Source organism: Oryctolagus cuniculus, chromosome 14, assembly GCF_964237555.1.
Source record: "Oryctolagus cuniculus chromosome 14, mOryCun1.1, whole genome shotgun sequence".
Classification (NCBI taxonomy): Eukaryota; Metazoa; Chordata; class Mammalia; order Lagomorpha; family Leporidae; genus Oryctolagus; species Oryctolagus cuniculus.
Genome location: NC_091445.1, coordinates 66120267 through 66232267, shown reverse-complemented (window position 1 = coordinate 66232267; position 112001 = coordinate 66120267). Strand labels below are relative to the sequence as shown.

The 112001-nt window shown below is 39.6% G+C and overlaps 1 protein-coding gene across 1 annotated transcript; it reads right to left on the bottom strand.

The window, feature by feature from the left end:
• Positions 1 to 6273: 6273 nt before the first annotated feature.
• On the bottom strand, positions 6274 to 72747 carry C7 (complement C7). Its single transcript, XM_008262152.4, has 18 exons — positions 72404 to 72747; positions 63563 to 63618; positions 60256 to 60331; positions 56050 to 56191; positions 52380 to 52527; positions 51143 to 51281; positions 44905 to 45075; positions 43526 to 43769; positions 41877 to 41987; positions 38353 to 38519; positions 35437 to 35665; positions 33436 to 33607; positions 30570 to 30657; positions 27444 to 27576; positions 19510 to 19701; positions 13329 to 13419; positions 8897 to 9081; positions 6274 to 7646 (listed from the first exon to the last, which is right to left on the bottom strand). The coding sequence occupies exons 1-18, from the start codon at positions 72407 to 72409 to the stop codon at positions 7465 to 7467; spliced, it is 2532 nt and encodes an 843-aa protein (XP_008260374.2). The 5' UTR covers positions 72410 to 72747; the 3' UTR covers positions 6274 to 7464.
• Between the last annotated feature and the right edge of the window lie 39254 nt (positions 72748 to 112001).

Sequence of the window (112001 nt, the reverse complement as noted above, 5' to 3'; positions counted from 1 at the left end):
TATTTACTTTTATTTTATTTGAACATCAGAGAGAGAGAGAGATAAAGATAGATATACATAGAACTTCCATCTGCTAGTTCGTTCACCAAATACTTGCACCAGGCTGAAGCCAGGAGCCCAGAACTCAACCAAAGTCTTCCACATGGGTGATAGGACTCAAGTACTTTAGACATCATTTGCCACCTCCCAAGGCACACATTGGTAGGAAGCTGGAATCAGAAGTAGAGCTGGAACTAGAACCCAGGCACTCAGATAGGGGTGCAGGCATCCTTAGTGACCCATGAAACCTCTGTCCCAAATGCCCATCCCTCTTCCTGTTATGATATTTCTTGATGTATGTGTGAATGTGTATGATGTATCTTTATTTTTTATTCTTTTTGTCCCTATACAATATAAGATGTATTGACTTTATATTGTAATATTTAAGTATTATTAGTTTTTATCATGGTACTTAGTTATAACTTATTAACATGAACAGAAAGCATCACTCAAAGACTTTACTCTCTCTTATGAGGAAAGAGCTACTACTGTTTTCAGTTGTACACAGGATCATCACATGTTAGGCAGAACATAATCATGACCTTGTGACAGTTTTTACTCTGAAAGTCAATGCACTTCAAGCAAACACATATGTGTGAAGTTGACAAATGGTAGGCTTGCAATAGTTACTTCTATGAGCCAAGTTGACTGTGCCATGAGATGCCCAGGTATCTAGTTAAACATTTCTAAGTTTGTGAGAATGTTTCTGGAAACAAACAGTATATAAATTAGTGAACTGAATAGTGAACTGCCCTAATGTGGGCATCATTCAAAAACTTGAAAACATAATTGGAACAGAAGGGCAAAGGAAAATAGAGGAAAAAAATTCTGTCCTTCTCTCTCTGCCTACCACAGTGCCTGAATGTGAGTGAAGACATCTGCCTTCTCTTGCCTTTGGACTGGGCCTTATTTATAAGATGGGTGGTCCTAGTTGTCAACCCTCAGACAGACAGGAATGCTCAATGCCAGCCTTCCTGAGCAGCCGGCAATTCTCTGTTTCCAGCCAAATTGGCCAGTAGATTCTTATGTAATGGACCCTCAGGTAAACATCACTTATGCTTCCTTTCCCTGGTCAATTCTTCTCTAGCTTAGACATCAAGGATCATCTATGTTCTTGAAGCCCTTTCCCTGGAATTCAGCACAAGTCTTGTCACATCAGGATGCTTAGAAATAACAGTGATAACAGAGCTTCCAATGATAACACTGCTTCACATTTGTCCTTTCATAGGAAATCATTCTCAGCTTGTGAATCAAAAAGAACATTTACACATTCCTTCCTCCACTGCCCACCTTCTCCCCCAAGCCCACCCCTTCTGAAACAACAGACTTTCTATCTGGTCTGATTAACCCATGGCTGAAAAGGCAAGTTTTTCTATGTGACTGATGTTTCGCATGGAAATCCAGAGCTTTGCCTTCAGAGCCTGACAGAAATGAATAAAAAGACAAATTGTCAATGCGTTGGTTGTCACAGCAGGGGCACATATCACGCCATCAGCTTTTTTTCCCCAAACGTGTGAACTGCCTGAAAGACCAAAGTAATTGAAAGGCAGACATAAACCACACTGGTTTCTCAGGTATTAATGGAAATTGCCTCCTACTGAGGTTGCTTTCTGGCTTAGCTTCTGAAAAAGAAACAGGCCATCCTGTCCCTAACACAAACACTCAATACATTTTAACTAGTCCATCGAGGAAGAAAGCTCTCAGAGGAGTAGGAAGCAGCAGGACGTCTGTGGCTGCTCAACTGTGCCAGTCCCAGGCTAAGAATGACCCAAACTCCCTTTCCTTCCTTCCCACTCCCCCCAACACACACACTTCTCTTCCCTCCCTGCCATTCTCATCTCCTTTTCTACTTTCTCACTTCAAAGAGAAAAGCAGAAATCATAGACACACCTGAACACTCACTTAATCTTGTACCTAAAGGAAGCAGCTTCTTAGTTTATCTTCAAGTTTATGGTATCCACCTCCACTAGCTGTTATGATGGTGTCACAAATAATCCAAATGCATACAGTGGGATAGCATATATGTGAGTATGTGGATATAAGAAATTTGGGTTGGAGTGAATGCTTGGCACAGCAGTTAAGACACATATCAGGGTACCAGGGTTCATGTCTTGGCTCTGCTTCTGATTTTCAGAATAATGAAATAATGCACACCCTAGGAGGTATCAGGTGATGGCTCAAGTATTCAGGTCCCTACTACCCACTTGAGGGACCTGGATTGAGTTCCTGGATCCCAGGGCATTTGTATTTCAGTGATCTAGAAAAACAACAACAAACCAAACCCCAAATTAGTACGAGAAAAGAAATATTTAAAATTAAAGAAGAAATTAAAAAATTGAAACCAGACACACACACACACCAATCAGTGAAATGATGAGCTGGTTTTTTAAAAAAATAAACAAACTTAATACACCTTTGGCCCAACTAACCAAAAAAATAAATACATAAAATCAGAGATTAAAAAGGAGATGTAACAACAGATACCACAGAAATAAAAAAGAATCATCAGGAAATGCTACAAAAAGCCATATGCCAAAAAATTGGAAAACCTAGAAGAAATGGATAGATTCCTGGTCACATACAATCTACCAAAATGAGACACAGAGACATTAAAAACCTAAACAGACCAATAAGCAAGATGGAGAATGAATCAGCAATAAAGACGCTTCCAACAAAGCCCAGGACCAGATGGCTTCACTGCTGAATTCTACCAGACTTTGAAAGAACGATTAACTCCAATTCTTTTCAAGCTACTCAAAACAACTGAAAGGGAAGAAATCCTCCCAAACTCCTACTATGATGCTAACATCACCTTAATTCCAAAACCAAAAAAAGAAACAACAAAGAAAGATAACTATAGACCAACATCCCTGATGAACATAAATTCAAAAATAATTAATAAAATACTAGCTAATTGAATCCAACAACACATCAGAAAGATCATTCATCTGGACCAATGGGATTTATCCTTGGTATGCAGGGATGGCTCAACATTTGCAAATCAAAAAATCTGATACATCACATCAACAAACTGAAGAAAAAAACTATATGACTATCTCAATAGATGCAGAGACAGCATCTGATAAAATATAACACACTTTTATGATGAAAACCTTAAGCAAATTCGGTACAGAAGGAACATTCCTCAACACAAACAAGGCAATCTATAAGAAATCCACAGCCAGCTCTTATTAAATGGGGTAAAAGTTGGACATATTCTCACTAAGATCCAGAACCAAAGAAGGATGCCCACTCTCACCATTGCTATTCAATATTGTCCTGTAAGTTTAGGCACAGAAAAGAAATCAAAGGGATACAAGCAGTAAAGGAGGAAATCAAACTATTCCTATTTGCAGATTACAAGATTCTATATAGAGGGGAACAAAAAGACTTCACTAACAGACTCTTGGAACTCATTAAACAATGTGATAAAGTGGCAAGATATAAAGTTAAAACACACAAAAAAATAACCTTTGTATACACAGAAAATACCTTGGCTAAGAAAGAACTTCTCAATCAATCCCATTCACAATAGTCACCAAAAAAAGAAAATACATTGGAATAAATTTAACCAAAGAAGTCAAAGATCTCTATGATGAAAATTATAAAACATTAAAGAAAGAAATAGAATAAAAAATGAAAAAATCTCCCACATTAATGCATTAGAAGAATCAATATCATCAAAATGCCCATACTACCAAAAACCAATTACAGATTTACTGTGATTCCAATCAAATATCAAGGTAATTCTTTTCAGATCTAGAAAAAATGATGCTAAAATTCATATGGAAACATTAGAAATCATGAATAGCTAAAGAAATCTTAAACAACAAAAACAAAGCTAGAGGCATCACAATATCAGATTTCAAGACATACTACAGGGCAGTTATAATCAAAACAGCCTGGTACTGGCAAAAAAAAATAGATGTATACACCAATGGAACAGAATAGAAATGCCAGAAATCAATCCACCCATTTACTACCAACTTATCTTTAACAAAGGAGCTAAAATCAATCCCTAGAATAAGGACAGTCTCTTCAACAAATGAAGCTGGGAATACTTGATCTCCATATTCAGAAGCATGAAACAAGACCCCTACCTTACACCTTACATAAAAATTCACTCAAAATGGATCAAATGCTAATACCACCAAATTGTTAGAGAACATTGAGGAAACCCTACAAGACATTGGCACAGGCAAAGACTTCCTGGAAAACACCATAGAAGCATAGGCAATCAAAGCCAAAAATAGGCAAATGGGATTGCAACAAGCTGATGAGCTTCTGCACTGCAAAAGAAACTCAGCAAAGTGAAGAGGCAACCAAAAGAATGGGAGAAAACATTTACAAACTATGCAACTGATAAAGGATTAATATACAGAATCTATAAACAGTTCAACAAACTCTACAACATCAAAACAAACAATCCAGTCAAGAAATGGGCAAAGGATTTGAACAGGCATTTTTCAAAAGAAGAAATTCAAATGGTCAATAGCTCCCCCCCCCCCAGTTATAATGGCTTTCATACAGAAATCAAAAAACAATAAGTGTTGGTGAGGATGTAGGGACAAAGGTATCCTAATCCACTGTTAGTGGAAATGTAAACCGGTGCAGCCTTTTTGGAAGACAACATGGAGATACTTCAGAAATCTGAAAATAGATCTACCGTATGACTCAGCAATCCCACTCCTAGGAATCTACCCAAGGAAAATGAAATCAGCATATGAAAGAATTATCTGTACTCCCATGTTCATTGCAGCTCAACCACAATATCTAAGATATGGAATCAACCCAGATGTCCATCAGCTGATGACTGGATAAAGAAATTATGGTATATATACAGTATGGAATATTATTCAGCCCTAAGAATGAAATCCTGTCTTTTGCAACAAAATGGATGCAACCAGAAACCATTATACTGAGCAAAGTTACCCAGTCCAAAAAGACAGATGCAATGTTTCCCCTGATCTGTGGTAATTAATGGAGTACCTAAAACATAATGCACTGGAGTGAAATTGACATTTTGAGGGCTAACACTATGACAGGGCAAACAAAGCTGCCACCTACCGTGCCAGCATCCCCTATGGGCACCAGTTCAAATCCTGGCTGCTCCACTTGCAATCCAGTTCTCTGTTATGCCCTGAGAAAGCAGTAGAGGATGGCCCCAGTCCTTGGAGTCAGATGTAAATTTTCCACTGGAAACTCAAAATTTCAGATTTTGGATTTTCAGATTAGGAATGCCCAACCCATAGTTTATTTCAGACCTCAGGCTCTGGGAGCACTTGATCATGCTGACCATGTCCTCTATATAAAGGGGATCGTGGTAACACATAAGCAACATAATTTTACCTTGTACTAGTTTCACGCTACATTGTCCTATAAATAGGACACCTAAAAAAGAGTTAAGTTGAGCAATAACTATACTATTTATGGTAACTTTGAAATAAATATTGTATCATTAAAATATTGACAGAATTGAAAAATTTGAAAATTAGTGGGTTAAGCTCAGAACAGAAATCACTGGAAGCCGGCGCCGCGGCTCACTAGGCTAATCCTCCACCTAGTGGCGCCGGCACACCGGGTTCTAGTCCCGGTCAGGGCGCCGGATTCTTTCCCAGTTGCCCCTCTTCCAGGCCAGCTCTCTGCTGTGGCCCGGGAAGGCAGTGGAAGACGGCCCAAGTGCTTGGGCCCTGCACCCTATGGGAGACCAGGAGAAGCACCTGGCTCCTGCCTTCAGATCAGCGCAGTGTGCCGGCCACAGCGTGCCAGCCGTGGCGGCCATTGGAGGGTGAACCAACGGCAAAAGGAAGACCTTTCTCTCTGTCTCTCTCACTATCCACTCTGCCTGTCAAAAAAAAAAAGAAAAGAAAAGAAATCACTGGAAAGGTATTGACATATTTCCTATCAAATGAATTGACTTGTTTAAGTCGTTGTCTTATGATCTTCACCTGAGTCTGGCATTCTCAAGTCCTACCCCCTGCCCAGGGTAGAAATTAAGTTCATAATAACCTCTAACAAATGCAGTAGCAGTGTCTGAAAGCTATTGTTTCCAATCACTTGAAATCTATCTCCTGTTAACTTCCATACATTATATTTGCATCTTCCCTCAAGGGGGCACTTTTAAAACAAATATGTAGTCAGATCTGGATCATTCATAAAACTTCAGGCAAGAACACGCTAACCATTCTTCATGGAAATAGCCTCTAAAACTAAACATAATACAGAACCAGAAAATTATGCAGAATAATATCTTTAATGAGTATTCTTATCCTTGTCATCTTAAGCTTGGTTGAAACATATTCACCAGAATCATAAATTAGAGGCAGTATTTGTATATAAAAGCATATTTTAAATTCTATTTAAGCCCACTCATTTCACCTCCAACTAGTTTTTTGTATTGATGAAAGGTGAATTAAGAATGAATAAAAGAAGGATGCTTCAAACTGCATACCCTCCTGAAAAACCTAGGCATGTATACACATTAGGGAAAACTGTTCTCAAATATGCTCAATGCAGAGGCATGAACTGATGCTTCTTTCACAAAAGGAGAGCGGAGGAATTGCAAGTCTTGTGTTTGATACATTCTAAACAAAAGCCCCCAAGAGAAGACTGAATTGTATTTGTTCTCAGACAAGAAGGCAGAAGGCCCCCTGTGACCACAGCATAATGAATTCTGCTCTGACATTTAAATGGATCAATCTCCTGACAAGAATAGGGATCGCTACATGTGGCAGTTGACTCAATAGAGTGAAGTGTGAGATTACGACTCAGGATGGGAATAATTGTATCTGTCTTTTTCCATTTAGATCCCCTTGTATTTGCTCTCATTGAGGGAAGCCAATCTCTCTAATCAGGAAATCATGTTCCTTCTGTTTTCCTAATCAATTTGTAGTGCTCTGGCCCATGAGTTGAGTCAATCATTTTAATAGAATCATACGGATGAAGGGAGCATTCAAATTTCTCTAATCTAATCCTCTAGTTTTCTTGATTTAAAAAAAAAGTCAAAGTCCAGAAACGTTCACCATTTTTCCAAGAACACACAGCTAGTTCATGCAAAGGTTCAAGAACATTCTGTATCCTGAAACATAAAAAGGGAAGATAAACAAGAGTATCTGCATTCACATTTGGGAAAACAAACGGTGTGTTTGTATAGTAGCTTCATATATGTGTGTTTATATATACATATAAATCTTATATATGTATATATTGCTATATATAAATTATATATGTATATGGACGTGTGCATGTATATATACTTTATGTATTTATATATATGTGTGTGTGTGTGTTTAAATAGCTTATATTGAGGAAACCCAATAGAGAGGAAGTAGAAAGAATGTGCCTCCATGCTGGCAAAGCATCTAAGTATTCAGTGATACAGGTGTGTCAGTTCAGCTTGGGAAGTTGACCAGGGCCCTCAGGAGCCTACTGGGTTTCCCCAGCACAAGGATTTATGCTGGTGATGGACAGGCTCTGCCCTTTGCATCTCAGGGCGCCGGCCTCACATTCAGACATTGTTTGTTCCTTGCCATTCAGTTCCACACAAATACCAAACCCTTCTTCTTCACACTCCATTGCTTCTCGGCAGACACATTTGCTGCTCTGGGCTGGAAGAAATAAGCAAGAGAGATTTAATAGAACATTATGGAGGTGGCAGGGTCAAAACATATTATCCCCAAAGCAATGATGTGGTGATTAGAGAGCTGTAGAAACTTCTGCCTTAAGTTATAAAATAAACTATCTGCTGGAAAAGCAGTAGGACCAAGAAACTGAGGCATTTTGCTCTACTTGGAATAAATGGGTTTTGAGGTTGGTGCCAGACTTTATCAGTTGGACCCACATGAGGTAGTTCTATCCCAGTCAAGACCTCTCCAATTCTCCTCCCAGATGCTGCTACCCTTGTGAGCCTGCAGTTGAGTGCAATATTTCACCCCACAGACCAACTGAGAAGACCCCCAGAAGGAACCAAGAGTCAAGGCTCAAGCACAGCGAGAAAGAAAACAGGAATTAAATTCTGAGAAAGAAGGCATGGCATGCTAAAGGCTATGTATCCTGTAAAAACAAACCAGAAATATGATCTGAAGGGAAGCAATCTGGTGGGGGAAGGGGGGGTACAAGCTGAAATACACCAAGCAGATGGCTCCAAGAGAGCTGACAAGGTCAGCCAGAGGGTGGTGGTGAGCACCAAATCCAAGGTGACCCAGACGTGACTCAAGTTCATACTCATATGTCATCATCCATGCTGCAACCCTTGAGGGAGTGAGAGCAGGTATGGGCCAGGAGTAGGAGGGAGCAAAGAACGGACAGAAACTTGGTGGATCACACAGCCCCGTTCCTAAATTTAGATAGCAAAACTTAAGGCAGTGACTTGGCTCCAGTTATCTAGCCCTTCCCATTTCACAGTACTGTCCAAACTATGGGAAGTGTGTTGCGCCCTAGTCAGTATTCAAGATCATTGTAGGGAGCCAGCATTCTGGCACAGCAGGTAAAATGGCCCTTGTGATGGCAGCATGCCATATGGACACCAGTTCATGTCCCAGATGCTCCACTTAAAACCCAGCTCCCAGTAATAATAATAAGGATAATACAAGAGAAAAGTCTTGGGGGTGGAGTGGGGATCACCCATGTCTGGGGACCACTCAGAGCATCATGAATGGGTCCTCATTGGCTTAGGTAACTGATCTACAACCCTCCCCAGGAGAGGAAGTGCCAGAGCATAGTTCACTGTCAAACCAATCTGAGTCTTTGACATCCTTAAGTATCAGCTTTGATCCCTGCTAACCTAGAAACTACGTTTTTAGAAAACTCAGTACTGTCATTTTGTCACTCATACTTAGAAATATAAAGTGCCCCTTACCATCACACTTTCCCCACAGTGGACATGCGCCACAAGCTTTCTGGACTGCAGCAGGCACAGCACAGCTGTCCATGCCAGTGAGGGTGTAATTCCTACCCTGACAGCGGAGAACATGCAGCTTGCAAACTGTCAGGGCCAGAGTCCTCTTGCTTCTCTCATCTCGAGCGCACACATCCAAGGAAGATCTGAAAAGAATATTTTTAATTATATATTACTTACAAGATTTCCATTCTTAAAAGCTGAGAAGGAAAAGTAGAAAGCAAGACGTTGAACTCATTGCCCCCAGATGTTATGAGCCACAGAAAAAATAGAACAGAAACTGGAATTCCCTTAATTCCTAGGCTCAACGCCCTCGGATCTTCCAAATAAAATAAACATGTTTGCTCTTTACTTGCTCATAATTTTTACAAGCTTAGATATCTAGTGTTGAGCTTGTTCCATCTACAACAGAAAAGATACAAAGAATTAGATGAGAAGGTAAAGCCTGCTACAGCAGCCAGTGAATTGATTGACAATGATGAAAGAGACAAAAAAAAAATCATCAAAAATCAAACAGGCAGAGATTGCAGGAGAAATACACTACTTCTAGCCCAATAGCCATGACAATTTATATCTAGAATATAAAACTGCCCAATAATTAATGAACCTGAATTTTCAAAGGAAGATGAAATTGCATTTTAAGATTTATTTATTTACTTGAAAGGCATAGTGACAGAGAAGAGGAGAGACAAAGAGTGAGAGATCTTCCATCCAACATTTCACTCCCCAAATGGCTTCAACAGCCAGGTCTGGGTCAGGCCAAAGCCAGTAGCCAGGAACAATATCTGGGTCTCCCACATAGGTGGCAGGGGCCCAAGCACTGGGCCATTCTCTGCTGTGTTCCAGGCACATCAACAGGAAGCTGGATCAAAAGTTGAGCAGACCAAGCTAAAATGAGCACTGCAATATGAGATGCTGGCATTGCAAGCGGTGGCTTAACCCTCCCCAAGGCTATTGTTTAAATTATCTATGCTTACAAAAGAATTCAGAAATATGTTCACTACCTGTTACCTTTTTCTTGAGCATTGGTGCTAATATGGTAAGATTAAGCTATTTAGAATGTCACTAATAAAAGCAATCACATTTCTGAACACTGATAAATAGAAAGACATTACTGTTAGTGAGACTTTAGATAATAAAGCATTTTTGTACCAAAGGTCTTCAAAAAGTCAGTGAAGGGACAGGCATTTGCCTAAGGGCAAAGATGCTCACATACCACATAAGAGAACCAAGGTTTGATTCCTGGGTCTGGCTCCTGAATCCAGCTTCCTGCTAAGGCAGATGCTGGGAGACAGCAGGTAATAGCTCAAGTAATTGGGTTCCTGGCACCCATGTAGGAGAGCTGGATCGAGTTCCCTGATCCCAGCTTCAACCTCAGCATAGCTCCCCATAGCATTTGGGGAGTGAACCAGCAGACAAGAGAAAGATCTTTCACTCTCTCCCCACTACTGCCTCTCAAATAAATAAAAATCTTTCAAAATTAATTCTTGGAAAATGCATATCACCGAAAAACTATGCAGAGATTTCAAAAAAATTTTGTACAAAATAAATTTGTCAGTTTAATTTCATTTTCCTTGAACTTCTTGAAGTAGCTTAATATGCCAGACAGGGTCAGAAAGAGTCTACATCCACATGTTTTATTTAGTTCTAATATTTTCCTCTCTGACCAAGAGATTAATTTCTTAGCGTTATTTACATTACAAAAGAATCCCTTTTTTTCCACATATGTCTTTCAATCTGTTCATTTAAAGCTTAAATATAACTACTCAGAAGAGCTGGTAGGGCAGAGACCTTAAAGTGCCACCTTGTTATCAGTATCTGATACCAGGAAATCATATGAAAATTCATAGCATGTCTACAAGCAATAGACTGCGGATAAACCAAATGAAGTGGAGAAGTTGGTAAAAGAATGAAAGTGAATCAAAGAGAACTATGACTAATAGAGAATAACAGCAGAGTTAGAATACTGGAACCAGAATGTGTCCGGGCTGACCACCATTTCCACTTACACTGTTAGGCTGTAATTGTCTTCACACTAGAAGTTACTTTATATGATCTCTATTCCCTACTATAGGCTCAAGAAGTTGGATATGGGTTTGATGACCATGATAATGGAAAGCCAAGTAATAACTGGCATATTTGTGTTTTCATTCTTAGCCCTAAAGATGCGCTGTAAGCCCAGGTGCTGGATATTTCCCATTCCCCCCCTCCCCCCAGGTTACTCTCCAGTGCTCTCTCACTGCCTAGGAGGCTAACGCACCTGGAACACATTACAGCTACTCCTCAGCAGCCCTCTCCACAAAGCCCTCCTCTGTCTCCAAGTGTTGAAAACTCCTCTCCTCACTCCTAAGGGTTTGGACACAGACTTAGGGCTGAGTTGTTGACAGTGCAGGAATACTACCCTACGGCTAGTAGTCTCCTCCTTTATTCTGCCCATATTTTTTTATATATTTATATTTTATTTTATTTTATTTTATTTAATGAACATAAATTTCCAAAGTACAGCTTATGGATTACAATAGCTTCCCCCCCATAACTTCCCTCCCACCCACAACACTCCCCTCTCCCACTCCCTCTCACCTTCCATTCACATCAAGATTAATTTTTAATTATCTTTATATACATAAGATCAATTTAGCATATTTTAAGTAAAGATTTCAACAGTTTGCACCCACACAGAAACACAAAGTGTAAAATACTATGTGAGTACTAGTTATAGCATAATTAAACACCTAAGAGTAACTGTGTATTTTTTTAATTTTCAATTATCTTTATATACAGAAGATCAATTTAGCATATTTTAAGTAAAGATTTCAACAGTTTGCACCCACACAGAAACACAAAGTGTAAAATACTATGTGAGTACGAGTTATAGCATTAATTAAACACCTAAGAGTAATTGTGTATTTTTTTAATTTTCAATTATCTTTATATACAGAAGATCAATTTCACATATATTAAGTAAAGATTTCAACAGTTTGCACCCACACTGAGACACAAAGTGTAAAATACTATTTGAGTACTAGTTAGAGCATTAATTAAACACCTAAGAGTAACTGTGTATTAATTACAGAGTTCAACCAATAGTTTTAAGTAGAACATAAAAAATACTAAAAGGGTAAAGTATTAAGTTCTCTTTTTTCTGTTTCTTTTTTGTTTGTTTGTTTGTTATATAGTTTTTTTTATTTAATAAATGTGAATTTACAAAGTGCAGCTTTTGTATTGTTGTGGCTCCCCCCCCCACAACCTCCCTCCCTCCCGTGGCCCTCCCCTCTCCCACTCCCTCTCCCATCCCGCCCTTCATCGAGTTTCATTTTCAATTACCTTCATATACTGAAGATCAACTTAGTATATACTAAGCAAGGATTTCAACAGGCTGCACTCACACAACTGCACAAGGTATAAGGTATTGTTCGACTAGTAGTGTTGTTTTTAAGTTTCATAGTAGAACACATTAAGGACAGAGATCCTACGTGGGGAGCATGTACCCAGTGACTCCCGTTGTTGATTTAACAATTCTGCCCATATTTTTATAAATAGCCCTGCTAACAAATGTATTCTCGTTCTAATGCAATTATGCCATCAGTATCCCACTAGGACCATGACGCAGGCACTACCGCACTTCGGCTATCCTCTTACCAGGGAGGAATTTCCAGCGGCCAGCATTTTCTAACATAAATCTGGAGAAGTAGCTTCAAGAAGCAGGAAAGTGTGGTGGGCCTTGTGGCACATGTTAAGATGCCATTCATTGGGATTCTATATTGGAGTGCCTAGTTTCACACCTAGAACTACCCTCCAACCAGCTTCCTGCTAATGCACACCCTGGGAAGAAGCAGGTGATGGCTCAAGTACTTGGGTCTCTGCCACCCATGTAGGAGACCCAAATTGAGTTCCTGGCTCCTAACTTCAGCCTGGTCCAGTCTCAGCTGTTGAGGGCAGCAGATGGGAAATCTTTCACTCTTCCTATTTGTCTATGTCTTTCTGTCTCTGCCTCTCTGCCTTTCAAATAAACAAACTTAAATAATCTTTAAAACAAAATAATCAAAATCTTTATTAGTATTGCTTTAAGAGTTTATGTCCCAAGAGAATTTCACCCCTAATCCTCTAAAGCTTGAAATTGTTAGGTGAGTGTTTTGTTGTGTACACATGTAACAGTGTTTCAGTAGTTCTTCAGTCTTGAAATTTCAGTAGCCAAATTAAAGAACTGCTAATCCCATGGCTGTAAGCCCTGGTGACCCAGGCAAAAATCAGGCAGCAGATGGGCCAGATTAAACTGAAAATATCTTCAACCCTTGGTAAACTACACCTTTGGTTCAGCATAAAACTAGCATCTATCAAGCCACCCTGATTATCTTGAATAAAAGAAGGCAGAGAAATGTGTAGCAGAGCTTACCCACACTCATAGGGCATTTTACAAACACATCTTGAATTCTGCAGTTTCTCCCAGCGCTGACATTCAGGCACTGCCTGTGTTAAAGGAGCGTCTGAAAAAATAGGACAAAGGAGAAACAATCATCAGGAGAGACAGCTTCTTCATTGTAAACAAGGTATTATCTTAATTGTTGAACCAAGGCCTGTAGTATTCTCAACTGCAACGAGTTTGTACAGCAAAAAGAAATAATAATAAAGATCTAAAATATTTTACACTGAGAATAATCGCATGGATAATACACATAGCTTCTATTTTTTCAGCATTTACACTTGGTCATGTACTTCTTGAACACTGTCAAATTAAATCTTTTTTTTATTTATTTATTTGACAGGTAAGGGTTACAGACAGTGAGAGAGAGAGAGAGAAAGGTCTTCCTTCCGTTGGTTCACTCCCAAAAATGGCCGCTACGGCCGGTGCTACGCCGATCCGAAGCCAGGTGCCAGGTACTTCTTCCTGGTTTCCCATGCAGCGCAGAGCCCAAGCACCTGGGCCATCCTCCACTGCCCTCCTGGGCCACAGCAGAGAGCTGGACTGGAAGAGGAGCAACCAGGACTAGAACCCGGTGCCCATAGGGGATGCCAGTGCCACAGGCTGAGGATTAACCTAGTGCGCCACCGCACTGGCCCCAAATTAAGTCTTCCCTAACAAACACCCATTTGAAAGATGAGAAAACTTGGGGCTGGCGCTGTGGCACAGTAGGTTATGTGTCTTGGTCCAGCTTACAAGACACCTTAGTCCAGCTTACAAGAGCATAATTTAACTACCACCATCTCAGCTATATCTGACTGCAATGTGAGTAATCTAAAATTCTCTGGTTTCAGAAAAAGGCATTTGGTGTAGCTGCCATTCGGGATGCTCACAACTGATGCTGAGTTCCTAGGTTTGAGTTCTAGCTTCTGTCTTCATTCCAGTTTCCTGCTAATGCACACTCTATGAAGCAGCAGGTGACAGCTCAGGTGGTTGGTCTCTGCCACCCATGTAGGAGGCTTGGATTGAGTTCCTGGCTCCTGGCTTCAGCTTTAGAGCCTAGCTCTGGTTTGGGGGGGGGGGGCATTTGGGGATTGAACTAGCATATGGGATGTCTCTGCCTGTCAGTCTGTGTTTCTCTCTCTCTCTCTCTCCCTTTCTCTCCCTCTCTCCCCTCTCCACTCCCCTCGACTTCTCTTACCCTCTCTCCCTCCCTGCTTTTCAAATGAATAAAATAAATGCAATTACTAAAATATTCGGATTTTCCACCTCCTGCCAGTTTCATTACAATAGGAATTAAATGTCTTATACTTCAGCATCATAAAAGTAGAGACTGTGGGGAGCAACCCGGACTAGACTAAGTTACTGGAATTAGGACTTATTCTATGCATCTGCTCTCCCACAATATGGCGCTGAGAAGGGAGAAACAGCTTCTACACAGCTGCCTCCAGTTCAACCAATAAACTGTAGGACCTGCTCCTGATTGGAGGAGAGCAGCGTACTCCGCGTGTGGGTAGCAGAGTTGGGATTGGTGGAAGAGGACTATAAAGGAGGAGAGAGACAACATGCACCAGGAACATCTAAGAGGAACATCTAGGGGGAACATCTATCTGAAGGAACACCTGTGCTGCCCCCGAGAGAGCCAGCCGGCGGTATGCCGCTCCTCCGCGGAAGTGGGTGAAAGTGGCTAGGGGGAACCGCCCTTCCACGGAGGTGGAAGGGACAGTAGCCAACCCGGGAAGAACCAGCAGCAAACCCGGGGAGGGCCGAGCAGACGAAAGAACAGCGCAGGGTCCTGTGTCGTTCCTCCATGAAGAGGGGGAGCGACAGAGACCAATTTAACATATCTATAAAGGTAGTTTATCTGAAGAGCACACTTTTATGAATACAGAAACCATGGACTACTTCCTCACTTTGGAAATTTTAAGCACATTAGAAATTACAGTATAATTTGCATAAATTTTTAGAAGTGGTAGCAATGTGAAGCATGCCTGCATGGCCAGGACTCTTGATGAGCAACACTCATTCTTTAAACACTTCACTGCAAGATGATATTATCCTAAATGCAATATAGTATACCGAATTGAATCCTAGAACAACAACAAAAAAAGGACACTAATGGAAAAATTGGTGATATCTGAGTACAGTGTAATTTACCCAATATCACTGAACTAATATTATTAGTTTTAATGGACTATGTCAAGTTATATAAGACATTAATATTATGGGAATATAGGTGAAAAGTATATAGAAACCATATTGCAATTTTTCTAAAATCTAAAATTATTTCAAAATAAAATGTTTTTTAAAAAGGTATTATCTAGATCAGGGCTTCTCATCCAGGGGCAGTGTACCCTGCAGGGTCACTTGGCAAAGCCTATGGGTCATTTTAGTTGTCACAGTGGGGGTGCTACTGGCATCTGGTGAGGAGAGATCATGGATGCTGCTAAATGTTCTACAATGCACGGGCAAGGCTCCCACAGCAAAGGAAGATCAGGCCCAACATTCCAACAGCATCAAGGTGGAGAAATCTTCATCAACACATGCCAGAATTAAAGCTCAGGGATAAAACCATGTAAACTAGCTCTGTTACAATTATAATTGGAAATTTATTTTAGGATAAATTTTGAATTTGGAGTTTAAATAGTTGCTAAAATTTATTATGTTATTGTGAAAAGTGCATACAATAGATCAAAGACTTTCATATTGAAAAAAATACAGCTTTGCTATCTTCATAGCTCAGTTAACCAAATAAACACACTCTTAAAGCTCACCTAGGATGTGTAGCTTTGCTATTTTAAAACCATGTATCTTCACATTGAGACGAAATGCCAACGGGGGCAAAGAGGAATGGGGAGGGGAAGTATTATTTAACAGACACAGAGTTTCAGCTTAGGAAATAAACACATTCTGGAGATGGGTGGTGGTGATGACTGCACAACAATGGGAATGTACCACGGCTTCCGGCCTTTGGGCTAAGATCAAGCGTAGTAACCATGGGAATGTACCCAATACCACTGATCTGCACATTTTAAAATTGCTAAAAGAGAGAGAAGGAGGGTGTGGCCATTTGGCCTGGTTGCTGAACTGCCAGGTGAGATGCTCACAATCCATATGAGAGTGCCTAGGTTCAATACCAGTCTCCTGTTCCTAATTCTAGCTTCCTGCCGATGTAGACCCTGGAAGGCAGCTGTGAGCACTGAAGTGGTGAGATTTCCGCGACTCACACAGGAGACCTGGGTCAAGTTCTGGATTCCAGGATTCAACTTCACCCCAGTCACAGCCTTGCAGGCATCTGGGCAGTGAATCAGCAGATGGGAATTGCTTTCTCTCTCTCTTCCCCTTTTCCTCTCTATCTCTCGTCTTTCATGCTCTGCCACTCTCTCTCTCTCTTAAAGGAATAAAACAAAACTATTCTATTGTAAAAAAAATTATTAAAATGGTCAATTTTGTTTACTTAAAAAAGAAAGACTAAATCCTAAAACAGCAATCATCTTATTTTTCAAGATTTATTTATGTATTTGAAAGTCAGAGTTATACAGAGAGAGAAGGAGAGGCAGAGAGAGAGAGAGAGAGAGGTCTTCCTCTCGCCCCATTGGCCACAACAGTCAGAGCTGCACCACTCTGAAGCCAGGAGCCAGGAGCCTCTTCCAGATCTCCCACACAGATGCAGGGACCCAAGGATTTGGGCCATCTTCCACTGCTTTTCCAGGCCATAGCAGAGAGCTGGACCGGAAGTGGAGCAGCCAAGACTCAAACTGGCACCCATATGGGATTACCCGCTATGCCACAGTGCTGGTCCCAACAGCCACTATTTTAAAACATCAACTTTAGAGGCTGACACATCTATGATATTTTCATTTATTATAGGCTTATTTTAAAGGGTAGCTATTATTGTTATCCACTCTCTCAGTAAAGCACACAGGTCTGATAAACATCCTTAATTAAAACCAACTTTAATAGAATTTTCTATTGAGTGGGAGAAAATTCATACAAATTTTGCTGCAAAATGACTGAAACAGACATTTTAGAAAAACAAATGTACAATCTCATTTGAACAAAAGTGCAACCTCATCAACCATATATTGTTTTCTCTCATTCTAGAATTATAGAAGCAGGTCCATTTCTTTACATATTCCAAAGAAATTCACATTTGTGCTTCAGTGTATGTAGAAAACCAAGCAATTCCCTTGTTGAGCTTTGACAGCTACAGTTGTGGAGGGTGCTGCACTAGACATACTCTGCTCCTGTCCTGTTTTCTGGCATCTGCTCATTGCCTCAGCCCATATCCATCCTCAGGACAGTGCACTGTGAGGCCTCCTCTCTTTTTAGCTATCAACATCTAATTCACCTAACTGTATCGCTGGCAGAATCTAGTACTTCATCCTCAGAAATGATAAATTTCAGGGGTGGGCATTTGGCATAGTAGTTAAGATGCCTCTTGGGACTCCCACATCCCATATCAGGAATATGACTGGGTTTGAGTCCTGGCTCCCCGTCTGATTCCAGCTTCCCGTTAGTCTGCAGCCAGGAGACAGCTGGTGATGGCTCAACTACCTGGGTCACTGCCAGCCCATTGGGAGACCCAGATTGAGTACTTGGCTTCTAGCTTCAGCCTGGCTCAGCTCTTGCTGTTGCCAGCATTTGAGAAGTGAACCAACAGACGGACTCTCTGTCTCTGTCACTCTTTCTTGTTTCTCTGCCTTTCAAATAAAAAAAAAATGTTTTAAAATTTTGAAAATATATGTTTCTAAAAGAAAATCTTCAGCACAGAATCAGAAACTATGTACCAGGAGCCAGTGCTATGACATAGAAGGTAAAATTGCAGCCTGCAGCACTGGCATCCCATATTGGCCCCAATTCAAGTCCCAACTACTCTACTTCGAATCCTGTTCCCTGCTAATGTGCCTGGGAAAGCAGTGGAAGTTGGCCCAAGTGCTTGGGCCCCTGTACCCATGTGTGAGACCTGGAAGAAGCTCCTGGCTCCTGGCCTCCATTTGTGGCTATCTGGAGAGTGAACCAGTGGATGGAAGACCTTTCTCTCTGTCTCTCCCTCTCTATATCTGTAACTGTACCTCTCAAGTAAATAAATTATTTTTAAAAAAAATACAAGCAAAGAACAAATAGGAGATTATTTTAAAACAAGTCCATCCCATCTCAAATATCCCTGAAAAGAAATAGTTTGATTTTCTCAATTCCTTTCTACCTAAGGTTGTTAAAAAAAATATTTTATGAGCCAGCACTGTGGTGCTGTGAGTTAAGGTACCACTGGGGATGCCTGTATCTCATATCAGACTGCCTGGGATTGAGTCCAGCTCCTCCGCTTCCAATCCAGCTTCCTTCTAATGTACCTGAGAAGCAGAATATGATAGCCCATGTACTTAGGTTCCTGCCACACCCTTGGGAGACCCAGATGTAATTATGGGCTCCTGGCTTTACCCTGGCCCAGCCTCAGCAATTGTCAGCATTTGTAAAGTGAAGCAAAAAATCAATCTCTCCCTTTCTCTCTCTCTCTCTCTCTTTCTACCTCTCAGCCTTCTCTATCTTCATCTCTCTGTCTCTTTTCTCTGTCACTCTGCTTTTCAGAAAAAAAAAATCCATCTCTTTTTAAAAAAAAAGAACATTTTAATTTGCCTGGGGTTCAAAAAACTAAATTTTCAGATTGCCACTATTATGAACAAACTTCACAATCCATAACACTTTTTCTTCAATAATGTCTGTTTTGCAGTGCTAAATATAAATTTTTTAAATTTCATTTTTAATAACAATAAACTCTCTGAGAGCCCAGAAATGGAATGTGGAACATTTAATAAAAAGTATGACTTTATACTTATAAAAGTACAGAAAAAGAAATCAAGAGAAAACCAAAAATCAGCTTTTAAACATCATTTATCTCTTCGCATACTAACAAACACAAAGCAGATCTTTCCTAGAGAGGACTGAAGTTCAGTGTTCCAGAATTACCACGGCTTCCCTTGTGTTTTGTTAAATTCCATGAGTCTATTTGTGCCTTGTGAAGACAAGTCTACAACCAAGCATACAAACTGACCTCCTTCTCACAGGGGCAGGATTGGGGCGCTGACTCACACTCATGGTGATGCAGATCCATGGAGGTCTCCACGACTCCCACTTGCCCGAGTGAAGGTGTCCTTGGATAGACACATCAGTCACTCACCTTTCTGCACACACTGGACATTCTTCATCTCAGGATTCCACTTCAGGCTGGAGCCACAGAGAAATGTCGAAGGACCTTGCAAGAACATGCCACCTGGGCAGGAAAAGGTAACCTTCTCACCAACGGCATAGAAAGGCTTGTGGGGCTGGCTCTGCACATTGTTCTCTAGGACAGGCAGGACACAGGCAATTTCTAAAGATAAAAGAGAGCAGAATACGAGTCATTGCTTTCCTAAACCATCTGTTTTAAAAAATGACAGTGCTAAAAGGTGCTGATGTACTCGTTCTGCTTGCTCACGAAAGAGGACAAGGAGGAAGAACCAAGTTCACTCTTAGGATCCTCTAAAAGCTATCACTCACAGTGCCTGGTACATCAATGAACCATACATAAATGACTGAAGACCAAAACGGCTCTCAGTCTCCCACGCCTGCACCCAAAACAAGGGGAAAACTTAAGGCAAATAAGGCAACAAATAGAGTCCTACAGCCCAGCCTGCTATTGAAACCACACTTTTCACAACTGCCACTTCTCTCTCCAGTCTGGAGAGGTCGCACTAGAATTTTCCCAAAAGCTGTATTCATTTGTATATCAGTACCTCCATTTGGATATTTTACTATCTGGAAATGTTAAAGGACTTCCATAAAAGTGCTCAATGCTCCTTTTGCTCCTTTTTTTTTTTTTCCCTCATCTCTAGTCTTTTTTTTTTTTTTTTTTTTTGACAGGCAGAGTGGACAGTGAGAGAGAGAGACAGAGAGAAAGGTCTTCCTTTGCCGTTGGTTCACCCTCCAATGGCCACCGCGGCTGGCGTGCTGCAGCTGGCACACCGCGCTGATCCGAAGGCAGGAGCCAGGCACTTATCCTGGTCTCTCATGGGATGCAGGGCCCAAACACTTGGGCCATCCTCTACTGCACTCCTGGGCCAGAGCAGAGAGCTGGCCTGGAAGAGGGGCAACCGGGACAGACTCCGGCGCCCCGACCGGGACTAGAACCCGGTGTGCCGGCGCCGCAAGGCAGAGGATTAACCTAGTGAGCCACGGCGCCGGCCCTCTAGTCTTTCTTAATCAGTTACATTCATTAGCTCAAGTCTTCTACTTAAAGTAAAAGGCAGAGAAAAACGAAAAACATGCATAGTTATGAACACAGATCAAAATTCACAAATTTAAAAACAAAATTGAAGTGGGCATTTGGCACAGAAGTTATGTGTGGGATGTCTGCATCCCATAATGTTGTGCCTGGATTCAAGTCCCAGCTCTGTTTCTGATTCCATTTTCCCACTAATTCTACTGAGCCCAAGTTACTGACACCCATGCAAAAGACACAAATTGCATTCCAGACTCCAAGCTTTGACCTGGCCCAGCCCCAACTACTATAGGCATTTGGGAAGTGAACCAGAAGATGGAAAATCAATATCTATCTATCTATATCTCCCTCCACCTTGCAAGTATTTAATTATTTTAAAATCTTTGCAGAGGTTAAGTTGGGAAGTATCACTATGTTCCTAACTCTGTACATATAAAATATATGAAATTTGTTTCCTTTAAATAAAATAAAATAAATAAGAAAATAAATTAACTAAATCTTTGTAATCTCTCCCTGTCAAATAAGTAAAAACAACAAAATAAATTTTCAAAATATTTGCAATCTCTTCAAAAGACTTTGGAAAATATTCTACAAAATATTTTTCTATTTCTACACTTTTTTCCCCAGAAAATCCATTTATTCATTCACATAAGAACAGAATTTATTGAGTGTCTATATCTCACCAAGTATGTTGAGTATTGAAGGCTACACAGCAACATACAAGTCACATTTTTTATCTTCAGAATGCTAATAAAAATTTTTTAAGAGAACTAGTAATCTAGCATCAGATTTATTTGTTTCTGACATAACATATTTTTTAGTTTCAGAATCATTCTCCCACTAACAGGAGAGCTATATATTATTAAAAGAAAACTGTTTTTGAGAGAATAGCACAACTACCACTCATCAGTGCAAGTTTGAAACTCCAAGATTCCATTGAGAAGAGAAGCTTTAGTAGTGATAAAAACATATCTTAAGACTTTTCCCCTTTAAGCATTTGCAAATTTGGAGGAAAAAAAATATGCTAAAAGGAAGGTAAATGGAAGCAAAAGTTTGCAATTCAGAGGCTGAGAAGCTGAACAAAGTTTTTCCACAGTGACATAGCGCTACAGACATAAAAATTACAGGCCAGTCTTTTCAAAAAGGAGGAGTCCCAGTAGAAAGTCCATACAATTTGTTAGGATCCTATAATGACTACTCCCTTGGAATAAAAGTAAACCAGGCATAAGCCAGCCTCATTATTTGCCAGGAGGAAGACTAAACTTTCTATAGAGGAAGGTAATAGGATCAAAGGCCTCAGGTTATTTAATTTTTCATATAGCATTCAATCAAAATTAATCTAACATTCAACAAGACAAGAACTGACCAAAATCTGACAAAAACAACAACAAAAAAAAAATAGAAACAGACCCAAAGAAGATCTTGACAATTAAATTAACAGATATATACCTTGAAAAAACTACAATTAATATTTTGGAAAAAACTTAAATGACATGATGAAAAATTTCAACAGAAAATTTGAAGACATATAAAAGTAGAAAAATGATATACATAGGACAGAATAATGAAATAAGTAACTCAATAGATTTCTTAAATAGATTATAAATCATTATTTACTTAGAATTGTATCTATGAACTATACAAAATCTGTTTTCTGGGGCTGGTGCCGTGGCTTACTTGGTTAATCCTCCACCTATGGCACCACCATCCCATATGGGCGCCAAGTTCTAGTCCCAGTTGCTCCTCTTCCAGTCCAGCTCTCTGCTGTGGCCTGGGAAGGCAGTGGAGGATGGCCCAAGTGCTTGGGCCCTGCACCCACATGGGAGACCAGAAGAAAGCACCTGGCTCCTGGCTTCAGATCAGCACCGTGGTGGCCATTTGGGGAGTGAACCAACGGAAGGAAGACCTTTCTCTCTGTCTCTCTCTTTCTGACTATAACACTAACTGTCAAAAAAATTTTTTAAAAATCTGTTTTCTTTCTATTAATAAAAAATAAAAAGTAGATTGTATACAACTACACAGATGATTTAATAAATTGACAGATGAATCAATGAAAACATTTAGAATGAAACAGAAGGAAAAAAAGATAGAAATTTTTTAAAAGAATGCTTAAAAATAACATAGCATAAAAATGTAAAATTTATGTCCCATGAGGACAGGTGAGCAAGAATGAGACAGAAACAATATTTGAAGATTTAATCATCAAAATTGTCAAAAACAGAGAAAATCAATTAAACCAAAGTTTCAAGAAGTGTTTGGACATAAAGTGGGATACATTCAAAACAATCACACCTAAGCACATCAAAGTAGAGTTTCTACTGAAAAAACAAAGATAAAAAGCAAAACAGCACTTAAAAATGGCCAGACATTACAGACATGATTTTCAAAGGTGAAACAGCCAGACTGTGCTGACTTCTCACTAGAAAAAAATGAAGTCAGAAAGCTATTTATTATATCTCCATAGAGTTTATAGAAAATAACTGCTGATGTAGAATTTCTTTCAACTGTCCTTAGAAAAATAAAAGAAGAAATAACTACAATTCTTCTCAAACTATTCAGAACAATTGAAAAAGATGGAATCCCCCAAATTCTTTCTATGAAGCCAGCATCACCTTAATTCCTAAGCCAGAAAAAGATGCAGCATTGAAAGAAAATTACAGACCAATATCCCTGATGAACATAGATGCAAAAATCCTCAATAAAATTCTGGCGAATAGAATACAACAACACATCAGAAAGATCATCCACCCAGACCAAGTGGGATTTATCCCTGGTATGCAGGGATGGTTCACTGTTCACAAATCAATCAATATGATACACCACATTAACAAACTGCAGAAGAAAAACCATATGATTATCTCATTAGACGCAGAGAAAGCGTACAATAAAATTCAACACCCTTTCATGATGAAAACTCTAAGCAAACTGAGTATGGAAGGAACATTCCTCAATACAATCAAAGCAATTTATGAAAAACCCACGGCCAACATCCTATTGAATGGGGAAAAGTTGGAAGCATTTCCCATGAGATCTGGTACCAGACAGGGATGTCCACTCTCACCACTGCTATTCAATATAGTTCTGGAAGTTTTAGCCAGAGCTATTAGGCAAGAAAAAGAAATTAAAGGGATACAAATTGGGAAGGAAGAAGTCAAACTATCCCTCTTTGCAGACGATATGATTATTTAGAGGATCCAAAGAACTCTACTAAGAGACTATTGGAACTCATAGAAGAGTTTGGCAAAGTAGCAGGATATAAAATCAATGCACAAAAATCAATAGCCTTTGTATACACAGGCAATGCCACAGCTGAGGAAGAACTTCTAAGATCAATCCCATTCACAATAGCTACAAAAACAATCAAATATATTGAAATAAACTTAACCAAGGATGTTCAAGATCTCTATGATGAAAATTACAAAACCTTAAAGAAAGAAATAGAAGAGGATACCAAGAAATGGAAAAATCTTCCTTGCTCATGGATTGGAAGAATCAACATCATCAAAATGTCCATTCTCCCAAAAGCAATTTACAGATTCTATGCAATACCATTCAAAATACCAAAGACATTCTTCTCAGATCTGGAAAAAAATGATGCTGAAATTCATATGGAGACACAGGAGACCTCGAATAGCTAAAGCAATCTTGTACAACAAAAACAAAGCTGGAGGCATCACAATACCAGATTTCAGGACATACTACAGGGCAGTTGTTATCAAAACAGCATGGTACTGGTAAACAGATGGATAGACCAATGAAACAGAATAGAAACACCAGAAATCAGTCCAAACATCTACAGCCAACTTATATTTGATCAAGGATCTAAAACCTATCCCTGGAGTAAGGACAGTCTATTCAATAAATGGTGTTGGGAAAATTGGATTTCCACGTGCAGAAGCATGAAGCAAGACCCCTACCTTTCACCTTACACAAAAATCCACTCAACATGGATTAAAGACTTAAATCTATGACCTGACACCATCAAATTATTAGAGAACTTGGAGAAACCCTGCAAGATATAGGTACCGGCAAAGACTTCTTGGAAAAGACCCCAGAAGCACAGGTAGTCAAAGCCAAAATCAACATTTGGGATTGCATCAAATTGAGAAGTTTCTGTACTGCAAAATAAAACACTCAGACAAGTGAAGAGGCAACTGACAGAATGGGAAAAAATATTTGCAAACTATGCAACAAATAAAGGGTTGATAACCAGAATCTACAAAGAGATCGAGAAACTCCACAACATCAAAACAAACAACCCACTTAAGAGATGGGCCAAGGACCTTCAATAGACATTTTTCTTAACTTTTTTTTTTTTTTTTGACAGGCAGAGTGGACAGTGAGAGAGAGAGACAGAGAGAAAGGTCTTCCCTTGCCACTGGTTCACCCTCCAATGGCCGCCGCCGCCGGCGCACTGCATCCGGCGCACCGCACCGATCTGATGGCAGGAGCCAGGCACTTATCCTGGTCTCCCATGGGGTGCAGGGCCCAAGGACTTGGGCCATCCTCCACTGCACTCCCTGGCCACATCAGAGAGCTGGCCTGGAAGAGGGGCAACCGGGACAGAATCCGGAGCCCCGACCGGGACTAGAACCCGGTATGCCAGCGCTGCAAGGCGGAGGATTAGCCTAGTGAGCCACGGCACCTGCCCAATAGACATTTTTCAAAAGAGGAAATCCAAATGGCCAACAGAAACATGAAAAAATGTTCAAGATCACTAGCAATCAGGGAAATTCGAATCAAAACCACAATGAGGTTTCACCTCACCCTGGTTAGAATGGCTCACATTCAGAAATCTACCAACAACAGATGCTGGCAAGGATGTGGGGAAAAAGGGACACTAACCCACTGTTGGTGGGAATGCAAACTGGCAAAGCCACTATGGAAGTCTGTCTGGAGATTCCTCAGAAACCTGAAGATAACCCTACCATACAACCTAGCCATCCCACTCCTTGGAATTTACCCAAAGGAAACGAAATTGGCAAACAAAAAAGCGGTCTGCACCTTAATGTTTATTGCAGCTCAATTCACAATAGCTAAGACCTGGAACCAACCCAAATGCCCATCAACAGTAGACTGGATAAAGAAATTATGGGACATGTACTCTATAGAATACTGTACTCTATAGAATACTATACAGCAGTCAAAAACAATGAAATCCGGTCATTTGCAACAAAATGGAGGGATCTGGAAAACATCATGCTGAGTGAATTAAGCCAGTCCCAAAAGGACAAATATCATATGTTCTCCCTGATCAGTGACAACTAACCGAGCACCAAAAAGGAATCCTGTTGAAGTGAAATGGACACTATGAGAAAAAGTGACTTGATCAGCCCTTGTCCTGACTGTTGATGTACAACTTAATACTTTATCCTTTTTAGTATTTTTTTTTGTTCTACTTAATACTATAGGTTGAACTCTGTAATTAACACACATTTATTCTTAGGTGTTGAAATTTAACTGAAAAGTGATCCCTATTAAATATAAGAATGGGAATAAGAGAGGAAGGAGATGTGCAATTTGGGTTATGCTCAATCATACTTGCCCCAAATGGTAGAGTTTGAAATGTGCCAGGGGATTCCAATACAATCCCATCAAGATTGCATGTACCAATGCCATCTCACTAGTCCAAGTGATCAATTTCAGTTCACAATTGATCATACTGATAGGTCTAAGAGTCAAAGGGATCACACAAACAAAACTAGTGTCTGCTGATACTAACTGATAGAATAAAAAAGGGAGAGAACAATTCAACATGGGAAGAGGGATACACAGCAGACTCATAGCTGTAGCTAAATGTTTTTGAGAAGATAGACGATATTAAGTGTGGGTGAAAATACAGAATGATATCCTCATAAGAATATACACTGGTTCAACCATTAGAAATCTGGTAGCACTCTACTTAATCTAATTATAAATATATCCAGCATATTCATATCCAATAATTCAGAAATTTCACTAGCAGATATACATCCAAGAAAAAAAGGTATACATGTGTGTACTAGGACTTACTTTATATAGAATAGACAACTGATTTTAAATGGAAAATAACCTTACAGTTCCATCTATTTGTTGAAGAAATTCATATTTCAAATGAGATGGAAGTCAAAAGTAGCTTTAGAGTATACAACACATAGAACCTCTGCTCAGGTGCCTGTATCTGAACAGACTAGGGATTCAAGTGTTTAAGGCAGTAGACTGATTGTAGTACGCCATTAGGACTAGAACTCCAAAGATTGTTCTGAGTGTCCTATTCTGAACTGAGCTCCTTGGCCTATTCTTGCAATACAATTTACTTCAGTGAATGGAAACATGACTAACGAGTGAAAGCTGAGGGTTTATTCTAGTCACTCCTAAAACCTGGAACAAGATATGCGGCATATGGTGGGTGGTCATTCATCTTGATTTATTCTATTCCACATTATTCTGTCATCTAAGTTACATACTGCAAACAATGTTAATGGTAGTAACTTAACCCAATTATGTTATAAATTTAACCTAATTAAAGTTAGAAACTGAACCCAACTATGGCCTTTGGGAGATAAGAGATCCCTAGGTCACTGAGGACATATTCTTAGCAGGTGGTTCTCAGGAGAAGGTTGGTTATAAAAGCCTGAGTCAGGCCTAGCCACTTGCTTTCTTCTTCCTGGTTCACCGTTTGATCCTTCCTCCACACATGCTCTCCCAGTACCACCCTCTCGCCTTACCAGACACCCAAACCAGAGAGGTCCGTCCAACCTCTAACTGTGACCTTAAAAATCATGAGACAAAATACATCTGCTCCCTTATAAGGACCTTGTTTCAAGTATTTAATCATAGAGACAAAAAGCTCACAAATATATAATAACACTTACTCTGACAATGCATTTTCCCAACAAGCCATTGCAAATCTTCTCCACATCTAGCAACAGGGTCTCCCATAAGAGAGTATCCTTCATTACAAGTGTATACTATATTTTTCCCAACAGGAAATATGGTACCTTCATCCTAAACAAAAACAAAAGATGGAGAGTAGAGTTGTCTATTTCACGTTAATGTTTCTTCATATTTGGCCCATAAATCATAGCTTCTTGTAATCATCAGGCAGCCTACATTCAAATAACTGATTTGGAAAATGGTCTATATGATATTTTTCTCCGCATAGTCCTAGTCAAAAACACAAGTGCCATTAGTAGTTGAAATGAAACAATTAATGCCAATGTACTATAATGGCATTGATTGCTCCTAAAATACCAAGCACTGTATAAGCTGTTTATTGAAATTACTTTAGTGGATAGTATCCCATACACTTTTAGACAAGGTGGTTTGTTTTCAGATTTTGAAAATGTCTTTGGCAGTCACCTCTTCATATCCAGATATTATGGACTACTTGTTGGAAATTCTATGTATGAAATGCCATCATGTACATCCAGAAATGTTCAAATCCTATCAGCAGTGATAATTTTTAGGGAAACCTGAATGTTTATTTCCTCCTACTCCACCAATAAGGATTGAATTAATGCTAAAGCTGCATCAGATTCAAATTTCATTGCCTTATAATGCTAGGAAGTGAGGTTTCATGGTGAAGCAGGGAAGAATTGGAAATATGAGATTGTGTTGGTGGGGTAATCATGCTCACTGAGGGTCTCTCTTGGCTATTTTCCTTACCCATCTGGTTCTCTGTCACCCAGAAATCAGTGAGAAATTCAGGTCTGAGGGAAGGCTTGGAGCCAACACCTAGACCCACTCTGCTGTAGGGAACAGAACAAGATGTTTTGGTGCCTACTTCTTTTCACTGTCACTCTTGCTCCTCCTGACCTCGTCTGCCTTCATCTTGGAAACCCATAGGAAACAGAGGGCCCAAGTTGATGTTGAGCTTTGAGGAAAATGGGGATGGCCAAATGTTCTACTTTGATTTTAGCTCCAAAGGTCTTCCTCTACCTGGCAAAGAGACTCCAAGAAGGAGTCTAACTCAACAGTGTCAAAATTTGGCCCTATATCAGATCCACTCAAATAATTTTTTAAAAACAGACTCACAGGCTGAACTCTAAAGTTTTTAAATCAGAAAAGGTAGAGGATAAGGGGTGTCGCTCCCCGTCTTCGCGGAGGAACGACACAGGACCCTGCGCTGTTCTTTCGTCTGCTCGGCCCTCCCCGGGTTTGCTGCTGGTTCTTTCCGGGTTGGCTACCGACCCTTCCACCTCCGTGGAAGGGCGGTTCCCCCTAGTCACTTTCCCCACTTCTGCGGGGGAGCGGCATACCGCCAGCCGGCTCTCTCGGGGGCTGCACAGGTGTTCCCTCAGATAGATGTTCCTGGTGCATGTTGTCTCTCTCCTCCTTTATAGTCCTCTTCCACCAATCCCAACTCTGCTACCCACACGCCGAGTATGCTGCTCTCCTCCAATCAGGAGTAGGTCCTACAGTTTATTGGTTGAACTGGAGGCAGCTGTGTAGAAGCTGTTTCTCCCTTCTCAGCGCCATATTGTGGGAGAGCAGATGCATAGAATAAGTCTTAATTCCAGTAACTTAGTCTAGTCCGAGTTGCTCCCAGTTGCTCCCCACAAAGGGGTAAGCAGCAATGTTTATTCTTGAGTTCCCAGAGCCGGCACTATGGCACAGCAGGAAAAGCCAAGGACTACAGTGCCGGCATCCCATATGGGTGCTGGTTTGAGTCCCAGCTGCTCCACTTTGTATCCAATCCTCTGCTGTGGCCTGAGAAAGCGGTAGAAGATGGCCCACATCCTTGGGCCCCTGCACCCACCCAGTGGGAGACCCGAAGGAAGCTCTGGCTCCTGGCTCCTGACTTTAGATCGGCCCATCTCTGGCCATTGAGGCCATTTGAGGAATGAACCATCAGATGGAAGACCTCTCCCTCTTTTTCTCTCTCAGCCTCTGCCTCTCTGTAACTCTGCCTTTCAAATAAATCAATCAATCAAAAAAAAAAGAAAACATATTCTTGAGTTTCCTGGATGATACTCATAAAGCCAATCGATGGGGTAATGTTTGGAAACCCTGGCTCCCAAAAAGACTCCACATATTACTGGAGTTTGGGATAATAGCTTTGTTGTTCACTAAAGTTTAAGAGTTAGCTTGGCCTTGTTCTCTGCACGTGTGTTTCATTGAATAACTCCATGGACTGTCATGACAGAACATGGGTGTTACAGATGCTACGTTTATTTTCTCTCTCTCTCTCTCTCTACGCACACACACACACACACTCTCACATGTGGGTTCCATCTTCCAAAAGTACCAGAATTGGGGGAAACTTAACAAGCTCTCAATAAGATATGCTCAGGGATCGGGAACTTGAGAGACAAACCCTTCATGAAGAAAGCACGGTTTGCAGCATTGACAGTCCTGATGAACAATATATCCTGTGTGAGCCATGAAGAGACTTCTGTGACATTTGGGGCCAAAGCTTCTTCATAACAAGCACTTAGAACAGCACTAATTAAAAAGGCCCTAAAGCCAAGGAAACTCCACAGAACAATAAGTGGCAGATGATTCATGTTCCTTCCTGAACAAGAAAATTGCTCTAACTACAACAACCCACATCACACCAGACACTGACTAAACATCGTGTTGACTCCTGAAATAAACCTAATACTTCATCCCAAGCCTCACATTCATGAGCTTAAAAAAAAATCACACTTCTTTCAGTGGCAATAAACAAAACTAAGTTGAGAAATTGCTCATAGGTGCATATTTTAATGCCCAGAGTGGCAATGTTTAGTAGCCCTGTGGCATGACTACATTTCTAAATTCACTGGGTAACAGTGTTGATTCCCCATACCACAGAAGAAATACTGCCTTTGCAAAATTCCGATCACCTTGGGCCAAAGAATAAAAGTCACAAACTGAAACTCTCACCACTAAAATTAAAATGCACATATAAAATATTTTTAGCATCACTTCACCATAGTGGGAGGAAACAGATTACAGCCTTAGTAGAGAGATAAAACTTGGAGTATTATAAAGAAAAAATATTTTTCATAACCAACTTGAACAAATCCATCTTTCAAGGCAGGAGGTGATGGACAGAATTCTTTTGGAACCAAAGACAAAGGAAAGCAATGTGGTTCAAGTAATCTGAAAGAAAAAAGAAATGAATGTGATTAATATGACTGATTTCTACAGTTTAATAAATAATTTGTACTACACTGAATTTTTCCTGTTCATCTGAAGGAACTCCACTCATGTAAGTATACTAATGCGATTGTTTTCCTATGTCTTAAAACTTTTTTATTTATTCCTTTATTTTTATTTGAAAGGCAGACATAAATACACAGAAAGATCTTTCATACACTTGTTAACTCCCCAAATGTCCACAACAATTAGGGTTGGACCAGGCCCAAACCAGAAGCCTGGAACTCCATTCAGGTCTCCCATGTAGGTGGTAGAGACGTCATCACTTGAATCGTTACTGCTACCTCCCAGGGTACACATTAGCTGGAATGTGAAGCAAGTTTTGGTAAAGTTTGGTTCAAAACCCCTAAGCCTTAAAGTAAGATGGGGGAACAGAAGTCATAAGATCATCTCGCTGATGTCAGTCCTGACACTTGACCATCACCATGACCATCTCTAGGAGGAGCTAGTAATAAGATTGTAACAGTGATGACATCTACACTAAACAGCAGTTTTCAACAGTCCCTCTGTGGTCAACGTACCACTGGTATTATCTCCACCCCCATAGACACAGAATACGAGGGAAAGCAACAGAAATAGTCTGGGAGTGCAGTCTCCTTCTCAGCAGGATTCCTAGCCTCTTGAAACAGTCTGAGGATGGGGGCCGGCACTGTGGCACAGGGGGTTAATGCCCTGGCCTGAAGAGCCAGCATCCATAGGGGCACTGGTTCGAGACCCGGCTGCTCCGCTTCCCATCCAACTCTCTGCTAAGGCCTGGGAAAACAGTAGAAGTTGGCCCAGGTCCTTGGGCCCCTGCACCCACATGGGAGACCCGGAAGAAGCTCCTGGCTCCTGGCTTCAGATCTGCACAGCTCCTGCCATTGCAGCCAACTGGAGAGTGAACCATCGAATGGAAGACCTCTCTCTCTGCTTCTCCTTCTCTCTGTGTGTAACTCTGACTTTTAAATAAATAAATAAATCTTAAAAAAAAGAAACAGTCTGAGGAAACCCAGAAATGTGATCATAATCTTCCTGTTTGTACTGAGCAAGAGGATTCTTCCTCTCCTCTGAGAACCAAGAATTAGGAAAATTCCTCCAATGCCTCCCTTAGGATGTGCCCCTCTCTGTAAATTTCTAAAGGCAGGGAAAATACATCCACTCAGGGAGATACCTCCTCCCAGGCCCTTTTCCTCCCAGAAGTACATGCACTGAATACAGCATTCTCTTCCTACCAGAATGTTTTCCTGCTTCTGAGCCAAGATACTGATTATTGTTGTAATGCAAAGCACCAAAGACCTAGCCACAGGGCATATCACCTCTCTATGCTCCTACCAGATGCCAAACACCTCACCTCATTTTTTTTTCCAAATTCAATACTCTCTCTCTCTCTTTTTTAGTATATGTGCTGCCAAAGTGAGCACTCAATTATTTTTTTAAGCTTTTTAATTTATTTATTTGAAAGGTGGAGTTACAGAGGCAGAGGCAGAGAAAGAGAGAGAAGTCCTCCATCCTCTGGTTTACTCCCCAAATGGCCTCAACAGCCAGAGCTTGGCCAATCCAAAGCTAGGAGCTTCTTCTGGGTCTCTCACATGGGTGCAGGGGCCCAAGGACATAGGGCATCTTCTACTGTTTCCCCAGGCCACAGCAGAGACCTGGATCAGAAGTGGAGCAGCCAGAACCTGAACGGCACCCATATGGGATGCTGGCACTGCAGGTGGCAGCTTTACCCGCTACGCCACAGCATGAGCCCCACCTCACCTCTTTTTAATACACATAACCTCCAAACAATCTTACTGGAATTTTTTACCAGGTTCATGATTAGAAGAGATTAATAAAAATAGCATAAAACAGTGGAGTGTGGCACAAAGAATTCTGACCCAGGGGTATACTGAATCAACTAAGCAATTTTGAAATATCCTTTGCAAAGTGGGAAGTTAGTGCCAAAAAAAACTGAGATAATCAGTCAAGATATTACCTATCTGGCTTTATGCTTAATCCCAAAAGTACATGAATAAGAGACAGAGGCATGTCTGCAAAGCAACACAACATTATTGAATGCTTACTATGTACTAGGCACTGTATTAATTACTTTACATGATCAACCCCATTGGATTCTAACAATATCATATTATAGGTTTGCTTACTACTATAATTCTAATTACAGAGGTGTGGCAAGTCACTTGCACAATGTCACAGAGCAAGCTGTTGGCTGGTCTGATTGAAGCCAAAGCTTCTGGTTATATTCCTCAACTGATGGCTCCCAGTTTCCCTGCTTTTGTAACACTGCTGTCAGGCAAACCTGAAGCACACAAGCTCAAGTTGGCCATTGTTTGCCTCTAGCTCCTTCAACTGACCCCAATAAAAAGGGACAAAACAATCACTGATAAAAAGTGCCATTTACCATTTAATATCTTTTTTGAGAAGCAGATAGAGCTGCTATCCTAAACGCCAGCAGTAGCCAAGACTGAGTTAAGGCCAAAGCCGAGAGCTGGGAACTCTGATCTACATGTGAACTCCAGGAAAACAATCACTTGAGACCTCATCTCTACCTCCCAGTGTTTACATTAGCAGGAAGCTGGAGTCAAGAACCAGGTAATCCAATATGGAACTTGAGCATCATAACTGCCATCTTAAGTACTAGGCAAAACACCCTCCCCACTTCTCAATCTTTGAGTAGCAGGAATCGTGTATTCCACACTTATTGCAGAAGGCACCCTGTTCTATGTATCTGGTCCCCATTACCGCAAATGCTCCAGCTCCTCATCTTCACATTGCCTGCTTTCTGTGGCTTCTCCAATACAGGATTTCCCACCCCTACTGGGAGGAGGGTTATTGCACTCTCGGCGTCTAGTTTTCTTCCCTTGAACGCAGGAGCCCCATGAGGACCAGCAACTCCAACCTCCATCAATCCCTCCTGTAAGATAAAAGAGGTTGCTCATTAAGTTGTTGGAGAGAGGAGGACCTCAGAACTTAGAGTCGTGCTTCCTGCTAATGTGCTTACTGAGGGAAGGGACAATTCCGGGGACTGATCATCTTCATTCTGTTCACTTGGGTTTTCTACAGCAGCCTGAATGGTTCTATACATTGACTGTCTGAATTCAGATTGAATCTCTTGCAATAATATTAAATTTACTGATTATATCACAACCATTTCAAAGCACTTTCATGTATATTGTACTAATTACTTACTTCTCACAATAGTGAATCGACATGGGCAGATCTGTTACCATTTCCATTCAATAGACAAGGAATGTAAGACAAATGGGTTAAATGCTATGCCCAATGTTGTAATGGCAGCCAAGGGCCACATCAAGATTGTAAACCGGTCCTCTGGTTGAATCCAGGCTCCTTTCATCACTCCACAGTCTCTCAGTAAATCAAATGAATTCCTGTCGTTAAAGTAATGACTGGGCTTGAGGACAACATAATCTACAGGGTACTGCTAGGCTACTAACCCCAAGGCTGGCACTGTACAAAATGAGAAAATGTGTTAAGTAGGAAAAAAATTTTTCAATCCCTAGTTTTAGCTTTCTACAACATTCTCCAATCTACAGGCACCTCCTGAATCCACCTTGGCCACCCATGATATCTCGTGCATAAAGCAAGAGAATTTGTACTATATTCTAAGAGACTTGCTTTCCTAGAGAGTGATCTCAGGAACCATTCTCCCAAAGCAAAGGAGTGTTCTATTTGTTGCTCCTTAGTTCTTCCTATTATAGGGGGACCATGTCTCTCATTCCCCAAGTTCCACACCTGCTCTTCTGTATCACTAACCAAAACTAAATTATTTTGTGTGATTTTTCCCTTGAACCTCTAATCATCATACTGCTGCAATTAGAAATGTATTTAATAAAGTCATCTCCTGACGTATGTTAATAGGAGGTAATGTTAAATTAATGCATTGTGATTGCTACCCAAATCCTTATCAGCAGAGAATGATGTCATTTTAATATATAACCTGGAAACTTAAACTACAAAGGAATAAATCACAGTGATGGAATTCAATTACCAGCATAGGACACTTGGGTAAACAGTTGGGAGCCAGGAGGCCTTCCTGACGTTTGTCTATAGGAAGCCATAGTCTAGACATGTATTTATTCATTTATCAAACATTTACTTAGTGACTTCTATGAATCAAGCCATGTATTAGGCTCTGAGAATAAAGAAGCAAACAGCTCTGACCTTAAGGAATGAGCTTTCTAGAGAACAGGAGCATATAAATAAATATAAAAACAAATATATATAAATCATAATTAGAGTTCAACTACTCCAAAAGCCAACTTCACATAGCCCTGTACTAAATATCTGAAGCACCATGCAGCATGTTGAGCACTCAGCAGATGTTCAACAAATATTTGTTAATGATTAATGATGGTACATAATACAAAGCAGAAACAGTGATGCTTCAACAAGCTTGCCATTAGAAATGTTAAGCAATGCAAACCCAAGCTCCACAGACCTTGTTAACAAAATCTTGAGACTATTATTGAAGGATGGAAAATGGCTTAACTGTAATTCTACTCTAATAGAAAACAGGGAGTAGAGGGTACAGTGGGGCTGTTAATTCCGATGGTTAAATGGAAAGACAGCAAAGGGTCTTAACCACAGTAGCTGTAACAGGGAGATGGGAAAGAGGAGATTCTAAATCCTCTATTCACAGAAATGTACACCTCAGGGTGCAGAGAAGAGTAATTCCCTTCTCAGTGTGTGCAGCTTGACTAGGAGAAAACACAGAGGACTGACCTGCTTGGTCTCCTACGAGGACTCCATGCTCACACGCTGCACCAAATGTATACGGTTTGCAATGGCACTGACACTGAGTCCCCACAACAGTGGCCATGCCACCATTTTGACAAGGTTGGCAATGGCAGGGGTCAAACTCATCCAGATACTCCTCAAGAGCCCGTTTCAAATACAGTCTTTTCACAGAGGCACAAGGTACTTCCTTTACCAGCTCATATAAAGGTGTCAGCTGTGCAGATAAAGACATCAGTCAGTAACTAGAGCCTTGAGTGTACATATTTTTCTTTTCATATTTAGACAGAATCTCCATTCAAACAAAATCAGAAGTCTCTCTTATATTGACTACAATAGTCCCCTCCTTATCCACTGGGAATATTTCCAAGATCCCCAGTGGATACCTGAAACCATGCATAGTACTCAACCCTGAACATATTGTTTTTTCCTATGCATACACACCTATGATAAAAATTTTAATTTATAAATTATGCACAGTAACGTAATAACAACAATAATTCATACTAAAATAGGACAATTTTAACAGTACTATAATAAAAGCTATGCAAATTTATGATTTTTTTCTGGGATTTCCCACTTAATTTTTTTTACATAAGTTGACCATGGCTAACAAAAACTTTGGAAAGCAAAATCAAAAATAAGGGGGGACTGCAGGACAACTGTTTTTTGTTCACACCAAAAAGAAAGCAATTCACTCTTCTGCAGCAAAATCAAGACAAACCTAAAGGATATAAGGATCAGATGAGGGAGGAATATTTTATATTTGTGTGCATGCATAAAATTAAGATAGAGCTAATTTAAGAAAAAAATTAAAATTAAGAAAAAGAAAACAGCACACTCATTTTCTAGTTAATGGAAGATTATTTTGAAGACAATACATTACCACCTCTATAGAGGACAGACAAAAAGGAAATGCACTTAAATTACAGCAAGAAATGAATAAAATTGAATTTCCTGACTCTGAAAGTTTTAGCATGGCTCTTAAGTGGAGATGAGAGACTCTGTCCTCCTACAGAATTTAAAACAGGTAGACTTTTTCACACTGTGTGGGATATTTCAGAAGTAAAGCAACTTCAAAATCACAAGCGTGCTGGCCGGCCTTTAACAGTACACGTGATCAGGGACAAAAGGAGTTCTGCTGCAAAGCATTTTCAGTCACTGCAGAGTACTCCCACAATAGCACATTCCAGGCTACCACCGTGATGTCACTAAGCACAGAGCCCGGAGGACATATGCAGCATTTGCTCTGGAGAGCTAGACTTCTGAACACAGTGGCTTTGCATGGTCAGATCCAAGAGCACTTCAAAAAAGTTAATGAAAAGGAAAAGATAAATTATTCAGGGACTTTGAAAATTTTGAAGCCCACGCATAGCTTTTCCACAATACCCATTTCCATGAACTTTTTGAATATTCCCCATTATTGTGGATTTCAATTCTTTTTTTTTTTTTGCATCAAAACAAACTAATCTTTTAATTCTATTTCCACAAGTCTTTTGAAGTGCCCTCATACCTATATAGAATATTTTCTTTCTGTGTCCCTTTCCTGCCCAGCTACTATCATAGTTTACATTAAGGATGGAAAAGCATTGCTGAGACTGAAGGAGTGTCTTTTTCTGCATCCAACAGTTTAGGATTTCTGAAGATTTATATGAAACACTGACATTGAATACAAGTGTTGTCCATTTTGAATATTAACAGATGGCACTTTAAGTTAAGAATTTCCATGGGAAAAACTCTCCTGGCCTCACCCTTATTGGGAGGTGAGTGGGTGCAATATGGTGTTAGGAGGGTACCAGAAGATCTACTGTAATTTTTTTTAGCTTATAAAATATGTCCAAGTCTCTTAATCTCTGAAAATCAGTCCTTTCCTAGGACATTGGAATAGAGTATAATGTCAGTGTTACTATAATAGTTGTTTTGAAAGTATGAATTTGTTCCATTGAGTTGACATATCAGGGAATAATTTGAGCATATATAAGTTTTGCATTTTCTTATATACAATTCATCCACATAAAACATAGAATGAACACAGAAAATGCCATATAGCTGAATCAAACCACATAGAAATACAGAAAATGCACCCCACAAACATCTGTATTGATTCACAGCCTGTGGTATACACTACACCCATCCACATCTGGTGTCACAACTCTGTCAGCATTCTTGATTGCTCTCCTACTGTTTCATGTTCATTTACAGTGATAACTCTTCTAACACCCAGCAGGCATTAGGCCTTTTTCTAGGGATGTGCCACATTATGGTAGCATATCTGCATTTCTTAATAATTTAACATGCATGAAACTATGTTACTGTCTTTAGCAGTACCCATCATTTTTCTTATGAGTGTCACAGATGATGTTTTAGAGAACTATGTCCCTGACCCCATTTTTTCCATAAGCCCTGTGGTCTTTACTGTGATGTTTTGCACAGGAATACATACATTGTGTTGTAAAAGAATTGACTGTATCAAATTCTGCTATCCAGTTTGGCTCTGGCTTCAGGAGTCCATGAGCCATGGCCACAGGAAGAAAGATGATCTGGCAGATGAACAGCAGACAAGCCTAATTGATTCCTCTGACAAGAATCTATCATTCCTCTGAGTTAGGGATCAATGAAAACATAATCAAGTTTAGGTCAAAAGTTAAAAATGCAAATGTTCCCATTAATTTCTCTTGGGATTTTCAAGACATTTAACCTTTAAAACTGAAATATGAACATACTAGATACTGCACCTTCTGTTTCTTATCATTATGTATACATTCATTTTACTATACAAAACATAATTGGAATACAGAAAACACTAATTACAGCCATCTCTGCTCAACCACCTTAATTTAATCTCATTTTCCCAATGCAAATAAACACAATGCTTCCTATTTCTTTGAACAGAGCATCACATACCTTTTGTTTGATGACTTGGGGAACACGAGGCACAGATTGTGCCCACTTAGAATATCGCCTTTTATTTCCAGCAGGATTATCCAGCTCTAGGAAACTAAGGCCAGCTATAAAGCCTGAATCTCCTCCTCTGACATATGGATCCCCTTGCAACACATTATTCTGAGTTCCTACACAGGAGAAATCAAGTGAAATAAGTCACGAAGCACAAACAAAATGAAACAAAGACATGAAAGTATAAAGCCTATCAAGTCTTGAAAAATAATCCATTGAACTGTATGACATAGCGGAAAAAGCAAAACTATGGAGACAGTAAAAAGATGAGTGGTTACCAGAGGGCTATGAAAGTATTCCACAAGATACTACAATGGGGGATCCATGTCTTTATGCACTTGTCCAAACCCGTAAAATATACAGCACCAAGAGCAAACTCCAATGTAAATAATGGACTTTGCATGGTCATGATGTGAACTACAAATTCATCAATTATAACAAATGTTCCTTCCACCCTTCTGGGTGATGTGGATATGGGGGAAGCTATAGATGTGTGGGAAAAGGCACTATGAGAGTGCTTAAAAAATTCTGTGGAAAAATGGATTAAAAGGTAAGTTTATTTTGGTGCCAAAAAGAATTGAAATGCAGGGGCCGGCACTGTGGCATAGCGGGTAAAGCCGCCACCTGCAGTGCCGGCATCCCATATGGGTGCCAGTTTGTGTCCCGGCTGCTCCACTTCTGATCCAGCTCTCTGCTATAGCCTGGGAAAGCAGTAGAAGATGGCCCAAGTCCTAAACCCACGTGGGAAACCCAGAAGAAGCTCCTGGCTCCTGGCTTCAGATGGGCATATCTCCGGCCATTGTGGTCAACTGGGGAGTGAACCAGTGGATGAAGACTTCTCTCTCTCTCTCTGCCTCTTCTTCTCTCTGTGTATAACTCTGCCTTTCAAATAAATAAATAAATCTTAAAAAAAAAAAAAAAGAAATCCATGCATGAACTTTTTGAAGCATCCTCATATGTGGGAAATCTACACTTTCGATCAATTGTGCTGTGAACCTAAAACTGGTCTTCAAAATCATTTTTTAATACATCAGTTCACAGGAGATGGTATTAAAAATTGTTTATATTCTTAAGGTTCTTTGTGTGATAGAAATATCATGTTATACAGATAAATGTCTTTCTTAGAAAATACATGAATATATAGGGGAGGAACTATAGTGTCTGAAATTTACTCACAAAGGTTAAGAAAATATAAATGTTTTAGATATATTTACATATTGCTAAATAATCAATTTTATCGATATGTACATACAACATTGTAACAAAATGATAATTGCATTTAGGAGGTGGGTATATGAGTATATTATTACTGTAATACAGCAATAAGTCATTTCAGCTATATTATTATTATACCATAGTAAAAGTACTTCAACTCTTCTGTATGTCTGAAAGTTTTCAAAAAAGATGTTGGAAGGAAAACAATTTATTGAGTATGATCTACTACTAATAAATAAAAAGCTGTTAATTAATAGGAATATATTACCTAACACATGAAAAGTGTTCTGAAAAGTTTAAATGCTAATTAAATTCTTTTTTCCATTTATGTGTCCTCTAATTTCATAAATTTTTTATGTCTATTTGTAATTTGATTGTTACACAAATCATGACTAGAAATTCCTAATCTCACAGATCATATTTGAATTTCTATTACCTCTCTTACAACTATCAAAATTTTGTGACATCTTTATAATCAGAAATTTTTAAAGCCTGATATTTTTAATAAATTGCCTGACTGCTTCTTCATTTTTATTATTAGATGGGTCTTTAATATGCAAATTGCACCTTTTAACCAGTGTATCATCAAGGTTAGTGCCTGAACTATTGAATCCAAAGACACAGGGTGACTGCAGATTTCTGAGCACCAGCCAAGACCTCTCAGAGAAAGTTTGAGAGTAAAAGCCTTGGGGTCAACATTTAAACAGGCTTATGCAGGTAACCTCACTCATATTAATGCTTGACAATCACTGCCTTAACTGGCACACCTGTTTAAGAAAAACCATACTCTACGAAATCATTTGTATGTTATTTTTAAACCCAAAGCCTCCCTCTCCACACCCTGGTGTGCTCTTCATTCAACCTCTTTTCTCCTGGAAAAGGCAACAGAGAATTCCCAGATTGCATGCATTTGCATCTCATGTCTGATTCTCACTAACTGTGATCTTGGGCACCTTTCTGTCTCTTGATGTCCCTGTTTGTAAAATGGGGATCTGAAAAAATACTTAACTATTAGGTAGGACAGGTATAATGCTTATAATTGCTTAAAATTTTGCTGGGCCTATAGCATGTGCTTTGTGTTAAGTACAAAATCAAATCAAATCAGGGAGAAGTTTCCAAATACCAACCCAGCTGGTGACTAATATCAACCTCTTCCCAAAGCTCCCACTCCTATTTCCATGTCTAGATCAGTATTTGTTCCTCCTCCATCAAAAACTTATCCTCCTTTGTCATGGCTATTCAATGAAAGCAAACACTATCTGGCATATTCACTTCGTATCCCCCAGTGCCTAGAACAATCCTTAGCACATACTGTGGATTCCATAATAGTTGATGAATGAAATTAGTGAATGAGTACTTAAAATGGCTTTTCTTAAAATTGATTTCCCTCTTTCTAGAAATCATCTACCAGCATTCCGAGAATCCCTGCTTCCTTACTGACAACTACGGCACATTGGACAGTCTTCACCCCAGTGTCTGCCATCACCCCAGGAGGATTTAAGTTCTAATACTACTCAAAACTGTCTTCCCACAATGCACTGAAGTCTCATTTCCATCCCTACTTCACTACAAAATCTGCTTTATTAAAATTAAGTCTTAATCACCAAAGCTAATATATATATTTCAGTCTTTGTCTCACTTGACTTCTCTCTTCTCCTTTAATTTCCATTTCAGTTTCTTATCCTATAAGATGATTCTTTATCCATCTCTCTTCTTTCTCTATAACTTTATCTATGTAATCTTTAATCACTGGTCTTATTAATCTTTTAATAGCACCTGATAGTCATTAGTATAAAATGTGAACTCCTTACCATGGAACTTTCACAGTCAACTTCGCCTTCCAGTTCCTTCCTCAATCAACCAACAACCTTCTCCACTCTCACCTCCACCACCACCCCCAGCAGCAGCAGCAGAAGAAACCTTATACTTCACTAAGCATCCTTATGACAGGATGGAACCGAACTTTAGTCTGACACTGACACTTCTCAAACCAGGATGCCAACCATTATGGGAAAGTAAAACAGTGTATGCTGAGAATCTATTTCCAAAACAGAGTAGATACCCAAGGAAATCCCACCCTGCATGATGTCTTACATCCATGACATATGAAATAGAGAGCAGAAGTAAAAACAATCAAAGAGATTAAAACTACAAGGCAGAACAACTGTTAAAGCTTCAAAAGCCTTTGGAGACCAAGAATTCATTGAGACAGAGGAACAGAGAGACTAAGTCAGTAAAGCAAATTGCTTCTCACTTACCTGCAGCTGATTTTAAAGCATTTTCCAGGTCTTTGCATGCATGCTCTGATGAGGTAAACAAAAATTGGAATTTTGAGGAAGTGCATTTCTTCTGGTCTACTGAAGAAAAACCTGGAAAGGAAAAACGTAAAACAGAGGTACTTAATTTCTGCATTCACTGAAGACCTCCTTTGAAATATAGCCGGGTTGAGGAGTAGGGACAGCAGGAGGATGCTTCCTGCTAGTGTGACTATTTAATCAAGAGTGACCTGAGAAGTGTTTTTTTCAAGTACTCTAGAAGGGTCAAGGATCAGAAAAAAAGGGTATTTTACTTTTGGTATTTTCCTTCTGTTCACTCTGGCTATAGGGGGAAGAAGCAGGAGAGATTTCTACAGAAAACAATGGAGCAGAAATTTAACACCCCAAAAACTGGTACTTTATGCCCATTTCTGTAAACTTCTTAGGCATTTAACAAAATGGTAAAAGTAGAAACACAATAACCTATCCACTTGAGATTTCAAAAGCTGGTTTCTAGTTCTATGGAAACTAATTCCTAAAACCCTAGTTCTACTGGCTCAAGCTCTTCATCTTTAATATCTGTGATTCCTAATATTTCCTTTCCATGACTCCTAACATTAGAATGTGACGATTTCTACCTTTATGAACTGGAATTCTTCTATTGTATTTTCCTGAAAATAGGCTGGAAAATAATAAAGTTGGAAATTTTTTCATGTAAGTTTACTGCTAAAATAGCCTCAATCAGACTACTCTTGCATTGAGTTTACCCTTGACACCACTAACAATAAAAATCTTTCTTTTATTTTTTATTTTATTTATTTATTATTATTTATTTATTTATTTTATTATTTTTCTCATGTAAGTTTACTGTTAAAATAACCTCAATCAGACTACTCTTGCATTGAGTTTACCCTTGACACCACTAACAATAAAAACCTTTCTTTTATGCTTCCCCATTCTTTTCCTGAAATTTTCTCATTTTGTGGTCTTTTTTTAAAAGAATTATTTATTTATGGGGCCGCCGCTGTGGCATAGCAAGTAAAGCCACCGCCTGCAGTGCCAGCATCCCATATGGGCACCAGTTCGAAACCAGGCCACTCCACTTCCAATCCAGCTCTCTGCTATGGCCTGGGAAAGCAGTAGAAGATGGCCCAGGTCCTTGGGCCCCTGCACCTGCGTGGGAAACCCAGAAGAAGCTCTTGGCTCCAGGCTTTGGACTGGTGCAACTCCAGCCATTGTGGCCATTTGGGGAGTGAACCAGCGGATAGAAGACAAACAGTTATTTAAAATATTTTAAATTTCTCAATTAATTGTCCTTGTGAAATAATTCCTTAATTTGAGAAAAAGGAAAAGTTAGAAAGTATTCTAAAAATTCAACCAACACTCTCTGCAGATAACACATAATGACAATGGTTTAACTCAGGGAATTATCCAAAAGAGTAGGCAGTATTTTCTTAAAACCTGTAAGATTCTGAGTTGGGTATAATGATACTTGCAACTTTAGACTCCTTTTGCAATTTAAATCTTTATTTGTCATATTTAAAAATAAATCTTTATTTGAGCTTTATTTTAAAGCTGAAAAATGAAACTACACATTATTTCCCCATTAAAATCCCTGAAAGGTTTTAGATAACACTTCCTCAATACTGTACCACTTTGCTTGACTTTTTCTGAATCCAAATAAAATAGAACTCTGTATTCTCCTCCTAAGGACCCCGACTGCAGATAATGTGTCCCATACAGGTCAATTAATCTTCGGTAAGCACTGTATTCATACAGAGAGGGAAGATGTGAGAGTTCCTTCCAGAATGGCTCAGCAAGATGCAAAAATTCTGGATTGTTATTAATAAACTGAGCCACTTCAACAGTGTTCTGAACAACCATCAGTTGATAACTCTATGGGAAGAAGAAAAGGTAAAAGAAATTTTAGGATAGAAAGGAAATGAAAATATTCCTCTACCAATGTCTCCATCAATTGCTACCTCCAATCTACTCAGACTATATAAATTTCAACTTTGGATGCAAGATGAGGTCCTTCTGGGTCCACTGTCTTTATCAAGCTAAGAAAATTTTGGAGTCCCAAATAGGAATAAAATCTTAGTGACATATCATGGTAATTTCTTCTATATGTGACCTCTAGAGCTCTAAGGCCAAGTTACTATGCATTCCTCAACAGGGAAAAGAAAATCAACTTCAACTGTTAAATAGCCCCACTAATAAATATATAAAATAATGTATCCCTTGGATCCACAAGTTCACAATGACTTACAGGTAGGATGACCACGTAATTTGTCTCCCACAATGGGTTTTTTATAGGTTAAGATACTTTATAATAAGGTATTTTAAACAGTTTGTAAGCATCCTTTCATGATATCCAAGACAGAACAACCTTATTATACCAAATCCCCATATGCAAACAACAGAATATGAAGATGTAATATTTTTAGAGTTCATATTCCCACAGTCAGCTTCTTAATCATAAAACAAATGAAAGCAATATAAATTATATCTCCTTTGCATAATTTATTAATCAAGTTATTGACTTTGAGAATGAGGTGAAATATGCAGATTGTTAAGAATGATCTGCCTGAAACTATTCTTCAGCTATAAGTGTATATCAATCTGCACAAACCATCTCCACTGTTCAGGTGTCCCGAGATGAATGTTTTAGTATTTCAAAACAACAAATTAGGTAAAAATAAGTTCTTACTGCCTCAAATCAAAATTTTGTTTTCTGAAAACCAAAAAAGAACCTCTAGCATTAACATTTAAGAAGCACATTTAAGCATTTATAAGATTTTCAAATAAGAACAAATAATAGGAAAATTAAAAGCAGAAATATATTTTCAAAGAGAATTAATAACACTATATTGTACCTTTTAAAGAAATGTACTGCATTGTCTCTTAAAGGAGATATCATAACCTAATTTAAATAGGAAAGATGATCCTTTTTACAAATAAACCTCTGTCATTGTTAGCAATACCTAAAACCACTAAAATATGAGAAAGTTAGCTGATATTTCATACTCACCTTTTTCTTATGGATTTCATTATTATGTGAAGTATGACTATGTACAGATGATGATGATGAACTAAATAGGAAACTGCTGCTACTAGATGATGTATGTTCTGTTGATGTATGTTTTACATAAGACCAGCTACTGTCATAAAATTCATAGTTAAAATCATTATTCACTTTCACCTATATAGACAAAAAACATTTTGGTATGATCAAATTAAGGTTTTGAATATACCTGTAATATTTCTGTCATGGATTCTTTAACATGTACACTTTTTTCATATAATCTTCCCAAAAAGACAAAAACTTTTACTAACACAATACTGTGCCTCTCATTAAGACCAGACCTGCAGGAGTATAAGAAAAGAGTTCTTCCTATGATTATGCTTTGTTAAGCATGTGATATGGCATCAATTATAGCAATCTCAGGTGGTTCACAAAACGCCTTTGTATATACAAATCTTCATTTTCCTTTAATGTCAGCATTTAGCACAGAAGTGAATAAATTAACAAAGAGACACTAACAGAGAACCACAAGCATTTGGCTCCAGATTTCCCATATAACAGAAGAGAACGGAGATACAAATAGGTCATATGAAGCAATCAGGTGTTTTGGAATTTCTTTTAGAGTTTTCTATGTGATCTGGCAGTGGATTCAATTTTCTAACTCTGTTTGACTTGAAAAAGTGCTAAAATTCTAGTTTTTTTTATATTGTAGATGGTAAAAGAAAAGGCGACCCAAAAGAATCTGACTTCTCTCTCTCTCTCTCTCTCTCTCTCTCTCTTTCATCCTCTTCTCTACTTATAGAGAGATGACATCAATATAAATATTCAGAATAGGGTGCAGGGTTGTACTGGATAAACCACAAGGCTATAAACAAAACGACTATAAGAGAGGCGGAATAATTCTGCTTTATGCTTATTTACTATTTATGTTCCAATAGGCCAAACGTCACCTTCCACCTAACAGACACCTAAATACTTAGTGGACCCTACCTAGGTCAATTTATTTGAAGTATTAAGGACATTCACTGCCTCCAGACCCATATCTGGGGTTAGCACTTAGATGACTGGGATCGTCTGTTGCTTCCAACTCACTTTCCTCAGGCTGGATCCTGAAAACCTCTCTAGTCCTCACTCAGTAACAGGCTATAAGCTATAATTTCTCTGTTTCTGACAAGCAACCTCACATTAAGTGACTGGGAAGGCATTTCAGATGTCAATCCAAAAACTAAGCCCTGCTGAGGGAAATGAATGTCAGGATCACACTGTTAGGAAATTACTCCTGTTGCTTTGACGCTGCAGACTTTGGGCATAGCTACCTTTCAACTGACTCAGAAATGCTCTTCCTTATTATTTTCTCTGCTCTGTAACTGTCTAAATTTGACCCTTTGAAAAATATACATGCAACTCCCCCCTTTATAATTATGATCGAATTTACAACACATTCTCCTTAAAGAATGAAAATTATTCTCTACATAAGTCTATCACATATTACCCCCTTTTAGTCAAAGGTTAAATTACGAAACATTAAAGCAAAATTCAGAAAGCTCATGAAAAATGAAATGGAGGTAAGTTCCTCTTGGTGTAAAATATGCTTGAAGTCCATGCACAGTTTTTTCACAATAAGCATATTTCATGAAAATTTTGAAGACCATTCTTCTGCATAAATATAGAAAGTTCTGCATTTAAATAAACCTGTTTTCTGAGTTCATTTTCTATTAACTTTTTGAAGTCCCCTCAGAGTATTCACCACATAGCATTTAGAACTGAGAAAGGAATTAAATACAATAAATGGGGTGAGTCAAATGCAATTGAACAATAAATACTCATGAGATTGGATGGACTGGATCCCAGCGCCACTACTCACTGACCATATAAATATCACTGACCTTCCAAGGCAGTTGCGAGGATTAAACCTATACTAATTGCTTTTTACTTAGTGCTGATGCCACATATATATTCAAAAAATGGTATTTACTATTATTTTTCAGATTATTTCACTTTTAATTTTCTTTTTTTTTTTATTTGGCAGGTAGAGTTATAGACAGTAAGAGAAGGAGACAGAGAGAAAGGTCTTCCTTCCGTTGGTTCACTCCCCAAATGGCCGCTACGGCCGCCGTGCTGCGCCGATCCAAAGCCAGGAGCCAGGTGCTTCCTCCTGGTCTCCCATGCGGGTGCAGGGGCCTAAGCACTTGGGCCATCCTCCACTGCCTTCCCGGGCCACAGCAGAGAGCTGGACTGCAAGAGGAGCAGCTGGGACTAGAACCCGGTGCCCATATGGGATGCCGGTGCCACAGGTGGAGGATTAACCAAATGAGCTACGGTGCTGGCCCCCACTTTTAATTTTCATACTTCAAAACTTAAATGTTGGCTGGCATTGTGGTGCAACAGATTAAACCACTGCTTGTGATGCCAGCATTCCATATTAAAGTGCTTGTTTGAATCTCAGCTGCTCTGCTTCTAACCCAGCTCCCTGTAAAAGTGCCTGGGAAAGCAGTGGAATTTAGCCCAAATATTTGAGCCCCTGCCAGTCATATGGGAGATCTGGATGGAGTTCCTGGCCACAGCTTCAGCTTGGCCGAGCCCTTGCTACTGTAGCCATTTGGGTCACTTGGAGTCAGTAGATGGATTGTCTGTCTATCTATCTCTGTCTCTCCCTCTTTCTCTCTGCCTTTCAAATAAATAAATAAATCTTTTTTAAAAACTAATAAATGTTACTAATTTATTCTATTATAAATTGGAGGATGGTGAGTTTATTGTTTATAATCAAAGCAGCTTTCTAGAGAGGACTGATTTGTGTAAGGAAAAGACCCTTTTATTTGAATATCCTAAAAGTTTTAAATTGTAATTTGGAACTAACAGATAAGGAAAGCCGAATTGGAAATTTGGGGCATTCTGGGAATATGGAAGGAAAGGAATGAGAAAGATGATCTTAAAAGAAGAGAAAAGAGGTTAAAACAGGATGATACCAGAAACTATTTGCTTGAGGCTTTAGAACAATGTGTTAAGTTGGAGGATGCCAATTGACATCGCTTGAATGTGTTTTCTCTATTCCAACAACAACAAAAAAACTCTTCTTTCTTCCCTCTAAATCTTCAAGAAAGTCCTCTACAACTGTAACTATTTTGCATGTGTTTATTTTGTTTTAAAATAGAGGTACAGGATGAGTTGAGGTGTGTATTGCAGAAAGAGCTTTTGAGAGACAGAAGGAAGCCTGGAACCAGAGGTGACCTGAGATCACAAGCAAAACGGGAAAGTCAGGTAATACCAACATGGGCAGGGATGTGGAACAGATGCTGTTCTTCCAGGCTGCTGGTGGGAGTATAAATGGATACTGCCATTTGCAAACTGTAACTAGTAAAAGTTAGCATATACATATCCTACAAGGAAGCAGTTTGAGTTCCAAGTGTGTGCCCCAAAGAAACTCTTGCTCATTTGTGTGACACTCCTGCACAATAATGTTCAAGGCATTTTCATATGAGAAAAAATTGGAAGTAATAAAAATGTTGTCTGTATCAGCATGAACAAATCTCATACCCATAATTTTGAATAAGAAAGAAATCATAGAAGAATGTATCTTTCTATTTCTACAAATGAAACAAAAATCATCAAAAGTAAATCACAAAATTTTTTTTAGAGACAAAGACATACATAGAATAAACACTTACATGTGAAACTAGGGAATGATTTTTACAAAGTGTAACACAGTGGTTGCCCAGAGGTGGGAGGGATGTGACCAGAAAGGAGATCAAAGGAACCTTTAAAGCACTCACAATTTTCTACCTCTTATGGGGGTTGGTGGGCATATATGAATATTTATGTCATTAGTTTTCTTCAAAATGTTTGTTATCTTCAAAATATATGCATTTTTATTTGGGTACACTATATATACACAGACACACACACATACTATATATATGCATATATATATATTTGTTTTCTTCAAAATATATGTTTTCTATTCTCAGATATATGAAATTATCTCACAGGTTAAAAATAACAGTTTTAAGTGAGCTTACACTGTAGCAGTGTTAGGAGATTACCAAAATCAGTCATAGCCAAGGCTTTGAGTTCAATACCAATAGAGGGACAGACAGTAAGGTCCTGCACCCACACAGAACATGGCCTTTAAAGGCATAGGGATGTGTTAAATTAAAAGTATCATTATTCTGTACCAAAGAGTTAAAGAATATGTATTTTCTTTTTTTTTTTCTTTTTTTTTTTTTAACTTTTATTTAATGAATATACGTTTCCAAAGTACGAATAATGGATTACTATGGCTTCCCCCCCATACCGTCCCTCCCACCCACAACCCTCCCCTTTCCCACTCCCTCTCCCCTTCCATTCACATCAAGATTCATTTTCGATTATCTTAATATACAGAAGATCAGCTTAGTATACATTAAGTAAGGATTTCAACAGTTTGCTCCCACACAGAAACATAAAGTGAAAAATAATAGATGATTTTTTTTAATGATGATGAAATCAGATCAGACCTATTGTCATGTTTAATCCCAGTGAGAGTCAAGTTGGGAGTTGATAGTTTCTTTTTTTTTTTTTTTTTTTTACAGAGGATCAGTTTAGTATGCATTAAGTAAAGATTTCAACAGTTTGCACCCCCATAGAAACACAAAGTGAAATATATTATTTGAGTACTCGTTATAGCATTAAATCTCAATGCACAGCACATTAAGGATAGAGATCCTACATGAGGAGTAAGTGCACAGTGACTCCTGTTGTTGACTTTACCAATTGACACTCCTGTCTATGGCATCAGTAATCTCCCTATGCTCCAGTCATGAGTTTCCAAGGCTATGGAAGCCCCTTGAGTTCTCCGACTCTTATCTTGTTTAGACAAGGTCATAGTCAAAGTGGAGGTTCTCTCCTCCCTTCAGAGAAAGGTACCTCCTTCTTTGAAGACCTGTTCTTTCCACTGAGATCTCACTCACAGAGATCTTTTGCCAGAGTGTCTTGGCTTTCCATGCCTGAAATACTCTCATGGGCTTTTCAGCCAGCTCCGAATGCCTTTAGGGCTGATTCTGAGGCCAGAGTGCTATTTAGGGCATCTGCCATTCTATGAGTCTGCTGAGTATCTCACTTCCCATGTTGGATCACTCTCACCTTTATTTATTCTATCGGTTAGTGTTAGCAGGTACTAGACTTGCTTATGTGCTCCCTTTGACTCTTAGTCCTTTCATTATGATCAATTGCGAACTGAAATTGATCACTTGGACTAGTGAGATGGCATTGGTACATGCCACCTTGATGGGATTAAATTGGAGTCCCCTGGTATGTTTCTAACTCTACCATTTGGGGCAAGTCAGCTTGAGCATGTCCCAAATTATATATCTCTTCCCTCTCTTATTCCTACTCTTATGTTTAACAGGGATCACATTTCAGTTAAATTTCAACACTTAAGAATAACTGTGTATTAATTACAGAATTAAATCAGTCATATTAAGTAGAACAGACAAAAAAACTACTAAGAGGGATAATGTATTAAGTTGTTCATTAACAGTCAGGGCTATGCTGATCAAGTCACCGTTTCCCATAGTGTCCCTTTCACTTCAACAAGTTTCCTTTTTGGTGTTCAGTCAGTTGTCACCGATCAGGGAGAACATATGGTATTTGTCCCTTTGGGACTGGCTTATTTCACTCAGCATGATGTGTTCCAGATTCCTCCATTTTGTTGCAAATGACTGGATTTCGTTGTTTCTTACTGCAGTATAGTATTCTAAAGAGTACATATCCCAAGAATATGTATTTTCTAAAGATTTATTTATTTATTTGAAAAGCAGAGTTACAGACAGTGAGAGACAGAGACAGATACAGAGAGAGATCTTTCATCCACTAGTTGACTCTCCACATGGCAGCAAAATCTGGGCCTGGACCTGGCTGAAGCTAGGAACCAGGAGGTTCTTATGGGTTTCCCATGTGGGTTCAGGGCCCAAGTCGCTTGGACTGTCTTCAGCTACTTTCCCATGGCAGGGAGCTGGATTAGAACCACAGGAGCCCGGACATAAACCAGCACCCATACGGATACTGGCATCACAGGCAATGGTTTAACCCACTATGCCACAACACCAGCCCCAGAATATGTATTTTTTAACTCCACATAAAACATTCATAAAAACTGACCATGTATTGATCCATAAATAAATTCTCAACAATTTCCAAAATGTCAATATCACATACGTAACAATCTGACAATTCACATACTAGACATCAATGAGATATAAGGAAGTACCTGGAATGTGTAGGAAAGGATATTTCCACTCAATCTATAGAAATGCTTTCCATCACCACTAAACACCTTTCTGCATTGACCGCCAAAACTTTTGGTATTGATGACTCTGTTCCTAAACTGGCCAGTGAGTGCATCATAACTGTTAGAATAAAGAGAAGGAGTTGTAGATGGGGGCGGGGGGGAGGGGGGACAGGGACGGGGGGGAACAGTGACAAAGGCAGTTAAAAACTAGATGTAGCAGTTGCTGGGAAAATTGTCATTAGAGAATTCTAGAGATTCTGAAACTACATTACAATTAAGCAGTTCTTTGAGAGAACTCTAAATATAGAGAACAGCATCCTAATGCACACCATACATTACCCAACTTCCCCTATTTGGTATAATAGCTACAACTAATAACTGGGAAAGTGCAACAGCCTTTCAGCCCACAAATACATTCTGGAAACACACATCCCTGTTGTATCTATGGCAACAGCTAGTTTTGAATTGAATCTGTAGATAAAACCAATACAATTAAGGTTACTCTTGAAGAGAGCTCTCTACAACCAATTTCAACTAATTGCCTCTTGGTATGCTGAATGGTGTACTCCTTAAAGTAATCTCATCCAATTTCTCTGCTAATAAATGTTAAAATGTTATCAAAAAATCACATCATCTATTACTCTAAAGTGGATTACTTTGAAACTGTGAACTCTTAGCTTAGATCAGATGATCCCTAAAATTTCCTCAGAATTCTTTTTTGAAAGGCAAACCAGGATTTTCCCAAACTTGCTTGGAATTGAAGGTTTCAGCAGTCCCATTTCAGCCTGGGCTTTACAGCACCATCACTTCCTCCTTTCTCTCCCTGTTCTCATTCTTTTTTTCCATTGCCTTCATTCTCTTGGGTAGCCCCACATTATCGAATCAGTGCGTTCCACTTTCTCTCTCTCTCACCTCTCTCTGTTTCTTCTGCTCCTTCTCATTCTCCTACTTATTCCTCAGTAGACCCTTTGTCCTCCTCCCCAGAGCCAAAGCCAGGACTTTGCCAGGACAATGGGTCACTCTCCATCTTACCACATATATCTATAGGTACACAGTTACAAATTTTTTTAATTACTTCAAAATGTGGCAAAGAGCTCCAAGCCATTAAAAAGGATCACATGTTAGGTGATTATGATTAGACTTACTGAACCATAAATAAAATGAAACTAAACATGACAAACCACTGATAAACTTAGGAGGCTGCCCAGCACCTTACCCATTTCCAGTAAGTTCTATGTTGGGAGGAGCCATATCAATGTCACAAGAAGGTCTGCTTCCTGAGTCCTCACATCTGTCTTCATCAGCACTGTCTTCTTCACAGTCAGAATCCCCATTGCAAACCAAGGATTTGCTGATACACTGACCTGAACACAGCAAAAAGCCCCATAAAAAATAAGAGAGGAGAAATATTTCTGGGATCAAACTCATTTTGTCCCCCACCCCAACATGAATGTGAATGTGAATTTCAGATAAATCCTCAAAATGTCTACAAAAAGACTAATGACTATTTTGATCTCCACTTTGCAGCATGCAGAATTGATTTTTACCTTGTCCAGACACAAAACTGCAAATAGAAGGTGAATTCAAAATTCCAGACTCTCACCCATAATCATCCAGCAGTTTATTCAAATCCTCCAAAATCATGCAATGCCAACTACTAGGAATATAGATTAACCTCCTGCTCTCCAATTTTTAAATTATTTCTATAATCACTAACCAAGATATTAAAGTTGGGCTTTTCTTGATTTAGCTTGTAATCTTTGAGAGCAAAGAAATTGGGTAGAAAGTTTAAAATGCTGTATTTCCTTAGTGCTTAGACTATGCAAGACTTGGTGTTGGGATAGAAACATGCATAACATTTGCATAAAAATGGTATTTGCCAGACTTACATACTTTACAATCTAATAGAAAAAAAAACTACAAAGATATAGATCATTAAAATTCAGCAATATAATTTTTATGATGTCATAAATCCAGGGTACCAAGGAAACACTACAGTGTACCAGGGGATCTAGCCCCTGCTTATCACCACAGCATCATATCCAGCCATTCTCAGATGAGCTTCCTATATACCTATATATCAACTGGGTCACTTGCAGGAATAAAAAACCAGGTTTTTATCAACTCCAACGACCTTGCACTTTTTGAAAACCATTCCTCCTCCATATACTAGGATGCATGGTCTTCCTCTGTGTCTTCATAGGATGCCTTTTCCAAAACTATTCTCAGAATATAGCATGTACTCTACTGTACTGGCACTTGAAACAAAGATTTGTTGATAGTCTATTATTCCAGATCCCAAAATGAAAAAAATACAGTCCTTATTTTCAAGGAATTCACGATCTACCAAGAGAAACATACAGGCCAACAAATAACCCAAATGACAGATGGTAGAATATATACACAGAGAAGTGATTTGTCAGCAAAATCAGTAAGATCTATCAGTTGGGAGTGGAAAAATGCTTCCTGGGGCTGGTGCTATGGCGTAGCAGGTAAAGCCACCACCTGCAGTGCCAGTATCTCATAAGGGTGCCAGTTCGAGTCCCGAATACTCCACTTCCAATCCAGCTCTCCGCTATTGCCTAGGAAAGTAGTAGAAGATGGTCCAAGTCCTTGGGCCCTTGCACCCTTGTGGGAGACCTGGAAGAAGCTCCTGGCTCCTGGATTTGGATTGGCACAGCTCTGGCAGTTGCGGCCAACTGGGGAGTGAACCAACAGAGGAAGACCTTTCTTTCTCTCTCTCTCTCTGCTTCTCCTTCTCTGTATAACTCTGATTTTCAAATAAATAAACAAATCTTTAAAAAAAAAAAAAAAGAAAGAAAGAAAGAAAAAGAATGCATGATCTTGTCTGAAATAAAATTTAAAAAAAAAGAAAAGAAATGCTTCACAAAGCAGATGTCATCTGATTTGGATTTTGAAACTAAGCTAGGAGGTTGACAGGTACTGTTGAGAAGCAATTCCAGTGTAGGGATTATTTGCATTATATTCTGTCCATTAAACTTTAATATTTTTGAGTAAAGAGATCATATGTCTCATTTCTATGTCCATATCCTCAACACTATATATGACATATATTGTTTATATGTTTCACAACAAGAATAAAAATTCACTAAAATTGTCTAATTACTCAAACCATGGAAATGCAAACTAGACAATGAGTCGAGCAATTTTCAATACCAAATTTATGCTTCAAAAAACAATCAAATACCTTGGAATAAACTTAACCAAGGATGTTAAAGATCTCTACGATGAAAATTACAAAACCTTAAAGAAAGAAATAGAAGAGGATACCAAGAAATGGAAAAATCTTCCATGCTCATGGATTGGAAGAATCAATATCATCAAAATGTCCATTCTCCCAAAAGCAATTTATAGATTCAATGCAATACAAATCAAGATACCAAAGACCTTCTTCTCAGATCTGGAAAAATGGTGCTGAAATTTATATGGAGGCACAAGAGACCTCGAATAGCTAAAACAATCTTGTACAACAAAAACAAAGCCGGAGGCATCACAATACCAGATTTCAGGACATACTACAGGGCAGTTGTTATCAAAACAGCATGGTACTGGTACAGAAACAGATGGATAGACCAATGGAACAGAATTGAAACACCAGAAGTCAACCCAAACATCTACAGCCAACTTATATTTGATCAAGGATCTAAAACCAATCCCTGGAGCAAGGACAGTCTATTCAATAAATGGTGCTGGGAAAACTGGATTTCCACGTGCAGAAGCATGAAGCAAGACCCCTACCTTACACCTTACACAAAAATCCACTCAACATGGATTAAAGACCTAAATCTACGATTTAATGCTATAACGAGTACTCAAACAGTATATTTCACTTTGTGTTTCGATGGGGGTGCAAACTGTTGAAATCTTTACTTAATGTATACTAAACTGATCTTCTGTTAAAAAAAAAAAAAAGAAGAAATTAGCAATTCCCAACTTGACTCTCGCTGGGATTAAACATGACAATAGGTCTGATCTGATTGCATCATCATTTAAAAAATCATCTATTATTTTTCACTTTATGTTTCTGTGTGGGAGCAAACTGCTGAAATCTTTACTTAATGTATGCTAAACTGATCTTCTGTATATAAAGAGAATTGAAAATGAATCCTTATGTGAATGGAAGGGGAGAGGGAATGGGAAAGGGGAGGGTTGCAGGTGTGAGGGACGTTATGGGGGGGGGGGGAGCCATTGTAATCCATAAGCCGTACTTTGGAAATTTATATTCATTAAATAAAAGTTAAAAAAAAATTATGCTTCATTCACCCCATGCACAAGGGTGATATGTCTTGCTCCTTGCTTAGCTAACTTAAGTTGCTTTTCTTGTAAACACAAAGACCCCAGCAGTTTTAATATTGTTTTCTCTCAGTCCTAGTGTACAAACAAGAGTCACTCTTCATCATCAACAAAAATTCAATGTCAAGACCTGTTTGGCTGTTGAAATCTTTACTTAATATATGCTAAATTGATCTTCTGTATATAAAGATAATTGAAAATTAATCTTGATGTGAATGGAAGGGGAGTGGGAGAGGGGAGTGTTGTGGGTGGGAGGGAAGTTATGGGTGGGGGGAAGCTATTGTAATCCATAAGCTGTACTTTGGAAATTTATATTCATTAAATAAAATAAAATATAAATAAAAAAAGACCTGTTTGGGTCTATCAATAGCCATAATTCTATTCAAAGAGGCAAGACTCCTCCCATCTTTATTATCAGATGTATTTGAAACAATAACAGCTGTGTCTGTGATTGCAGCAAATTCATTTGTAGGCCCATATAATGCAGTAAAATTCAAAAAATATATAATGAGCAAGTTAAACAAACAGTATTTGAATTTAGTCTTAATGTTGTGCCCTGGAAAACAAATCACCTGAGAAACATCTGAAACGTTCTCCACATCCCTCCTCTGTTGGACATCCGCGTGTGGGTTCACAAGCCTGTGTTTCAAAAGCGTTTCCAGAGCATGGATGGCCCCCATACTGCCCATAAACAGCAACTGACCGCCTGCGAGTCTAAACACAAAACAAGTAGTACTTTTTTTTAATGTGTCTCCAATTTCTTTTATCTGCATAATAAAATCCAAGAGCAATTAATACAATTTGAGAAACAATGTTTAAGAACTTGTTCTGGTGTTCTACAGAAGTAAAAGCTCCAAAACCAATAAACCCACTTCAGTTCAGTGCCACTCGGGTTATTATTAGAGAGAATTCCCAGCTATATATTTCTGAGGTTGAATACAAAAAAAAAAAATTTTTAGTGACTCTTGAAGAAAGTAACATGAAAGAGCCAAGTTTAGTTGAGTAGACACATAAGCAGATTTGTTATCATTTATAATGATGAATGTTTTTGCTAAAACTGTGTACTAAGAGCTAATTAGGAAAAGTAGAAAGAATTTTGTTGGGAGGGGGTAAGGAACTGAGAAGAAATGTTAAGATGAAATGAAGTCAGGGAAACCTTTAGAAAATTGGTGTGATTGATTTGAGCTGATTTAAGCCTTCTTCAAAGACAATGCAAGGAAAAATATTCCAGAGAGAAATTTTACAACATGGAGGTCAAATTTACAAAAAAAAAAAAGAGGCCTAAGTAGTCCAAAGGTAAAGCCACATCCACAGTTGAATTTTGTGACGCTATCAAAAAACACTAACCTCTACAGTAGGATATATGTAAGAAACAAACCTGTTGAAGAAAAGAGTATAGGAAAATTGAGGAAATCAAGCTAAATAAGAAACTTATTACTAGTCTGTCCCAAAATTCATTTAATCCTCCTCTGATACAAAGTCATGAATCTAACATTTTCCAAAAATTTAAAAGCTACAATATCTTTTCCCTCCCCAATGGCAATAAAAGATGCATCCTTCAGAACTCTTCCTGTACTCACCCCTCCTCCATTAGTAAAAATGAAACATGCCTCAGCTTCCCAGGGACTTAAACCTTGAGCAAAGATTCACAGAGAAGAACAGATATGCAAACCAATGTTGAATGTATTCATCCATCCTAAGTTAAGTTACAAGTGGGTTTGCTTGGAACAAGGGGTCATGGTAACGTAATTTGAACTCTGGCATCAGCCAGAGCTTGGCTGTAGCACCTTTTCATCATACCTAACCGGAGTGCCTCAGAGGAAAAGACGGGGGAAGGCAACCCAGTCAAGTTTCTTGCTATATTTTTAGCTCCAGTCCTTAATTGATGAAGACATCTCTTTTTATGGCTTACCAGAGTGTCCTCTTCTGAGGTTCCACAGCACATTGAGGTGTTTGTGTAAACACTGCTTTCCTCTCCATCTCACCAGGGTGCCCTTGATAGCTGCCCACTCTCAATAGTCTCATTCTCACCTGTCAAACTCTGATCTTATGACCCCTTTGTCATTTGCACTTATCTCTTGCCTAACAAAAATTTTGTTTTATAATATAGAGGTATATCTACTGCATCATGACCTTCATTCAAAAGGAAAAATTACTTATAAGAAAATGACCTTTAACTTTCTACTTTTATTTAGTGTTCTTTCTTGTTGTTCAATTATAAAAATGTTTTATACACTTGGTGTTTCTTTGACTTTTGCCTCATTCTTCATGTATCTGCTTTGCCTGTAACCACAGTTGGTATCTATCATATTTGTTAGAAGCCAAATTTTTTAATTTCTGTATCTTCTTTTACAATTTTATGCATACACCTACTAAATGAATGATGAAAATGACAGAGGCCGGTATTGTGGCATAGTAGGCTAAGTCTCCACCTGGGTTGCCAGCAACCCATATGGGCACCGGTTGAAGTACTAGCATTCCTCTTTCAATCCAGCTCTCTGCTTATGGCCTGGGAAAGCAGTAGAAGATGGCCCAAGTGCTTGGGCCCCTGCGCCCACATGGGAGATCAAGAAGAAGGCCCTGGCTTTGGATCAGCTCAGCTCTGGCCTTTGCAGCCATTTGGGGAGTAAACCAGCAAATGGGAGACCTTTCTCTGTCTCTCCCCTCTCTGTATGTAACTCTACCTCTCAAATAAATAAATAAAAAATTTTAAAAAGAAAAAGAAAATGACAGTCATGGCTATGCTTCAAAATAGAAATTATCTACTACAGTATGATTTTGCTATTTTTATATTTTAAAATGATTTTGGGAAGTGAGATACTCAGCAGACTCATAGAATGGCAGATGCCCTAAATAGCACTCTGGCCTCAGAATCAGCCCTAAAGGCATTCAGATCTGGCTGAAAAGCCCATGAGAATATTTCAGGCATGGAAAGCCAAGACACTCTGGCAAAAGATCTCTGTGAGTGAGATCTCAGTGGAAAGAACAGGTCTTCAAAGAAGGAGGTACCTTTCTCTGAAGGGAGGAGAGAACTCCACTTTGACTACGACCTTGTCTAAACAAGATAAGAGTCGGAGAACTCAGAGGGCTTCCATAGCCTTGGAAACTCATGACTGGAGCATAGGGAGATTACTGATGCCATAGACAGGAGTGTCAATTGGTAAAGTCAACAACAGGAGTCACTGTGCACTTACTCCTCATGTAGGATCTCTGTCCTTAATGTGCTGTGCATTGAGATTTAATGCTATAACGAGTACTCAAATAATATATTTCACTTTGTGTTTCTATGGGGGTGCAAACTGTTGAAATCTTTACTTAATGCATACTAAACTGATCCTCTGTAAAAAAAAAAAAAGAAAAGAAAAGAAAAGAAAAGAAAAGAAAAGAAAAGAAACTATCAACTCCCAACTTGACTCTCACTGGGATTAAACATGACAATAGGTCTGATCTGATTTCATCATCATTAAAAAAAAATCATCTATTATTTTTCACTTTATGTTTCTGTGTGGGAGCAAACTGTTGAAATCCTTACTTAATGTATACTAAGCTGATCTTCTGTATATTAAGATAATCAAAAATGAATCTTGATGTGAATGGAAGGGGAGAGGGAGTGGGAAAGGGGAGGGTTGTGGGTGGGAGGGACGGTATGGGGGGGAAGCCATAGTAATCCATTATTCGTACTTTGGAAACGTATATTCATTAAATAAAAGTTAAAAATAAAAAAATATATATATATATATATTTTTATCTGACTTGCATCTCTTTAAAAATGTGTAAACATTGGAATGTTCAAAAACTTTAAAGCAAACATGTTTCTAGGAATTTGCCCTAAAAACGTTATGAGAAAAGAAGACAGATTTCCAATCACAAAAATATTCATAAAGTTTTGTTTATAATAATAAAAAAGGAAAGAATATAAATGTCAAATAGTAGCAAAGTGAATAAACAAATAGGAATATTCATAGACTAGAACATAATACAGCCATTACAAGTTCATGCTGTATGTTAGGTTAAAACAATGGAACATAAACATGTATATTAATATATAAATAATATATAAAATATCCTATTATTTTAAATTATAAGCTAAGCACACAATTAGAAAATAAGCTGAAAGTATAAATATCAAAAGGCTGCTATATGTATTTCTCATTAATGATGAAATTATGAGTACAACTCTTTTCACGCTTTTTCTGTGTTTTCTTCAACAAACATTTTATAATAAAGAAAAAACAGACATGATTAGAAGTTCTCTATTACATCTCAGATCAAGTGTAGCATTTTCTTTGCATTACTTGGGTATTACACTTGAAAACACTGCAAAATGTTTGATTTTTTCATTGACAGTTCAGTATGTGTGAACTAAAACAAAGCAGACATTTTGCTAATTTGCAGGTGTTTGTTTGAAATAAGAAAAGTTGAATCTAGTCAATATGAAATACATTTTGAATTATCTACTACTTTCATTCCATGCTTTGCTATTTCTCTAACAAAGAGTTAGGAATTGCCTTCAACTTTTAGCCTATGTTACATTTCTAGACATTGGTAAGATTATAAAAGTTTTTCAAAAAGCAAAAAGAAAAGTCCTTCAAAAAATAAATGTAGAAATTACTACAATACTAATTATTAAACAAGTCATACTTTTCTCACTTCAAAATTATTTACATAGTTTTCTAGAAACATTACTTAGTGAACATGCAATAGTTAATATCATTGTAGACATGCCTGTGCTATTTGCGCATGTAAATAATCAAATATACAGTTCTGTGTGGACCTACCTGTGTCTTGGTACAGCCACTGCATTCTGACCAAGAGCCATAGGAATCCCACTGGCAATTGACTGGAGAGGAACCACTGTCGCAGTGGCAAGTTGTCCATCATAAAGCAGGTAGACAAGTATGTGAGGAATATGCAAAGAATAATCAAGACAAAGAATTGTCAAAAATAGTCAAAATCTGCTTCAAATTTTTTTCCTGAGACACTAAAAATATCCCAGAATACATAAAAATGGGGAGATTCATTTTTTAGAGGTTAACATTTATTAAATATCTGTTATAAACAAAATAATATTGAGACACTAGAGTGTACAAATAAGAGGTTACTGACTATTGATAGAGTAAGACAGACAGATATACAAATATCATAATATAATACATGTAATTTGATAGATTTCATAACAGAAATGTGCACAATGGAATGTGACATGGAAATATGGATGGGGAGCATTTGGAGTTGGCAGGTTAGGGGAGAACATATAGAGGAAGGTGTTTTGGCCTTTGAGAGAATCTGAATGATAAACTGAAGAGTTATTCAGAAATTGTTAACTGAGACAAGAAGCTCTAAAAAGACCCTAACAGAAGTGGGAAACTAAAAACAGGCAGAGGCTAACTGGATAGAAATTTAAACTTGTGTTCCCCCATTTCATATTTTTTAAAGATTTATTTATTTTATTTGAAAGTTAAACAGAGAGAAAAGGATAGGCAGAGAGAGAGAGAGAGAGAGGCCTTCTATCTGCTGATTCACTCCCCATGGCCTCAATGGTCCAAGCTGTGCAGATCCGATGCCAGGAGCCTCTTCTGGGTCTCCCACGTGGGTGCAGGGGCCCCACTTGGGCCATCTTCTACTGATTTCCCGGGCCGTAGCAGAGCTGGACTGGAAGTGGAGCAGCTGGAACTTGAACCAGCGCCCATGTGGGATGTCAGCACTGCAAGCCGCAGCTTTACTTGCTAAGCCACAGTGCCAGCCTCTCCCCCATTTCATTTAGACCACTTTTCAAGCACACACCCAAATGGAGCAATTTGAGTTCACACAATCTCATTGAAATAAAAGGCATGTGAAAAATGGAGAGTTAACTCACACAATGCTCAGTTCTTGGCCAAGTCACATCGAGGAAGTCACGTGTGTTAGTTCTAAGACATTCAGTAGCCTTTGTTTAAAACAATGTCTTACAAGAAGCAAAGGAGCAACTTGACTCTCACTGGGATTAAACATGACAATAGGTCTGATCTGATTGCATCATCATTTAAAAAATCATCTATTATTTTTCATTTTATGTTTCTGTGTGGGAGCAAACTGTTGAAATCTTTACTTAATGTATGCTAAACTGATCTTCTGTAGATAAAGAGAATCGAAAATGAATCTTGATGTGAATGGAAGGGGAGAGGGAGTGGGAGAGGGGAGGGTTGCGGGTGGGAGGGACGTTATGGGGGGGGGGGCCATTGTAATCCATAAGCTGTACTTTGGAAATTTATATTCATTAAATGAAAGTTAAAAAAAAAAGGGGGGGGAAGAAGCAAAGGAGCTAAGACTCCTAATTTCTGGATTTGTGGCACATTGATAAGCTGGGACACATCTTGAGTCAAGGTAATTAACTTAAGACTCAGTTTACAAAAATCTGAGTGTTTTTTGATGCAGAAATATTTACTAAACTTATTGTGATCTGTCTAGTTTGTGTCCTAGGGAGAGGCTTTCCCCAAACACAGAGGTTTAGGACAAGAAGTTTGCTTGGCTTTCCTTCCTCGCTATTCCCATACCATCCCCTACAGGCCTCTCCTGGAGCCCTAGGATATTGCATTGCAAGGAAATGTCTCATTGTCTGAATCACCAAGTACACTCAGTGCCATCTTGCTCCTGTTTGTATCCCAAGCACCCCCCCCCCACATACATGGCAACTGGCACATATTCTGATAATCCAACAAGTGCTCTGTCCCACTAATCTGAGAATGAAAGCAAACAAGACTACAGAAAAATGATGCTACGTTTTTCTAGGTCTCAAGAATCAAGAAAAGTATTTTCTCAAAAAACTCTCGACCTTTAAGTTCAGAAAATGTTTTTTAAGGATTATGTTTAAAGACCAAATAGTGGACTGGGGTAGGCATATGGCAAACCTGTATCCCATATCAGAGTGCCTGGTTCAGGACCTGGCTGCTCTGTTTTCCATCCAGTTTCCAGCTGATACATATGGGAGGCAGCAGAGATGGCTTAGGTACTTGGGTCACTGCCGCTCACATACAGCACTCAGACTGAGTTCCAGGCTTCTGGCTTCAGTCTGGCCCAGTTCTGCCTGTTGGGAACATCTGGGGAGCAAACAAGCGGATAGAAATCCCTCTCTCCCTCTCTCTCTCTCTCAACTCCCCCTCCCCTACCTTTCAAATAAAATGAAAATTAATATTTTTTAAATATTGCTCTGGGATATGTAGGTCTGTTATGATTCTCTGAATTACAGGTAAAACCATGGGATGGGACAAAGATCTTGAGGTATTTTTAATCTTCAGTTTTATTCCTTACAAGGAAAAAAATAATAATATAGTAATAAAAAATAAAATTTGTAATAATAAGAAAACACACTTTTGTTATGTGGACATAAACGGTAACTGCAGAGGCCTAAGTCAACCAGGGTGCTGCCTTTGCTGTGGGGATGACCTACAGTTGGTTCCCAGATAACAGGACCTTTCAATGGACTTCAGCTCTGACCAAGGAAGCACCAGCCGGGGGCAAGGAAACAACTGTCCCTTGAGAAGGAGGGAGTTTTAGGTCTCAGGACCACTGTAAAGAGAGTGACTTACCTCCCACTGTCTGCCCTTCCCTGCATATAGATCACATTCCAATGTGGGAGTGAGTGTGGAATGCTCCTCCTTAATCAATATGGGAGTCTATTGACGACTATTAACGCTCTTCCATTTTCAATAAGGCATTCTTGATTTTCCAATGTGACTGATAACCACACACAAATCTGTGTTGTTTTTAACTTAACTCAGTGCATGCACCCACCCTGTAAGAACAGTGTAAAATCTATAACCAAATTCAGACTGTGGCACAGCTAACACAGGCAACTGTTTGTTTCCAAGTTTAAATCCACAGTTTGACTTACTGAACAAATTTTAACTTTGAGTTTTCAGCCACTCTCTGATTTTTTCAGTTAACAGTTACCACTGCCTTTTCTAAAAAATATAGAAAAAACAAAACACATTGAAGAAATAAACTCACTGAAGATGCAATGTAAAACCAGACCATACCAAAGAATTTCCTTCAAATGTTTTACAAAGAATTTTTAATGATTTTCAATACAACATAAAAAATTCTCACCTTGAAAAACTTTGAAATTCTCCCATAAATCCCACAAAAATGAATAAACTGATTGCCTGAAGAAAAAAAAAAAACAATAAAGCATTAGTATGTCTTGAGTTTCTTTAACTAGTTGAATACCAATATACTTGTACAAGTCAAGAACTGTGAGTTGGGAGTACAAAGAGTGAAATAACCACAGAGAAGGTCAAATGACTCTGCTTTTAAGTTTCCATTTTAGAAGTTTGAAGTTTCCTCAAAAAATCAAAAAGAGAAAAAGATTAAAAAGAGAACTAACATGATTCAGCAATCCCTCCTGCTGTGTATACAGGCAAAGGAAAAAAAGTCAATATGTCAAAGAGACCATCTCACTCCCACGTTAATTGTAGCATTATTCACAATAGCCAAGACATGGAATCAACCTATGTCCATCAATGGATGAAGAGAGAAAAGAAGTGTGACGTACATAGATATACACATAGATAATGTTAGAGTAGGCAGTTAGAGAGCCATGGGCAGGGGCCCCCAGGCTAGGACACCTGTGCTCCAGCCATTCAGCACCAGTAAAACTGCAACTTCTCAGGAGCCACAGAGATAGCTGTGGTCAGCTCATCCCTGCTCCAAGGAAGACTCCACCTTCAAAGTCACCATGACAGATCCTGTCTGAGAATTAAGACCAAATTGGTCTACCTCCCTCTTCCCAGAAAACCCTCCCCACTTCTACAGAAACTCCAATCCAGGGGAGGAATAAACCACCACTCAATTAAGATACAGGCAATTAAAGACTTTCCCTGGAGCTGATTAAGCAACTGCCCCCTCAGCTCTTTCCCAAGTGTACATTTGCTTTTGCTCAATAAACTTCACTTCTTCCTTGAGTTGAACTCGCTCTGAATTCCTTTTCTGGCAAGTTCAAGAACTGAAGTGACACCCTCTGCACCAGCAATCTGGTAACATGCACATAATGAAATACTACTTGGCCTTTAAAAAAAAGGAAATCCGGATAATTGCAGCAATATGGACAAAGACATAACATTATGTGAAATAAGCCAAGTACAAACACCAGCTCATCTTGCTTATAAGTGTAATCTTAAAATGTTTAACTCATAGAAGTATGAAGTAGAATATTAAAAATTTTAAGAAGGAAGGAAGGAAGGGAGGGAGGGAGGGAGGGAGGAAATAAGTTGCTTACCAGAGGCTGAGGGTGGGGATGAGGGGTTGGAGAAATATTGGTCAAAGTATACCCTGATTTCATTTAGATGAGAGGAATAAGTTCAAGAGATCTATTGCACAACATGGTGACTATAGTTAAAACAATGTATTGAATACTTGAAAATGGTCGAGAGTAGATTTTAAATATTCTCAACACTAATGATAAGTGTGGGAGGTGATATATATGTTAATTCGTTCATTTGAGATATTCCACAGTGTACAGAGAAGAGTATTTGTTTGTTTGTTTGGTTGGTTTTTTTGACAGGCAGAGTGGATAGTGAGAGAGAGAGAGAGACAGAGAGAAAGGTCTTCCTTTGCCATTGGTTCACCCTCCAATGGCCGCCACGGCTGGCGCACTGCGGCTGGCGCACCGCGCTGATCCAAAGGCAGGAGCCAGGTACTTATCCTGGTCTCCCATGGGGTGCAGGGCCCAAGCACTTGGGCCATCCTCCACTGCACTCCCGGGCCATAGCAGAGAGCTAGCCTGGAAGAGGGGCAACCGGGACAGAATCCGGCGCCCCGACCAGAACTAGAACCCGGTGTGTCGGCGCTGCAAGGCGGAGGATTAGCCTATTGAGCCGTGGTGCTGGCCAGAGAAGAGTTTTAAAACATGTTGTATATAATAAATATACACAATTTTTATTTGTGAAAATAAGAAAAATTTAAATCTTATACATAAAAGTTTTATATTGTTCTATGGACTCCACCTCCTACTGTTTATTTCTGCAAAGAAAACTAGGAGTTGGGTGATGCCAAATGAAAATGCTCAGTACAGTGAAATGGCCTCAGGCACTTCCTTAGGGTTCCACCATCTTTCAATGCCTTTCTCCACTCCCCTTCTCTCTAACTTCAGCACCAGGAGGACACACAGAGGAGAGAAAGCCTGGAAGAGAAAGATGATGGTGCTTTATAAATGAGTAATCAAAAGTTAAGGCACAAGGACACGTGTTTTCCCAGTGCACAAAACACCTACATCATAAATCACAGTACATAAGTTCAAGGCCCAGTTCCACTTCCAACCCAGCTTCCTACTAATGTGTATCCTGGGAGGCAGCAGATGATGGCTCAAATATTCAGGTTCCTGCCAGCTATACAGGGGACCCAGACAGAGTTCTGGGTTCAAGTCTTTGGCCTGCCCAAGAGTGAACCAGTGGATGGAAGATCTCTCTCCCCCATGCCCCCTCACATTGTGTGTGTGTGTCTGTTGCTCTGCCTTTCAAATAAATATAAATAAATAAAACTTAAGGGAAACAGTTAAGACACAGCCAATAGGCAGGAGCAGTGACTCTCATCTTACTCTGTAGTACTGTGAGTGGCTTCTTCAATGTTTAAAATACCCCCCAGGCCTTTTTTTTTTTTTTAATCTTTTATTTAATGAATATAAATTTCCAAAGTACAACTCATGGGTTACAATGGCTTTCCCCCCCATACCGTCCCTCCCTCCCACAACCCTCCCCTTTCCCACTCCCTCTCCCCTTCCATTCACATCAAGATTCATTTTCGATTATCTTAATATACAGAAGATCAGCTTAGTATACCTTAAGTAAGGATTTCAACAGTTTGTTCCCACACAGAAACATAAAGTGAAAAATAATAGATGATTTTTTTTAAATGATGATGAAATCAGATCAGACCTATTGTCATGTTTAATCCCAGTGAGAGTCAAGTTGGGAATTGATAGTTTCTTTTTTTTTTTTTTTTTTAACAGAAGATCAGTTTAGTGTACATTAAGTAAAGATTTCAACAGTTTGCACCCCCATAGAAACACAAAGTGAAATATACTGTTTGAGTACTCGTTATAGCATTAAGCCTCAGTGTACAGCACATTAAGGACAGAGATCCTACATGAGGAGTAAGTGCACAGTGACTCCTGTTGTTGACTTTACAAATTGACACTCCTGTTTATGGCATCAGTAATCTCCCTATGCACCAGTCATGAGTTTCCAAGGCTATGGAAGCCCCTTGAGTTCTCCGACTCTTATCTTGTTTAGACAAGGTCATAGTCAAAGTGGAGGTTCTCTCCTCCCTTCAGAGAAAGGCACCTCCCTCTTTGAAGACCTGTTCTTTCCACTGGGATCTCACTCACAGAGATCTTTTTGCCAGAGTGTCTTGGCTTTCCATGCCTGAAATACTCTCATGATACCCCCCAGGCCTTTTCTAATCACCCTATGTGACAGCATAAACCTAAATATGGAGAACTTAATGGGTTACAAAATTGTAAGTAAAATATGACTATATTTTGCTTGAAAAATGCCCTTAACAGACAGGGCTGAGCCAGGCCAAAGCCAAGAACCAGAATTCCATCCGAGCCGCCCATATGTATGGCAGTGACTCAATACTTAAACCATCACCTGCTGCCTCCCTGGTACATTAGCAGGAAGCTGGATTGGAAGCCAAGTGGCCAGGACCCAAACCAGGCACTCTGAGAGGATATTGGGGCATCCCAAGTGGAAGCTTAATGTTCTGCATCACAACACCGTTCCCCACATTTTAATGTGAGGCCAATATTCTTTGTCTTTTACCTAAGCTTCCCAGCCCTCTTTTCCCTCAATGTACCAGACCCTTCCACCAGCTTCCCCAGAACCACCCATCTTATTAGTTACGTTACTTTCGGTCATAAAATACTAGTTTCCCATTTTTGGCTTTTATAGTTCTAAAAATCTTTAATCCCTTTATCCTGATTAGCATATCCAAAAGGGCAGAAAGTTACCAACTTATTAAGATCAACCTGGTAGAGAGTGAGCAATGCTATGAATATTTTTCTTACTTCTATATTTTTAACTGATACATAAAAACTGTACATAGTGTACATAGTGACTGTACATAGTGACTCAAAACATGTATAAATCATGTAAAGGTGAAATCAAGATAAACATATCTGTCTCCACAATTTTTATGGGATTCATATACTTCTTTTTTTTGGAGGGCGGGGTTAGTGCATAGGCATGGGAGCGGGTAGGATGGGTAGTATCATTATGTTCCCAAATCTATATATGAAATACATGAAATGTGTATAACTTAAATAAAATTTCAAAGAAAGAAAATGAAAAAAATAAAGCATTAAGGCAAATGAATATGTTCACCTAGCAATTTTACTTCTGGAGTGTTTTTTCCCCTAAGAAGATAAGCACACAAAAAAGTACAGAGGCAATTTTACTTAATATACAAGTGTTACTTACAAAATAAAGATTTTTTTAATTAGTACAGATTAAAATAGATTCACTATGAAAAAAGTATATACATTAAAAAAAAGATTTATTTTATTTATTTTGAGAGAGAGAGAGAGAGAATCTTCCATCCTCTGTTTACTCACCAAATGGCTGCAACAGCCAGGACTGGGCCAGGCTAAAGCCAGGAACCAAGAAGTTCTTCCAAGTCTCCCACATGGATGTAGGGGCCTAAGGACTTGGGATATCCTCCACTGCTTTCCAGACACATTAAAAGGAAGCTGTGTCAGAAGTAGAGCAGCCAGGACTGGAACTGGTGCCCATATGGGATGTTGGCATCCCAGGAGGTGGCTTAACTCACTTCACCACAGCATTGGCCCCTGAGAAGTATACACTTTAAAATTTTTTTTAAATTATAAACCATCTGTTTTTTTCTTTTAAAATACTATGCATTGTGTCAAGTCATTCTTTCATGTTCCCAGGAAAGCCTATCTCAATCTTTACTATCTCTCTACTATTCATTCTGAAGCACTAAAAATTTCAGGAAAAAAAAAAAACTCTAGAATATTTTAATATCCAAACTTAAATTTATCACCCATTTTTTTCATTTTTGCTCCTACTCCTCAGTTCTTGGGTGCTTATAATAGGGGAGGAGTTGGTAAAATTCCTCCACCTTATACCGCGTCCCCACAAGTTGCTTCTGTCTTCTTAGAAGTCAGAGCAGCAAAAGTGAGAGACACAAGAGTCAAAAAGGATCTTGCTTGACTAATTCAGCTGGCGTCTGGTGAAGGTAAATCAGGGCATGTTAGGTGACTGAATGCTGATTCCTTGTCTCTCACAGGGTTTTGTGGTTCTTTAGCGGGCTCCCCGCTGAGAATCTATAACCACTATTCCTTGGCACAATGACTCATCCCTTTGTTCATCATTTTTGACACTAATCAGTGCCTGCTTCCTCTGAGTTATTTCCATACCGATGCCATCTGTTGGGGTGGCTTCATCAGTCAGCCTCTCGAACAGATTCCCTGACAATCCAAATCTGGCCCCCTTCCAGACATCCACATCTGGCTCATGGATGACCTGCACACATCCTTGTCCTGCCAAATTCTAAATGTCCAGATTGTAACCCACACTGCTAAGTTGATTTACTCCGCTAAAGTAAGCTCTCAATATGGAGTGCATCGAGTACCTCATTCTAGATGCCCCCTGCTTCAAGAACACAACATGGAAGCATATTCCAGAAGGCAGGGGTGCTCTAAGGGTCACCAAATAGATTTGGGGGCTCCTCTCTTTATAATATTATAATATTAGCCGGCACCGCGGCTCAATAGGCTAATCCTCCGCCTTGCGGTGCCGGCACACCGGGTTCTAGTCCCGGTCAGGGCACTGGATTCTGTCCCGGTTGCCCCTCTTCCAGGCCAGCTCTGTACTGTGGCCCGGGAGTGCAGTGGAGGATGGCCCAAGTGCTTGGGCCCTGCACCCCATGGGAGACCAGGATAAGTACCTGGCTCCTGCCATCAGATCAGCGCGGTGCGCTGGCCGCAGCACGCCGGTTGTGGCGGCCATTGGAGGGTGAACCAACGGCAAAAGGAAGACCTTTCTCTCTGTCTCTCTCTCACTATCCACTCTGCCTGTCAAAAAAAAAAATTATAATATTATACAGAATGTTCAACACCTCACTTTGAAATGCAAGAATCCAGGGCTTGCGCTGTGTCGTTAATCCTCTGCCTGTAGTGTCAGCTTCCCATGTGGGTGCCCATTCAAATCTCAGTTGCTCCACTTCCCATCCAGCTCCCTGCTAATGGCCTGGGAAAGCAGCAGAGGATGGCCCAAGTACTTGGACCCCTGTACCCTTGAGGGACACCCAGAAGAAGCTCCTGGCTTCAGCCATTTGGGGAATGAACCAGCAGGTGGAAACTCACTCTCTCTCTCTCTCTCTCTCTCTCTATATATATATATATATAATCTCTATATCTCTGCTTTTCAAATAAATAAATAAATCTTTTAAAAATATATAAATAAATAAAATGTGGGGATCCTCCAGCTTCCTGCTAATGTGTACTCTGGAGGCAGCAGGGATGGCTCAATTACATACATTCCTTCCACCTATGGGGGAGACTTTTCTTGAAAAGAGTTCGAGTTCTTGGCTTCAGCATGACCTAGCACTTACTGTTGTGAGCATTTGGGTAATGAATCAATAAATACAAAAATCTGTGCATGTGTGCGTGCATGTGTGTGTCTGAGCACGTATACACATGTGTCCTGTCTCTGCCTTTCAAATAAAATGAAAATAATTTTTTAAAATTTTAATTAAAAAATGTGGAGATTTTGATATTTACTGTTTTTGGCTTTTGACTCTCAGTCAAAATCAGCAACATGAAAAATCCATTAATGATATCATTTTATATGAATTTTAAAAGAATTTCAAATAAATTTTAGAAAATATATTTTTCACTGTGAGTGCCTTCATCACCATATGCTTGCTCATTATTATCAGCCATCACAGTTAGCTTATTACAAGGCCAATTCTGTTCACAAGTTATTCAAGCTGAATTTACTAACCAAAGGAATTTTTTGAAACTTTGCTAGCTGATTCACTTAAAAGGAGACTGTTACTCTTCCTTGCCACTGGAAAAAGGTACCTTATCAAATAGACAAGAGAGATGGAACGAACACAAATAAAAATGAACCACATGAATGAAAGGAAGACCTCTGAGATGACTCTAAGTTATAGCTTAGTTGAGAAGAAGATACAGTGTTTCTGTACTGCATCAAGGTGCCTAAGATGGAACTACATTCCCCTGAATTTTCTTCTTATCACTGAGCAATGGCTCTCCCTCCTTCCCTTAACACAGTGCAGCCACAGCCCTGATCATGGACCCCGTTGTGCCTGACCACATCCCAGCACTCTGTGAACCACTCCCCAGGCCACAGCCCTCAGGCTCAGCAGAGTCATTGGTTGGCTTACAATCAGCTCAGATGGAAGCCCCTTTGTTTCTGATGTCCTTCTCAAATACCCAAGGACCAAGTCATCCCCTGTCCAGGGGACACAGAGAGAATCAAAGGGGATTTAATGCACATGGATGACAGAGAGTTGAGACCAAAAGATTATCCCTTCTTGAAAGCCCAGACTCAGAAAACTGTTCTTTTGTCTTGATAGCCTGGAGTTTTCCCAAGATTCCCTTCTTTGAAATAATCACAAAAGCATGTCCTTAAGGCTTACTGCAAAATCATGAATATCTACTTTCAAACATAGGTAGGAACTATGCAGCAACTTGGAATGAAATCCTTTGTTGATACTCTATCAACCAATTAAAAGATAAAAGCATGTTTATTATCACAGCAGTAAAATGTCATAATAACTAATGACTGTGAACACATTTTTAAGCACAAAGCAATTATTAAGATGTCTTATCATAAGATAATTAAGGAAGCTGATTGACAGTTAATACAAATATTAGGAGAAAACATGTTAGCTATATGACTTTAGGAAAAGCATCATTCTTTCAAAGCTATCATATATTCTAAATTTTTAAATAAAAATACAGGGCAGAGTAGTAGAAAATAGATTATATAATAAGTCTAACATTGGAAGGCTACATGGCATCCTAGCATAATAACATGATTAAACAAATGAACTTTGTGACTTGTGTTTAATTTTAATTACTCAATTCCACATATTGCATGGATTATTTAATATTCATTTCTCACTCCTCCTTCAAACCCACTGGTAAGTGAGCATGGATTCAGTATTGCAAATGGACAGCCTAGGGACCTCAGAAGCAATCTAGCAGCTGACAGGGCTACAGTATTAGAATGAAACATTTTTTTATGTTTAAATATGAAAATGTATAATAGTAAGATGGTAATGACAATTTCAACTTATTTTTGCACCTGAAGAATTCGGTCTGTGATAGCTATTTCTTTAATCTTGTCTTTGGTTGAACAGCAATTTTTTTGTTTCAACATTTGGCCATTTCATAGTAGGCCAATATCTATCTTTGGCAAACCTTTAATTTCATTCCATCTACTTGTATTTTCTATTCTCACAGTCCTGACCCTTACATCCAGAATTCAAAACTGTAAACTTGCTTGTGAGAAAATTCACTTTTCTATAAAGCTCTGAAATAAGTCAAATAACATTGCATGCCTCTAAATCAAACCCAAAAATAATGCATCGGAAGAAAAATTTTTGTAAGAAAGAACAATAGCAAACTTCAAATTTTTTATGGATTTATCAGGACTTTCATAAGCATTGTCTCCAATTCTCTATTCCAAGCTGTCTGTATCTATAATTTAATTGAAAAGTAAGGAAAGTGAGTTCACTTTGGGTGAACTAACTGTTAAATCTAATTAAATAAGAATATTTAAAAGTCAATCCCAAATCTTGTACACTTTGCTGTGCCCCTCTCCTTATTTGATGTCTTTCATTTAAGCATTACTACTCTTTAATATAGCTTCTTTTACAAAAAGAATCAAGTTAACTTACCTTCATGTTTGGGAAAACATTCAGGGCAGGAGAAAGGAGGAAGATTTCCTCTGTAAGGGTGCAGTAAGATTTCAACAAGAAATTTCAGCAAGAGCACAGCAGGCAGCCTCCCTCTCTGCCTCTCCCTGCTCTGGATTATCTTGGCACTCACATACAGAGCAACTGGGCCTTAGACGTAGCTCCTACCCCAGCCAGATTCTCCAGGGACATCAAGAGCCTGCCCTTAAGCCAGATGCATCTTTTCAACTACATGGGCCTTAGCTACAACCAGCTGGGATTCTTTGGAAACTATAGATATGTTTCTGAGAAACCTATCTGTAAATCAGGAAAGCTAGCAAATGTTCTCAGCTCAATGTTTCAGTGATTTTTCCAGCAAAAGAAATTCTACAAAGTAAGGGATGATCCTCCATCCTGTTTTTATCTACTAAATTAAGAGATATTTTTATGATTCACTGAAAGCGTGTTATGCATCAGACTCAGATTACTTTGTGGGGAAAAACTATAAATGCAGTTTTTTCACATGAAATGTAAATGCAAAGTTCTGGAATAGAATTTTTCCCAAATAAAATATAGCCTAACACAATGCAATATCCATCCGTTTTGGGTTTAGCTTTCACATAACAATCACAAAGAGCACCATGCTTTTGTGTGCTAACATATTTGAGGGCATCACTAATTTTCTCAGGACTTTCCTAGCTCTTTGATGCTCACATCATTCTGCTGGAAAGTTTTTATCACCATCATCTGCCACATCCCTTTTCTTCTCCTCAACTGTCACCTGACCTTTCTCTGCCAGATTATCATATGTCCATAGCTTTGCATTGAGTCTAGCAGTTCTCCAACATCATTTTCATAGATTTCATGAAATATTGCATTTTTCCCCAAGATTTCAGATTTCCTACTGAAATTTTTTTAAGATTGATTCATTTATTTGAAAGACAGAGTCACAGAGAGAGAGGGGGAGAGAGAGAGATCATTATCTGCCGGTTCACTCCCCCAAATTATCCAAATGGCCAAAGCCAGGAACTAGGAGTTTCTTCTAGGTTCCCCAAGTGGGTGCAAGGGACCAAGCACTTGGGCCATCTTCTACTGCTTTCCCAGGTGTCACAGTGCCAGCCCTTCCTATTGAAATTAAGCTACAGTTTTATTTGTATTGTTTAGTCAAATATTCTGATTCTCCCTGCTAGGGGATTAGTGGTAAGACAGACTTAATTTTTAAGTGGGAAAGAAAATCTGAATTGAAAGTGATTCTATAAGTAAACATTTTATCATTGAGTATTTTGCAGTTTTAATGACTTCCTTCCTGTATCCCAAGAACTTGAATAATAACAACTATTAGGGAGTCAATAAAGGCAGAGAAGATATTACCCCAGTTCTTTGTCCCACATAGAAGAATTTCCAAGCAGACAAGCAGCAATATTTAAAAACAAGATTTATTAGAGTCAAAGACCCCCCACCCAGACCAGCATGTAGGGGGGCTCCAAAGGAGAAAAAACCCAGGTGGTCAGTGGCAGTGGAGTTTTTTAAATACAGTTTTGAAAAAAGATTTTATTTGTTTTTATTTGAGAGGTAGAGTTACAGACAGTGAGAGGGAGAGACAGAGAGAAAAGTCTTCCTTCTGTTGGTTCACTCCCCAAATGGCCGCAATGGCTGGAGCTGCACCAATCTGAAGCCAGGAGCCAGGCGCCTCCTCCCAGTCTCCCTTATGGATGCAGGGACCCATGGACCTGGGCCATCCTCTACTGCTTTCCCAGGCCATAGCAGAGAGCTGGATCGGAAGAGGACCAGAGGACTAGAACTGGCGCCCATATGGGATGCTGCACCAGCACCACAGGTGGAGGATTAACCCAGTGCGCCATGGCGCTGGCCCCCAATTTTGAAAAAAAAAAACTTGGCAACCAGATTGACATTCAGTTACAAGGTGGGGGGGGCACAAAACCCATCAAAAGACCTGATTTGCTAAGGAAATGCACCCCAACTTCCACTGGCTGCCTGTTAACCTATCTGGCTGCTCACAGAATAACTCCTGCCCTCTGCTTGTAAATTCATGGTTAGTTCCCAGAGGTAAAGCTTTCACATCTTTTCTTCTAATCTTCAGTAATTTGTATGGAAGAAATTTTGCTAGTGAAGATAATCTTGAGAGAAGTAATTTTTTTAAATTTAACTCTACTTAAATTAATTCCAGATTGGTAGCTTTGGGATCCGCAGGAGAGAAGGCCCACACTTCCAGGAATGGAGAGTCCCTACCCGCACTTCTGGGAACAAAAAGTCCTTGCCAAGGTCCCCGCGGGTGCCTAAAGGTCAACCAATGAGGATCAGACACACCTCAATCTTTAACCCCCATGCCCTGTATCTACAAAAGGAGCCCTCCCAACCTCTGGCATGTGACTTCCTGAGCCCCCGCTCTGTTGGGACTGGTGAACCTCACCCCGGAGTAGAATCCCAATAACAGCTTGTGAATTAACTGATTCATCTGGCTGGGAAGATTTGTTAGGCGCTGGACACCTTGCACAAATGCCATTGACTCTTCAAGTACAAATGTGCAATTCCATATTCAGTGACTGTCTTAGTTTGGGGTCCCAGAAGTAGATTCACAGACAAGAATTTAATTACAAGTATTTAGGAGGCTTTGCTTTTGTGTTGAGAGGTGATCCTAGAAATCACTGCTGGCATGGGGGAAGTGAGACTGCAGAGGGAAGGAAGTCAGAGGGTGCTCCATGAAGCCAAAGCCTACTGCAGTGGATGGGAATTCAGTCTCAGTGAGAAGCTCCAGGAGACACGGAAGAGCATGCCTCAGAGTGAGTTTAATTAGGGGTAGGCAACTGGAGTAGTTATCCAACAAGACCCTGTCTGTTACTGGTGAAGGTGGTTTCTGGATTTGGGGCATCTGCACTCTGGCACTTCCAGCTTGCCCTGGGGGCAGCCTAAGCATACACCTACAGCCAAAAAAAAAAAAAGGTTTCAGTAGAGTTGCAGGTATTGCAGCATTTGAAGCTATTTGCCTAGGAAGGATACCAAGATCATTTGCTAGAGTAGTTTTTCATTCTTGCATTAATTTGTTCATTCTAAATTCAATAAATATGTACTGAAGAAATGTAATATGATAGACTATGAGTTCTGACAGGTCCTTATTTATTTCCAGTCCTCACACGTTATAAATAACTTTAATAGTCCATTTATAGAGAATCCATAATCTCAGAGATGATTCAAATATATCTATGATACTTAAGTACTTGAATTGCTGATCTTGGGTATCCTGTAGGTTATTCAACTCCAAAAAGTTTATAAAACATCCTTTTCCCCACCTGTCTTGCAAGGTCTCATTTCTACATCTTTGATTTCACTTTAGCATTTCTTCTGCCTGGAATTTCAATGGAAGAGCACTGACAAAGACTTTTAATATACACAGGAGCCACACTGTGGAAATTTTGACTGCCAGCATAAATTCTATGGACTTTATTCAAAGATCAATGGGAACTCAACCACTGAACGTTTTTAGGAAAAACAAAATGGCATTTAGGATGGCCAAACGATAGTAGTGTGTAAAGTACATGGAAGAGGCAATGAGGGAAGCCTGTTGGAATTTATTTCAGTAGTTCAGGCAAGGAGCAATGAAGCCTCATTTAAGAAGAAATAGACAAGAGGGCCAAGAAGATTCACAAAACTTAATGATTAGACATGCTTTCAAGAATTGGCAAAATTTAAGAACAAATGAAAGGACAAAGAAAATAAAGTCAAAGAGGGAAAAATGGTTTTGGTGAGGGAATGTTTTTACTTCAAGGAAGGCACTGAAAATGTAGATATTTTTGGAAAGAGATATCTCTTGGGTAGCATCCAACACATAAGTGAACAAGTATAATTTCTCAGAAAGTAAGAAGAAACATCAAAGAGGGGTTGCCAAAGAAGGAAAATCAAAACAATGCAGCCTCAGGCCAATGAAGGTTATTTCAAGAAGAGGTCAATCAACAATAACAAATGACATATGGCAGTCAAAGAGAATGAAAATGGAGGTGGGGGAGCATGCTGCTCTACAATTAGAACATTGTTGACAAACTTAGGGCAGAGTTTTCCAATCTATTTTCCATAAGACTCGAGTGCTTTAAGACACATCAAAAAATAAATTGTATGGTTAAATAAATGTAACAAACTGTACACAAAGGGTCTTCATAAAGTTCACAGAGAATGTGTCATATAAAAATGCTCTGCACCAATTACAAAATTTTTTGCACTAAAATAAGCTACAGTGTCAACTCTTAGCAAACACCAGCCATGGAGACAAAAAGCAAATCCATTGTAAAGAGAATGCTCTGAACGTTCTGCACCAAGTAAAAATTTTTTTCTTTTTATTTAAGACACACAAAGAGAGACAGAGAGATGGAGATCTTCCACCCACTGGTTCACTCCCTAACTTTCTGCAATGGCCAGGACTGGACCAGGGTCTCCCAAATGGATGGCAGAATCCCAGATACTTGCGATATCATTTGCTGTCCCTCAGAATGCATATTACCAAGAAGCTGGATGGGAAGCAGAATAGCTGGGATTCGGAACAGGCGCTCTGATAGGAGACTTGGGCATGTGGATGGACCACTTAAGCTGATATGCTAAATGCCCACCCCATAATGAAACTTTTTAAACTTTTTCAACCCAGAATTTCAGAAGTTTATGTGACTCCAGAAAATTTATGTCTAACAACCCGCAACACTGAACCATGGGCTTACTTTGGCAAACAGAATCTGAGAAATACCAAGTCACTAGAGTGAAGAAGGGATTTCTGCCAGACCTGGGAAGGGTCAGCAAGGGCCCAGCCCTCTGTTGACCTCCCTGACCTACTAGCTCCTCCCCAAGTGGTCTCACTTAACTTGGCAACACCTTAAAAACCCTGAAAACCCCAGACTGTGACCTATTAGGCCACTGATGATACCAAGAGGCTGTCCTGAACCACCACAGGGAGAGATCGGGAAACATTTTAACTAGTCTATTTTACTTACTAACCATTTCATCTTGTTCTGAGTTGTTCCAACAGATTCAGCTGATTCTGGCGGCTTAAGACGAACTCAGCCGACAGGAGCAAAGCTTCCCTAGAGTAAGGTGAGTGAAAGCGATCAGCAGCTGGAGCGAAGGAGCAACAGCTCCCCCTTGCGGCAGGCTGCAGCACAGCCCCGGGGAGACGGCGATTCTTAGGCTCTCAGACAAGTGCTTGTGAAGCTAATAAGTACTCCAGGTGGTACCGTCTTTCCCATTAAAGTGTCACTGTGTGAACCGTTTGAGAATGAAGAATGGCTGCCAGACGCAGCTTTATCCAAAGGAAGATTTCAGCCAAGTAATGCTTATTAAGTGCTTTATCATTACACCTAATGAGATGCTGCCCACTTCTGAAAGTAGCACTGCTTTAAACATTGTGATTTGTGCATTAATTTAAAGTGGGGTCACTAGACCAATACTTCCTGCTGGCATCCAGTCCTTCATAAGAATGTTGTTTAAGGTTTAAGTGGATTAAAAAATACTTAGGGGGTTTTATGCTTCCCTATTTGATAGATGCCACTGCCCTTTACAACACTGGACAAGCCTTTGCCCTGGTGCCCTCTTAGATGGCAAGGATCAAGTTACATCCAGGTGGGGATAAGACATTTTGTCATTAGGATGTTCGGTGATGGCAGGCACTTGCTAAATTTAGGAGAAGGCCAGCATTTGCTTGGTTTTCTGAATGTCCACTTTTCAGTTACCTGGGGTAGTCTGCAAAATGCCAAGATACATTTCATTTGGTCTAAATTTGAATTAAGTCAAATGCAAAGAGCCAGTGGTTCTGTAACTGCATTATGGAAAGCCCTGTAGAGGAAGGGTGGCTATCAAAGGACAAGGCATCTTTTTGATCTCCACTTCAAACTAATGGCACCTAAGCAGAAAAAGAGCTTTTTTTCCCCCAGCCCAAGAGTTCTGCATGCAATAGACCTAAAATAAAAACCAATCACTTTCAGAAAAGGCCAGACTGGCCCAAAATTTTAAGCTTTAACTCTGTGAACTAGCTTTAAACAGATATATTTTCATATCAGATTCATCATTACACAGTCCACAGGCCAGAAAAAGAAAAAGGAGTGGTAGGAAGTACTAAAACCCTGCATTGTACAACCCTGTTCAAATATTTGTGTAAAAATCTTAGAAACTAGGGAAGAACAGTCACAAACATGCAATTAGAATCTCCTTAAGAGACTTTTCCTGAAATCGCAAAAAGGCACTAATTAATATTTCCCTAGTATAGGTATGGCTTCTGAAGATAGTTTGTATTCAAATGCTGAGCAAGATGCTTAGCCTCTTTCTCTGTTTCTTTATCTGAAAATAGGAAACAATAATATCAAACTCACATGGTTGTTATATTAAGTCTATGTATAGCAACCAGCATCATGCCTGGAATATAGTGAACTTAGCCCAATAAACGTGAGCTAGTATATGAAAGATTAGAAATAATCAAATTCTGTTGGTAGTGTTTGTTACATTATGTTACACACATTAAATGGAATATTATGAAGCTAAGAAACTGAAAAAGCTTTCTGTACACTGACATGGAAAATCTATGAAATATACTGTTAAAGAGTACAGCAAGTACTTCACTTTGGGGTTGCAGCGAGGGGGAGAATAAGCACTTATATATTATATATATATATATATATAAAATACTTGTATTTTCATGAAGCAACTCTGGAAGGAAACACAAGAAACTAATAAAATTGGTTATCTGACAGGTTGTACATGGGAAGGGGATAGGTGAGACAGAAGCAGGGATAGATGGAAACAGTGATGGGACTAAGACTTTTCACTTAATACCAAAGGAGTCTGGGGACTATCACCCCAACAGATGAAGGGAAGGGCTCTCTTCATGGAATGAACACCTTGCCTACTTAAAGTCAAGACCCCTGAGGAAGAAAACAATTACCTCTAATCACCTCCTTGAGTTTTCATTTACTTAAACTCATATCACAGTGTTCAGACTGAATCTGTCAGCACACCTGGACAGAACTGTGTCACATACCATTGTCTTCTATTTCAGTCCCATTCAATATTCCAGAGGGCAGCAATGGGGTACAAGGGGTTAAGCTGCTGCTTGGAACACCAGCATCCCTTATCCAAGTGCCAGTTCCAATCCTACCTGCTCTGCTTCCAATCCAGCTACTCTGCTTTCAATCTTGCTTCCTGCTAATGTACCTGGAAGGCAATGAAAGATGGCCCAGGCACTTGAGCCCTTGCCATCCACGTGGGAGACCAAGATGGAGTTCCTGGCTCCTGGATTCAGTCTGCCCCAGATATGGCTATTGTAGCCACTTGGAGAGTGAACTAGCAGATGAAGGATATCTTCTCTCTCTCCGCCTCTCTGTCAATCTTCCAAGTAAATAAATAAATCTTTAAAATTTTTACTTTGTTAACTGTTATTATTTTATTATTATACTCCAACAGAATAAGCATCCTAATAGATAGCTTTTTCCAAAAAGTTCGTTCAATTGTTTTAAAGGCAAAAAGCTAGAAACAGAGAAATGAGAGTAACACACAGAGAGAGAGAGGGAGAGGGAGAGGGAGAGGGAGAGGGAGAGGGAGAGGGAGAGAGAGAGAGAGAGAGAGAGAGAGAGAGATCCTGTATGCTGATTCACTCCTCATGTACCTGAGCCAGGAAAAAACCCAAGTATCCCATATGGGTAAGGGTTTTAGAGGACCAATTACTTGAACCATCATCACTGCCTCCCATGGTACACATTGACAAGAAGCCACAGCCTAGGTCCAGAATGGACTATCAAACCCGGGTACTCCAATGTGGAATAAAGGTGCCTTAACCAGTATCGTAACTACTATAGTAAATGCCCACCCCTTCTTTGTTCTTTCATCACTTGCTTGCTTGTCTGTCCCTTCATTTGTTTGCAGAAATTGTGGTCTATGGTAAGGATACACATAGCTCTTACAGAAGCAGGAATCACACTGAAATGCTTGATGGGCTTCAAGGCCAAAAAGATGGTCTAAAAGGAAGTCTAGTGATCTGCAGATCTTTTCTTTTGTGCACTGTCAATATGTTTCCTTCATTTTTATGTGATGAAGTTCCAAATGCATACTCTTCCACAGTGAGCATATGAGTAAAGATCTCTAATCCTAGGCATTTAAATATACATGAAGATGGAAGAAATCACGAGGATTCCTAAAGGGGTTGGTTTCATTCTCTTCCTCCTCCTTCTCCAGCTTCTCTTGGTGTGAGCCTGTTTCTAGGAAGGAAATGTTGCTTGCCAAAAAAGCATTAGACAGATTTTGTCTCAATTTTATCATTTGCAATCCATATTATTCTCTTAAACCTCAATTTTCTTACATAAATAAGGACAATGAAACTTCAGAGGACTGTTGAGATTCTGGATATAAAATGCATGCTATAGCATCCTGAGCACATATAGGCTCCACATCCATGAACAGTAAATGAAAATATGCAAAAGCAAATGTGAGTCAAAGAAGAATTTTAGCAAAACAGTTTTTATCCAGGTAAGTCCCTGGAAATACATGCACATGCCATCTGTTGCTGGGGAATGCTCTGTCCTGCCTCAGGACTCTGCCAGCAAGAATGCCCTCATCACATGAGGCCCCTAGACCTTGCACATCCAAAACTGGGGACTAAATTAAGGCTTTATTTTAAAAAATTGTAAAAGATATTACTGAATATCTTTGATACTTAGTTTGATGCTCAGGTTTCTGAGAATAATCAAATCAACTTACAAACACTAAGTCTGGAGGGAAGTCAATTAATAATTACCAAGGTGGAATATCCACTGTTTGATTTGATTCTTATGGGTCTATGAAGCTAGTTGTTGGATACTTAAGCCTACTTTAAAATATATATGATCTAAAATGATATTTCTCCAGCTTATTAAAGATCAAGATCCTTTTCTTTATACTGAATTTATATTGGGCCCGGTGCTGTAGTGTAGGAGGTAAGGCTGCCACCTGCAGTGCTGGCATCCCATAAGGGTGTCAGTTCGAGTCCCGGCTGCTCCACTTCCAATCCAGCTCTCTGCTTTGGCCTGGGAAAGCAGTAGAAGGTGGCCCAAGTCCTTGGACCTCTGCATGGGAGATTCAGAAGAGGCTCCTGGCTCCTGGCTTCGGATCGGGGTAGCTCCGGCCTTCGCAGCCAGTTGGGGAGTAAACCAATGGATGGAAGACACCTCTCTCTCTCTCTCTCTCTCTCTCTCTGTAACTCTGACTTTCAAATAAAATTTCTTTTCTTTAAAAGAATTTTAATTTAAAAAGAAAAGAAATTATATCAATTAGTATTATAATAGTTACGGTACAGTTCACACAAATCAGAAAGTCCAGATGACAACTGCATTTATTATAACTTTGATTAGGTAAGAGATGAAATCAATTATTTCAACAAATGTTTCAATTGCAAAAAAAAAAAAAAAAAAAAAAAAAAAACAGCCAGCGCCGCAGCTCAATAGGCTAATCCTCCGCCTGCGGCACCGGCACACCGGGTTCTAGTCCCGGTCGGGGTGCCGGATTCTATCCTGGTTGCCCCTCTTCCAGGCCAGCTCTCTGCTATGGCCCAGGAGTGCAGTGGAGGATGGCCCAAGTCCTTGGGCCCTGCACCCCATGGGAGACCAGGAGAAGCACCTGGCTCCTGGCTTCAGATCAGCGCAATGCGCCGTCCGCAGCGCACTGGCCGCGGTGGCCATTGGAGGGTGAACCAACGGCAAAAAGAAGACCTTTCTCTCCGTGTCTCTCTCTCACTGTCCACTCTGACTGTGAAAAAAAAAAAAAAAACACCTTTCAGAATATGTGACTTGGTACAGAATGAAGAGAGGGCATCTCACTTGCAAAAGTCCCAAAGAATTCTACCAAACAATACTTAGTGTAAAGTCAATAAAGCTTAGTGATTTCAGCCAGACTAAAAGGAAGAAATATCAAAATAAGAAGCAGATCTTTTTTACAATTTATTTTATTTGAAAGGCAAAGTTACAGAGAGAGAAGGAGAGACACAGAGAAAGAGAGAGATCCGTTCATCCACTGGTTCACTGCCCAAATGGCCACAAAGGCCATAACTGGGCCAGACCAAAACCAGGAACCCATCTTCCATATAGATGCAGGGGCCCAAGTACTTAGGCCATCCTCCAATGCTTTCCCAGGCACATTAGCAGGGAGCTGGATGAGAAGTGGAGCAGGCAGTAACCAAACCAGAGCCCACGTGGAATGCTGGTGTCACAGGCAGCAACTTTACTTGCTATGCCACAATGTCAGCCCCAAGAAATACCAACACTCTTGGGTTGTATGTCACAGACCTATGAAAACAGACTTGCTATTTTATCTGAAGTGTTTCTAAAACCACCACCTCTTCTTTTTAGCCAGGGTAGACACAAATACCCATATAAATAACATCTGTTCATGGTAATGTGGGTATTTGACATGCTGAAATCATTTAACTACCTATTCAACCGTAATCTGATTTTAAATTCCTCCCTGAAGTCTCACATTGATTCGTTTCTTCACCTAACAAGCATGTTTTCTACGTGACATTATGCTAATTTCTTAAAATTGTCATACAAAGTTGAGTATGACAAATTATGGTTGAGAAATATATATTCTAATGAAATATATATTTAATTAAATCAGTAGATTCAAGGTGATGAGCACCACTGGATCATTGTTGATTTTTTTCCTCTTCCTCATTGACTCCCACACCCAGTGGAGAACTTCGATAGAAGATACTTCTAATTTCTAAATCCTTTTATTCTGTCCTATTGCCATTGTGGTAGCCAGGCCTTCCATATCATTTGCACTCTTATCTCCAGGTTGGGTTTCTAATTTTTTCACTGGGATATAATTCACAAACCATAAAAATCACATTCTTTTAAGAGTACAACTGAGGGGCCGGCATTGTGGCATGGCAGGTAAAGCTGCCACCTGAGACTCAGGCATCCCATATGGCTGCTGGTTTGAGTCCTGGCTGCTCCACTTCTGACCCAGCTCCTTGCTAATGTGCCTGGAAAAGCAACAGAAGATGGCCCAAATCCTTAGGCCCTTGTACCTATGTGGGAGACCAGGAAGAAGCCCCTGGCTCCTGGCTTCAGAGCAGCCCAACTCTGGCAGTTGTGGGCATTTGAGTAGTGAACCATCGGATGGAAGATCTCTCTGTAACTTTGCCTTTCAAATAAATAAATAAATCTTTAAAATAAAAAAATAATAAAGTACATCCTAGTGATTTTTAAAATATTCCTGAGAGTGTTAAACTATCACCACTATCTAATTCTGAAGTATTTTCATCATCACCCCTCTGCCAAAAAAATACTCATATCCATTAGCAGACTCTACTACCTTCCAGTTCCCAGTAACTACTAATTTGATTTCTGTCTATGGATTTCATATAAATCCATTTACTTCAGATAAATGTAATTGCATACAATGTGGCCTTTTGTGTCTGACTTATTCTACTTAACATGTTTTCAAGATTCATCAGTATTGTTATATGTATCAGTATAGTACTTTACTCCTTTTACTATCTGAATGATATTCCATTATATATCACATTTTGTTTATCCATTCATCAGTTCATGATATTTGGGTTGTTTTCACAAATTTTAGCTATTATGAATAATGTAGCTATGTAAATTATGAATAATTCAGCTATGTAAATTCCTACACTAAGGGTTTTTTTCTTAGCTTTTTTTTTAGCTTAATAGAAACAAATTTCCAGTACTTCGTATATACAGATTTAATTGTTTTTTTTTTTTGGTTTGTTTTTTTGTTTGTTTTTTTTGTGACAGGCAGAGTTAGATAGTGAAAGAGAGAGAGACAGAAAGGTCCTCCTTCCGTTGATTCCCCCCTCCCCGAAATGGCCGCTATAGCCAGCGCACTTCGCAGATCCAAAGCCAGGAGCCAGGCGCTTCCTCCTGGTCTCCAATGCGGGTGCAAGGCAGGGCCCAAGCACTTGGGCCATCCTCCACTGCCTTCCAGGGCCACAGCAGAGAGCTTGACTGGAAGGAACATAGTCGTATTTTCCACCCTACCCTCTCTCCTGCCCACACTTTCTCCTCTTTCCTCTCTTATTTCCTCTCAAGTTTTACAATGATCTACTTTCAGTTTACTGCATATACATAAGATTAATCCTACACTAAGTAAAAAGTTCAACAAATAACAATAAGAAAAAAAAATATTGTTCCTCAACAGTATAGAGACAAGAGCTATAAATAATCATCAAATCTCAAAATGCCTACACAACTTGTCATATAGACATATGTCCTCGATTCTTTTGGTATAGAATTACGGTCTTGTAGTAACCCTTTGCTTAATATTTTGAGGAACTACAAATAGGCTTCCAAAGCAATTGCACTATTTTTCATTCTCATCAACAATGTTTGAGTATTTGAGTTTTCCCTCCTCCTCAGCAACTCTTCTTAATGTCTTTATTTTTAATTATATCTCATTGTGACTTTGACTTTCACATCCCTAATGACTAATACTGTTGAACACTTTTTCCTGTGACTGTTGAACATTTGTATTCTTTTTAGAAGTTACTGTTACAGTATTTTATCCATTTTTAAGGCAAATTTTTTGTCTTTTTGGCGTTGAGTTGCAAGAATTCTTTTTGCAGTCTGGACACTACACACTTACCAGATAAACGGTTTGCAAACATTTTCTACCATTCTATAGGCAGTTTTTTTCATTTTGTTGACAGTGTGTTCTGAGGATAAAAGTTTTGACAGAGAGAGGAGAGGCAGAGAGAGAGGTCTTCCATCAGATGGTTCACTCCCCATTTGGCCACAATGGCCGGAACTGCGCTGATCTGAAGCCAGGAGCCAGAGCTTCTTCCGGGTCTCCCACATGGGTGCCGGGGCCCAAGGACTTGGGCCATCTTCTACTGCTATCCCAGGCCATAGCAGAGAGCTGGATCGGAAGTGGAGCAGCCGGGTCTCAAACCGGCGCCCATATGGGCTGCCGTTGCTTCAAGCCAGGACGTTAACCTGCTGCGCCACAGCGCCGGCCCCTCTACAGTTTTCCGTAAGGTTTTTTTTTTTTTTTTTTTCAGTCTTTTTAGGGCTTTCAGTTTTTTCTGTGTAGTCTTCCAATTTATGAATATGGTATGTCCATGGCCTTACTTTGTTTCTTTCAGCAATGTTTTGAAGATTTTAATGTGTAAGTTTTGAACCTTTTGGTTAAATTTGCTCTCACGTATTTTGTTATTTTGATGTTATTGTAAATGGAATGTTTAAAATTCTCGTTCAAATTGTTCATTGTTGGAGTATATAGTTGACTTTTCATATGATTCTTGCATCCTACAACTCTGATAAACTCGATTAGCTCTAAAAGTCTCTGTGTCTATGCATGCATGTGTGAGAATCTTATAATTTTGTAAATGTAAAGCCACATCATCTACAAATAGAGACAATTTTTCTTCTTCCTTTCAATATAGAGGTCATTCATTTCCTTTTCTTACCCAGTCACCTTGGTTAGAACTTCTACCACATTGTTGAACAGAAGTAATAACAGATATCTTTGTCTTGTTCCCCTTGGGAGGAAAGCTTTCAATCTTTTAGTACTGAGTGTGATATTAGACATGAGTTTTCACAGATGCCAATTATCATGTTGAGGAAAAGTCCTTCTATTCTATTTTGTTGAGCATTTATGTCAAGAAAAGCCACAAAAATTTTCCAAAACTTTTTCTGTATAAATTCAGATGGTCATGTAGTTTTTTCCTCCTAATAGGATATGTTACATTGATGAATGTCATGTTGAACCAAGCTAGTCTTCCTGGAATCAATCCTCATCTTTCGACAGTGTATAGTCTTTTTTATATGCTGTTGAATTCATTTTGCTAATACCTTCTTCCGGAAATTGTGTCTATATCAATAAGAAATGCTGATCTGCAGTTTTCTCTGGTTTGGGCATCAAGGTAATACTGGCTTCACAGAATGAGCCTAAACATGTTTCCTCCTCTTCTGTATTTTGGGAACAGTATGTCAAGAATTTTTAAGGACTTAATTTCTGTCCACCTCTCCCATAACCCTCCCATTAGTAACTATTTGTGTTAGTTTTAAAGTACCCTTCCAGTGTTTCTGTTATACAAATATAATAAAAAACATATATTCTTATTTCTCTTCTTACACATAATCTGTATATGCAGACTGTGCATATGTGGAGAGAGGAAGAGAGGGAGAGTTGAAATTGGAGGTATGAGAAAAGAAGTATAAAATAATTATCCAAAAATATATTTTGTCTAAGAATTCTTAGATTCTTTCCATTTAAGCTTCCCTTGCTAATTATCCCCTATTTCACCCCCTGATTTATCTTTAGCTTGCATACATACATATATATGTCAAAATGACACGCCTAGTTAAATCCAATCCATGTAGCCTTTGATGGGTCTTACTTGAAATTCAGAACCATGAGCTCAAGCGGATTTTAACTCTAATCACACTACTTTTCTAGTCCATTTAGCCATTCACTACAACTACAAGTATTTCACATTTTCTTTTCTAAACCTCTTCACACAAACTCAGTTTGGTAATAATCTTTCTCCCTACTTCACTGAGAAAACCTAGCTGAGAGAACTTCCATATGAAGTAGACAGGCTAAAATGGATTAGGTTTGTGAGCTGGAAGACCACGCCTTCGCCACGCCCCTGTGTGACCTCACACCCTACCTGATAGCCCCACCACACCCCGTGTGACATCATGCTCTACCTGACCATAACCTGCACACTCCCCTGTGAAAAATATATAAAAGCCAAGGAGCATCCCAAAAGGCTCGCTCTCTGCCTCTGCTTGGCTGCCAGTGATAAGCGGTGGATAGCAGCTCAAAGCGCTTGCTGCGGGTAGCTTTTGGCCTGCTCTCTGCTTGATATGGACGCTACCCTAGTTTCCAGATTTTCCCTTCTCTTTAAACTGAACTAAAGCCCTCACTTTCCTATGTACCTTTGCCACTAAATAAAGCCTAAAATGTACAATGCTGCCTCGTTTATGGATGACGGTATTTAGAATTCTTCTCTATGAATTCTTCTATAAGAATTCTTCCTCTCAGGCTTATTAATATTGGGGATTTATTAATAAGCATATGGTGGGCCGGTGCCACAGCTCATTAGGCTAATCCTCCGCCTGCGGTGGTTGGGGCGCTGGATTCTGTCCTGGTTACTCCTATTCCAGTCCAGCTCTCTGCTGTGCTGTGGCCTGGAGGGCAATGGAAGATGGCCCAAGTCCTTGGGCCTTGCACCCACATGGGAGACCAGGAGGAAGCACCTGGCTCCTGGCTTTGGATCGGCTCAGTGGCCATTTACGGGGTGAACCAATGGAAGGAAGACTTTTCTCTCTGTCTCTCTCTCTCACTAATTCTGCCTGTCAAAAAAAAAAAAAAAAGTAATAAGCATATGGTGATATCATATGGCACCCCAAATGCCAGTAACATATGTGGCATCCCAGATGGCACTTCTGGGGAACTTTAAAGGGCCACATTTCTGTATCGATATTAGGGGGTCATCTCCGATATCACATATTATTTTACTGAACCAATGCCCTCTGCCTTTCCTCCTAAAATAGTAGAGTATGTCTTTATGCTCCTGATTCAGTGACTGGAAATTCTACCTCACATTGCTCAACTAAAGATCCTGAAGGGAAGGGAGATAATTTCCACCAATATGGAGTCTTTTTGATTTCAACTAGTGGGGTGTCTATCAGGAAAAAAAAACTGGGTCCAAATACTCTCAGGAAGTCATTCCAGATGGGAAATGGGCCTGTGTCCCTAACTCCCACTCCTGGAAATGACCTGGTATCTTTTGGGGCACTGGGACAGACCTGAAGAAGGTTTGTTAATACCACCAAGATTCTTCTTGAAAATTTTATTTATTAAAAAGGAAGAAAGACAGATCGTCCATCTGCTGGTTCACTCCCCTAATTCTGACAGCAGCCCAGGTGGGGCCAGGCTGAAACCCAGAGCCCAGAATTCAGGACAGGCCTCCCACCTGGGTAGCAGGGACCCAAGCACTTTAGTCATTACCTAATTCTTCCCAGAGTGCACATTAGCAGGAAACTGGAATTGGAAGCAGAGGGGAACTGAAACACAGGCAGTCTGACAGGCAATGCAGGCCTCCCAAGCAGCATCTTATCCACGGTGCCATATGCACATTGTACCAGCCAAGATTTTATATGGAAGAAACAGAGCTCTCTCTCAACTCCATGAGGCTTAGTGGAATCAGTACTGAGGTCAACCATTACATGCCTCTCCACTATGATATCACTTTCTCATTCATCTCATCATAAACCTTTCTTGGTTTATATTTAATATTTACAACTGTGATGCTATAGACAGATGAGAGAATGTGACAGGGAAACTTGATGAGTGTAACTGAGACTGAGAGAATCTAAGGATTTTTATACTGAAAGACTTGTGGATAATAAATTCACACCTAACGTTTCTCCCTCGTTTCTCCTTCATATCTCCAATATCTACTGTCTCGTGTTTATTCTTAACCAATGAATTTCTTAATTCATTGATAAAATGGAAACTATTTTATGAGCATTTATACATACTCTTATCACTCATCTACTCACACACCAGCACATGTACCCAAATACTCTGCTTTACCTTTTTTCCCCCAAATAAACATTTTATTTAATGAGTACAAATTTAATAGTAGAACTTTAGGAATATAGTGATTCTTCCCACCATACCCACCCTCCTGCTCCCATTCTCACCCCAGCCTCTCCTCTCTCTCTCCCATTACCTATTCCATTCTCCATTAAGATTCATTTTCAATTAACTTTATACACAGAAGACCAACTCTGTACTAAGTAAAGATTTCAACAATTTACACACACACACACACACACACACACAAACTGCTTGTGAACAAGTTTACAGTTAATTCTCATAATACAACTCATGAGGACAGAGGAACTGCAAGGGAAGTAAGTGCACAGAGACTCCTGTTGTTAATTTAACAATTAACACTCTTATATATGATGTCAGTGATCACCCTAGGCTCTTGACATGAGCTGCCTAGGCTATGGAAGCCTTTTTAATCCACAATCTCCATCATTATTTAGACAAGGCCATAAACAAAGTGGAAGATCTCTCCTCCCTTCAGGGAAAAGTATATCCTTCTTTGATGGCCACGTCTTTCCACTGGGGTCTCACTCACAGAGATCCTTCATGTAAGACATTTTTTTGCCACAGTGTATTGGTTTCTATGCCTGAGGTGAAATCTCATCGTGGTTTTGATTTGCATCTCCCGGACAGTTAGTGATACTGAACATTTTTCCATGTGTCTCTTGGCCATTTAGATTTCCTCTTTTGAAAAATGTCTGTTTTGGGGCCAGCACTGTGGCACAGTGGGAAAAGTCACCTTCTGTAGTGCCAGCATCCCATGTGGGCGCTGGTTCATGTCCCACCTGCTCCACTTCCAATCCAGCGCTCTGCTATGGCCTGGGAAAGCAGCAGAAGATGGCCCAAGTGCTTGGGCCCCTGCACCTGTGCAGGAGACCTGGAAGAAGCTCCTGGCTCCTGGCTTTGGATCAGCACAGCTCCTCTGGTTTTTTGGTTCACTCCTGTTGGTGTGACCCGCCCTTTTCCTCACAGCTGTGGGACACCCCAGTCTTAGTCTCTGGTGTGTTCAGGGTTATATTGCCCTGCTCTAAGAACTGCACCTCTAATCTGTGGAGCTTTTCTGGTGGTGAGGTTTCCCTCTGTTATGAGCTGCTATGTGTCTGTGCATTGCAAATGGAAGCACAGAATCCCACCTACTGGGGCCCAGCTCACTTCTCAGTCATGGAGGAGGCAGGTCTGAGCACCGGCGCACGGAGCCCCATCTACTAAAGCCTGGCTCGCTCAGTGGTGGATGGAGCAGGCTCGAGTTTTTGATATTCAAGACTTCTTATTGTACAGCTTGTGTGGTGGGGAAGAAATTCTTCTAAAATGTTGTGGTCCTTGTTCCTGGGTGGGAGGTGTGGTGAAGTGACCCGCACAATTGATGGCCATGTGCACAGGAGGCAAAGGCAGCAGTCCCTTGCTTACATTTGAAAATGGAAACAAACAAAATGGCTTCTCCCAGCCACCTGCAGGTCTGGGTGGGGGGAGAGAGGTGGGCAGGGGGTGCCCGACCTCTCTGTTCCTCTAGACCTTCTCTTTTTTCCCACATGGAACTTCAAAAGTAGTTCACCAAGCTCTCCCTCCCACTGCTATTTGTAGCCCCATGGACCTGTGATTTCCCTTCTCACCTGGTCTGCTGGCAGCTGGCACCAACCTCCCCAGCCCAGGCCTCTGCCGCTTCCCTTTCTGACTTGCTTTCAGTGTGGACCTGCCCAGTCTCTGTTGCTCTCCTGGGGTTCCCACTGAGAATTTTCTACAGCTTTATCTCCAACATGTATCTTCTCTCCTTTTTGACTATCTGCTTTGCCCCATGTGACTCAGATCGTCCTGTTGCTATACCACCATCTTGGGACCTCTCTATTTTACCTTTTGTTACTAGGTGAACTCCACATGCACCTGGCTGAGGCAAATTTCTCCATTTGTCTATAGATCCCATCTTGTCTACTCACAATTGACCTGGAAAAGTCAGGTTATATTCTCTTTAAAGTCTACTTGGGGGTTGGGGTAGGGATGATGTTGTAGAGCAGTAGATTAAGCCACCTCTTGTGACACCAGCATCCCATACTGGAGTGATGGTTCCAGTCCTGCCTTTTCCAGTTATGATCCAGCTCCCTGCAAATGCCCCTGGGAAGGCAATGGAAGATGACCCAGGTATTTGGGCCCCTGGAACCCATATGGGAGACCAGGATGGATTTCCTGACTCCTGGGTTCATCCTGGCCCAGATGTGATGGTTGACGTTATTTGGGGAGCAAACCAGGGGCTGAAAGATGTGTGTGTGTGTGTGTGTGTGTGTGTGTCCTCTCTCTGTCACTCTCCATTTCAAATAAATAAATCTTTTCTAAGAGCTCTACTTGAGAACAACCTTGCTGTCAGTAAGATTGCATCTCCACTCCCCTTACAATTAAGCATCGCATGATAGATTTCGTGGCCCTTGTTCCAGCAGAAATATTTAAGCATTTCCCTAAACAAGCTGCATTTTCAAGATTCAGTGATGCTCTGCATTTGACCCCACAGTAGATGCTTGGAGTATTTTATGGAATGACCAATATTTATATATACAAGCTAAGAACCCAGAGCTGACACTATAGCCAGAGAATTCTACCTCTCTCAAGAAAACCTTGACCTAGTGTTTGACCCCTTGTTAATGCATGCCCCAGTAAAGTACTATAAAGTATGTGAATAAGGCCCATTCTAAGAGACAAAGCTTATTATAGTCTCTAATCCAATAGGTTGCCCATACCTTGTGCCAGAGAATTTTTCGCTCTCATAACCAGTGAAGGTGTGGTTGCTTATGTGCCCATCAGATTCAAAACAATGAAATTGACCCTCTCTTCACCCTGTTTCTTTAGCAAGAATATAAAAATATTATCTCCCCAGAAGTAAAATTATATTTCTAGAGCTTTTTATGTCTCATTTGGGAGCAATCTTCAAAAACAATGTATGGAAAGAATGTCACTGATGAATTAAGCTCTCAGGTAAAGGAGCTGTTGAGCCTGTTTCTTTCAGGATATATTAAACCAGTGTTTCTCCTGAGTTAGTGGCAACATAAGTTCATTGAAAAACTTTCTCATGAAACCTGAAATTTTAGGCTTAGGAATTTATTGTTTGCTTTAAACAAGTCTTCTTCAGGCTAAGGAACTTAAAGAATTCCACTTGAAAAGAGTACTGACCGTGTAGAAGGAAAGAGAAAAGAGTGGTAAGGGAAATATATAAAAAATGAGCTAAACAGTAGATTACCCTTTCAGTAGCAGATATGGCAGGACTGAGCAAGCAAAACCAACCTTCTTGGTGCTCAAAGCTCCCACCCTGGCCTTAACTTCTGTTGGCATGACTGAACAAGTCATGCACTTTGCAAAGGGCTTCCTGGATTCAGTATCACCACTGCAATGGCTTAGTCATGTGGGTTAAAGTCCCGTGGCAAACACATATAAGCCAACAGATTGCTGCTGAATCCTTGTGCAAAGGCGTAAGGCATTGGATAGTCTGTCCTCCCAAGAAACAAGAGGCGTTCTCCTTCTAGAAGAACACTTTGACATGGCAGCAAATATTTTCCTGCTTCAGCCTTTCACTTGATCTTTGAGGAAGTATAAGCAGGTGTTACTGAGAAGAATAAGCAAGCACACACACGGTTTCAGAGGTGAATACTGGTAATCTAGTCTCTGATGGAAGAGCTGTAGCAACTTCTTTCTTTTGTCTGCCCATTAGATTTTCACAGAGCCTAATTGGCAGCTGATGTTGAAAAATCTGCTAAGCAGAACATAAAGGTCTGAAAGAGCTTCTGGCAAAAAAAAAAAATCTGGTAGTATTTGAGGCCTAAGCAAGAATATTATTTTTTTTAAGATTTTATTTATTTATTTGAAAAGTAGAGTTACAGACAGAGTGGGAAAGACAGAGAGAAAGGTCTTCCATCCACTGGTTTACTACCCCAAATGGCCGCAATGGCCATAACTGAGTCGATATGAAGCCAGGAGCCAGGAGTTTCTTCCGAGTCTTCCATACAAATGCAGGGGCCCAGGTACTTGGGCCATCTTCCACTGGTTTCCCAGGCCATAAGCAGAGAGCTGTATTGGAAGAGAAGCAGCTGGGACAGGAACTGGTGCCCATGTGGGATACCAGCACTGCAGCAGAGGTTTAACCTACTACACCACAGCATCAGCGCCTGGAGTGAGGATATTATCCCTCTGTAAAAAAGAGCAGATGCTGCACTCTTGAAATAGAATGGGTTGGATGAGTTCCAAGCCAGTGACAGCCATGGTCATAACTGGAGTGGTCCCCTACTCCTTGATGCTATGAGCCAGTCATTGATGTTATAATATGGGCACAATGTAGCTTGCACTGTATATTTTGGGATGCTCGAATAATGAAGGAAGATATTAAGAGATCCAAGTGGAAAAAGTTTTTTCCAGTTGCATGATACAAAATTCTCAGAGACTAGATGGAGCCTTGGGACTTGCCCTGTAAACTGCAGAAAGTTGCCTAGGGGCCAGTGCTGTGGCACAGCAGGTTAAAGCCCTAGTCTGCAGTGCTGGCATCCCATATGGGCACCAGTTGGAGTCCCAGTTGCTCCACGTCCCATTCAGCTCCTTGCTGATGTGCCTAGGAAAGCATCAGAGATTGGCCCAAGTCCTTGGGTCCCTGCACCCATGTGAGAGATCTGGAAAAATCTCCTGGCTCCTGGTTTCAGATTGGCTTAGCTCTGGCTGTTGCCACTATTTGGGAAGTCAACCAGTGGGTGGAAGACCTCTCTCTGTCTCTACTTCTCTATATAATTATGCCTTTCAAATAAATAAAATAAATCTTAATTTAAAAAAAGAAATAAAGTTGTCTAGATGCAGACTAACTAGAAATGGGAACCAACAGAATCATGTAGAGTATTCACCATACTTATCGTATTTACTACTGGTCTTTGGAATTTTTTCTGGCATCTTTTTATCTAAGGGAAGTTATCCATGTATGAAAATAGGGAAAACTCTAGAAAAAGGGACCAATTTTGATCATGCCTGACCATTGGCCCTGATGTTTCTGTGCATAGATTATTTCATGCTGTGCAGGGCAAGCGTGACTATTATTTTGAGCACAGAGATAAGGTAGCTCAGCTCATCGGATGTGGAAACCATCCAATTGAAACACTATTTTGTAAGACCCTAAATTATTTATTTAAATTAATTAGTTTAGTATTAACTCTAACAAATCATGTTTCCATTCATACCTATAGCCTATGCACTCTTGCACAACTGAATATTTGCACTGATGTCCCATGTTGGGCATTCTATTGTACAACAAATATAAATTGTAGAAAAGCTCTATTGAAAAGGAAAGCAATAACAAAGAAAAAGCACTTTCCTTACCATTTAGCAAATGGTTGGCCCTGATTGGGGGCCCTTATCTTCTTTGTCTCTTCTGGATGAGAAAATACACACAAAATGTGTAACAGTTGCCTGGCACCTAGCCACAACAGGCGTTAGCTTCCTTTTTCTTCTCAGCAAGTTTCACCTTCCTGCACCACCTGGCGTGCTGCTATGGAACATATAGAATCCCTTAAGTAAGTTTAAAAATATCAAGCTTCTGAACACTAAACTAGGAATTGTAAAAATAGTAAATCACACAGAGTTGACATGAAATGATTATGTTGTTCCACCTCATGTCTATTGAATGAATCAGTCAGAGACTGTTCTTTGTCTTCAACATGTTCATTATCCCCTTGTATAGTAACAGAACCCCTATGTTAAGCTGCCACTTGATATCTTCAAATAAGAACTACCTTTTATAACCTACCTGCAGTTAGCAATGACCATAATGCTAACTTCTGGACTGGGAGGATCAGCAAAAGCAGTGCACTCAGCTTCCTGGAAGGGTTCTCATCCTAGTCCCACCATCTAACCTCAAGCCACTCTCTTCACCTGCTCTCTCAAGTCATTTTTGGATTAGCTGGGAACCCTGCCCAGGAGGTGCGTGTTGGGGGGTGGTGCTTACCCCCAAAACCTTCCGTATGTATTTTGATATATGTCTGGCTTCACCAGTCTTAGATTCAAACTAAATTTTGGGTAAGGATTCATGCAAGAGGATATAAAAATACATAGTAAAACTTTCTTGGAATCTGTTTTATATTTAACTTCCATTATAATGTATTGATAAACTTTTCTATTTTATGAATAGTTATTATTATTAATCTCTATTTTTAAAATTTATTCGAAAGGCAGAGAGAGAACCTTCCATCTGCTGCCCTACAGATGGATACTAAGTCCAGAGCTGGACCAGACCAAAGTCAGGAACCTGGAACTCCATTAGGATCTCCCATGCAGGTGGTTCTTGAGTCACCCTCCGCAGTCTTCCAAGGCACATTAGCAGAGAGCTGGATCATAAGTGGAGCATCTGGGACATGAACCAGTGCCTAAATGGGATGCCAACTTTGCAGTTGGTGGCTTTACCTACTATACCACAATGCCAGCCCCTCATTTTTAAAATGTAAATGCATTATTCTTCTAATGAGGGGAACCAAAATGTTGTTTTTGCTGCGTAAATATATACCAATAAAAATTATGAAAATGGCATATATTTTGCATATCTCCCAGATATAGGCTCAACTATTTAAAACATACTATAAAATTCTTACAGTAATGGTTATTGTTTTCAGCATATTTACAACATCCTTTTTTTAACTTTTATTTAATGAATATAAATTTCCAAAGTACAGCTTATGGATTACAATGGCTTCCCCCCCAAAACTTCCCTCCCACCTGCAACCCTCCCCTTTCCCACTCCCTCTCCCCTTCCATTCACATCAAGATTCATTTTCAATTCTCTTTATATACAGAAGATCAGTTTAGCATGTATTAAGTAAAGATTTCAACAGTTTGCACCCACATAGAAACACAAAGTGAAAAATACTGTTTGAGTACTAGTTATAGCATTAAATCACAATGTACAACATCCTTTTTAACCAGTTACATAGAATTGTACTTCATAGGTGTAGTAACATCACTTACTTGTGCATGTTGAGTTTTTCTAAACTTTGATACATAAAGTAAGGTTGTACATGCTTTGAAAATACACATCACTGCATACAATAACAGGAATGGACATAAGATTAATTCATAAAGTAGATTTTCTGTGTCAAAAGTAATATGTAGGATTGATGCTGTAGTATAGTACGTTAAGCCTCCACCTGCGGCTCCATAATCCCATATGGGCCCAGTTCAAGTCCCAGCTGCTCCTCTTCTGATCCAGATCTATGCTTATGGCCTGGGAAAGCAGTAGAGGATGGCCCAAGTTCTTGGGCCCCTTCACCCACATGGTAGACCCAAAGGAAGCTCCTCGATCCTGGCTTCGGATCAGCCCAGCTACAGCTATTGTAATGATTTGGGGAGTGAACCAGCAGATGGAAGAACTCTCTCTCTGTCTCTCCCTCTCTGTCTTTAACTTTGCCTCTCAAATAAATAAATAAATAGCATATATTTTATTTTTATTTTATAAATTCAATCCAATATTCTTTCCAAAAAGTCTATAATAATTTATGCACTCACCAGCAGTGTAGTGATTTTTTACCCAACATGATTAATATCTTACTTTTAAAAACTGTAATTGGAAGAGATTGAAACTAATGGCCAAAAGGAGGCTGTATGATTGTCTGCAGTGATCAATTTGCCACAAGTATGTTTTTCTGTATCCCCTGCAAACAGAAATAAGCGACCTCTGAATAAATTTACTTTTAGCATCCATACCTGATATGTATTAAATTGCTAAGAAGGGATTTCCAAATTAATTAAATAAGTATTTTACTGTATCTCTCCTTTAAACAAAAACATTATTTACATAATTTAATATGTCAGCCTCATAGTAGTAAAGAAGTGAACAGCCGTGGTTTTAGTCATCAATGTGCAAGCATTCAAAAGATCCAGAAGGTGGCAGTATAATGACATGTCCCTGAATTTTAGGGCCAGGGAGGCAGGGGATGCAAAATTTGCAAATATTTATATTGTTTCCACTTTTAACTTCTCTTTTTCTTAAAATGTGAAAGATCCCAAAGCACCAAAGAACTAGAGGAAGAAACCTACTACACATGTAAGACAGGAACTTTGAGAAGGTGGAACACGCAGTGAGCAATTAGAATACTCATGTCCAATTTCAGCTCCTTCAGCAAATCCCTCAATCCTTGATTCTTTGTTTCATTGTTGGAGAAATCGTATGGCAATGCACACCCCATAAAACCGCTGTGAAGACTAAATGAGATAAAATATGTAAATATATACAGCTTACTATAGCACCAGGACTGTAATGAACATTCAAATCAATATTATTAGATGCACTTCTACACACAACTACTCAAAGACTCAGAATGAAATTCTCATTTAGGAAGCAATGTGAAAAATCTACTATGTGCAAGGCCTTGAGCTATGTCCAGAAGACACTGAGGAAAGTGCTCTCTCTCCAGGGCTGGTGGAAAAAACCGCCTAAACAGGTAAAGAACAATGCAAGTTAGTGCAGAGAAGAGGACTCTGCCAGGTATAGTGGGCTGTGAAGTCTTTATTTAAAAGGACAGAATTTGTATTTGAAGGAGAGGGAAAACTGCATGTCAGACGTAAGACTGGGAAAGCTCGCACTGTGTTTGAAAGGGGTCAATGAATAGTTTGACTTGCCTGGAAATTAGATTTTAAAAGATAAATTGGAGTCGCATTGTGGAGAGAGACAGACTGAGGCTAATAGTTTCTGACTTATGCTAGTGATGCTAAGTGTACACATATTATCTAGAGATGTCACCCAAATAAAGATTGTGATTAGTAAACCTGGAGTGTGGCCCGAGATGCTGCAGTCCTAAAACACTCCCAGGTAGTGTCAGTACTGCTAATCCCAGGATCTCGCTTTGAGTAGTGAGGCTGTAAATGGAAAGACCCTAAATGTTTTTGAACAAGTCATATGCACAGATTAATACAAAAAATAATTGAGAATGATAAATGAATACTCTAAATGGAGTAGTTGGGTAAATCTGAATGATAAGAAATGTGAGCCATCACTGCTCTCTCCCAGGGTCTGTAATAGCAGAAACAAATCCAAGTCACAAACCCAGACAATATAGCATGGGACTTGGGCATCTTAACTGGCACCTTAACCACAAAGCCAAATGCCCATACCTGAATCCTGTCCTAATTTAAATATACCAATCATAAAAAGATATTTTTGAGATAATTGAGAAATCTGAACATACTTAGATAATTAAATAATATTAAACATATTCAATTATATTGAGAATTGTTTGTTATAATGGCATTCTGGTTATATTTTGAAAAATCTTCATCTTTAGGAGATAGTTATTGAAATACATATAGTTGAAATAATATGATATCCTGGATTTGCTTTAAAATACTTCAAAAAAGAAAATGTGGGACTGTGATGGTAGATAAAAGATGGATGGTTTATTGATAACTTTTGAAGTTGCTGTGATGGGATAAAGGGAATCAATCCACTATTCTATTTATGTGTATGTGTTTCAGTTTCCACATTTACACACACAGACCTCACTCTACTCAAAGGCAGAACGAGGGTAGGGAAGCAACAGTGTAAGTCAGGAGAGCAGTTAGGGAACTATTGCAGTGGTGCTTGTAGGAGGTCATGTGCTTGACCTGGGCCATGATGATGAAGAGGTCAGAAATGATGATGGATTCAGAATGTTATTAAAATCAAGCTGTCCAGACTTGCTGGTGATTTGGGATGGAGCAGAAGAGTTGGAGAGAGAAGTAAAAAGTGCTTCCAAGAGATAATTCCTGGGTTTGGAATGTTATTATGACAGGTGGTGGGGGTTCGAGTTAGGGAAGAATGGGGGCGGGGGGGGCTTGGGGAGCAGAATAAGCTTGGAAAGAGTTCTGTTTTGCCCATGCCAAGTTTGAAATTCTGACCAGGCACTTCTATGAAAATGTGAGATAAACAAATGGATGGAGTTTGCAGCAAAGGTCAGGACTGGAAATAAAGCTCAGAAGGCCAGTCATGTGTAGAGAATATTTACAGTCAGATGATTGAATGATGTCACTGAAGGAGTAAAGAAACAGAGAAGGAACCTCAGGGAGATGCTTAGAGACCAAGCAAAAGAGAAGCCAGCAGAGCCTCCGTGCCCCATCTCTGTGACACATTGTGATATGGCCACAAAACAAAACAAACCATACATGGTTTTGATTATAATTTTTGTTGGTAAATCCCTCTGCAGCACATAAGTAATTGTTCAGTAGCCATTTTTTTTTCATTTAGAATTCAAATCTTTATTTGTGTTGTAAAGGGAAAGAAAAATGATTAGTAATTACATACAAGATTTCAAAGGACTAATTATTACCACACAGAGCCATATACAGATACTTTTAACCACCTACTTTTATAGTTTCCATTTCACACACTAAAATATTTTCCCACTCATGCATGACTGAGAGTCACTTTAAATTCCATTGATAATAATTGTTTATATCACACCCAAGTCTCTGGTTAAAAACTGAACTACCACACCAACATATTTTTAAACATTTTTTGAAAGAATTATTTTTTAAAGATGTATTTATTTATTTGAAAGGCAGTGTTACAGAGAGGCAGAAGCAGAGGCAAAGAGACATCTTCCATCTGCTGGTTCACTCCCCAAATGGCCACAACGGCCAGAGCTGGGCCCATCCAAAGGCAGGAGCTAGGAACTTCCTCCAGATCCCCCACGAGGGTACAGGGGCCCAAGCACTTGGGCCATCTTCTACTGTTTCCCAGGCCATAGCAGGGATCGGAAGTGGAGCAGGAATGGCTCAAACTGGAGCTCATATGGGCTGCCAGCACTGCGGGCAGAGGCTTTGCCCACTACACCACGGTGCCTGCCCCTTTTTAAACACTTTTTTAATAAAGATACCTAGAGACCAAGAAATTCCAAGTACAAAAATATTGGGGATTTAACATTTTTAAAGTGAAATCTGGGGGCCAGTACTGTGGTATAATGGGCAAAGGCACCACCTGCAGTGCCAACATCCCATATGGGCGTTGGTTCAAGTCCCAGCAGCTCCACTTTGGATCCGGAAAGCAGTAGAAAATGGCCTAAGTGCTTGGGCCCTTGCACTCATGTGGGAGACCCAGAAGAAGCTCCAAGCTCCTGGCTTTGGATCAGCACAGCTTTGGCCATTTTGGCCATTTGGGCAGTGAACCAGAGGATGGAAGACCTCTCCCTCTCTCTTTCTCTGTCTCTGTAACTCCAGCTTTCAAATCAATCCATCAATCAAAAAGAAAAAAGCTGTTGTTCAGAAGATGGTTTTAAAAATGTTAAAAAATTGGCCGGTGCCGCAGCTCACTAGGCTAATCCTCTGCCTAGCGGCGCCGGCACACCGGGTTCTAGTCCCAGTCAGGGCGCCGGATTCTGTCCCGGTTGCCCCTCTTCCAGGCCAGCTCTCTGCTATGGCCAGGGAGTGCAGTGGAGGATGGCCCAGGTGCTTGGGCCCTGCACCCCATGGGAGACCAGGAAAAGCACCTGGCTCCTGGTTCCTGCCATCGGATTAGCGCGGTGTGCCGGCCGCAGCGCGCCGGCCGCGGCGGCCATTGGAGGGTGAACCAACGGCAAAGGAAGACCTTTCTCTCTGTTTCTCTCTCTCACTGTCCACTCTGCCTGTCAAAAAAAAAATGTTAAAAAATTAAGTGAAATCTGTAGGGAACAGAGACCTGATAAGAAGTCACCACTATTACTTTATCAACTCAGTAGATGCTGCTTAGAAACAAGTAGGCTTTTCCGAATTCTCTGACATTTTACAAACCACACCTAGTAAAGGTGTCTTACTCTTTGCAGCTTCCACTCTTATCTCCCAAACTGATTGATTTTGGTTGAATTTCATCTCTAGTTCTTGATCATTTAAAAATAATATGGATATTGAAACTAAAAGTAAAATGGCTTACCCACTAAAGATAAAGTGGATTACTCACTCTAAGCTTACCTAAGAGAAGTGGATTTTGTTTACTATCAAATGTTAGAGAAATTTTACAGTAACCATGAAAGGTTCTTTAATACTACTTGAATATGATTTGCAGAAAATAGTGAATAAGACTTTTACTGTTATTAGTACTGATCAAACATAAAAAAAGATGTGCATATAGGGCATAACTTACATTACTTTCATTAGAAATCATTGCACTTCCACTTTGTTCAGAGATGCCAATCACATCATATCTCAATGACAAAATGTGAATTATGAACCTGTCTAATCTCACCTTTGTTTAAAAGTCCACATTAGGCATTTAGAAGTCCTGCTCCTGAAAATCACACACCTTCACATCTTCAGATAAACCACCTAAGAAGCTTGCAGGACAGTGAGGGCTGTCTGTCTTCTGCTGTCATGAGTTTGACTCTTGCCTTTTAAGTGACAAATATTCAGGTTTTCAGTTATACACTTTCAGAGTCCTTCCTCTCAGCAAAGCAAAACAATTTTTGCTTTTTTCCTTGTACTTAAAGCATTTCAGAAAGTTTCCAAGCAACTTTCATCAGTTCAAAACAATAATTTAACCAGCATCAATAATTTGCAATTAATGAGTATTTTCTTTGCTCATGACTGCTATTAAATTCCCCAGAGCTCTGCCTACTGCTTTCATCTAAAAGATTCCCTTTCATCCACATTGCCTAACACTTCCTCTGTGCTGTGTCCCTCCAATCCTGTCCTCTCTTTCACCTCATCCCTCCCAGTACCAGTGCCAAGCTATGAATCCCCTCCCACAATTCCCACCTCAGAGTCTTCCTATTGGAATGCCTAAAGGGACCTTGAAATCAAATTGTAAAATTCAAGTTCAAAAAAATGAAACATGGGTCTGCATTTAGCCTAGCAGTTAAGACTTTGTTAAGATGTCATGTCTCACACTGGAGTACTAGGGTTTGATGACCAGACCTGGCTCCTGATTCCAGCTTCCTGCTAATACACACTCTGTGAGGGCAGCATGTGACAACTCAAGTAACTGGGCTCTTGCCACCCACATGAGAGATCTGGATTGAGTTCCTAGTTCTTAGCTCCAACCTTGACCCAGACCCTTCATTGCAAGCATCTGAGGAGTAAATCAGTCTTCAGATAGGAGCATTCTCTCTCCCTCTTCTTCTCTCCCTCTCTGAAATAAGTTTTAAAAAAATTTTAATGGGAGAGAGCGGCAAGATGGCAGAATAGGAAGGGAGCACACTGATAGTCCGGGAAGAGACAGTTTAATAAAAGTGGAGATACTACAGGTTCAAGGAAAGGTAGGGGAAGAAACAGCAGAGGAAACTCTTCTGGAACTAGTGATTCACAGTGGACCTGTGTGGAGAGCATGGGAGCCCACAGTTTGGGACACCAGCAGCAGAATGAACACACCAGTGCTGGAAAGCGAGGTGAGCTGAACCTCAATAGCCCAAGACACCGGCAGGCAAGTGGAAAGAGGAGACTAGAGTGAACGAGGCTTGAAACCCCATGGGGAAAAGTTCACCAAGCTACCTAGAAGAGAGAGGAAAAAAAAAAGTGACCAATATGGACACGAGTTTCTCTTTCTCCACTCACCTCTCAAAGGCAAGCAAGAAAAGAGCAGGTGCCATTTTGGACATACGTCATAAGCAGGGCGACCTCAGGTCTGCACCGGCCCTCAGCCTAGCAGAAAAACCTGACTCTGGGGGGAGTGAAATAACAGGAGAATAGTACCTAGTGAATGTGTGGTGCTAATGAACTGAGACTGTGAAAAAAGAGACGGTGGGGGAGAGAACTCACAGAATTCATGTGAGTACTCTCCAGAGATGCTACAATTTGGTAACCTTAGCAACTCAGTGGGAGACTGCAGGAGAATTTGAGCCCACACTGAGGGAAGCACAGATTCCCTGTGTGGTCCTTGGGAAAGAGCTTCCAATCTCTGGCTCCAGGGGGTATATCATTCGCCTGCTTACTACCTCCAATTCCATTCAGCTGTGTGGAATTACTTCCCTTTTGAATCAAAAAAAGAAAGAAACAAAAAGAGAGATTTACCACGCCTAGCCTGAGAGTGTCACCTTTGGCACACCCTTATCCCTGGGGAACCAAACAGAGCTCTGAGGCCACACCCATCTCAAGTCTCTAAGGCTACATCAAAAGCAGACAGTCCACTTAATCTAAAGTCATAGTATAACAAGAAAAAACACCATAGCAAAGAAACCAAAGAATATCTCCACAATGCCAAACAAATGCAAAAACTGAGGTAACAGAACAAGGAAGACACTATGATGCCCACAAATGATAAAGACACCCCAATTCAAGATTATGAAGATGACGAGATAGAAGAAATGCAAAAAGCAGATCTTAAAAAATTGGTAAGAAGATTAAGAAGTTCTCAAAAACAAATGCTTGAACTACAGAAATCCTTACTGGACAGGATAGAAAATCTCTCGCGCGAAAATGAAATATTAAGGAGGAATCAAAATGAAATGAAGCAACTAGTAGAACATGAAACTGTGATAGTGACAAGAAATCATAATGAAATGAAGAATTCAATAGATCAAATGACAAACACATTAGAGAGCCTTAAAAACGGAATGAGTGAAGCAGAAGAGAGAATATCAGACTTAGAAGACAGAGAACAGGAAAGTATACAGTCAAACCAAAGAAAAGAAGAGGAAATTAGAAATCTAAAAAATATTGTGGGGAATCTACAGGATACTATTAAAAAATCCAACATTCGCGTTCTAGGAGTTCCTGAAGGCATGGAGAGGGAGAAAGGATTAGAAGGCCTTTTTAGTGAGATACTAGCAGAAAATTTCCCGGGTTTGGAGAGGACAGAGACATCCTAGTACAGGAAGCTCATAGAACCCCTAATAAACATGACCAAAAGAGATCTTCACCATGACACGTTGTAATTAAACTCACCACAGTGAAACATAAAGAAAAGATCCTAAAATGTGCAAGAGAGAAATGTCAGATTACTCTCAGAGGATCTCCAATTAGACTCACAGCTGATTTCTCATCAGAAACCCTACAGGCAGAAGGGAATGGTGAGACATAGTCCAGGTACTAAGAGAGAAAAACGGCCAGGCCGGAATATTATATCCTGCAAAGCTATCATTTGAGAATGAAGGTGAAATAAAGACCTTTCATAACAAACAGAAATTGAAAGAATTTGTCGCCACTCTTCCAGCCCTGCAAAAGATGCTTAAAGATGTGTTACACACAGAAACACAGAAATACGGTCATCAATATGAAAGAAGGTAAAGGAAGGAAACCTCACAGCAAAAGATCACAGAAAGTTCAAAGCATATATTAGAAAATATCTTTGGCAAATGGCAGGGCAAAGTTACCACTTATCATTAGTCACATTGAACGTGAATGGCCTGAACTGTCCAGTTAAAAGACACCGATTGGCTGATTGGGTTAAGGAACAAAACCCATCTATTTGCTGCTTACAAGAAACACATCTTTCCAACAAAGATACATACAGAGTGAAAGTGAAAGGCTGGAAAAGATATTCCATGCCAACAGAAATGAAAAAAAGAGCGGGCATAGCCATCTTAATATCGGACAACATAAACTTTAACACAAAAACTGTTAAGAGAGACAAAGAGGGGCACTATATAATGAATAAAGGATCATTCAACAGGAAGATATAACGATTATCGATGTATATGCACCTAATTACAGGGCACCAGTTTATTTAAAAGATTTTTAAGGGACTTAAAGAGAGACTTAGACCCCAATACAATAGTACTGGGGGACTTCAATACTCCACTCTCAGAAATAGACAGATCAACAGGACAGAAGATCAACAAAAGAGAGTAGATTTAAATGACACTATAGCCCAAATGGATCTAACAGATATCTACAGAACTTTTCATCCTACACATAAAGCATTTACATTCTTCTCAGCAGTACGTGGAACCTTCTCTAGGACTGACCACATACTAGGCCATAAAGCAAGTCTCAGCAAATTCAAAAGAATTAGAATCATACGATGCAGCTTCTCAGACCATAAAGGAATGAAGTTGGAAATTAGCAACTCAGGAATCCCTAGAGCATATGCAGACACATGGAGACTTAACAACATGCTCCTGAATGAACACTGGGTCATAGAAGAAATCAAAGAGAAATCAAAAACTTTCTGGAAGTAAATGAGGATAACAGCACAACATGCCAAAACTTATGGGATACAGCAAAAGCAGTGTTAAGAGGAAAGTTTATATCAATAGGTGCCTACATCAAGAAACTGGAAAGGCACCAAATAAATGAGCTTTCAATTCATCTCAAGGATCTAGAAAATCTTCAGCAAACCAGAACCAAATCTAGTAGAAGAAGAGAAATAACTAAAATCAGAGAAGAAATCAACAGGATTGAATCCAAAAAAAATTACAAAAATCAGCCAAACGAGAAGCTGTTTTTTGAAAAAAATAAACAAAATTGACACCACATTGGCCCAACTAACTAAAAAAGGAAAAGAAAAGACGCAAATCAATAAAATCAGAGATGAAAAAGGAAACGTAACAACAGACACCACAGAAATAAAAAGAATTATCAGAAATTACTACAAGGACTTGTTTGCCAGCAAACAGGGAAATCTATCAGAAATGGATAGATTCCTGGACGCATGCAACCTACCTAAATTGAACCAGGAAGACATAGAAAACCTAAACAGACCCATAACTGAGACAGAAATTGAAACAGTAATAAAGGCCCTGCCAACAAAGAAAAGCCCAGGACCAGATGGATACATTGCTGAATTCTACCAGACATGTAAAGAAGAACTAACTCCAATTCTTCTCAAACTATTCAGAACAATTGAAAAAGAGGGAATCCTCCCAAATTCTTTCTATGAAGCCAGCATCACCTTAATTCCTAAGCTGGAAAAAGAGGCAGCATTGAAAGAAAATTACAGACCAAAATCCCTGATGAACATAGATGCAAAAATCCTCAATAAAATTCTGGCCAATAGAATGCACCAACACATCAGAAAGATCATCCACCCAGACCAAGTGGGATTTATCCCTGGTATGCAGGGATGGTTCAGTGTTTTCAAAAAAATCAATGTGATGCACCACATGAACAGACTGCAGAAGAAAAACCATATGATTATCTCAATAGACACAGAGAAAGCATTTGATAAAATACAACACCCTTTCATGATGAAAACCCTAAGCAAACTGGGTATGGAAGGAACATTCCTCAATACAATCAAAGCAATCTATGAAAAACCCACAGCCAACATCCTATTGAATGGGGAAAAGTTGGAAGCATTTCCACTGAGATCTGGTACCAGACAGGGATGCCCACTCTCACCACTGCTATTCAATATAGTTCTCAAAGTTTTAGCCAGAGCTATTAGGCAAGAAAAAGAAATTAAAGAGACACAAATTGGGAAGGAAGAACCCAAACTATCCCTTTTTGCAGATGGTATCACTCTTTATTTAGGGGATCCAAAGAACTCTACTAAGAGACTATTGGAACTCATAGAAGAGTTTGGCAAAGTAGCAGGGTATAAAATCAATGCACAAAAAACAACAGTCTTTGTATACACAGGCAATGCCATGGCTGAGGAAGAACTTCTAAGATCAATCCCACTCACAATAGCTACAAAAACAATCAAATAACTTGGAATAAACTTAACCAAGGACGTTAAAGATCTCTATGATGAGAATTGCAAAATCCTAAAGAAAGAAATAGAAGAGGATACCAAAAAATGGAAAAATTTTCCATGCTCATGGATTGGAAGAATCAATATCATCAAAATGTCCATTCTCCCAAAAGTAATTTATAGATTCAATGCAATACCATTTACAATACCAAAGACATTCTTCTCAGATCTGGAAAAATGATGCTGAAATTCATCTGGAGACACAGGAGACCTCGAATAGCTAAAGCAATCCTGTACAACAAAAACAAAGCCGGAGGCATCACAATACTAGATTTCAGGACATACCACAGGGCAGTTGTTATCAAAACTGCATGGTACTGGTACAAAAACAGATGGATAGACCAATGGAACAGAATAGAAACACCAGAAGTCAACCCAAACATCTACAGCCAACTTATATTTGATCTAGGATCTAAAACCAATTCCTGGAGTAAGGACAGTCTATTCAATAAATGGTGCTGGGAAAATTGGATATCCACGTGCAAAAGCATGAAGCAAGTCCCCTACCTTTCACCTTACACAAAAATCCACTCAACATGGATTAAAGACTTAAATCTACGACCTGACACCATCAAATTATTAGAGAACATTGGAGAAACCCTGCAAGATATAGGTACCGACAAAGACTTCTTGGAAACGACCCTGGAAGCACAGGCAGTCAAAGCCAAAATCAACATTTGGGATTGCATCAAACTGAGAAGTTTCTGTACTGCAAAAGAAACAGTAAGGAGAGTGAAGAGGCAACCGATAGAATGGGAAAAAATATTTGCAAACTATGCTACAGATAAAGGATTAATAACCAGAATCTACAAGGAAATCAAGAAACTCCACAACATCAAAACAAACAACCCAATTACGAGATGGGCCAAGGACCTCAATAGACATTTTTCAAAAGAGGAAATCCAAATGGCCAACAGACACATGAAAAAATGTTCAAGATCACTAGCAATCAGGGAAATGCAAATCTAAACCACAATGGGGTTTCACCTCACCCCAGTTAGAATGGCTCACATTCAGAAATCTACCAACAATAGATGCTGGAGAGGATGTGGGGAAAAAGCGACACTAACCCACTGTTGGTGGGAATGCAAACTGGCAAAGCCACTATGGAAGTCAGTTTGGAGATTCTTCAGAAACCTGAATATGACCCTACCATACAACCCAGCCATCCCACTCCTTGGAATTTACCCAAAGGAAATGAAATTGGCAAACAAAAAAGCAGTCTGCACCTTAATGTTTATTGCAGCTCAATTCACAATAGCTAAGACCTGGAACCAACCCAAATGCCCATCAACAGTAGACTGGATAATGAAATTATGGGACATGTACTCTATAGAATACTATACAGCAGTTAAAAACAACGAAATCCGGTCATTTGCAACAAAATGGAGGAATCTGGAAAACATTATGCTGAGAGAATTAAGCCAGTCCCAAAGGGACAAATATCATATGTTCTCCCTGATCGGCGACAACTAACTGAGCACCAAAGGGGAAACCTGTTGAAGTGAAATGGACACTATGAGAAACAGTGACTTCATCAGCCCTTGTCATCACTCTAGATGTACAATTTAATACTTTATCCATTTTAGTATTTTTTTTGTTCTAGTACTATTGGTTGAACTCTGTAATTAACACACAATTATTCTTAGGTGTTTAAATTTAACTGAAAAGGTGATCCCTGTTAAATATAAGAGTGGGAATAAGAGAGGGAGGAGATGTACAATTTGGGACATGCTCAATCGGACTTGCCCCAAATGGTGGAGTTAAAAACATGCCAGGGGATTCCAATACAATCCCATCAAGGTGGCATGTACCAATGCCATTTCACTAGTCGAAGTGATCAACTTCATTTCACAATTGATCACACTGATAGGTCTAAGAGTCAAAGGGATCACACAAACAAGACTAGTGGCTGCTAATACTAACTGATAGAATAAAAAAGGGAGAGAACGATCCAACACATGGGAAGCGGGATTCACAGCAGACTCATAGAATGGCAGATGTCCTAAATAGCACTCTGCCCTCAGAATCAGCCCTTAAGGCATTCAAATATGGCTGAAGAGGCCATGAGAGTATTTAGGCATGGAAAGCCAAGACACTCTGGCAAAAAAAAAAAAAAAATAAGTAAAATAAAATAAAAATAAAAATAAAAAGGAAGACCTAAATGTAAGATCTCTGTGAGTGAGATCCCAGTGGAAAGAACGGGGCCATCAAAGAAGGAGGTACCTTTCTCTGAAGGGAGGAGGGAATTTCCACTTTGACTATGACCCTGTCAGAATAAGATCGTAGTCGGAAAACTCAAAAGGCTTCCATAATCTTGGCAACTCATGACTAGAGCCTAAGGAGATTACTGAAGCCATAAATAAGAGTGTCAAATTGTTAAGTCAACAACAGGAGTCACTGTGTACTTACTCCTCATGTGGGAACTGTCCTTAATGTGTTGTCCAGTGTGAAGTAATGCTATAACTAGTACTGAAACAATATTTTACACTTTGTGTTTCTGTGTGGGTGCAAACTGATGAAATCTTTGCTTAATATATACTAAATTGATCTTCTGTATATAAAGATAACTGAAAATGAATCTTGATGTGAATGGAACGGGAGAGGGAGCGGGAGATGGGAGGGTTGCGAGTGGGAGGGAAGTTATGGGGGGGGAAGCCATTATAATCCATAAACTGTACTTTGGAAATTTATATTTACTAAATAATAAAAGAAAAAAGTATGAGATGAAATAACAGAGTTCCTTCATTTTAAATAAATAAAAAGATATCTATGTGTTTTTTTTAACTTTTATTTAATGAATATAAATTTCCAAAGTACAGCTTATGGATTACAATGGTTCCCCCCCATAACATCCCTCCCACCCGCAACCCTCCCCTTTCCCACTCCCTCTCCCCTTCCATTCACATCAAGATTCATTTTCGATTCTCTTTATATACAGAAGATCAGTTTAGCATACATTAAGTAATGATTTCAACAGTTTGCTCCCACACAGAAACATAAAGTGAAAAATACTGTTTGAGTACTAGTTATAGCATTAAATCACAATGTACAGCACATTAAGGACAAAGATCCTACATGAGGAGTAAGTGCACTGTGACTCCTGTTGTTGACTTAACAAATTGACACTCTTGTTTATGGCATCAGTAATCACCTTAGGCTCTTGTCATGAGCTGCCAAGGCTATGGAAGCCCCCTGAGTTCACTGACTCTGATAATTTTTAGACAAGGCCATGATCAAAGTGGAAGTTCTCTCCTCCCTTCAGAGAAAGGTACCTCCTTCTTTGATGACCCACTCTTTTGTGTTTTTTTTTTTAATTTTAATGGATCAAGAACAGCCAAAGATCACCCATCATTCCCTTCTCTTAGTCATCTGCAATGCCATTGGAATGCTCAAACCAGACCTGTATCCACCACATAGAATTTGGGCATGGCATGATCAATTTGTATTCTCCCAAACTTTCAAGCAAAATAATGACTCACAATTTTATAATCTTCTTTATCTAATACATTCCCTCTTGCTATTGCATTTAAAATCAAATGGCTGTTTTCCCACTACCCAAGTTATGTCATCACACTAAGAGTTCCTCCAACCAACGCACAAGCAGGTCGATGGGTAAGTGGGTGAGTTGGTGAAAGGTCACAGGACTGCATCTACAAGCTCTATCTACAAGGCATCTCTCTGTGTTGTGGTATCAATGTTAAATGTTCTACACTTAAGAATCTTCTAGAAGCAGCATACAAAGCACAGAACTAGTATGAGTAGAGACTCACTTTAGAAGACGCAGCATCTGTTATGACACACTGGCCGGGGACTCCATATTTCCTGATGCAATGATGAACCCCATAATAACAAACCATGATCCATGAGGCATTTGTGAGACTCTCAGCAGGAACCATAGCTGTGGGCACACCTAAGGGTGAACATTCAATCTCCACCTCCTCCAGAAGCGAGGAGCATGAACCAACCCCACCCAGAGTCTGGGCAATGAGTGCCCCAATATTCATCTTTGCACTATTTGTTTTTAGCATATGACTTCTTACTTTCTTGAGAAAAGCAGAAAAAAATGATTATCACTCCATCACCTTCCTGCTTCTCCAGCCTCAAAATTACTTAGAAGTCTATCATCTATTTATTCACCTTCCAATGTCAAAAGAAGACAAATTCCCCTCCTCTCCCAGTTCACCTGTTCAAATAGCTGTAGATTTTACTCTTCCCAATACATCTGGGACACTACCATAGCAAGGGAGACCTTCTATCTTATACTCTCGCTTCTACTCCCTTTCTAGATTCTTCCTCTCAGCCTGTAAATGAGTTCATCCTATCTTGAAAAGAAAAAAAAAAAAAAAAAGCCTTCCTTATGGTCCTTATGGCTTTCCATGATCCTTGTTTAAAAAGCGTGTCTCAAATTTCAGAAAGTGGGTCTCAAATATGAAATGCTGAGAGATTTTTCTAAAATGCAAATTGTGATTCGTTAGGCAAAGGAAAGGCACAGAGCTGAGAGTCTGCTGAATGTTGATCCCAAGATTACTGGCCCATAGACCACAATTTCATTAGCAAAGCCCTAGAGCAGTAGTTCCCAGCCCTGACTTCATCTTGGAATCACTTAGAGAGCCTAAAAGAATAGTGAGATCCAGATGCCACTCCTGGTAATTCCGATGTCTTTGATACAGGCTATGGACTCAGAATTTTCATAAAATTTCCCCAAGAGACTCACTGTTTCTCCTCTCTCTGTGTCACTTTGCCTTACAAATCAAACTTTTTTAGGAAAAAATAATCTAAGATATTGTAATATTGAGACCTATTGCTAACTACAGGGACTTCCTACATCATAATCTCATATTTTTACATTTATCAAAATTTTTTCCAGATAGTTACCTAGGATTAAAAAAACCAAGGGGGGAGGTCAGTGTTGTGGTGTAGTGAGTTAAGCCACAGCCCAAAACACCTGTATCTAGGCCGGCGCTGAGGCTCAATAGGCTAATCCTCCACCTTGCGGTGCCGGCACACCGGGTTCTAGTCCCAGTCGGGGCGCCAGATTCTGTCCCGGCTGCCCCTCTTCCAGGCCAGCTCTCTGCTGTGGCCAGGGAGTGCAGTGGAGGTTGGCCCAAGTGCTTGGGCCCTGCATCCCATGGGAGACCAGGATAAAATTACCTGGCTCCTGCCATCGGATCAGCGCGGTGCGCCGGCCTCGGCGGCCATTGGAGGGTGAACCAACGGCAAAGGAAAACCTTTCTCTCTGTCTCTCTCTCTCTCACTGTCCACTCTGCCTGTTAAAAAAAAAAAAAAAAAAAAAAAAAAAAAAAAAAAAAAAAAAAGACAATATTGAAAGGGGGCTGTTGAGTTACAGTTTATTTTTTTTTAGCTCTTTACTTAGTATAGAGCTAAGTATATGTATGTGTATAAATTTAATTG

Bases quoted from the DNA above. Each gene is read 5' to 3' on its own strand.
- C7 (XM_008262152.4), bottom strand. The intron at 30,658-33,435 runs GTAATGGGGACC...TTTTTCTTTCAG, and splicing joins GAGGAGCTGGAGCATTTGCG to ATTACTTGAACCACATTGCT. The intron at 27,577-30,569 runs GTTGGTTATGAA...GTTTTTGTTTAG, and splicing joins TGAAAGATGGATTTGTTCAA to GATGAAGGTACCATATTTCC.